General features: G+C 52.6%; 1 protein-coding gene across 5 annotated transcripts; it reads left to right on the top strand.

The window, feature by feature from the left end:
- The first annotated feature begins 53,607 nt into the window (after positions 1-53,607).
- Positions 53,608-103,345, top strand: CRHR2 (corticotropin releasing hormone receptor 2). 5 transcript variants are annotated; one of them, XM_055314665.1, is made up of 14 exons: positions 53,608-53,710; positions 62,714-62,807; positions 63,373-63,439; positions 69,876-70,001; positions 83,721-83,806; positions 85,673-85,782; positions 86,147-86,264; positions 88,047-88,200; positions 88,710-88,770; positions 92,293-92,365; positions 98,944-99,029; positions 99,214-99,349; positions 99,960-100,001; positions 101,302-103,345. In XM_055314665.1, the coding sequence occupies exons 2-14, from the start codon at positions 62,778-62,780 to the stop codon at positions 101,440-101,442; spliced, it is 1,230 nt and encodes a 409-aa protein (XP_055170640.1). In that variant the 5' UTR covers positions 53,608-53,710; positions 62,714-62,777; the 3' UTR covers positions 101,443-103,345. The 5 variants fall into 5 exon arrangements, with proteins under 5 accessions (XP_055170640.1, XP_055170637.1, XP_055170636.1 ...); XM_055314662.1 differs by lacking the exon at positions 63,373-63,439 and having other exon boundaries at positions 85,676-85,782; XM_055314661.1 differs by lacking the exon at positions 63,373-63,439.
- Positions 103,346-117,027: the final 13,682 nt, after the last annotated feature.

Raw genomic sequence — 117,027 nt, 5'->3', positions numbered from 1 at the left:
CTGACCTCTAAGGACAGGCTGTCACACTGCTCCCCGCAGATCCCACGTAGGAGCGTGTGAAAGAGGTCTGAGACATGAGGGTGGGTGCAGGGTAACTTCTCTCGTGTCCAGCTAAGTCCCAGCAGGACACACACAGTTGGCCATGCATGTGCTGTGTCTGAGGGTACCGCCTCCCACCAAAGGGTCTCATACTGAGGGCACCCAACCACCTTCTGCCTGTTGATCGCTCCGCCACAAGCATTTCTAAAACCTCCCCATACGTGATGCCTCTCCAGAGAAGTCTAGAGAGGGGTCTACTCAGATAGATACACATTGTGGGAGGGGCTGGAGCTGCTGTGGCTGACCAAACCAATGCTGGAGAGACCCAAATGGAGGGAGGGGCTTCTGCTCCTTTCCAAGCTTGTGGGGACACCTAGTGGAAGAGAGGGTAGGGACACCAGCATTGTCACTCCCATCTCTCACCAGCTTGCTGTGTGTCTCTGGGCAAGTCACATACCCTCTCTGGACCTCAGTTTCTTGAACTCTAGAACAAAGAGATTGGACGCCGTCATTTCAAGGGGCTGTTCCAGATCCTTAGGGGTAAATGATGTCAACAGTCATTTGAGCAAAATCTTTTACTTGTCATAGCACTTTCACATCAATGATTTCCTGCTCCTAGAATTTTCTTGTAGATTATTAGACGGGATCCCATTACCCCTACTTCACAGAAAGGAAATATGAGGCCTGAAGAAAGAAAAAGACTCACCCAAGGTCATCCAGCCAATTAGTAGCAGGGCTGAGACTAGAATCCAGGTCTCCTGACTCTTACCGGGGATGCTGGGTCCAGCTGTGCAGAGTATACCCCACACAAAGGTGCACGGCCAAGGAGAAAGGAGAATGAAAAGTACTTAGGGGACCAAATGAGCTGTAAGGATAGGGCACCTTTCTCTCATTGGTCTGCTCAAAAGGGGTACCTTGTTCTCATAGTCCTTCCAGAGGGAGAAGGGGATACATTCCCCAACTGATCAGCCCAGAGGGCACCTTTCTAAAATCTGCCATCTCTAGGAGCACCTTTTCCTAATTCACTAATTCATGCAAAGGCCCCTTCTATGCTCTCAACAGCCCTGACTCCCAGCCTGTGCTCTTCCCCTTGAGGGCCAAACAACCAGATCTGAAACAGAGTTGCCAGATGAAATACAGAACACCCGGTTAAATCAGAATCTCAGACAAACAATAAATCATTTTGTAGGGTAAGTATGTCCCACGCAAGTTGGGGACATACTTTGACAGTTTAGATGTACATAAATGGGTGATAACAATTATTTTCGAAAAGCAAGAGAATGATAAATATAAAATTCACATTAGCGATCTCAGGTGGGGGCGGCAGAGGGCAAGGAATAGGGGAAAAGCACATGTAAGTATCACATCGGAGTACTCAGGTTGGGTGGGGAGTTCATAGCCCTACATGTAATATCATCACAACAAATGTAGTTAATAAAGGGAAGAAGAAAAGATGGATGGACAGACAGGCTGGGCAGACAGGCAGACGGATGGATGGATGGATGGATGGATATGTAATTTAGTCACAACAGGAAAAGACAAATGAAGGGAAAAAGGAAAAATAGATGAGAGAGGAAGGAAGGAGGAAGGAAGGAAGGAAGGAAGGAAGGAAGGAAGGAAGGAAGGAAGGAAGAAAGGAAAGATCTTTCCATCTAGTCTTCAGTGATCGTGGTGCCTGGCTACATTACACCTTAGTGCAGTCCTATGATAAGAAACTTGCCCCCTTAAAGTGCTATCATCCTGCAATTGGGGGGCCCATCTGCTGTCCCACCCAAAGGGGCCTACTGTCTTGAAAATGTCAGGGACAGGGTACCTGAGTGGCTAAGTGGTTGAGCATCTGCCTGTGGCTCAGGTCATGATCCTGGAGTCCCGGGATCAAGTCCCACATGAGACTCCCTACATGGAGCCTGCTTCTCCCTCTGCCTATGTCTCTGCTCTGCCTCTCTCTGTGTGAAATAAATAAATAAATAAATAAATAAATAAATAAATAAATAAATATCAGGGACAACAGAGAGGGCAGAGAGGCCTCTGAAAAGGGAAATTGAAGCTCAGCCCCCCAGGGAACCTCCCTCCCCAAGCCCTGTGTCCTGCGTGCTCCCTTCCAGCTCTCGGGTCCATCTACCAGACAGTGAACCAGGAAGGAATGATGTTCCTGAAGGTATACTCAGGCACTTGACCGATGGATGGCCCGGACTGAGGTCGATGAGCACATCCCCTGTGAGAGGAGAGAGGTGACTGAGAAGGGTAAAGGGCAGGTGAAAGAAATCAGACCTAAGACAGACAGATACCCCGGTCCTGCGATGGGGGAAGCAGCACTAACCACAACCACTGCCATGGATTGACGCTTCCTGGATGCCAAGCACCATGCTAAATACTGTGTGTGTTTAGGACAACCCTGTGCGGTGACTACTACTTCTACTTCCATTCCAAAGACTAGAAAACTGAGTCTAAAAGGGGACAAACAATTAGCCTGATATCTTTCTGCCAAGAGTGTAACCACTACCTTTCTAGGCAGAGAACAGGAGCCCCAGGCCCTGCTCTGAAGCAGATTCTGGTTAGAGGGTCCAGAGAAGCCATTCTAGGGGCAGGGCCCTTAGGTTCAAGGCTGACTGGGAGCCTCCCCTGGATGTCCAGCTCCACCTGGATGGCCATCTGGTGGGGAGGGGTGGGTAAGAACAAGAAGCCAGAGCAGAGAAGGAGATGACCAGGAACCATGGCCCTGGGGTTAGTTGAGGCTCAACTGGAAGCTGAAATGAAGTGTGACTTCCAACATTGTGCCCAGAGCCTGAGCGTGGGCTGCCGTTGAAGCTGTAGAAGGAAGTGTCTCTGGTACCCATCATTCCCCCCACCTTCTTCCCCCAGGTGTGCCCCCTCCAGCCTGCCTGAGTCTTATGAGGAAATATGAGGACTGCCTGAGTCCTTATGAGGACTCAAGGTACTCCAGACTCCACCCCTAGAATTCCATACCTGTCCCCCGGATCCTCACATGCCAGCGTCTTCATGATCTGCCCCTTCTGGGGCAATGCAGAGGGGGATCTGGGGACCTTCACCCCACCCCAGGACCCTGACATACCTTAACAGAAGCTCATGTAAACTTAGAGCCATGAGAGCTGTGGCTGCAGGGCCCTGCTTCCTCTACAGATGGACCTAGGTCCATCAGGGATGACGAGTGGTGCTCAGTCCTGCCTCCTCCTCTCTGCCAGCCACATGCTGCCATGCGACTCTGGGCAGCTACTAGACTTCAATATCCCCATCTGCATGCCTGCTTCACTGGCTGTAAGAACCAAAGTTATTTCCCTGGGCCACAGATGGCATGAGCCTGATGACACAGTGAGGCCCCCATTGGTCCCCTCATGGACAGTGGGGCCCAGTGGCTCTCCCTGGGCAGCAGGATAGTCTCTGCAATCACCCCAACCCTTCTGGAGGTCATTGTACAGACCCTGGGGTACAGAACAGGATGGCTGACTCTGCCTTACTGGGCAGGCCACTGCGATATCAGAAAACAGCCACCATCCTTCATGAATGGAACAAGGGAGCCCTGTCAGAAAGCAGAAGCTGTCAGAGGAGTCCTGGCTTCTTGATGGCTGACTTGCCATGAGACCCCAGGTAAGCCAATCCTCAGGCCTCCGTGTTCTTCCCCCTTAAAGTGGGCATGGGTCGTGAAACCTTCCACAGACAGAGAGAAGCGTGGCCTCCTTTCCTGGTACCAGGGAGTGACTCTGACTTGGCTACAAACCAGATAGAAATGAATCTGCTGCACTGGAAATGTAGGCCTCCTGCCCTGGAAGTAGGCAGGACAAGAATATCTTGTTCTGGGACGTCTGGGTGGCTCAGTCGGTTAAGTGTCCGACTCTTGATTTTGGCTCAGGTCATGATCTCAGGGTCGTGAGATCGAGCCCTATGTTGGACTCCAAACTGCCTAAAATTCTCTCACTCCCTCTCCCTCTGCCCCTCCTCCCCACACCCCACCCGTCCGCCTCGCTCACACGCTCTCTCTCAAAAAAAAGAATGTCTTGTTCTCACTTTAAATAAACAAACAATTCTAACCCCATAGGGCGCAACAGACTGAGTCCCCTACAGAAGCAAGAAAACCCAACAGTCATTTGGGGCCTGGTTTCCAAGGATTGGGTACCCGGGCAGTTTCCAGGGAGGCCTGGAACCATGGTGCAAGCCCACAGAAGATATTCAGAGCAGGCAGGAGGCTGGAGGTCTCATGTTGTATAATTTGAGGAGCATTTAATAAACGAATGGAATTAGCAAAGGTGTGGGTAGGGTTGAGGGAAGCCACAAGGTACCTATGTTAGGGTATTCCAGAAAAAACAGAAGCAACACTATGTGTATATGTATTTATGCATATATATGTATATATTACATGTTACATATAGGGCAGCCCAGGTGGCTCAGTGGTTTAGCGCCGCCTTCGGCCCAGGGCGTGACCCTGGGGCCCAGGGATCAAGTCCCACATCGGGCTCCCTGCATGGAGCCTGCTTCTCCTTCTGCCTGTGTCTCTGCCTCTCTCGCTCTCTCTGTGTCTCTCAGGAATAAATAAATAAAATATTTAAAAAATAAAAATAAAAAAGTTACATATGAATATATATATTATATATTATATATAAATTATATATAATTATTATTATATTATAATTATAATTATATATATATACATATATATATGTATATATATATACAAGCAAGCCCACAATCTGCAAGGTAGACCAATAGACTGAGACCAGGAAGAGCAAATGCTGCAGTTCACATCTGAAGGCTATCGAGCTGGAAAACCAGAAAAAGCCAATTCAACAGCAGTTCAACTCCAAAGACCATCTGCTGGCAGAAATCCCTCTTGCTTAGGGGAGGGCAGTCATTTGTTTTATTCAATATTTCAACTGATTGGATGAGGCCCACCCACATTATGGACGGCAATGTTTTTACTGAAAGTCCACCAATTTAAATGCCAATCTTATCCAAAAACACACTCACAGAATCATCCAGGATAATGTCTCATCACATATCTGGGCACCATGGTCCAGTTAAATGGACACGACACACAGAATTATCCTTCAGCAGACTCCAGGATGAAGAGCTGATTGGTGGCATCATCTGCCCTAGACCTGAGACAGCCATATGGAGAGGGCCTCCTGCAGCAGCCAACAGCAAAGGAGCTGAAGAAAAAAATACTCCAATCTTGCTCTCCTCCTTGCCTCCTATATCCTACCAACCTCAGCTGAAATCCGGAGGGCAGGGGAGCTGCTAACAGAGTCCACACAGGTCAGCCTCCTAGGGCTCACAAGAGGATACAGAAGGATGGAGAGCAGTATTGAGGGGCACATGGAAGATGCCCGACATGGCATCGCATTAACGATTATGGAATTGAACCGTGGACATCAATGTACTATCCAGGCAATACCCAGAGCCCACATGGTGGGATGTGGACATCCGGGGGTAGAAGGAGATCACCCCTTCCCAGAATGAATTACCCTGCTACAGCTGGATGCACAGAGGAGGCCCACCCCAACTCAGGGTTTCCAGTCCATCCTGCTCCCCAGAGAAATGAATCCGAACGCCCCTGGCCTCCCAGAGCCTCGGCCCTCAGGCCCCAACAACATCCCTACCAGTTTTGCCCTCTCCATCCCAACACACATCCTGACCTGGCTGGGGGTCTCCAGGGCACTAGGGTAATCAGCTCAAAGTCAAGGTTTTTTTTTTTTTTTGTAAGATTTTATTTATTTATTCACGATACACATAGAGAGAGAGAGAGGCAGAGACACAGGCAGAGGGAGAAGCAGTCTCCATGCTGGGAGCCCGACGTGGGACTCGATCCCAGGACTCCAGGACCACGCCCCGGACCAAAGGCAGGCGCTGAACTGCTGAGCGACCCAGGGATCCCCATCAAGCCAAGTATTTTATAAATATATTTTGAGGAAGGGTTTTTCAATGTCAGCACCACTGACATTTCAGACCAAACATTCTTTGCCAGAGTGGGGGCTGAACTGTGCATTGGAGGATATGTAGTAGCATCCCTGGCCTCTACCCACAAGATGCCAGTAGCACCCAATCCCCAGTTGTGACAACCAAAAATGTCTCCAGACAAACCAGATGTCCCCTGGGAGGCAAAGTTACCTGAGTTGAGAACCACTGCCCTAGATGTTGCCTTTTTTTTTTTTTTTTTTGACAACACTTCATTCATGCCAGGGCAGTTTCAATCCCCTTTAAAAACATCTGCATCACCAGATAATAATACACTTATACTTGGTGACTTCAATCTAGCTCTTTCTACCCTTGATAGGTCTTCTAAGCACAACATCTCCAAAGAAACGAGAGCTTTAAATGATACACTGGACCAGATAGATTTCACAGATATCTACAGAACTTTACATCCAAACTCAACTGAATACACATTCTTCTCAAGTGCACATGGAACTTTTTCCAGAATAGACCACATACTGGGTCACAAATCGGGTCTGAACCGATACCAAAAGATTGGGATCGTCCCCTGCATATTCTCAGACCATAATGCCTTGAAATTAGAACTCAATCACAAGAAGAAGTTTGGAAGGACCTCAAACACGTGGAGGTTAAGGACCATCCTGCTAAAAGATAAAAGGGTCAACCAGGAAATTAAGGAAGAATTAAAAAGATTCATGGAAACTAATGAGAATGAAGATACAACTGTTCAAATTCTTTGGGATGCAGCAAAAGCAGTCCTGAGGGGGAAATACATCGCAATACAAGCATCCATTCAAAAACTGGAAAGAACTCAAATACAAAAGCTAATCTTACACATAAAGGAGCTAGAGAAGAAGCAGCAAATCGACCCGACGCCCAGCAGAAGAAGAGAGTTAATTAAAATTCGAGCAGAACTCAACGAAATTGAGACCAGAAGAACTGTGGAACAGATCAATAGAACCAGGAGTTGGTTCTTTGAAAGAATTAATAAGATAGATAAACCATTAGCCAACCTTATTAAAAAGAAGAGAGAGAAGACTCAAATTAATAAAATCATGAATGAGAAAGGAGAGATCACTACCAACACCAAGGAAATACAAACGATTTTAAAAACATATTATGAACAGCTCTACGCCAATAAATTAGGCAATCTAGAAGAAATGGACGCATTCCTGGAAAGCCACAAACTACCAAAACTGGAGCAGGAAGAAATAGAAAACCTGAACAGGCCAATAACCAGGGAGGAAATTGAAGAAGTCATCAAAAACCTCCCAAGACACAAGAGTCCAGGGCCAGATGGCTTCCCAGGGGAATTCTATCAAACGTTTAAAGAAGAAATCATACCTATTCTACTAAAGCTGTTTGGAAAGATAGAAAGAGATGGAGTACTTCCAAATTCATTCTATGAGGCCAGCATCACCTTAATTCCAAAACCAGACAAAGACCCCACCAAAAAGGAGAATTACAGACCGATACCCCTAATGAACATGGATGCAAAAATTCTCAACAAGATACTAGCCAATAGGATCCAACAACACATTAAGAAAATTATTCACCATGACCAAGTAGAATTTATCCCCGGGACACAAGGCTGGTTCAACACTCGTAAAACAATCAATGTGATTCATCATATCAGCAAGAGAAAAACCAAGAACCATATGATCCTCTCATTAGATGCAGAGAAAGCATTTGACAAAATACAGCATCCATTCCTGATCAAAACTCTTCAGAGTGTAGGGATAGAGGGAACATTCCTCAACATCTTAAAAGCCATCTACAAAAAGCCCACAGCAAATATCAATCTCAATGGGGAAGCACTGGGAGCCTTTCCCCTAAGATCAAGAACAAGACAGGGATGTCCACTCTCACCACTGCTATTCAACATAGTACTGGAAGTCCTAGCCTCAGCAATCAGACAACAAAAAGACATTAAAGGCATTCAAATCGGCAAAGAAGAAGTCAAACTCTCCCTCTTCGCCGATGATATGATACTCTACATAGAAAACCCAAAAGCCTCCTCCCCAAGATTGCTAGAACTCATACAGCAATTTGGTAGCGTGGCAGGATACAAAATCAATGCCCAGAAATCAATGGCATTCCTATACACTAACAATGAGACTGAAGAAAGAGCAATTAAGGAGTCAATCCCATTTACAATTGCACCCAAAAGCATAAGATACCTAGGAATAAACCTAACCAAAGAGGTAAAGGATCTATACCCTAAAAACTATAGAACACTTCTGAAAGAAATTGAGGAAGACACAAAGAGATGGAAAAATATTCCATGCTCATGGATTGGCAGAATTAATATTGTGAAAATGTCAATGTTACCCAGGGCAATTTACACGTTCAATGCAATCCCTATCAAAATACCATGGACTTTCTTCAGAGACTTAGAACAAATTATTTTAAGATTTGTGTGGAATCAGAAAAGACCCTGAATAGCCAGGGGAATTTTAAAAAAGAAAACCATATCTGGGGGCATCACAATGCCAGATTTCAGGTTGTACTACAAAGCTGTGGTCATCAAGACAGTGTGGTACTGGCACAAAAACAGACACATAGACCAATGGAACAGAATAGAGAACCCAGAAATGGACCCTGAACTTTATGGTCAACTAATATTCGACAAAGGAGGAAAGACGATCCACTGGAAGAGAGACAGTCTCTTCAATAAATGGTGCTGGGAAAATTGGACATCCACATGCAGAAGAATGAAACTAGACCACTCTCTTACACCATACACAAAGATAAACTCAAAATGGATGAAAGATCTAAATGTGAGCCAAGATTCCATCAAAATCCTAGAGGAGAACACAGGCAACACCCTTTTTGAACTTGGCCACAGTAACTTCTGGCAAGATACATCCACGAAAGCAAAAGAAACAAAAGCAAAAATGAACTATTGGGACTTCATCAAGATAAGAAGCTTTTGCACAGCAAAGGATACAGTCAACAAAACTCAAAGACAACCTACAGAATGGGAGAAGATATTTGCAAATAACATATCAGATAAAGGGCTAGTTTCCATAATCTATAAAGAACTTATTAAACTCAACAGCAAAGAAACAAACAATCCAATCATGAAATGGGCAAAAGACATGAAGAGAAATCTCACAGAGGAAGACATAGACATGCCCAACATGCACATGAGAAAATGCTCTGCATCACTTGCCATCAGGGAAATACAAATCAAAACCACAATGAGATCCCACCTCACACCAGTGAGAATGGGGAAAATTAACAAGGCAGGAAACAACAAATGTTGGAGAGGATGCGGAGAAAAGGGAAGCCTCTTACACTGTTGGTGGGAATGTGAACTGGTGCAGCCACTCTGGAAAACTGTGTGGAGGTTCCTCAAAGAATTAAAAATAGACCTGCCCTACGACCCAGCAATTGCACTGTTAGGGATTTATCCCAAAGATTCAGATGCAATGAAACGCCGGGACACCTGCACCCCGATGTTTCTAGCAGCCATGTCCACAATAGCCAAACTGTGGAAGGAGCCTCGGTGCCCATCGAAAGATGAATGGATAAAGAAGATGTGGTCTATGTATACAATGGAATATTCCTCAGCCATTAGAAACGACAAATACCCACCATTTGCTTCGACGTGGATGGAACTGGAGGGTATTATGCTGAGTGAAGTAAGTCAATCGGAGAAGGACAAACAGTGTATGTTCTCACTCATTTGGGGAATATGAATAATAGTGAAGGGGAATATAAGGGAAGGGAGAAGAAATGTGTGGGAGATATCAGAAAGGGAGACAGAACATAAAGACTTCTAACTCTGGGAAATGAACTAGGGGTGGTGGAAGGGGAGGAGGGCGGGGGGTGGGGGTGAATGGGTGACGGGCACTGAGGGGGGCACTTGACGGGATGAGCACTGGGTGTTATTCTGTATGTTGGTAAATTGAACACCAATAAAAATTAATTTATTAAAAAAAAAAAACATCTGCATCACCTTGAGCATCTTTCTGCATCATGACTTTTGGATAACTCAAGGGAAGTTCCATTCAAGGGGACGTCTGCCTTAATTTCAAGAAAATGAGAAACTTTCAAGCTGCCTATCAAGAAAATAACTTGAAAAAAGCCAAAAAAACTTGAAAGTTAATCAGATGAGGAAAGGATCAATCTCCTTCTTAAGATTAGGAAAACTGCCATCGGCGTTCCACGCTCTCTGACACCCCCATAATTATTTTTCCCCGCCTGACCTCTTGGAGGGAAGAAGAAGGTCCAGAGAGGAACTTACAAGTATAAACAAGACTTTACTCTGGTGAGTTTGTAAGCAGCCACATAGAGCCTCTCATGTCACACCAAACACCAAAAAATAAAGGCTAAATGTCTTTTTAAACAGCATAAATAAATAAATAAACAAACAAACAAACAAACCTCAATCACAGAAGCTATAGCAGCAATTGCACAGCTACCAAATCTCTGGATCAGGAAGGGTTTTCAGAGCTTAGGTACAAGGGATGCCTGGGTGACTTAGCAGTTGAGCACCGGTCGTGATCCCGGGGTCCTGGGACCAAGTCCCACATTGGGCTCCCCCATTGGGAGCTTGCTTCTCCCTCTGCCTATGTCTCAGCCTCTCTCAGTGTGTCTCTCATGAATAAATTTAAATACACAAACAAACAAAGCTTAGGTACAAGAAAATCAGAAAGAAAAAACAACTCGTTTCGTTAGACAAAAGTGAAACAAATATTTGTCCTAAGGGAATTAAGAGGAAAAAAAAGAAAAAGTTTTCCTTTTGGAAAGATAATCTGGCAATAATTTACCTAAATTATTTTTTGCCACATTACTAGACTAACATATCCATACTAAAAGTTTTAGAACCTTGACTTTGTAATCCCACATCTAAGAATCCAGCCTAAAGCCAGAATCTAAAATTCAAGAAAAGTCTAATGTGTAAGGAAATGGATTTCAATGTGATTTACCCTCACGGCAAGTCTCTTAGTTGTCAGCCACCAGGGGAGCAGTTAAGCTAACCTACGGGAGCCTCCTCGTAGTCTACTGATTAGGCAGCCCTAAAAGCCGACATTTCCAGAACCTTTACAGTGACACGGAGAGGTGATGCTGACCCAGCACTAGAGAACAAGCAGGCACAGAAGAGCACACTCAGCAAGACTATAGTTCTGCAAAGAGATTCCAGATGCAAGTGTCCCGGGGATAAGAAACCCTGAGACGAAGAGAACATGCTCGGTATCACCCATCATTTTAATCCACTTAGAATTTATGCTAATTGCATTTTAATATGAGATACATTTTTAACAAATTGCATAGAAGTTTAACGTTATTTTCTTCCAACCAGATGGGCAGGTGTCTTACCACCATTTGTCATTTAATCAACCTCTTCTCTCAGCGACTGGAAATACCACACAGTACAGGTTCTATTCATCTCAGGGGAGGGGGAAATTTGCATTTAACACAACACACCTGAAGTTGATATTCTGCTGAATTTCAAAATCCTGAAAAATAAAAGCTGACGTTCTTTGGTTCTGACCAGTAGGACTAAGGGGCTTTACTACTCAGAGTGTGGCAGCCTCTGAACCAGATTCTGCGTCTTCACAAGGTCCCTGGGCAGGGGGGGTGATTCCCAGGCACAGGAGTTTGAGCAACAGTGCTAAGAGACACAGACAGACTGCGTTGGGGGGCAGGATAGTGTGATGGGTACAGGGGTAGCTTTGGAGTCGGTCTTTATTTTGTCTTTGGACCCAGGCCTTGAATTTGAACCCAGACCCCATCACTTGCTGCTAAGGCCACTTCGGGAAAACACGCGTCACCTTCAACTCCCTCAACTGTGGCGGGGTGGGGGTGACAATATCCACTTCATAGACGGCAGAAGCCAAGGGACGCCTGGCACACAGTGGGTACCCCATGGGATCATCCTCCCACCAAGTGTTCTCCTTGGTCCTTCTCTTTCGACATCTGTGGGAGGGGCGGCTCATTCCAGGCCAAGGCCCCAGACTTGGCCATTTGCAAAACACATGAAGGTTTACTGCTTGAAATCTCTGCTCTTCAGTGGATTTTTGAAAGACATTTGGCAACACTTTTTTTTTTAATTTTTATTTATTTATGATAGTCACAGAGAGAGAAAGAGAGAGGCAGAGACACAGGCAGAGGGAGAAGCAGGCTCCATGCACCGGGAGCCCGATGTGGGATTCGATCCCGGGTCTCCAGGATCGCGCCCTGGGCCAAAGGCAGGCGCCAAACCGCTGCGCCACCCAGGGATCCCGGCAACACTTTTTTTATATAAAACTTTTTATTTTGAAATTAGATTCCCATACAGTTGTAGGAAACAGAGAGATCCATGTACCCTTTATCTAATTTGCCCCAATAGTAACATCTTTCAAAATAATAGTACAGAGCAGCCCAGGTGGCTCAGCGGTTTAGCGCCGCCTGCAGCCCAGGGCGTGATCCTGGAGACCCGGGTTCGAGTCCCACATCGGGCTCTCTCCATGGAGCCTGCTTCTCCCTCTGCCTGTGTCTCTGCCTCTCTCTGTGTGTCTCTGTGAATTAATAAATAAAATCTTTAAAAAATAATAATAATAGTACAATATCACAACTGGGATATTGTTGTTGATAGAACCCACTGATCTTATTCACATTTCCCTACTCTTACTGGTGTGTGGGTGTGGGTGTTAAGTTCTATGCAATTTTATCACATGTTCTGTTTACACATGGCAACACAGTTTTTAAAGATTTTATTTATTTACTTATTTGAGGGGAAGGAAGAGCAGAGGGACAAGCTGACTCCTCGTTGTGCACGAGCCCTACGCGGAGCTCCATCTCACGACCCTGAGATCATGACCTGAGCCAAAATTAAGAGTTGGACACTTAACCGAATGAGCCACCCAGGCGCCCCGACACGGCAACACTTTTTTAAATGGTTTATCTAAACATAGGCTTCCCAGGCTTTTCAGAAGCCCTAGCTATTTACTTCTGACCCAAGCAAAAGGAAAAAAAAGGTATTGACTAAGCAAGTAAAGTAAACAGGATTGAAGACAGGAAGGAATATGTAACCACATTCAGGGCAAACTTTTTTCTTGCTCTCTCTTTCTCTCTCTTTTTTAAGGGAATGAGAGTGGGGGAGAGGCGGGGGGGGGAGAAGAGAGAGAATTTTTTTTTAAGATTTAATTTATTTATTCATGAGAGACACAGAGAGAGAGAGAGAGAGGCAGAGACACAGGCAGAGGGAGAAGCAGGCTCCATGCAGGGAGCCTGATGTGTGACTCGATCCCAGGTCCCCAGGGTCACACCCTGGGCCCAAGGCAGGTGCTGAACCGCTGAGCCACCCGGGGATCCCCAAGACAGAGCATCTTAAGCAAGTCCCATAGCCAGTCCTCCGTCTGACTGAGCCCCATACAGTCCTCCGTCTCACAACACTGAGATCATGACCTGAGCTGAAATCAAGAGTCAGATGCTTAAATGACTAAGCCACCCAGGCGCCCCTAGGACAAACTGTTTTCAAGAGCAAGTTCACTGTCCTTGGCCAGTAAAACCTGACATCTCTGATCCCTGTTCCCTCCCTCTTAGGGATCTTTCCACTCTGGTTCTTGTTTTCCCTCCAAACCCAAAGAGGGAAGCATCCCTGACCTGTTGGAGACACCTCGTCTCCCTCTGTGTCTGTCTCTATCTCTTCCTTTGCCACCTGTCTCCATCTCTCTCTGTACCTGCCCCTCTGTTACATTCTCTCCCTCTCCCCCCTTCACACGTAGCGCCTCCACTCAAAACATCACGTGTCAGGAACCAAGACCAAGAACACCCCAGAACACTCGCCTGCTCGTGATAGTTACCCGCCAGATAGACTCCAGCCAGAGGAGCTAACGGTGTGGCCTGGCCCCCTGTGTGTTGACTCTGCTCCTCCTGAAGACGGACGGCTTGCTCTGTGAGATCAGGAACCTCCTTCTGGAAAGGGGCTGGGAGACCAAAGGTAGATGGAACAGAACGGCAGGAGCAGGGGGACAGGGAGGGAGCCCCCGCCAGAATGGAGGGCAAGCCGTGCGCAGGAACGAGGACTGAGAAAGAGCCCGGCCCCCAGGACTAGGGAAACACCTGCTATACCTTAGAGTCAGGGACCCTTGCCCAAAAGAAATCTTGAAATGCAATGCAGAGGGCTCCTCCAGGCCTCCTCTCTGGGCGAGCGGCTGGCCTCCACATGGGGAGGAGTACAGGGCTGCGCTTGCTGCGGGCTGCCCCATCCTCTGGGCCACTGCTCGTCCAGGGTCCAGGACGCTGCAAAGGCACCCCAGCAGGTGAATCTGCGAGGGCAGCGTGGTGGGGCTGGAGCCAGACCGTGGAGGCCAGAGATACAGGCTCCGAGTCTATGACAGGCAGCCTCAGTTTCTCCACCTGTAACGTGGGAAGACTTTCTCAAAGGTGGGGCTCACAGGTTCACATGGAAGAAGGAGACGAGAGGACACATACGAGCACACTACCTATCCCTGACCATCTCCTCCTGAGTCCCCTACAGTGGCTGTAATTCTGGGCTGCAGAGCCTCTCTAGGCTTGGAAATCCCTCTGAGGGACGCCTGGGTGGCTCAGCGCTTGAGCGTCTGCCTTCAGCTCAGATCGTGATCCCGAGGCCCTGGGATCAAGTCCCTCATGGGGCTCCCCGCGAGGAACCTGTTTCTCCCTCTGCCTGTGTCTCTGCCTCTCTCTCTGTGTGTCTCTCATGAATAGATAAATAGAATCTTTTTTAAAAAAATTTAAAAAAGAAATCCTCTGAAAATCTGATGAAAGCTTTTGCACACATACACACCTACTCATAAAGTTTTTACCCAAAATTGAGAGCTCATGGATATCCAAAGCCAAGCCACAGGCTCAGTTTATAAATCCCTACCCTGGGGCATCAGAACTGAGTAAGCTGGCCGAGATTTTTGTTCACGTTCCTCAATGCACACGAGGGGAAACTGAGGTGGAAGAGAGAGGGGTGGCCGGCCTATGGTCAGGCAGGCAGTCGGCAGCAAGACTCAATAAAGATCGGTTAATTCAGGGCTGTCCTGCACTGTTGGGCAGGGAGCGTAGTGCACCACTCTAGGGGTTACTCAATCGCTCAATAAACCTTACCTAATTATGTAATCAGGGCCACAAAGGTATATCTAGTAACGTCCACAAGAATACAGAGGAAAGAAATCTTAACGCTCAGATAGTAATCTGAGGAGACTTCCTGGAGCAAGGACGCTGGCACTAGGCCTTGAAAAATGGACAAGTGGGGTTTTTTTTAAGGATTTTATTTATTGATTCATGAGACACAGAGAGAGAGAGAGAGAGGCAGAGACACAGGCAGACGGAGAAGCAGGCTCCACGCAGGGAGCCTGACGTGGGACTCGATCCCGGGTCTCCACCTTGGGCTGAAGGCGGCGCTAAACCCCTGAGCCACCAGGGCTGTCCCAACAAGTGGGTTTTTATGGAAGAGGGAGAAAGTGGGGAGAAAGGGCAGTGCACGTAGTGTTACTCTGAGGCACAGATCCTTCCCCACTAACTCACCACCAAATCCTCTCAGCTTCCCCGGACTGGCTGAGCCAGATAGGAACCCATGGGCTCAGGTCTCAGCCCTTATCAGAGCCCTTATCCTCTGTAGCAGGGAGTCTGTCACTGTCCCTGCAGAGGAAGACCCTGTTGGAAATAAACCAGTTCCTACTGAGAAGTCGTTCTGAAACCCGCCTGGAAGTACAGAACTTGTCCTACCAGGTCCCTGGTGGCAACACGTGGGGTAGCAAGGTGGATGCTGTATCCCCACACAGCCTGCCTGGGGACCACCCGAAGGCAGGCTCGGGTCTCCTATTGTCACCCTCTCCAGATGACAAGTCCCGGGGAAGGGCAGAGCCTGTGGTTCTTTTCCAGCTGCCTTAGCTGGGCATGGAGTTGGGGTGTCCCCTCCGTCGCAGACCTGGTGGACGCTGTCTCCTGCAGGAGGAGTGAGAGGCGACATCCTGATCAACACTGGAACAGGCCCCACCATCTGCCAGGGACACTCTGGACCCGGAAGACTTCAGGAGATCATCACCACAGATTGTGCTAAGCAGAATGTCCCGGAGCTCAGCTGAGGACGGAGCTGGTCCTCAGTCGTACAGGTACCCACAGGCCACCATTCTCCTCAGGTGGGGTCCTACCCGTCTCTCCCCAGACGGAGTGTGAGCCTGCCCACCGGCATCATGAGCCATCTCCTCGAACTTTTGTCCTGACCCACGTGGGGTGCACATTCCCTTCCCTTTGAGTGAGTCTCACCTCTATACCCTGCTTTTGGGTGGCCCCCAGGCTGGGTGAAGCTACCAGACACGCACCTGAGGCTCAGGTGGTTGATGGCTGGAGAATGGGGCACAGCCTGGTATGTGTCAAGTCCCCCTTGTTTCCTCAAGGCTTGCTAACCGGAGACCTGGTAGGACAAGGTACTGTTGCCGCCACCCTACCCCACCCCACAGACCGATAGCACTGACTCTTCCAGGCACCCTCCCCACCCAGTGCACAGGCAAACGCATCCATGGGAGCCTCAGGCAGGAGTCTGGCCCAAATCCACAGCTAAGCAAACTGGAGAGTGACCTCGAGCCCCCCTCAGAGCCAGGACAAAGACCAGAGTCTCAGATTCCTGCCCTAACCCTGACCCAGCTACAGGTGGGGCAGCCTGCAGGGGAACAGGGCTGGAGGGTCTCTGAACACAGGGGCCGCCCCAGCAACCAGCCTGGGCGTCCTTCATTCCTGCCATCCTTCCTGCAGCATGTACTGAGCATCAGGCCTTCTCCTAGGTACTGGGGACATGCAAAATCTTGTCCCCACAGAGCTCATATTCTAGTAGGGAACACATCAACAACCAAACTAGATGGACATTCAGATAACAGTAAGTGGTGCAGAGAAAAAGCTTCACCCAGAAGGGGCCTAGAGAGAGACGGGGTGCCGTGCAGGTATGCTGTGTCTCGGTCGGCTTGGGCTGCCACAACAAAATGCCACAGGCTGGCTGGCTTAAGCGACATTTACTTCTCACAGTTCTGGAGGCTGGAACTCTGGGATCAGGGTGTCAGCAGGGTCAGGGTCTGGGGAGGACCCTCTTCCTGGCTTGCAGAGGGCCACCTTCTGTCTGGGTCCTCACGTGGAGGACAGAGGGAAAGAGAGCAAGCTTTTTGTCTCTTCTTTTATTACTATTATTTTTAAAGAATTTATTTATTTGTTTTAGAGAGAAAGAGAGGGAGAGTGAAAAGAGGGAGAAAGAGTCTTAGGCAGACACGGCCCTGAGCTTGGAGCCTGACTTGGGGCTCGATCCCACCACCCTGAGGTCACAACCTGAGCCAAAACCAAGAGTCGTTGGCTTAACCGACCACACTCCCCAGGGACCCTGGTGTCTCTTCTTTTAAAAGGCATGGATCACATCAAGAGGGTCCCAACCCCAAGACCTCATCTAACCCTGATCACCTCCCCTGACCCCTCTCCCAATACCATTCCCCTGAGGGTTAGGGCTTCAACATGGGAAACATATCCCATCCATTGCAGATAGTAAGAGAAGGGCTCTGTCCAAAGAGGAGCCCTCAGAGAAGCTTCCAGGGTGAAGCGAGGGAGAGACAACACGAAGCTCTAAGGAAGGACAGTGTTGGACAGAGGAGACATCAAGGACAAAGGCCTAGCAGGGGCAAGAGCTGGCTGAGGACGGGGAAGAAGGTCGGTGTGCATGGAGCACAGAGAACAGGACAGTGAGGTGTCAGGGGTGGCAACCAAGGCCCCTCTCCGTGCGGGACCATGGTACATGGTAAGAACTTTGTGATGAGTCCCAGGGCCACCAGAGGACAGGACCTGCAGCTTTAAAGAGCCAGGGCTGCCGGGGGCAGGGACATGGAGTTGGTGCTTGACAGCTACAGGTTGCTATGTGGGGTGATAAAAAATGTTGGACGTAGACAGTGGTGATGGTTGTACAACATTGTGAATGCTGTCAATGCCACTGAATTGTACACTTAAAAATGACTGAATGGCAAATTTTTTGTTATATACATTTAACAATATAAAAAATAATAATATACCGAAAATTTTATTATTTTGGATTGTTAAAAAGGAGGAGGAGGAAGAGGGAGAAGAGGAAAGAGGAATCAAACATCAAATCCACTGTCACCTATCAGCCCTGTAGCCTTGAACATGTCATGCAAGCTCTCCGGGCCTCAGTTTCTTCATCTATACCACGGGGAAATAATATCTCCCTCAAAGAGTCCCTGAACGGGTTAAAGCACAGGCCTCACTGAGTGTGGAGGGCCGTTGTCATGATGCTCATCCTCCCTCTGTGTCCCTCCCCAAAGGAGCAGATGGCAGGAGAAGGAAGTTGGGTTCCAAAAGACAGTTGCCACAGTGCGATGTGACCAAGCCCCAGCCACTGGCTCAGGTGCCACTGGTGGACCAGGTGGTGGCCCCGCTGGCCCTGGGGAGCACCTGCCCTGTGGATGCGGATGCCTACTGGGTGACATTGCAGGGCCTGGCCAGCCTGCTGAAGCCGGGTGGGCACCCGGTCACCGTGGTGGCTCTGTGCACCTAGCACTACATGGCAGGCTCCGAGAACTTTCTTGGGCTGTGCTTGGAGAAGGAGACAGTAGAGAAGACCGTGCAGGAGACCGACTGCCAGGTGCTAAGGTGGTGCTCAGAGGCCTACTGCACCAGTGAGGGCATCTGCTTTGTGGTTGTCCGTGAGAACCCCAGGGCCTGAGGCCTGCCTGGCAGAGGAGAGCCTGCCCCAGAGGCGAAGTCAGGACCAGCACTTCTAGAATCTCGCTCCATGGCCCCCTAAAACACATCTAGCCTAGAGCCCTACCCCTTTACTCCTATTACTTCACCCCAAGGTCCCAGGGGAAAAGCAAGCCTCTCTTTTCCCCGTCAATCCCACACCCAGCCCAGGGATTTATCTCTCACACTCCGTCTCTTGTTCATCCTGCAGCAAAGATCAGGAAAATAAAGTGCCTCAGCTGGGTACTCTCTTGATTTGGGATCCCCCAGAAACAGACTCGGAGACAAGGATTGGAGAGCAAATAGTTTATTTGAGAGGGGATCCCAGGAGACACCCCTAGGAGCATGGGAAGGAATATGAGGTAGGCAGGAGATAAAAGGGTGTGTTGTCAAGTCCAGTGGCGCTGGGGGCAACAGGAGCTCTCCACTGTGCTCGGGCCTCGGGAGACAGGCACACGCCTCACAGCTGCCCCACTCAGGGAGCTGGTGCACGTGTCCAGCTCCCACGGTCACAGCCAAGGGCCACCCCGGGCGCAGTAAGTGGCCAGCTTTCTGGCCTGCCTGTGAGGGGGCAGCGGGGAAAGAACATCAGGCAAAGGCTTGCAGGTGCTGGCCGCCAGAGGATGGGCCAGAGGGCCGAGGGGATCAAGAGAAGGTTCCAAGGGGGCCTGCAGCAGACACAAGTGCCCCGTTGGCTGGAGTGTGGGCTCTTCTGGGTTCTCAAAGCCCAAAGGCATCTGCAAGAACTCGATGATTTCTCGGCCAAACTCCTGTTCCCTGCTGATGGGGAAACTGAGGTCTGGAACAGTCGGTGACTGGCTACTGATGGCTCAGCGAGTCAGCTGCAGAGCCAGAACTGGAGCCTGGGTCCAGGCTATGATAGACCTGGGGGATCTGGAGCTGCCGGGGGCAGGGTGCAAGGTGAGGCCTGGAAGGTGCCAGGGGGAGCCAGGGGCCTGCGCCCAGTCTGTGGACTCCATGCCCCTCATTCTTCCTTGCTGAGGTCACCCCAAGGACCCAGCCAGACTGTGCTTAGAGGGGAACCAGAGGTTTCTACAGAGCTCCCCCCCCCCCCCCAGAGGACCTGTGAGTCCAGGTTACTGTGGACCTGGTGACAATATAGAGCCTTCAGGAGAGGTCAGCTGAACCAGGCCGGGCAGCACAGACAGGCAGGCTGCGCCATCCAGAGGACCAAGAACTTCTAGGAAGGCCTAGGGTCATGAGTCCAGAAGAACTTCACAAGGCCCTATGACTCTGAGGACGCCCCCTGCCCACACAGCCCTCACCTTCCAGTGGGCTGCCAACACTGGGCTGACAGTGTGGACGGGCGTCAGCCTTTCTCCACCCGAGGCTGGCTCACATGAAGCCCCTCACGTCCTCTGAATTGCAGCACAGCCCCTCACTGGGCTCTCAGCTCCCGGTGTCCCCACCCAGCCCATCCTTCACTGCGCTGCCTCCCAGAGCAGACGCAGCCACGCCTCCACCCTGTTGACACCTCGTCCCTAAGGACCCACGAGGCCCTCCACAACCTGGCCGCTGCCTTGCATCCTGCAGCCACCCCACGAGGCTCCCTGAACCTGTCCAGGGGCTTCCTCGCGACACAGGCCTCTCTGTCTCCTCCAGCCTGTGTCCTGGCCCCACGCAGCTCCAACAAGGCGTGAGGAGTGATGGGGAGGAGGGCTGGTTCCTGCCCTCCTGAGCCAGGACCCTTCACCCAGGGAAAGGAGCAGCGTCCATTTGCTCTCCTGTCGCTAACATCCAGCTTTTCTCCAAACTGCTCCCATTGTGTTCTTGGGGGGTGTCTGAGTCTTACGCCAGAGATCAGGGATAGCCAGTCCTCCTTCCACCTGCCGCTGGGTCTCGGGATCCTGAAGGCGGACCTGAGGCAGCGGGAGATGGCAATGGCACCCCAAGGGCACCAGAGGGCAGTACAGGGCAGAAAGCTGCCAGCAGAGGAGCAGGGCGGACAGATGTCACAGTATTCCTCAAGAACGAAGGCTCTCCTCGGCCACCTCTTGGCCCAGTGAGGTTCTGCTAGGCCTCACCCAGCAGAGAACTCACGAGCCAAGCCACCCAGAGGAGCCTGAAAACCCCCGGACGGCAAGGCCTTCGTGAAGCCAGAACCCTCCTGTCTCTGGGTGGGCCCTGGACACCGCATTTTGGCTCTAGGGGCCAGGAGACCAGGGCTTTCCAAGCTAACATGCCTGTGAGTCACCCTGGGGAGCGATTAAGTATGTATTTCAAACAGATGCCTGCCAGCCAGCTCTGTGGCCACGGAGCCCTCCCTCAGCACCTGCCCAGGTGCCACCCAGCAGAGTGGACAGGGCGATCGTCGTTGCAGACCTCATCCTGAGGCCCAAAGACGTAAAGTTGCTCGTACAAAGTCACTCACCTTCAACGTCCTGGCTCTAGTCCACCTGAGGAGGCTGATGGGGCTGGTGGGGGCTGGGGCCAGAGTTCTCACTGGATATGCAGCAGGATCGCCCAGGCAGACGGGCCTTGCTGCAGACCCGTGAGACTGAAAGCTCTGGGGTGGGGTTGGGGGGGACCCAGGCAACAGTGTCTCATAAAATCTCCAGGTAGCCAAGATTGGGGACTACTGGCCTGGGCCACTGCTTCTGAAATGTTATTTTGCTGAGGAACCACTTGCAGTGTATTAAAATGGAGATTCTGATTCATAGTTCTGAGGTGAGCTGAGAATTTGCATTTCTTTTTTTTTTTTTTATTTATTTATGATAGTCACACAGAGAGAAAGAGAAAGGCAGAGACATAGGCAGAGGGAGAAGCAGGCCCCATGCACCGGGAGCCTGACGTGGGATTTGATCCCGGGTCTCCAGGATCGTGCCCTGGGCCAAAGGCAGGCGCCAAACCACTGCGCCACCCAGGGATCCCAGAATTTGCATTTCTAATATGTTTCCAGGTGCTGCTGCTGCTGCTAATTTCTAGAACAAGTCTGGATAACAAGCATACGGAGAGAGGGGTGCCTCCTTCTCCACCTCCCCCCAGCTGGGACTGAAGTCCCCCCCCACAGGGGGACTGAAGAACACAATAAAGTAGTCCATGTGTAGACTAATCACCCCTGATGACCACATCCTTCAGGACCTGGGCCCTTCTGAACCATCGAAGCCAGATCTCTTTGCACCATCTCTACTGATATGTCTATCAGAACATCCAAGAATCACTCACTCCTTCTAGAAGTTAATCCGTAGAGCTCTGTCTGTATTATCCTGCCCTCCTGACCACAGTGTCTGGACACCTCCACTTGTCTGGCTCATGGCATCCCAAACTCAGCAGGTCCAAAGGCAGAGGCCTACTGCACCAGTGAGAGTGGTGCCCACCCCACCCCATTCCCCATTCCTGCTCCTCCTCCCATGGACCCATCCCAGTGAGGACACCTTCATCCTTGACTTCACCCATCCCAACCTCCTTCCTCTCTCACCCTCTGCCCCTACCCTGGCTCACCCAGGCCTCTTCATGTTGCCTCCTCAACAGTGTCAAATCCACCAACTGTTCTCACTGCCTAATTCGGCGATAATCTCTTCACCTCAGTTCTGCAATGGTTTCCTGACCTGGCCCCCAGCATCCATGTCCATCATTTCCTGTCTCTCTCCATCTTCTCCACCAGCCAATGACCTCCTTGGCGCACAGTGAGCCCCACCACATAGTAGGTATTTGATAAATGCCATCTGCAGGGACGAATGAGCCAAGGGCCATGGTATCCAGTGCTGGTTCCGGTCACTCACTCACTGATCCCAGCTGAGCCCCTCCTCTTCCCTGACCTCACTCTCCTCATCTGGCATGATATCCAGAGACTCCCACACATCAGCTCTGAGATCCCATGAGGTGTGTGGTACTCTTGCCTTGCCCCTTCCCTAGGGGGCAGGTGGGATGCAGGTGCCTCCCCTGGAGAGAACTGCCATGCACCTGTCCTGAGCACTGGGGTAGGGGGGTGGGGAGTAGGGGGGGTGACAGGTCAATTGAGATCTGACCCTTTCTCCCTTCTTTCCTCACCTCCAGCACATGCCCTCCTCTGAACCTGGACTTGCTGGGTCTGAGAAGGGTCAGCACTTACCCCACCTCCAGACTCTTGGCAGCCGCATGGCATCCCCAGGGAGCTTGTTAGAAATGCAGGGTCCCGGGTCCCAGCCCCGACTTCTGCTGCAGATCTGCATCTTAACCAGCTCCCCAGGGGATGCTTGTTCGTGCACATGGAAGTCTAAAAGCCCTGATCTAGAAGTAGACAGAGGAGGACCCGAAACAAAGGGGGGAGGGAGGGGGGGCTGGAGAAAGGGCACAGGGCTCCTTCTCAGCAGCCTCCTCTGGGAGTCCCTGTACTCCACAGCTCCGCTGTCCCCTGTCCCTGTCCTCGGACACACAGTCGATTCTCCCTCCTTACTCCTCCAGAACCACCGGAGCACCCCTTTATTTCCTTCACCTCTCACGCTACCCCGTGTTCTCTCTCCTGCTTCCCTCCGTCATTCTCTCCATTTCAGGGACACGTTCCCAGCGCAGAGCACAGAGCGGTAGTCGCTCAACAAGCATTCGTGGGGTGAAGCCTCCTAGGTACCACTCTGTGCCCTTTGACCTCCACAGTCTCTGGAGCCCTCTGATCCAATGGCCTCGTTGCATGCTTTACATCTCAAATGGGCCACGATCAGGCAAGTTGGTGCTTCACGCAGAGCACCAAGAATTGCAAAAGTCGTACCTAAGGGGAGTGGACTGCAAAAAACGATGAGAAATCCCAGAACATGGAAGACTCCTAACTCTGGGAAACGAACTAGGGGTGGTGGAAGGGGAGGAGGGCAGGGGGTGGGGGTGACTGGGTGGTGGGCACTGTGGGGGGGCACTTGACGGGATGAGCACTGGGTGTTATTCTGTATGTTGGCAAATTGAACACCAATAAAAAATAAATTTATTATTTAAAAAAAAAAAGAAATCCTTCCCTCTCCCGGAGGCACGTGTCTCTGCAAGTCGACTCCTGCTGCTCCTCCCACTGAGCCCTGGAGTCTGTGCGTCTCCACCTCCTCTCCCCTCCCGCAGGGCGTGGACACTGGGCTTCTTTGTTCCAATGCAATATTACCCCAAAGCGAGGTCAGCAAGAACTTGGAAAGTGCTGGCACACTGGGGCTTGTTCCCTCTCTTGCCCCTTGGCATTTACCCAGATGAGTTGAAAACTTATTTCTGGGGGCACCTGGGGGGCTCAGTGGTTGAGCATCTGCCTTTGGCTCAGGGCAGGATCCCGGGTCCTGGGATCCAGTCCGCATCCAGCTCCCTGCATGGAGCCTGCTTCTCCCTCTGTCTGTGTCTCTGCCTCTCTCTCTCTCTCTCTCTCTATCTCTCTGTCTCCCATGAATACATAAATAAAATATTTTTAAAAAAGAAAAAGAAAACTTATTTCTGCACAAAATCCTGCACACAGGCATCTATACCAGCTTTATTCACGATCGCCAAAATTTAGAAGCAATCTAGATGTCCTTCAGTAGAGTGGATAAACAAACTGTGGTACATCCCAACAATGAAATATTATTCAGCACTAAAAAATAATGATCTGTCAAGCCATGAAAGACACGGAGGAACCTTGAACGCATACTACCAAGTGAAAGAAGCCCATCTGAAAAGGATACGTACTATAGGATTCCAACCATATGAGATTCTAGAAAAGGGTAACTACGGACAGTGAAAGGATCAATGTTTGCAGGGCCAGGGGTGGGGGGGGGGTGAATAAGGTGAGCAGAGAGGATTTCTAAGGCAGTGAAATTACTGGGTGTGTTCACTGCCCTAGAAATCCTCTCTGCTCACCTTATTCACCCCTTCCCAGTGAAATTACTGGGTGTGATACTATAATGGTGGATCCGTGTCATTATAAACATTTGTCAAAATCCATAGAATGTACAACACCAAGAGTGAACCGTAGTGTAAACTGTGCACTTGGAGTGGTGATGATAGGTTAGTGCAGGTTCATTGATGGCAACAAAAGTCCTCCCCTGGGGGGGCGGGGGCGCTGCTGATAGTCAGGGGGATGTTGATAGTCAGGGAGCCAGGGGTAAATGGGAACTCTGTACTTTCCATTCAATTTTGCTATGAACCTAAAACTGCTCTTTAAAAAAAGTCTGTTTTTTTAAGTGTTTGAATCCTGGAGTTTGTTCCTTTCCTGCTGCTCCTGGGACCCCTGGGAGCCCTCGCATAGGGAAAAGCCCAGGGGGTCTGTTGGATGCTGCCTATTACCCCGGCTGACATCAAGCCAACTGCCAGACATGTGAGTGAGGGCATCCCAGACCATCAGCCAGCCAAGATGCCAGCTGAGTGCGCCGAGTAACCTAATGGGCCCTGACCAGCAGTGCTGCCCAGCCAACTCACAGGATCAGAAATAATTAATGCTTGTTGTTTTGAGCCTCTAATTATGGGATCAGTTGAAACACAGATAGACTCTTCAGTTAAAAATGGCAGATTGAACACATGTTGGAGCTCTGTCCTGAAACCCCACTCAAACGGCACCATACAGATTATTTAAAGCCATGAGCCACAAGGGCAAATGCGAGGAGAGAGCAGCCCAGTTTTTAAACTGGGAGCAGACTGACAAGTGGTTACTAACTCAGCAGATCCTACAGAGCTGCATCATAAACCCACAGTGGTGGAACTTGACTGGCAACTTGATGTGCTTTAGGAAAGCCCCAAGACGGGACTTGCTGCCTCTGGAAAGACTGGACTGGCTGCTTCTGGAAAGGGTGAAGGTGGCTGATGGTGGGTTCACCACAGGAGGACTGCTGCACGCTGTGTGGGACACGACCAGGTTCTCACGCCCTGCCCGCAGCCCCAGGACAGCTGGTCTCCTTACCCCAGCCAGCCGGACCCACAGGTGCATTCCTTAGAGAGGCCAAAACAGAGGGTGTTTGAAACACTGTCCCAACAATAAAAGGATTATAAAGATTTACATACTGGATATCAAGGCTCTTGGCCTTCCTTCTCACCCAGCTCCCGGAATGCCTGCCACTAGGGGTTTACCCTCCCGTGGGAAGCTAGGCAAGTTTTCGCTAGGCAATCTGACCAGGCCAAGAAAACGACATCAAGTGTCCCCCCAACAAATAGGTCAGCCAAAATGACCCCCGTAAGTACAGTAGTGCCTGACTCCATGAGGAGACAGCTAAGGATTGCTGTATATATGAGGAAAGCCCCGTTGGTGAAAAATGAAAGAAACAGGAAAAAAAGAAAAAAAGCAACATGAAAGAAACAGATAGTGCAAACCCCGGGCAGCCTTCTCTCTTTCTGATTTCCTGGGACACTTGCTCCCACCCCAACACCCCACACGTGAAGGTACACACACATCACACACTATGCCATGCGCACACACAATTAAATATGCCCACTAGGGGATCCCCGGGTGGCTCTGCGGTTTGGCACCTGCCTTTGGCCCAGGGCGTGATCCTGGAGTCATGGGATTGAGTTCCATGTCACGCTCTTGCGTGGAGCCTGCTTCTCCCTCTGCCTGTCTCTCTCTCTCTCTCTGTCCCATGAATAAATGAATAAAATCTTTAAAAAATATATGCCTACTGGGCAGCCCCGGTGGCGCAGCAGTTTAGCACCGCCTGCAGCCTAGGGCGTGATCCTGGAGACCCTGGATCGAGTCCCACGTCGGGCTCTCTGCATGGAGCCTGCTTCTCCCTCTGCCTGTGTCTCTGCCTCTCTCTCTCTCTCTGTGTCCCTATGAATAAATAAATAAATAATCATTAAAAATTTTTTTTAAAATATGCCTACTGTATGCACACACTTTGCAAACACACACAAACGTGTATCACACACACACTGTCCGTTGAACACATACATGCACACACGGCACACGCCCACATGCATACACATGATCTCACGCTGCCTACGCACACCCACACCCACTCACACTACACATGCTCCCACATAAACATATATCACAAACATCACACACACACACACACACACACACACACACACGTCTCCTCTCTCGTCTGTCCCCTCCGGATCCCTCCGGGTCCTTGTAGTAGTTCCTCTACATCTGTCCGCCTCACCTTCTCCTGCCCACCGTTAAATGAATTCACACACGTAGAGCACTGAATGCCTAGCACACGCTGAGTGCTCACTGCCTGTTAGCTAGGATCACTGGAGTTGTGTTGCTCCCTCGTTCTGTTGCCGTGTGTCTCTCTTATGTTTCTCTCTGTCTCTGTCTCTCCGTCCCATGGCTGTCTCCACCTCTCCATCGTCACCTTTCCCCTCCTGCCCTTGCTCTGTCTCTTCATCTCTGTAGGTCTCTTTCTTCCCCACTCCCTCTCCCTCTCACCCAGCGACTCATCCCCACTGTTCTCAGGCTCTGCTCCCCACCCCAGGCCCTGTCCCCTCCAATCCAGAGACTAATCTCACCCTGAGCTGGATCCAAAACTTCCACAACAGCCCTCCCTGCATATGCGTCTCCCAGACCAGGCTCAGCTGCCTGAGTGCTGCTCTGTCCCTCAGGCTCCTGGCTCGGGAGGCTTGACCCACCCTAAGCTGGTGCCCCATCTCCAACAGGTAGCTAGCCCACCCATCCCAAGACCACCTCTGAATGGGGCTTCCTTCTCTTTGGCCTTGACATCCACAAGCAACACATTCTGTCCTGCAGGAGCCAAACAGGAATTAAAACGCAGGAAAGGAAAATGCAAGCTTTAGCTAAGGAGGTTGGAATTCGGGAAAGAGAGGGATCTCTACTCCTGTGCCGCACCACAAATGGACAGATAACAAGAATTCCTCCAAACTTCCTCAGGGGTCGCCCCACGTGCATACCCCAAACATTCTAGCCACAATGACTTTACTACTCCCCGAACCTCAGCCCTCCCTGCCACAGGGTCTTTGCATGTGCTGGTTGCACTGCTGTTCATGCCCTTGACCTTAGCTGGAGCCACATTTGATAGATCCTCCCCTTCCTTCTAAGTATGGGTAGTTTATCAGTTCCACCTGGAGCCACCTTCCCTTCCCCCTTCACCACCCGCACGGTGCTACATGGCTTTGCGAGGCTCTATTGACATGTCCTGATTGCCCACAGTCTGTGAGCCTCATCGGGTCGGGACAGGTCTTAAGTCCTTCTGCATATGGCAGTGTCAACATAGGAATCTGTACAAATGAGCATGATCCTCAACTAGCCGTCGTCCCATCAGCAAATTGTTCCTGGTCACAGAGTCCCCTGCTCCAGGAAACGTCCCTGGAGGCCCCAGACCTCAACAGTCCATCCGTCCAATCCCTATACACAGGGGCAGTAGAGAGATTCGACTTTGACCCTGACACTCAGGTATGTGAACCTAGGTGAGTTACTTAAGCTCTCCTCTCTGCCTCGGTTTTGCCATACATAAAATGAGGATGACGGTGGAGATGAAATGGGTTCGTATATGGTTTTTGTTGTTGTTTTTTGTTTTGTTTTGTTTTTTTGGGGGGGTTCATATATGCTAAGTGCTCAGCACTGCACCTGGCCCAAGGTGAGAGCCATGAAGTCTTGGCCATTGTTAGAACGCTTTCCCGTTTAATTCAGCACGTGTCCAGGGAGCACAGAGGAGGAGGCCCCCGCCCTGCTGGGCATCCAGGGATCACACAGTGGCTCAGTCAGAGTGAGGCTGGAGTGTGGGTTCCAACTCTCAGAGCTGTGAGGCCCCTGAAGAGGTCAGTGGGAGGTGGGGGAGTCCCTCCGAAGGCCAGGGGAGAGCCCAGAGCTTGACCCTGGTGGAGGAAGATAAGGAGAGCATCAAGTTTCCAGAATGGCACAACCACAAAGAAGGAGGAAAGTATCGGGGTGGCATGCGGCGGGGGGGGGGGTGTCCTGGGAGACCGTGGGATAGAAAGCTGAGGCATGAGTGAGGATGAAACCTAGCTGGGTTTGGACAGACAGGATGGTCCCAGCAGGGTAGGGATGTCCCTGTGGTGCCCAGCACCATGCAGGCAGCTCCCAGCTCCACTTCAGTGGCATCCCTGGTCACAGACAGCTTCGCAGTGACCATCGCCATCTCTCAGGACACACATAGTATTTGGGAGGTGGAGCCCAGCACCCTGCTCCCACTCCACCTGTCCAAACACCAAAGAACAACAGCGTTCACTCTGGGAATCACTGAACTTGGGAATGTATTCGTGGAAGACGTACTTACAGGATACCTAAGAAGAGTCTTGGACTCCAACTTGCAGATCCACAGAAGCCAAGGCTTCTGGGAACTTCTAGAAGATAGTGGTGCTCAAGGCTGGCCCAGCTCCCTCCCAGGGGTGGCCTGCCTGGTAAGAACCTGGTCTGGTTTTCAGATTCTGCTGAGGAAACGCGAGAACCTGGGTGAGGATGGGCTCTGGAGCCCCCCCACAAACACACACACACACACACACACAACCAGATGATGGCAGGTGGGCTCTTCAAGACATGCTCCAATGTGGTGGGTCCTGAGCTCCCCTCAGAGGGTGCAGCACAGGGCCAGCACAGAGGACAGGGTGGTGAGAAGACCCACCCAGAACCCCCCCCCACCCCCCATGGCTGTGAAGGCAATGACCTCCTGCCCCCGCTTGCTCTCCCAGAGGTGTCGGAATGGCGGAGGAGGCAGGAGGGACTCAGGGGGCATGAGACTTCCCTGGGGGAGGGTGATGGTGAAGACTTAACACAGGAAGGATGGCCGGTGTCCACCGGTGGGACTGGTGGGTGAGTGGGCACTCCTGTGGAAGGGAGAGAGTGAGTTCCCCATCACCGTGGGGTGTGCAAGCAGTCGGTGAAGAGGGGCTCCTGCAGCCCAGCACACAGAGCGAAGTCGGTCTAGTGGAAGTAGCTTCTAGGCTTTAGCTGGAGACCCGGGCTGGGGGTGTGACCTGGCAGGACCGCTGCCTCCCAGAGGGGACAGGGCCAGGGCAAGACTCAGGAGAGGGGAGGGAGCATGGCCCCTGGGACAGTCAGGGACAGCTCCTACCGTGGCTGCTTGGCTTTCCCAGGCAGAGGTGCCAGGCAAGGGGGTGAGGGCCGGAGCAGAGGCTGAGGGAGCGGTGGTGAGCGCCTGCAGAGGGCGGCGTGAATCAAGGGCCCCATCGGGAAGGCTGTGCCGCTGGGGGACCGGGCTCTGACCCTTGCGGCCTCCTCCATCGGAAGGGGCGGGCCAGGAGGCAAGGGGGGTGACAGGCTTCTCCGTGGCTGCGGAGAAGGGAGGGGCATGTTCTTGGGAACTCGGAGGACTTCCTGGTGGAGGTGCCACCACTGGCCTGAGCCTGGGTGGGTGGGCGAGACCTGCGCTCCGCAGGAAGCAGGGCCGGGGCAGGGCGCATTCCCAGAGAAACCTACTGGTGCGCCCCTGCTGCCCCCCCCCCCCGCGGCCGAGCTCCTGCCAGACCCGGGGGCCGGGGACGGGGGGCGGGGGGGGGCATTCCCAGGGGAACCTGCAGGTGCGCCCCTGCTGCCCCCCCCCGCGGCCGAGCCCCTGCCAGGTCCGGGGGCGAGGGCGCATTCCCAGGGGAACCTGCAGGTGCGCCCCTGCTGCCCCCCGCCCCCGTCCCCCTCGCGGCCTCCCTCCCCTGCCAGGCCCGCGGGCTCCGCCGGGAGAGCGCACATCTGCAATTAAGGGAGAAAGCCGCTTCCCGCTGTTGTTCGACTAGACCCGCTGGAAAGCCAGCAACGCCTTTTTCTTTGCAATGATAACTTCTGAATCTGAGGAAGGTGTCAGCTGTCGCTTCTGCCGGCCTGCAAAATGCCGCTGTGCCACCGCCCCGCCCCCCGGAGTTTCAGTGCCCGTTTTAGACCTCCAAGGGCATAACTGCTTGTTTTTCCTTCAATACCCCAGAGGAGGGAAATCTTCCAACTGCGGTGGCGGCAAAGGCAGCCGGCTCTGCAAGTCCATTAAGAGAGCCCCAGCTGAAAGCAGCGGGCCAGTTAGAGCCCCTGGCTCCCTTGTGGCCCTGGGGGGGGGCATGCAAGGAACCCCAAAGTGGGTGGGAGATGGGGGCACCAAGCATGGAGCGCACTGCCCTCGCTCCCCCAGAGCCGGCAGGGAAGGGGAGCCCCCGCGCTGCAGGCGGGACCCCTGAAGACCGTGGAGTCCACCCCCAGATTGAGGGATGGGAAAACTGGCCTGGAGCCTGGTGGTAACGCTGTGCGCCGCGGGGTCAGCCAGCAGTCCTGAGCTCAGGAGCCCAGGTGCAGGCCGGCTGCACACTGGGCATGAGCCCACGGCCTCGGGCAGGGAGGCCTGGGGATGGGGGTGTGTGGGTGCAGGTGGTACAAGGCGGGCATTACTACAGCTCTCCTGCAAGGACCCCATCTCAGAGCTTCTCCCACACACAGGAGGGCTTCACCCTCTTCCGAGGCTCGAGGCTCGAGGCTCGAGGCTCGGAGCAGGAGAGGGGGGCAAGTGCAAAGGAGGACAGGAGGACCAGGTACCCAAGGCTCCAGCGATGTGCTCCTTAGGTCCCAGGCTCTTTCCTTGCCTCGGTTTCCACATTCACACCGAAGCAGCAAGGATGGACCCAAAACTGGAGAACAAAGGAGGCTGGAATTGGTCAGAGATGGGTTGTTGAGTTGGAAGCAGGCTGTGCATGTTGGCCAGGAGCAGCTGTTCCCCTGGAGTTCCTTGCCGCCCTCCTATTTGCTGTTTGGGGCCCTGGGTCTGCGGCTGGCTCTCTGTTCCTTCTTTCACTCACCTCTTAGTCCCACTGTTTCAAGGGGCAGATCGATGAGGGATCTGCCTAATTCACACTCAGGTCCGCATGTTAGAGGTGGGCTCCCTCCCCCTAAGCCACGGGATTCACCAACAAGGCCGCGTGAGGAGCTCTAGTAAGCTCAGTGATTATTTAGCTATCTGGAATTGTCTGCTCGGCATCAGCCTTTCCCACCAGACCACATGCTCCACAAGACTGTGTCTATCCCCAACAAGTGGCACATTCTAGGCGTTCATAACTGCCAAGTGATTCAAAGTATCTCCATTTCATAGATGTAGGAACTGAGGCTCAGAGAAGTTAAGGAACCTGCCTAGGGCCACACAATAAGGAAGTGGCTGGGCTCCTTTACCCTAGTGGCAGGCTGCGCTCCTCTACCCTAGCTGCGCCATCACACCTACAAAGCAGGATGAGGTGATGGTGAGTGCAGGTGACTCAGGTGCTCAGTGCCCAGAGGATGCTCTCTACACCAAGGTGGAGCGGCCAGGAAGGCAGCTTCCAGAGTCTGTATTACTCCATAGACAGACAGGCACACACACGTGGGTTTGAATCCCAGCCCTGCTATGCAAGCATCATGACTGAGCCATTGGGTTCTGCATCTGTAACATATGGGTGATCATAACATCACTTCCCCTTGGGTTGTGTGAGGACGAAATGCATAGAAATGTGTAGCCTGGGTGACGTGCCTCAGCATCAACTGCAGCGTGGCCAGAGAGGGTCTCAGTGGGGAGACAGCCGAGGCATGAGATGCAAAAGAGTGAGCCAAGCAGGTACTGCATAAGTGCCTCGTAGGAAGAGGGAACAGCCCTGAGACAGGAGAACACCTGGCAAGTTCCAGGAACAGTGTGTGCATGACCATGTAGGTGTTTGTGTGCTGTTTGTGCAAGGATCTGTGTGCATGCACACAGGGGATGAGTGTGCCTGCAGGTGCATGTGTGTGAGCGGCAGGTGTGTGGTTCATGTGGGCCTGTGTGTGTGGTGAGCCTTGTGTGCCATGGTCAGGCCCAGGCTCTTCGAGGCACTTGAGCTGAGGAGAAACACCATCAGACATAGGCCTCAAGGCCCATGAGAGGAGAGTGTGAAAGCAGCTCCCCGGGGAGCTCGAGCCTCTGCTTGGGCTTCTCTCCAGCCCCAGCCCCCCTGACCCCAGTGCCTAGGACCGAGCTCAGCGGTGCTCACCCAAGCTCTGTGAGCAGAGGCACCCAGTTTGGGCTTGCAGAGAGGTGGGGCAGGGGCAGCTGCAGAGAAAGAAGTGGCTGGGCTCCTCCTGCGTCTCCAGACAATTTCTTGGGTGTGTTACTGTGGACGAACATTCGAGTAGAGAATCACTGGAGACCAGACTCACCCTCAGGCAGGGCCTCAGCTCAGAGGGCTTTATAAATAATGCCCGGAATAATTAAAAAGAGACTGTGCACTCCCCCTCCTCCTGCCTCCGGGGAGAGATATTCATCTGCAAATAAATTAAAATCAAATCCAGCGATTTGCATGACTCCAGCTCCGGGGCTACTTGTAAGCAGGTCCCTTGAAGATACCGTGGACCAAGGGTGGTGGTTCTTATTCGCTGCTCCAGGTGTAGCCCTGGTGGGGTGTCTTCTCTTCTGGGGATAGAGGCTCTGTCTGTCTGCCCTGGGCTCTCACACTGGGGCCCCGGCGCTGTCCATGCAGTTGAGGATCGGGGTACAGAGGCCCACATTCACCACTGAGTCACATCTCATCAGAGTGGGCGCCACCTACAGGGGCTCCTCTGACTGGCTGAGGGACCTCAGGAAGCCTGTTTGTTTTAGGGGAATGGGGAGAAGGCGATCACTGACCCACGCTGCGCGAAGAGGTGCTGGCATGGAAGAGGTTGATGTGAGGGACTGTGCAAATTCAAGGTAGAATTATATTATGCAACCTAGAAATATCAGCAGACAAAGGGCCAAGCCACAGGACACTAACCCCATGATGGGGGTCCCACGCTCGTGACCTTCTTCTCTACACGTGATCACCAACCAAAGGCCCCCCTGCTGATACCATCACGTGGAGGCTGGGGTGTGCTCCGTTGCCAGCAGTGTGTGCACAATCGTCCTTCCCCTCCGGCTGTCTCATATAGGAGTTCCCACAGTGGTTAAATGTGAGCAGAGCTTTGAAGGGCAGGGCTGCTCCGTGAGCTGGGCTGTGAGGTCAGGTCCTTCTCCGGAAATCCATCATCCTGCCCACACCTGGGCTAGAGGAAGCCCCTCGCTGCTCCCAGGGCCCGTTTCTGCCTCAGTGGGCAGCCTTGTGCATCAGGGATGGGGGTGGGGGGTGGAAATGAGCCTGGTTTCTATGGCACTGGGATGGGTGTCCCCACGCAGGGCTCATACAAAGAGAAGGTGGCAGGGAACAGGCTCGTGGTTCCCCCCACGTAAAGGGCAAAACAAAAAGACAAAAAGCCCTTTGTTGAGCTCCACATAGCGCCACCCCCGACCTGGGCCTCCAAATACACAGCATGTGGGATCCCCATAGCTCACCTGCAGCGCTGGGACAGCTCACCTGCCACAGAAGAGCGTGTACCACAGCCAGGGAACGGCAGAGTGGGCTGGCAACTACAGGGCTAAGCCCTTCTGGAAACAGGCAGAGAAACCAGCCCAGAGAGGTCACAGGGCAGGTTAAGGTAGAGCTGGGTGAAATCTGAAGCTCCTCTCCAGGTCCCACTGCCTTTCTCCATGGAATAAGAGTATGTCAACAGGATGTAGTTGAGGACCACTGGTCCAGCATGGCCTGGACACATTGGAAGCCTCAGTAAATGCTGAATGGCTGGATGAGTGGATGGGTAGACAGGAGGGAGAAGGGAAGCAAGGAAGAGTGGATGGATGGATGGATGGATGGATGGATGGATGGATGGATGACTGGGCTCTCATCTAAAAGAGGACGATCAGTACATGACTAATCCTTTCATCTTGAAACTGAACAGAACCGCATGAAAGCTGGGAAGGATTCCAGGAATACCTGTTCATTCATTTAAGGCAATGTCAGTAGTCCCAAGAATGGCCTCAGAAGTCAGCCTGGATGGACATTTCTACGCTATGACTTGCTCGCTGTGTGATGTTGGGAAAGTTACTACATCTTCTCAAGTCTTAATTTCCTCATTTATAAAATGAGGATAATGAGAGTCCAACTCAGGGTGGTCACAAGGATTGAATGAGGTTATTTACATAGGGTACTTAGGGTACCCTAAGGGTACTTAGGGTACGTAAGGTACTTACGTGTGTGACATATAGGAAGAACTAAAAATAATATCGCTAGTTATCATATATTATTAATTTCATGATCACTTACACACTTTTCTTTTTTACTGACACCAAGTTAACTGTGAAACCCTTCTCGATGTAAAAGTCAGTGGCCTTAGAACAGCCCGCAGGACCTCACATGGCCTTGCTTGTTTCCTTCTCTGGCTCCATGTGTCTCCCCCCTTGATCAAAATGCACGTTGTGTGCTGTGCCCCAGAGATGCCTCATGTACTCCCGCCCCAGACCCTTGGCACCTGTTCTCTGCTAGGCTCTTCCCCCAAAGAGCCCCATGGCTCACTCCCTCACTCCTTTAAGCCTCTTCAAATGTCCCCTTCTCAGTGAGACCTTCCCTCAACCCTTTAAAAACTGTACCATCCTGCCCCACCTGGGGCACCTCCAATCTCCCTCCCCTGCTTCATTTCACCCCATAGCACCTACCTCCTTGTGACTTTACTATGCACTTGAATGAATCAACTTGTTTGTCACCTGCCTCTCGCAATAGAATCGCAAATCCACGAGGGCAGTGAAAGTCACCCGTTCTGCTCCCCAGTGCTACAACAGTGCCTGGCACATAGTAGGCACTCAATAAACAGTTGCTGAATAAACAAAGAATGTGTTATGAGGGTGTGCTAAGCCTTACAGCCTGTGTCCCAAAGTCCAGCGATGCAAGCTGAAAGGAGACAGATATCCAAATGGAGGTAGAAACCGTTCTCAGAAAAAAAATTAAAAAAAAATTAAAAAATTAAAAATAAAAAAAAAAGAAAAGAAACCGTTCTCGGGAACTGAAAGAGGGTATCATGAAGGAGATGAGGCCTCTGCACCAAACCCTGGAGGGTGGGGAGGATACGCTTAGGTACAGCAGGGGAGGAGGGCACTTCAGGTGGTGGGTTGACATTAGCCCTGCAGAGAAGAGGAACATGCTGGGGCGTGGCGTACAGAGGTCCCCTAGAGCAGGCCAACCCTTGGGAAGAAGGGCCAGGAAAGTGGTGCAGGTGACTGTGGGGGTCTGCATAGACTGTAGGAGAGGGTGTAGGTCAGAGGCAGCCCGGGCGAGTTCCATCCCCACCAGGCAGCCAGACCCCAGGGAGATATAATGAACTTTCTCATCAGGACTTCTGGAAGGGTGCATTGCCTTCACCGAGGAGGCTCAGAAGTGAACATTACTGCCAGCCCCCTTCTGCACCTCATTTCAGAAACTACACATTCTCAGCCCACGCTGGACTAGAGTGGGAAGCCAGGAAACCCACTGGGGTGATTGAAGCCTTTTGCTCTAGATGAATTATACCTCTAAGTGGCCCCCCACCCGCCCTGCATGGCACGATGCTGTCCCCCGCCCCTCCCGAGCAGGAACCAGAGGAGGCTGCTGATTAGGAGGCAGCTTGGCTGCTGGATGCAGCCCCACTTAGCTCCCACTGGTCTGAGCTTGACAAGGACTGATGGGATGGGCAAGGGGGGTGTAGTGGTGAGTGCTCAAGGGCAGCAAGAATGAGCCTGGGCTTTGGAGTCAGATGGAAGTTCCAGGGTCAGAACCCGGAGCTGACACTTCCCAGTGGTGGGCAGCACCTTCAAAGTCTCTGGGTCCCATTTTCCACATCTAGGGGAAACCTGCCCCAGGCTGGGCCACTCTGACACTCTGGGGTTTGCAACTGGGATTCCCAAAAACTGGGGGTGGTTGAAGTGGTACTATCCTGGAACAGCCTCATGGGGTCCAAGACCATGGAAAAACAGAGAAAGTGGGTATGCTGGGGAAACCATGGTGCCCCCAGGGAAGCCAGGAGGATCCTGCCTAAATTTTAGATGGTTTTCCCAATCCAGACCTTCCCTCTGCTGCATTTCCTGGCCTTGGGTTCTCTAAGACACCCCCATAAGACCTCTCCTTAGAATCAGTTCTCTTTGCCTCAATCTGGTTTGAGATGATTTCGTGGTGTGGTAGGCTGTGTTTCCAGAGACCACAACAATCTCTCCCAGCCCGCACAGGCTTTTGCAATGGGCCCTGGCCACTCCCCCATCTGAGGTGTGATGTCTGCCGCCCGTCCTGGCCCTGTGATTGGTTTAGTCAATGGCATGAGGTGTCAGTGACACTGGGGGGTTCCGGGTACTGGCATTAAGAAGATCTGACAACTGCCAGGTAAAAACTGTCACTTCCCAGAAGCCACCATGTTTCAAGGAAGCCTGATTTAACCCACTTGGAGAGGCCCCTGGTTGATGCCCAGCCCACCCCAGGCTCCAGACATGTGAATGAAGAAGCCTTCTTGAATGTTCTAGTCCCAACAGGCAACTCATGGAGCTAACCACTGACGACTGAACTGTCCCTGTGGAACCCTCCCCAAGTTATAAAAGCCTGAGCAAACAAATGATTGTTGTTGTTTTAACCATTACACCTTGGGGTATTTTATTATACAATAATAGATCCTTGAAACAGATTGTAACCAAAAACTATAATCCTCGCTACTCTCATCTATTGGGTTCCTGAGTTTGGATAGTGACAGCTCTGATAGTGAGAGACACCCCGTCAGGGTAAGATCCCATGAGCTGAGGAGGCCTTGGGTTCCTGTCCCAGCCTCGACTCTGATTGGCTGTGTGATTCCATTGTACTAAGTGTCAGAAAAGCCTTCCTCACCCTGCACCGCCCCCCCAATTCCCACGACCATTGCTCCTGGACCAGCCCAGTGATCTAGAATCTTACAGAACAATCTTCCCTGGACTACACACACAACTCTTCTTCTCCTTCAGCAGATCTTTCCTAAGCACCTAATTCACTCAATGAGCATTTCCTCTACAAATGGCCAATAACCATATGAAAATATGCTCAGCCTCATGAGTAATCAGGGAAATGCAAATTAAAGCAAGAATGAGATTCACCTTCCTGTTTATCAGGTTGGCAAAATGAAGATTGATCATAACTCCTCTGGCAGGGGTAGGGCATGTCAGGGGTCTCGGGTGCTGGGAAGCAAGCAATCTGCAAGGCACTTTAGCAGCATATATTGAAATACAAAATGTCTGTATCCTCCAATTTAGCAAGCCCGCTTCTGAGTTTGTACCCCAGAGAAATACCTGTGCAGGTTAGACAAAGAAGCGTGTGCAAAAGTGTTCTCTGCAGCATTTTCTGTAACTGCGGAACTCTAGAAATGCACGGTACCCCCTTTCACAAGAGCAGTGATCCTCGCTCTGGTGCACCAGGCAGACACTTCCACACATGGTATTTTATGCCACAGTCATGCCATAACATAGAAAATACACAGAGATGTCGTACATAAGTGACATACAGCACAGAAGTGCTGGCACGGAAAGTCTCCAAGGCAAGAGATTTGGAAAGAGCATCTTTCCAGTATGGTATATGTGTAGACAACCTCATGAAAAATAGAAATACAAAAATTCACTATAAATGCAAAATTTAAGGTATGGAAAGGACCTCAGGAAATACAAAAAGTATTATTTGGGGACTTTGATGGCATTAGGAATGTGTGTCTTATTTTTGTTTTTTTTAATAATGATAATGTAGTTGTGTGCATGTCTTATGTTTTTAAACAGAATTTTATTTTTAGTTTTTTAGGATTTTATTTATTTATTTGAGAGAGAGAGAGAGAGAGAGAGAGAGAACATGAATCAGGGAATAGGGAGAGGCAGAGGGAGAGGAAGAAGCAGACCCCCTACTGAGCAGGGAGCAAAGGTGGGGGGGGGGGGCTTGATCCCAGGACCCTGGGATCATGACCTGAGCCCAGGGCAGATGCTTAACCGACTGAGCCTCCCAGTACCCCTAAACATAATTTTAAAGGAAGCATTTATGAATACTCATGAGTGTTTCTAAACTGTTGGGAGCAGTTGCTGGGGTCCAGGCTGAGGAGAAAGCTGGAGTATAAATCTCAGATCTGGGCTTGGAGGAGCACAGGTGTGGGAAGATCCTGTGGGCTGGAATGGTCAAAGAAGGCAACCTGGAGGAGGGACCCCTCAAAGGTTGGCGAGACCTGAGTGGCTGAAGAGGAGGAGCTGTCCCAGCAGAAGCTGGGTGCCCCACCCCTGGGAAGCAACATAGGGAGCTTCTGGCCAAGACAGAAAATGGGGCTGGGTAACCTCAGAGGACTGGTACTGCCCCAAACCTCTCCTGTGCTCCGATTTCTTGAGCTGCTGAGAAGTCCTGTTTGCTCTTTCTGCGATGCTGGGGACCAGGGTGCAGGACAGCAGAGATGCAGGGCTCGGTGTGTCCCCACTGCTCAAGCCCCAGGAACACATACACACACACACACACACACACACACACACACACGCCACCTGTGCTGCCCCACAAGAAGACTTCACATTCATCCTCATGGCTCCTTGTTGGTTCATCTGTTGATTTGCATATTCTTTATTAGATCATGCCTCTGTTTCCCACCTACGTGCCTACAGGCCCAGCACTCTGCGTCAGCCACCTGCCCTCCTTTAGCGGCCAAAGTCACTAGAGTAGGAAGGGCCTCAGCGTTCATCTGGTTCAAACTTCACCCATTTTTATAGATACCAGCAGGAGCATGACTTGCCCAGAGATGCAGAGAGTGGCAGGCCAGAACCAGGATGAGGAAGGGGCCCTACCTCCCCAACCCCTGCCCTCCCCCTCCACCCCTACCCCCTGCCTCTTCCCTGCAACTCTCCCAGCCCCCACACCGCACCTATGTGCAGAGAGAGATCAAAACACTTGGCTCAACAAATGATGGAATAAATGAATAAATGAGTGATGACTAAGTTAAAAATAGGAAATGCTGGATTTCTCATCAGAGAAAAAGGAGAGGGAGGTGGAGGTCACTGTCTTCTCCACCGTCATGAAGAGATTTCCGCCCTCCTGGTGGGCCTGTATGAGTGCGGCTGAGGAGGGGAAAGGCTCTAGGCCGTGGAGGGTATGTTTGAGCTTCAAGTCGAGATGCTCACCAGACCAGTACGGGTACATCTGTGGGTATGTCTGGGCCCCACTGGGCCATGCCCTGAGCAATGCTGGGAGATAAACGGACCTTGACCTTCAGGAACTCAGTCAAAGGCGATAGCTGCTAAACTTGAGCATAACCTGGAAGATTGTTGCACCCCCATCTGGAGACTCTCTGAGTCAGTAGGTAGGGGGCAGTGCAAAGCAGAGGGTCTGCATTTCCAACAAGTGCCCGGGTACTGCTGATGCTGCCGATCCGGATCCAGATCCAGAACAGTGTTGGTTCTCAGCCCTGGCTGCTTGTCAGAACCACCTGGGAGGCTGTGAAACCACCCAGTGCCCAGACTGCTTCCTTTACCAATTACATAAAATCTCTGGAGAAGAGACTCAGGCAGCAGACCTTCTCATACTTCATCTAAGGTGAAGGACGGTTATTTTTTCCTCATTATTGTCAATCAGTTGTAGAGCAGCACTTTTGATAAAAGATGCACAAAAAAAATAGATTTCGAGAAAAAATGAAATAAACCATAAAGTTGCACAAATATACGGTCATATTTTTACTATTAGATGTTGCAAGCATAACACTACTCTGTCAATGGCCATAGGAGTTTCCCTGTTCTTTCTCCTGATTTCTTTTCTTATTTACAGACTGGTAGCCAAAAGTTTACCAAAGGAGAGCATCTATGGACATCTGCTTTGAGCCACCCTAGGCTAGATCTCGAACTCTCAGGGTCAGTCAAAGCCAGACAAAGATGACCAACTGCTGAACCTGCTCCTGAGATCATGTCTGCAATTCTCCAGTCTGGATGAGCATCAGATCCTCTTTCCCATATCAGTAGGGTCCATCCTTAAAAGGGCCAGAGTTGGGGGATTTTCTGAAATACTTCTCCAAAACTTCGCTACTGGGAAAACTACTAAGCAGAGGCTGGTAGAGAGAGGATCAAATTAACTCACCCGAGGTCATGCCACGAGAATGCCGCAGACACAATTCTAAAATTCTAAACTAGTTAGGATCCTGGTTGTACGGTCAGCAATTCCGGGCTCTGGTTTTAAATCTATCACTAACTAGCTAAGAGGCAAATAATAATATTTCTCCAGGGTATCATTTTCCCTTCCTGTGAACTGGGTGAGAAGTCATCTCTGGAACTTGTGATGTCATTTCTATGCTTCCAACGATCTGGAAAATGCGTAGTGCCCCATCAGTCATCGATGGCTAGGACAGAAATCATGGTAAAAGAATTCCCTGACTAAGTGGTCACACAGCTAGGAGGTCTGATTATTAAACTCTCCCTCCGTAGGTGAATCTTGGCATCACCTCAGTGCCAAACATGCTAACTTGAGTTTTGTTTGCCTTTTCCCAAAGGCGAGTCGTTGATTCTTTGACGTTCAAACCCATGATCCAGTCATGGTCATGGATAGAGAAAGGAATCTGGAAAGCAATGCACCATCCCATTTAGAGGGACATAAGTTCCGGCTCTGGGACTTCCCCTCTCTGGGCCTCAATTTCCACATCTACAATGAGGGGAATTAAACTAGATGCTCTCTAAAGTCACTTGGAAAGCTCTATATTAATTTGCCAATTATTGCTAGACTTTGATCACAACACCAACATCTGTTAAAGATCAATGTCACCTCTGGTCTAGACCAGGAATGGGGTGGCTGGTTGATCTTCATCTTGGCCACATTTTCCACTCACTTTCCCATATAAAAGCCTGTCACAGGGCAGCCCGGGTGGCTCAGCGGTTTAGCGCCGCCTTCAGCTCAGGGCATGATCCTGGAGACCTGGGATCGAGTCCCACGTCGGGCTCCCTGCATGGAGCCTGCTTAAAAAAAAAAGCCTGTCACAGTAGCAGCTAGACAGGCTGAGAGCATGTGACGGGCCCATCATTGAACTAATCATGCTACTGTGTTTAACCCCTGTTATCCTCAGAAGAGGTATAGACTATGACAGGTACCATTCTGAGCCCCACTTCACATGGAGATCGTGACCCAGAGAATTGAAGTAACTCACCCGAGGTCATGCCACCAGAATGCCGCAGACACAATTCTAACCAGGCAGTCTGGCTTCAATCAATTTCTGTTGAGCCCCTACTATGTGCAAATGATACAAAACCCAATATATATATATCATATACATATATATATATATAATACCCACATGTGTGGTGGTATTGATGCTACGATAAAAACTAATTGCTCCTTCTTCCCGAGCAGCCAGGGGGAAATGTAGGACAATTTGAGTTTCTTCTGTCAATATTCTATAGACATGCCAAAGAGAACATTAGCAGATCTTGTGAGGAGATGCAGTTCTCCATACAAATACATCCTATTATCGCCAAATCAATGGCTCCAGTGCTAATTTTGAGAGCACGATCTTTTTTTTTAAGATTTATTTATTTATTTATTCATGATAGACAGAGAGAGAGAGAGAGAACGAGGCAGAGACACAGGAGGAGGGAGAAGTAGGCTCCATGCAGGGAGCCCAACGCGGGACTCGATCCCGGGACTCCAGGATCATGCCCTGGGCCAAAGGCAGGCACCAAACCGCTGAGCCACCCAGGGACCCCGAGAGTGCGATCTTTCTTAAGGGAAGAAAAAGCTTTCGAGTGAATTTCAATTCTTCTTTCACAAACAGCCTCCTGGTAAGACTGGCCAGAGGGGCAGTTGGTTAATGCCCAGGTGGGCAGGTGGGCTCTCAACTTTGTCAGGAGAACTGGGTGGGAGATTTCATAGCAAACCCTGAGAAAACAAGAGTGGTACTTCTAAGCACCTGCAGACCTTAGGGGGCCCTTCCTGCAGACAGATACCCTAGTATGGTGGTTAAGAGCATGGCCTCCTAACCCAAGCTGCCTGGGTTCGACTCCTGGGCCTGCCACTTAGTGGATCTGCGTGACCTTGGGCCCATTTCCTAATCTCTCTGTTCTCCAGTTTCTTCATCCCCAAAACAGACAGTAGTAAGGTTTCTGAGGACATATAAGCCCATCAGCTGTCATTATTTCAATGCTGGGTAACTCACAAAGCCTGCTATTGGGAAATGCAGAAGTCAGGGCTCAGGGTGGGATTCCATTTACTCATTGAATATGCTTCCTTCTAAGAACAGTGTGGTGGCCTTCCCTGAACACAAAGCAACGGGAACACCCATCTTTCCCATTTTCCCTCCACCATCCAACCATACCCATCCTTGGGTTCCCACCGCCTCTCCTTGGCTGCCTTGTACACCCCAACCTGGGCTGTTCTTCAGCAGTGGGGGAGTCAAGCTAGGAAAGGGGGCCTGGATTTTCCCTCTGCTTCTCCACTGCCACTTCTCATCCTCCTGGATCAGCCTGAGTCACCTCTTCTCATCCTCCCTGAAAAGAGCTGACCCAGGGCGAGGCCCACAGAGAGAATCAGGGGAAGGGCTACCTCATGCCAGCTGACCACAGGCAGCAAGGTTGCTATGAAGACATCCTCAGGTGACTCTGGCTACAGCTCATCTGCAAAGCCATCTGCAGAGTATGGCCTCCACCAGCCTAAAAGGGCTGGCCTCCTCTCTGATGCCTGCCAAGATTCTGCAAAAGCCTGGCTGGAGTTTGATTTCTGTGCTTTGTCCCAATCTGACCCAGAAGCAGATCTCCCAACACACCCTGCTGGCTTGTATGTGGGGGATCCCCAGGTCCCCAGGCTCTAGGCCTTGAATTAATCCAGAGGCCTCACTCTCTCTGCAGTCTCCAGCCTCCAAGTCTCCAACTGAAACTGCAGACTGTGAGGCTGTGAAGTGAGGTGGGGGCAGCTCAGGCCTGGGGGTCAGGATGTCTGTGGTCTCCTCCATGGTACCCTTGCTCCAAGGCCCACACTAACCCACCCAGATAGAGGGCTGAAGGAAACCCCTTCCCATCCCCTGGAGTAAGCTATAACCTACCTCCCCTGCTAAAGGCCAATTCCTACATTTTCAATTTTTTTTCCTTACTATTAATAGTAACATATATCCTTGCAAAATTTTGGAAAATACTATAGTACAAAGAAAAAGGTAAGAAATCATTGATATTTCCATTATCCTGAGTTATCTATGTCTGTCAACATGGTTCTATCCTCTCATAATAGACATATTAGATGCATGAGTTTCAGTAATACCCAAGAAACAAAGCCAGACACCCCATCTCTTCACCCAACTGGTAGCACTGAGTGTTTGCAGGTGGTCCAGGGGACTCTTAGGAAAACTCAAAGCCAAGCCTACCAAATTCTGGGTTCAGACACCCAGGCCTGTGACATAAACAGGTACTGGGTTGCATCATGGTTAATGTTAGGTGTCAACCTGGCTAGGCTCTGGTGCCCAGTTGCTTGGTCAAATACCATCGAGATGTTGCTGTGAAGGTATGTTTCAGATGTGATTAACATTTATTTATTTGTTTATTTTAAGATTTTATGTATTTATTCATGTGAGACACACAAAGAGAGGCAGGGACATAGGCAGAAGGAGAAGCAGGTTCCCTGTAGGGAGCCCAATGCAGGACTCGATCCCAGGACCCAAGGATCATGACTTGAGCCAAAGGCAAATGCTCAACCACTGAGCCACCCAGGCACCCCAGTTGTGACTAACATTTAAATCAGTAGATCTTAGGGCAGCCCGGGTGGCTCAGTGGTTTAGCGCCACCTTCAGCCCAGGGCCTGATCCTGGAGACCTGGGATCGAGTCCCACGTCAGGCTCCCTGCGTGGAGCCTGCTTCTCCCTCTGCCCGTGTCTCTGCCTCTCTCTCTCTCTCTCTCTCTCTCTCTCTCTCTCTCTCTCTCTATGTCTATCATGAATAAATGAATGAAATCTTTAAAAAAACTAAAATAAATAAAAGATAATTAAAAAAAAAAAAAAGAAAAAGAAAGAAAAGAAACTGCCGGAGGTGCCTGGATGGCTCAGTTGGTTAACCACCCGAACTCATGACCTCAGCTCAGGTCTTGATATCAGGTTGGTGAGTTCTGTGTCAGGGCTCCATGCTCAGCATGTCGCCAACTTAAAAAAATAATAACTGCTATATGGAAACCCTGCCCGAGTTTCCAGCCTCCCCGGCCTGCCCTGCAGGTTACAGACTCCAGATTACAGCGTCAACTCTTACGTGAATGCCCAACCCGCCAGCTCACCTCTGCATTTCAGACTTGCCAGCCTCCACAATTGTGTGAGCCAATTCCTTAAAACAAATCTCCCTATATGCATACGTATTCTCCTGGTTTTGTTCTTCCGGAGAACCCTAACACACGCAAAAGGGAAATGGCAGAGCAGCTCTGAGACCCTTGAGGAAGTCATGGCAGGCCAGAGGCCAGAGAAGAGTGGCCTCAATGTGCCCCAGTGACTGTCACAGGGAGCACCTCCACCCCGCCTCTCCGGTGGCCTGTGGGCACATTTATCCATTACACCAGCTGTCCCAGGAGCACCCTGCTGGGGGATCCCAAACAGAAGAAAACCAGGGAAAGGAGACTGTTCTCCCTCCCTACTGGCCAGCCGATTGCAGAGACTTTCGTGGCTGGCACAGTCAGCAGTGTGCTGTCCCCAGCAGGGCCTCGGTCCCCAGGCAAGGGCGAGTGGGGCCAAGGCAGGGCAGCCCCCAAGTTAGAGGTGCAGATCCCAGTGCTGCCAGCACAGATCAGGGGCTCAGTGGAAGAGTCTCGAGGGAGTGTTTCTTTGCAGCAGGAATGGCTGCACCCTGCCCCGTGGTGGGGGGCTCAGGGCAAATTCTTGCATGAGTCTGTGCAAACCAGAGAGAAGACACAAGAGCCAGATCAAGGAGCCAGCAGAAACCGGGACTCTGACCAGAGGTGACCATGAGAACATGAGCTCCCCAGGATACACAACCGCCCGGGAGGTCACAGCACCTCCCCTGGGATGCAGGATAGCGTGCTTGCACCAACTTAAGTTAGATCTCAAAGGACAGCTGTCATCACACGGAAAGAGATCTGCATGAGGACAGCAGAGGAGAAAGCAGCCCTCACGCAGTGCGGACCCGGCTTCCCTCCTCTTCACGGGCCAAGGCATGTTGGCCGGAAGGCAGCAGGGCACAGAGGGGGCCCGGTGTCCCCAGTCACGCCTTTCTTGGAGTTTCAATGAATTAAATGGTCTCCCTGTTTCAGGCTCATTTCTGGTCTTCAACACTGTTGACGATTTCTGTCTATCTTGGGAAGGTGGGAGAGGGTGACTCAGGAGGCGCTAGTTTGGGCTGTCACAACCCCCGATCTGTACCTTGCAGGGCCTTGTCTTGTTTCAGGAACAGCTGAGGACCGTGGACAAGAGATCGGTGTGGAAGGAAGTGGATTCTCTCCCGTGTTACTGACGGGCTGGCTGGGCTGAGGGAGCCAAGCAGGGCTGCCACCCGCCGCCAGGCCGGGGAAGTTATCACAGCGTCTGCCCGAGAGGCCAGCATGGAGAGGGGCCAAGCAGAGACCAGGGACCCCGACAAGGAGGCCACACCCTTGGGAATCTGAACTCCTCTGGCTTCCTCCATGACCTGGGGGTAATGTAAGGCAGCCCAGCCACACAGAAGATCCTTATCCCCACTCGACAGATGAGAAGCCTGAGGTCCAGAAGAGGAAGCTTTTCTCCAAGGGTGACAGCTGACAAGTCAACCTTCACCCCCAGTCCAGGCGTGGGGCCAAATGCGCAAGGCAGAGGGCGAGTTTTCCAGACCACGTCTTGCTACCACACTCCCATAACCCGTCCCACTGGCTACCAGGAGAAGAGGCTCGTTCTCTGGTTTCCTCTGGTTTGCTCCTTGGCCCTCCTGTGGCCCCAGGGAACTCCATTAGCTAAGGCCACCTCCTTGCCTTGCCAGTCTGGCACCACCAGCCTTGGCCTTGTCCCGACATCCGGTCATATTCCCAGGTTCAGTCAGATGCTCCCGAGCTACCCAGCCACTGGCCCTGACCTTCGACCAGCAAAAAGCTGACTCCAGGCCCTGCCAGCCTCACCGACCGCTCACCTTTGCTGTCTTATGTCTTGGGTTCCTGCCCTCTGGGAAACCCACAGTTCGCCTCGAAACACAGGCAGCCTGATCCAGAAGAGAAAGGGACATGTGTCGTTGCCTCATGTCCCTCTGCAGGCAGAGTGGCACAGGGGAGTGGGCCAGCGTAGCAGCGGCTGAGGAGAAGCCTTCCAAGAGGTGGCCCTCCGGAAAGTGCAGGGCACCAGGCCTCACTGGGCCTTGGTCTCTCATCTGTAAAGTAGAAATATGAACCGTGTGAGGGACTGTGAAGGTCCCTGCCAGCTCCCACGCTGTCTGGGGAGCAGAATCAGAACCAGAACTCAAGCCACCAACACTTCATATCTGCAGAGCCTCCTGACTGGCCTTCTGCCCCTCTCCTGTCTCAGCCAAGCCATTCCCCACCCAGTTCTTTCCACGATGTCAATGTGACCATGTCACCGCCACGATGGACTCCTCCAGCGGCTGCCTTACCCGGCCTGCGTGCCTCCCGCGGGGGCTCTGTTCACGGCTCAGTGTCATGTGGGGGTAGTCCTCGCTGCCACCTGTGATGGACTCCACCCCCACAAACTTCTGCACGCCCCTGAGCTCATCTCATTCTCTGGGAGGCCCTCCCTCCACCTTGACCACCCCTACCACTGGCCTCCAAAGCTTCACCCTCCCCCCGAGCTGAGCTCTGCTCATCTCCATGCCCCTGGTGGCTGAACTGGCCCTGATGATCCTTGCCTGTTCACTGGTCTGTGGTTCCCCCATGCTGTGACACCCACTGTGTCTTCTCTCCATGCACCCCGCACCTGATAGGTGCTCACTAAATGTCTGTTGACCTAATACCGAGGACAATCTTCTGTCTTCCAGCCTAACAGCAGTCTCGTAGGAGCCCAGGAAATACAGACCTGGGTAGAAACATCCAGATTCTCCCCGCTGTGTCAGGGACTTCTCAAATCCCTCTGTCCCTGACACTCTAAGGCTCCCGCCCTGAGACCCCCACGGTCATCCCCATTCACCTGTTCACTTTACAAACATTTGTTCAGGATCGACTGCATTTTGGGCACCTGTCATAATGCCTTGCACAGAGCCTTGCCCACAGTGGGCCCACACTGTCTGCTGACTTTGAACCGGGAGAAACGATGACAATAATGAGCTCTCCCATTTCTAGGGAGTGGTAGTTCCCACCCAGTCCTCACAATGGTACAGCTCTCCATGGCAGGTGTTATGATTTCAGTTTGCAGTGGACGAATTGAGGGGCAATGGTGATGGGAGCAAGAGATGCATCACAGGACCCCCAGCAAACACTGGCGTGGAGGTGGGACCCAGGGGACAGCAGCAGCCTGTCCTGCACTGCCCTCAGGATCCCGTCCAAGCGTTTCTGCCCAGCCCAGCCCATGGTGCCCGCTCCTGGGAGGAGCCTGCCCAGGGTACGGGGGACTGTGAAACCACAGACATGAGAAGCAGGAGCCAGGCCCCCGGTGCCACTCGATACGGGAACCCGAACTATTCCGGAAAACGCTAGCCCTACAGCTGTTCTCCAGGCGCAGAGTTCAAGGCTTCTTCATGGGCAGGTAGAAACTGCCAGAGCCGACTTAATCCCTACTAATCAACATGATGACTTGTTTTTCTTTAGAGTCAAGTGACAACATAGCTGATTGTAGCTCATGCTCAGACCTGGCCTTCCCGAAGCAGGATTCAGGGGAAAAACAAGAGAGAGAGAGAGAGAGACCAAACTGATATCCCACAGAACCCACAGAAAAGAATAAAAATAAAAAATGAGCAAAATCGATGCCTGTTCTTTCACTGATGCTATAAAATTATATTCTGAAATTGCATTGCAAAAGCATACTCTGCAGTCTGAGGTTAAATTGGGGTGACCACAGCTCAAATAAAGAGCATCATAAGCCTGAGGGATAAGATGTCATCTGGCCCTAAGGTAGGGGTGAAGGGAGCACCCCGTCATCTGCTATGGTGCCTGGTCTGAGCAGACTCAGTCCCAGGCAAGAGAGGGTTCAGTGTAGGGACCCCAAAAGGCAGGACAGAAGTCCAGCTAATCCCTGCTCTGAGGCACAGGCCCTGCCTTCCCCACAGGCCCCACTCTGGCCTGAGGTCCCATCTTGCCTCTTGCCTGGACTCCTGAACCCCTTGCTCTGCTCTCTCCTTAGCTCCAGGCTTGCTGTCCCCAAACCAAGACCACCTAGCTTCTCAAGCAAGCCTTCTAGAACACAGACCCAACCCTGTCCCTCCCCTGCTCAACCCAAGTCCCTCTAAAAATGCCAGTTCTGGGTGACTCAGCACTTTGGTGCCTGCCTTTGACCCAGAGCATGATCCTGGAGTCCCAGGATCGAGTCCCGCTTCAGGCTCCCTGCATGGAGCCTGCTTCTGCCTATGTCTCTGCCATTCTCTGTGTCTCTCATGAATAAATAAATAAGATCTTTAAAAATAAAATAAAATAAAAATAAAATAAAATAAAATAAAATAAAATAAATAAAACGCCAATCCTCCAAAGTCACCCTTTCTTTTCATAGCTGCACACAATGACTTGACTGCCCCCAGCCCGTCAGGCTTACAGAAAGTCTGGACTCCCTTCAACAGCTGTGGTTCCCACATATTTCCCTGGTTACATTTTACTCTGAATTCTACTCCTGTCCAATGTCTGACCCTTTCTGTGTTGGTTGGAATTCCTAGGGTAGTAAGTGACAGAGAGACCCCTGGAGCTAGCTCAAGCATCAGGGGAGAGCTGCCACAGAGTTCCCTCACTGGGGGCAGCAGCGAAGCAGGCTTCAGCCTGCACTAGCACCAGAGCCTGGAAGGGCACCAGGACCTCTTCTCCCTCTCTCTTCCCTGTTCCCTGTGTCTGGAAGCTCATCCTCTCACTTGGCATCTCTTGGCGTCTCTCGCAGTTTCCAAGAGGAACAGCCTCTCTTTGATGCAAACTTTTAAAGTCCCAGGGAAGGACAGTGATTGAGTCTGTTCAGATGGTCTGTCCATTCCTGTACTAACCAACTGGGGTCAGTGCAGGGAGGCCGGGGAGGCCGCTCATTTACTAGCCTGGTCAACGGCACTGGGCCAATCCACAGGGGCCCACTGCTGGTCAAATCACGCTTTTGGAGTAGAGCATGCACTCTCAGGGCGGACAAGAGTGCCCCCCCAAATTGCAAAGGCAATTTTTGGAGGACGGAACAACCTGGATGTTATAATGCTTGGTGGCCCTCTAAAGAACCACAGTACATAACCAGACATCTAGCATGGCCAGAATATTAAAATTTCATAGTGGGGAAGGAAATTAAGGAAAAAGCCTAAAAAGGCTCCTTTCAGTGGGGGAGGGGGGCTAATGATGAAAAAAAATTGAGCAAGACTGTAGTAGAGGATGACACACATCTGAGAAGGATGAGACCGTTCTGGGCAAAACAAAGAAATGTCCAGTCCCCCATCCAACTTCCTGCGGCTGCTGACCTCTCTCCAACCCTTTACCCTCACACAGCGCAGCACCCCCTCCTCATGCCCAAGCCACATGACACATGCTGGTGTGCACAGTGCCCTTCTTCTGAAGATGGGGAATCGGGGGGGTCATCACAGCCCCGGTTACTAATGTTTGCTGACCATGCACACCTCGGGGAGGCCCTTCCTGCCCATCGCCCTTGGACAGACGTGGTCAGCCCCACAGTCCTTGTCCCCTCTTTTCTCTCTGAGTCCCTAGGAGAATCCCTAGCCCAAATCCTTCTCCATCTTGGATGCCAAGCTAAATCGAGGAATTTCAACTGTTTGACTTTACAGAGCAAACCACCCACCTTCCTTCCAGATTACCTGCATTCGTCTTTCATAATCAAAAGGAGCCTTGAAGGCATTTCAAAAATAAAAAGGCTCCTCTACCCTGGAGCCTGCCCCGAAGAATACAAAGCTCCCAAAAGACCGTTTTGTATTAGCTTGCCCAGATCTCCGTTTTGGGCAGGCTTTCTCCACCAGCACAGCCTCCGGAAGCTTCTGGACAGCGCAGAGGCTCAAGGGTTTTGTTTGGTTTTAACCCATTACATTTAGAGAGGTCAAGTTCAGACGTCCGTGACCTTCTAGGCTCCCTTCAGTACCCAGGGGTGAGATGACGATTCCTACGCAGGGAGGACTCATGGGAAGTACTCCCAGGAGAGACTGGGAAGAGATGGGACAAAGCAGGACAGAGAAGACAAGTCAGTCCCACGGCAGTGAGATGCCAGGTCGAGTCCCAGGCTCCCCAGCCCCCACAGAAGCTTCTAGGGTTATTTACACCTAGAGTTCATCCGCCTCCAGCCAAAGGAGCACCAGCCAGTCAATGACTAAGCATGCCTTTGAGGGTTGGTGGGTATAAACTCCTGGGTACCTGGGCATCCCCACTCCATACAAAACACGGTTCTCGTTTTCCCAAGAGCACTCCAAGTCGGAGCAGGGGATTGGTCTGGAAGCACAAGGAATGTCTTGCCAGGGAGGAATGCGGCTGAGCGGCTGAGGCTCTGCAGACCCTCCCGGAACCAGAGTGGATCTGGCTTCCTCACAGCCTGTCCCCCATGCCCTGGCCCTACACTGTGCCCACCCCACCAGGCCCCCAGCCCAGCCCACCTGCTCTGGGCCAGCTCCTTGCTTTTACTCACCTCAACTCCTGCATCTGGAGTAAAGGTCTGCCCTTCTCTTTTGGTTTAAATCACTCAAAGAGCTTCCACAGCACTTTCCCCTAAAGTCCCCTTTGTTACTCCCTGAGCTGCCCCATACCTTGTACCATCCTTCAGCTCCCATCACAGTTACTTCTGCCCAGACCTCACGGACTCTACATCCTTTCCCTCCCCTGGCACACTCCCCACACTCCCCAGGCTGCAAGGTTGGCCTTGAGGTCAGAGCCTCTACTCTGCCTTGATGGGACTGATGTGAGGCTGGCCATGGAGATGCCCAGTGACGTGTGCTGAAGAGCACTGGTGGGCCCCATACCAACCCATCAGCAATCTTTCTGAGTCTGCCCACCTTTCCAAGTCCCGCCAAGCGATCATCTCCCAAGAGCCCTCTCTGACCAAACCCATCCGACTATATCCAGCAAAGCTACGTCCTATCACAAGACTTGGAATGGGATTTCCACCCTGTCTCACCTTCAAGTGAATGGGGAGATCTGGTCAACTCTTCCTCAGTTTCTCCCAAAAAGATGCCCCACCCCCCCGGGGCTAGGCTCTGTTCAATAGAGGAGGGAGGAGGGAAGAAATAAACAGAGGAGGGGAGATGGGGGGGATCCTCAGGAAGGGATCCCTGCCTCCTCCCCAAGCTGGTGGAAGCCAGCCTCAACTACCCCAGGAGCACTTAGAGACCAGTCCACATTGAAGAAGAGCCCAGGGCTGACTCTGGCCTGTGAGATTTCGGGGGAAGGTCAGACTCCAGGGCTGGCAGAGTCAGGTCAGGTTGCCCCAGGAAGTGGGTAGAGGGGAGGAGGATCAGAGGTACTGAAAAGGGTCCCAGGCAAAGAGACCAGAGTGAACACAGAGTACCTAAGTTTCATGAACTCCGGCTGCGTTCTCCAGGGCCTGTAACTACCTTGTCTGCAACCTCCAGGAAAAGGTAAATGCCCCACTAATTACATTCCTCAAATGCTTTCCCCTCACATTCTAAGATGCTGGAATGGCTGCTTAAAGCTTTTAAATTCCCTACAGCAGGCCCACATTTAGAACAGTTCCAAGGGCTGCTGCGGAAGCTTCCAGGCCTCACCTCTTAAGCCCTGACCCAGCTCCAGGCAGGACCTGTTCCCACCCAAGGCCAATGCCCCTCAGCCCTGCCTGACATCAGGATCCTTGAACAATTTACTGAATCATACCAACGTCTGAGGTGTCCACTCCCACCCCTCAACCTATAATCAAAATCCCTGGGGGTGGGGGGACTGGCCACCATGCATTTGTTGTCATCGTTGTTTTTTTTTTTTTTAATTTAGCATTTTATTTCACATTTACAGAAAAGGCAGAAGAATGATCACATATAGGGGCCCCTGGGTGGTTCAGCGGTTTAGCACCGCCTTCAGCCTAGGGTGTGATCCTGGAGACCCAGGATCGAGTCCCACTCAGGTTCCCTGCATAGAGCCTGCTTCTCCCTCTGCCTGTGTCTCTGCCTCTGTGTGTGTGTGTGTGTGTGTCTCATGAATAAATAAATAAAATCTTAAAAAAAAGACCAATCAAAAGTATACCACAGACCCATTGCCTACATTTACCAATAATTTACACATTGCTTTATTGCTCTGTGTGTATTTCTGAACTATTTGAACATAAGTTAGAAACAATTTGTCATTTATCCCTAGATGCTTACTTGCAGAAAGCAAGGATATTCTTTTACCCACCGTGGGGTTACCAAAATCAGGAAGTTCAACACTGATACAGCGCTATGATTTAATCCGGACTCCAGACTCGAATTTCAATCATCCCACTAGTCCCTGGAGCCTGGCACAACTCCACAGATAATCAGAAGATGCCTTCAGGCCCCGGACAGACCCACCTAAGCCACCCTGCGCTGTGGGCCCCCGCACCAGCCCCGGGGCCCCCTCCTCCCTTTCTCCGTCCCTCACTTTCCAAGTTGGGGAGCTACAGACTGAGAAGAAGGAGAAGAAGGAGGAGGAGGAGAAGGAGAAGGGGAAGGAGAAGAAGAAGGAGTAGAAGGAGAAGAAGGAGGAGAAGAAGGAGGAGGAGAAGGAGAAGAAGGAGGAGGAGAAGGAGAAGGAGGAGAAGGAGAAGGAGGAGAAGGAGATGGAGAAGAAGGAGAAGGAGGAGAAGAAGGAGGAGGAGAAGGAGAAGAAGGAGGAGGAGAAGGAGAAGGAGGAGAAGGAGAAGGAGGAGAAGAAGGAGGAGGAGAAGGAGAAGGAGACGGAGAAGAAGAAGATAAAGAAGGAGAAGGAGGAGAAGAAGGAGGAGGAGAAGGAGAAGAAGGAGAAGAAGGAGGGGGAGAAGAAAAGAAAGAAGAAAGAAGGAAGAAGGAGGAGGGGGGGAGACTGATAAAAGGCCTTACCCCCGGGTCTGCAGGTGGACCCAGAGGCCGCCCCGCCGCGGCCCAGCACCTGCTATAAATAACCTGGAGGGGCGGGCTCGGGGCGGGGTCACGCCGCGGGCCCGGGCGCGGGGACAAGGGCGGGCGCGCCTCACCTGGGCGGCGGGGTGCGCACCGAGGGCCCCTGCGCGCCGTGGGGGGGGGGGGAGGGGGGCGCAGGGGGGGCGCCTTCCCGGCCGCGGGGCATGGGGGGTCCCGCGGGTCCCGCGCGCCTCCCCCACGCCGCGCACCGGGTCCTCTGCTTGCTCTGCCTCCTTCCGCCGCTGCTCAGGGTAAGTGCGGGCGGTGGGGGTCGGTGTGGGGCGCCCCCCCCCCAGCCGGGAGCTCGGGGAGGCGGGTCCCAGGGCTGGGTTAGGAGCTGGGTGAGCGACGTCTCGGGACTTGGTGGCCGCGTTGAGGTCGGGCCTCCGCGTGTCGGATGGAGCTCCCGTCGGATGAGGGAGGCAGGAGAGGGGACAGGAACCTGACACCAGCTAGGATGGGACCCGGAGCCCCTTAGGGCTGAGCGCAGCCTTGTGACCAAATCCCCAGCGAGCGTCTAAGACCCGCCCCTCCTCAGCTCCAGAAATTCCCTATCCCCTGTCCGCTTGGTCCCCTCCCCCGTGGACCCCTCTCCATCTCCCCATCACGCCCTCCCTCGTCCCACCCCCAAAAGGGAACACTAGAGACAGACGTGCCCCCCCCATCATCTACCACCCTGGCACTACCTTCCTCTCAGTGCCTTAAACCAGGCAATCCCAGTTCCAATCGAGCAATGGGACGGAGGAGGCCCAGGGAGGACCAGCCTAGCTCAGGGGTTCCAGAAACTGTGGGCAGGCCCCCCGCCCCGCACTATGGCTAGAGTCAAGATGTGCAGGTGGATGCCGGGTGGAGGATGGATGGAAACTATATAGAAAGAGCTGACAAAGTGGGGGTGAGGCTGGGAGGGAATGGTTCCCGGAAACAGGTGCAGGAGGAACCCACCTCTAACCCTCTCCCCGTCTTCCAGAAGCTCAGAGAAGGAGGGACATCTGTTCCAGGTCACACTTCTCATGAAGTGTGACAATGTTAAAAGGGTTCAGAGAGGCAAGAGGGGCCAGAGGCCGCACAATTCAGGGGAGAAGAACCAGGCTAGAAGCCAGGCAACTTGGTCTTGTCCCGACGCTGCCACACACCAGCCTCTGGGACCGTTTCCTGGGCCTCAATGTGCTCGTGTAAACGCAGACGGCTCATTTGTTTAACACTCATTCAACAGATAGACAGTGAGCATCCACTGAGTGTGGCAAAGTGGCTTTGCCGGCACACCTGACTCAAATCCCTGCTTTGCTACTTGTCATGTGACCTCGGACATATCTTACTCACATTTTCTGATCCTCAGTTTTCTTGTCAGTAAAATGAAGGTGACATCAGTGCTTGTTACCGGATAGAGCTGTCATGAGCAATGGCTGAGATGATATAAGGAAAGCTCTCAGCACTGTGCCTGGTGCAGTCAACAGTCGGTACCTTCAGCCATGCTTTCGTGCCAGGCACTATAGACAGAGCATGACGGCAGCGGGGGCGCTGCCCTCCCCAGGGTCCAGTCAGGTGGAAGAGGGGGCAGTCACTGCCCCCTATAGGCCCTGACACCTGCCACGAGCCTTTAATGACATTGAAGGCTGTACTTGGGATGAGCAGAGGTTGTGGAGTGGGTTCACTACCACCTGCGGCCCCAAAAGCCCTGAGCTTTGAGCTCTCTTTGCCTCCTGTCACTCATTCTCAAGACACATGCCTTCCAAGGGAGCCAGATGTTAGGCCCAGGCTTGCCCCCGACCGTCCCTTCCGGGGCCATGATGCCAACTGCATAAGCTGGTGAGCCAGCGAGGGCTTCTGGCGGCTGCCCCAGAGCCAGGCCGAGTTGGGGGGTGGGGTTGGCCTGTGAGAGGGTCCCTCAGCTTCCGGGGGTATCAGAACCGGGAACCTCAGAGGCAGCAGTCTGCATCCCCTTAGAGCCCACCAGACCCTACCCCAGGAGAGCCCAGCCTGAGACTGAAGACTGATTGTAAGTAACCACCCGGAGAGGATCTGAACTGTGATCTCTCTGGCCCTGAAGTGCAGGCTTCCTTGTGGTAATGGCATTTATTTCTGGGTCCTCATCCAACTACTCAAGATTTCTGCTCCCTGTGAAAAGAGAACATGGGACCGGAGCAGGCGGTGGGGAGGGCAAGCACCGCAGGAAGGGCCTGGCTGCCAGCCCTCTTGCTGATTGAACTGGCATTTAAGGAGGACCGTTAAGCAGTAGGGACCTAAGGGGGAAAACACTGGCCCATGGCTCCTGCCCTATAGAGTTGATGGCCTAGGAGGAGGCCCTGCAGGAAGAAAATAATGGTGAAGCATTGAACATGCATTTACAAACTCTGGTCTCTGGAACTGAGAAAAGTATGTGCAGGTTCTGAAAAATTCTGCTGGGAGGTGGATAGGACAGCGGAGGTAGGGACAGGGCGGCCCTGGAGGAGAGCCGCGGGGAGAGCAAGCAGTAGGGGAAGGCCCAGGACAAGCCCCAACCCTGAGAAGACATGGTGCCAAGCTTTGGGGGGTCTGGTGGACCCCAGGGGGATCAGATTTCTGTCCCGAAAGCACAGGGAGCTCTGGGAGCTTCCTGGGTAGGGGAGAGGCCTGCCCTGATTTGCCATTATGGGATTCCAGCTAGTGATTTATGGGAAGGACACCCTGACCCCGCCCGCACTGCAAGAGCCCGGGGGAGCTCAGCTTTGACCTTGGTGCTCCCTGTTGTCCTCCAAGGCCTTTGGGGAGTGGTTTTCAGGAGGCAGCATGGAATCATGAAGCCTGTCTCGTGCACTAGGCGCTGGGCTAAGGGTGGGAGATGAGCAGCTTTTCGCAAGAGGAAACATGTTGGGTGAGGCTAAGTAACATGGCCCCTGGATTCTAAACCTCCCCAGTCTAACCTTGTGAGCTACTTACCTTCCCCTCTGTGAGGACCCCACAACTCCACCAGCCCCTCTTGGTGGAGTCCAGCCTCTGGGACCTTTAGGCAACAAAATACTGTCACCCTGCCTCCAGGGTCTCAGCACAGCCCCTCTGTGGCCTCTTGCTCCAGGTCCCGGCCCTCCGGTGGGGCCCTCTGACAGAGAAGGCCCAGCAACAGAGAAGTCCCTGGTTCCAGAAGTTTCCCTGCAGCAGGTCCCTCCCTGCTGCACAGCCCTCCCCAGACCAAGGCCAAGGTCCTGCACCCCTTCCCCACACACCCAGGGTCTGCAGCTCGTGGGCAGGGGGCTCCAGGGCCATGTGCCAGAAGCTAATTCATCTAATGACTTTTCCTAAAAATTCAACTACTTTCTGAGTAGTTGGCTAAGCCAATCATCTAATTTAGTCTGTTTTTTTGCCACTTAGTTGATGTTTATGTACTTTTTAGAAAACCAATTTGTCTGAGAACATTGCTTACTTGCTTTTGTATTCATGATAAGTCTTAAATTTACAGCACTTTACGAATTATAAAACTATTCTCTACCCTCTTAGCTGTTACTTTCTACTTTTTTATTTTAGCCGTTATTAGGAGTCCTCAGCCAGTTTGTCAAAAATCACTTTATTCAAAATTCTAATTTTTTTAGGATGTCATTTCAGATCCACCAGAGGGAAGGATAATTATTCAATAAGCTTATTTTCTTTATTCTATTTAGCATCTACATGGGGTTTACCGCATGCTCAGCACTGTTCTACGCACTGATGCGCATGTGTATTTTAAGCTTCAGAATACCTCCAGAGGATAAGACCATCATTACACCCATTTTATGGATTGGGAAGCTGAGGCGAGTTCATTTGCCCAAGGTCACTCATCTGGTAGTGGCAGGGTCAGGATTTAAACCAAGCAGCCTGACTCCAGATTTTCTTCCCTTTATAAAAATTTGATGGGATACGCAGACAAATACCACGACAAATCAGAATGCAGTGACTTTTAGATCAACTGGACATTAGATGAATCGATAATTAAGGAGGTAATTTTATTTTATTTTATTTTTTAAGGATTTTATTTATTAATTCATGAGAGATGTAGAGAGAGAGAGAGGCAGAGATATAGGCAGAGGGAGAAGCAGGCTCCATGCAGGAAGCCTGATGTGGGACTCAATCCCAGGACCCCAGGATCATGCCCTGGGCCGAAGGCAGGTCCTAAACCACTGAGCCACCCAGGGATCGCCCAAGGAGGTAATTTTAGACCTAGTGACCTGTTCTAGGGCCTCTTGCTGGCAAGCCCCTCCCCCCTTTCCTGGGCCTCTCCCCTCCAGCGCTTCCCCTATCCTCAGACATCTGTGAAAGAGCCCAGGGCTTGGCACAGGCAAGGGGGAGGCACGGAGAAGAGAGAGCCACAGGCTGCCAGAGATGAGAAAGAGCACACGATAAGGAGGGGCCTAGAAGTTTCTCCAGGTGAGTTGTTGGCTGTTAGAAGTGGTTGGGAGAGTGGGCATTTTCCGAAGAGGCACCTGCTGGAGCCCTCAAGGATGGGAGGACCCAGGGGAAGCTGCTAGGGCCCTTGGGGTCCTCACTTGAAGTCCAGCACCTGAAAAGTTAGAATTGAGTATCTAGTCTAGAAACCAGTGGGGAGGAATTGGGAGGAATCCTCCCCCTCCCGGAGGAGTCCTCTCTGACCTTGGGTAGAGAGGGAGGAGGCAGGAAGGGAGCTCACCCCATCCCCCTCTGGTGACCAGCGGCCTGGCCACAGGACCTGTGGTCCCGTAAATCCCCTAGGCTTAGACCAGGGGCTAAATTTAGACGGAGCTTTGCAGCCAGACCAAGAGGGAGCACTAGGGCTGGGCCGACACCCTGGCTCCAGGGAGGTGGTACCTTTGAGGCCTGCCTGGTCCGTGGGGCACAGTTTCTGCCTGGACAGGGCCCAAGGTGGAAGGGCAGCTGGCATCCTGCCCCTGGCCTGCAGCCTCCTCCTCCCACCAGGGCCTCTCCCCTGCCCTTTCTAACTTGAAGACTTCCAATTCCCGGCACGCGGAGGCTGGAACCAGGAACCAGGCTGGCCTCACGGTGAAAATTGAGAGAGAAGGAATCTGACAAGCAGGAAGAGCCCAGAACCTGGGGATAGGGGTGCAGCTCCACCTGGCTGAGGGGACTGTGGCCTTATCCATCCATCCAGTCAGCCAACAAGCACTTATTGAGCACCTGCTGTGTGCCAGGCTCTGGACCAGGAACAGGGGACCCAGATGTGAACCAGACAGATGTGGATGGCCTAGAGTCTCCCTGGGTAGAGTTGAGGGGTGGCGGGTGGCTCTCTGCCCCTAGGACATCCAAGAGTTGGGTGCGGAAGCAAAAGGGGTCCCCTGCAGAAGAGATTAAAGGGGAGGGGAGCCTCAGAATCAGTTGTAGAGCCCTGCCCAGCTGGCTGGGTCTGCGTCCCCTCCTGTGGCCCAGCTCTCTGCCTGCGGGCCCCACTGTCCTGGGGGGAGCAGCCTCTTACTGCAGTGGTCCCCCGAGCCCCACAAACGCCCTGTTTGGGACTGACTGAGACTCGCAGCATCTGTGGACCGCAGCCTTCACTTCTTCCCCCAGGACCAAGTCGTCTGAGTCTCTGACCAAGCCACAACCTACCAGACTGTCTGTGCAGTCCTGCCTCTGCTCCTTAGCTGCTATGCAGGCTTGGCAGGTGACTTTACCTCTCTGGGCCTCGGTTACCTCTTCCATAAGATGAGGTTATTTGCAGCCCCACCCCCCCACCCAGAGGCTGTTGTGAGGCTTGAATAGAGCACTTAGAGCTGTGTCTAGCACATTGTAAGCGCTGATTGTGCAGTAAAGGAGCCTCTCCTGGCCCCCTGCCCTCTGCCCTGTTAATGCCATCCTCAGACCAGAGGCTGGCTGCCCCCTGAGCAGGCCCTGAGTTTTCCTGCCTCCCAGCTTTTGTTTGCTCAGCTCCTGCCCCAGGGACTTCTTTCTGCTCTTCTTATCCTTCCCCCTACCTTGAACACAGCTTCCGTCCTTTTAGACTGAGCTCCAGCACCCAGCCCTCCATGGAGCACTCAGTATCCTCACCCAGCATGCACCGGGCACTGCTGACCCGTGTGCCCCATGAGGGGGCTTCAGGCTGCATCCTAAGGTGCCCAGTGCTGGGAGGAGTGCCGAGGGCTAAGGGGCATCCATGCTGGCTAGAGAGTTGGGGAAGGGGGAACATGGGGTTCTAGGAAGCTTTTCTGGAGGAGAAGGATTTGAGTTGGGCCTTGGGGCTCCCCACAATGAGGCTTGAACCCCACCTCCATCTCTGAGTTCCCTATGGGACCCCTCCAAAAGTCCTTGACGGAGGTCACCATTTGACACATGCCTTCTACTTGCCAGGCTCCTGACCTACAGTAACTTGTTTCAGGTGCTCCAAGACCTTATGGGGTTTGTACTATCTGCATCTTAAACATGAAGGGAGCGAGGCTCAGAGAAGTTAAGTCACTTGGCCAAGGCCACAGAGCTAACAAGCAGCATGCTATGGCCCCAAACATGGGGACGTTTACGGTCTACTGGCTCTGAGAGCTCGTGGTCTAGGCCTTGGGGTGTGACTGTTCAGGGCCGTGTCTCTGCTTTCCTTTGGCCCACTGTGTGCTTTCAGAGAGCCCAGCCTCTTCTTCCTCCTCCCTGCCCACCCAGCACCAGCAGCAGCAGCGGCAGCTTTGCCCCAGATAGGCACCTCCAGGCTGTGTTGTGGGTTTGAACAGAGTCAAGTCCACCCAACCAGCCCCTTGAAGAGAACAAACATCTTTACTGTGCCAGCTTCTTGGGCCAGTGGAGAAGTTACAGAAGATGGAGCCCAGATCTGCGCAGTATGCCCAAACCTCCCTGACGGGCGCGCCCGAGCCGCCCAGGGCTGGCCAGGACACATCAAGGCTGAGCACAGCGATCTGCGCCCCAGTGCTCTGCTCAGCAAGGAGCCTTGGCCACAGCCTCAGCCCGGGGCGTCTGATGCAGGGACAGCCCGGGGATGCCTGAGTCCTGGCGGAGAATGACCCCCCTCCCTCTGTGGGTTCTCATCCTTGGACTGCCCGCCCAAGGAAGAACATGAGCCATGGGGCTGCCATGGGGCGGCTGGAGGCTTTGAGAGAGGGAGCTTGCATCTACCAGGTCGAGGGCCACCTGAACGGAAGGGGCCCGCCGGCCACACCATGTGCCTCTGGGTTGAGCATTGCCTCTGCCGTGCCCCCCAGATGATGCTGACTTGCTGGAACTTTTGTCCCCCTGGGGAGGGCAGTATTAGCTGCCTCTCAAACAAGAAGGGGCAAGAAGAGGGAAGGGAAGTGTGCGATGGGTCAGGCCTAGGGCCCACACTCCTCACACCCAGCTGAGGGTTGGCCTCGGAATTCTTCTTGGAAGTCCCTAAAGAGTGTCCTCTCCTCTTCCTAATGCCCAAGAAGCTGAAGCTGAGGAGCTCCCAGGAGCCCCCAGATAGGTGAACAGCAAGACCACGGCCCATAGTGTCTGTCATGCTGGCCAAAAGCCCAGAGCTCATGGGAGCCCTTTATTCACACACACACACACACACACACACACACACACACACACACACACACTATTCACACAGTCACACATGCCACACCTGCATAATACATATCCCCCTACACCTTATACACACACACAGGGCACACTGTACCTATACTACTCACACAACAACACGTGCTACACAAGCACACACCTCACATACAACCTACACACACACCAAGCACCCACACGACACACGCCTCTGCTCCCCAGCACCTCTCTCTGTACCCAGCCTCGTGGGAGAGAGAGCCAGCTGGTCCTAGGAACGGTGCCCCTGCTGCCCTAAGCCCTCCGAGGAGCCGCAGGCAGCGTCTGCCCGTCTGGCCAGGTGGGGTCAGTTATTAGGAGCTCCCGGCCAGCATGCGGAGGCTGAATGAGCAGCCTCCAGCCCCAGCACAGGAAATGGACCGAGCCAGATGCGGGGAAGGTGATGTTGGAGGCCTGTGGGGCTCTAGCCCTGGGGATCTTCTGGGGCAAACATTGACCCAGCTACCCTGGAGGGAACCTGTGATGGGCAAGGGAGAGGGGAGGGGCTGCCCACTAGTGGTGGTGCCTTCTAGAATCCTGGAATCAGGAATGTCAGGGTTGGGAGAGGCACAGGAGTCATTTGCATACACACTTATACATGCACAAGCACACAAGTGCACTCAGACATGCGTACTGGCCACAGAGCAGGAAACATGGTGGCCTTGGGAGGAATGGGGGACAAGAGTTAGAATTCTAGAGCGCCGTGCCCTCATTCCATCACACACCACGCATTCCCCAGCCTCTCTGCCTTTGCATACGCTATGCTCTCTACTTAGGATGTTCTTCCTGGCCCCAGCCTCATCAGCTAGGCAAACTCCTACTCAATCTTCAAAGCCCACATCAGCATGTCTTCCTTCAAGATGCTACTCCTTTCCGCAGCAGCAAATTGTTGATGCTGTAACAACGTGGTCACCCATCCATCTTTCCCACTAGAAGATGATCCCTCAGGGACAAAACCACATTTGTTTTATTCCTCTATATCCAGCACCTGTTTTCATGGTTTTTCCAGGTTATGGCATCCTGGATGGTCTTTAATTTTTTAGATGGAATTGCCATGGCTGCCACAACCATGTCTGTTCCCCCGTGAGTGCCCACATTGGCACAGTGATCCCTTCCTTTTTCCCTACTGATTCCTCTGCTTGGCCCCAAAGTGCCACCTCTTCCAGGAAGCCTACCCTGTCTTTCCAAGTCCAGGTGAGATATCTCTCCCATGTGGAGACTTCCTCTGTTGCAACTGCCCATTTACCTGTGTAACGGGGAAACAGAGTTACATTGTCTGCACTCCTCCCCTCCCTTCTGTGCCTTCTGAGTTTAGGAGATCCCTCCCTTGCTGGGACCACCCCAAGGACACCCAGTGGGTCTCCCAACCAGGGCCAGACACATAGTAGGCATTCTACAAATATCTGTTAGGGAAACAAACAGCTAGTGGACACCCACCTGACTTTGCCGACAGAAGGACAACCGAGCACATCTCATCCTGAGGAGGACAGCTTTGGGGACCAGGGGATGGGCAGCACAGATTCCTGTCTTGGAGGTCAAACTGCACTGGACCACTCCTAAGGCCTGGTCAGGGTTCCAGGCTTGGCCAGGCTGCCATCCTGCTGCGTGGCCAGGCATTTCCCTCCTCAGTTTCTCCTTTCTATACAATAGAGGTAAGGGAGGTAAGGGATGAGTGATGGAACAGGGTGGGGGGAGCAGACAGGTGCTGTCAGTGGCTGGCCAGGGCCTGACCTCTGACCCTCGTCCTTCCTATCTTCTAGGCTGCTGGGCCAAGCCAGGTGCAAATACATCAGCCCCAGTGGGCACTGCTGGAGCAGTACTGCCATGTGGTCACCACCATCACCAACCTCTCAGGTATGCAAGTCCACCGCCACCACCTGGTGGCTGACCCCAGGAGATGAGGGTGGGCCTGAGGGCCAGGAGGAAGGAGGCAGCTCTCCTGGACCAGCCCAAGCTCTGGGGTGGTGGATAGTGACTGGCCTCCCGTCCTGGCTCTCCTCTCTGTCGTTGGGCTGGCCCCTTCTCCATTTGGGGCACAGGCCCTTCACCAACGATGAAGGGACTTGCCTGGAAGTCCTCCTCCAGCCCTCAGCTCCCAGCTCCCTGCATCTAAAGGCAGCTGGCTGGGCTGGTGTTTTAGAGCCCAAGGAGGGGGTGCCCGGCCTGCTTAGAAACTTGAGCAAGCCAGAAGGTGTAGACGGCACTCTCCGGTTGCCGTGACTACAGGTGTCGTCTCCTGGTAAGGACCTGCAAGGCAGCAGCAGGGGGGGCCCCTGAATCCTGACCCGTGAGTCTTCCAGCAGCTGGCTCAGAGTCAGGGTCTGTGCCGCAGAGCTCAGAACAGCTGTAGGCGGTCCTGGGCTCCCACGAGGCCCCCAGGCCCCACTCAGGGTCCTGGCATTCTCGGTCGCACCCACAGGAGCAGCAAGGAAGGAGGAGGGACGGGGGGAGCCCAGGATCTGAGCTGCTGCCAAGGCCACAAGGAGGTAAGGGTGCTTCCAGCGGTGGGATCCAGCACCAAATGCAGCCTGACCCCGGCAAGTCTTGTTGCCTGCCTTCCTGACAGTGGAGTGGTCTAGAGTTCAGGTGCTGGGGTCAGACAGACTCAAGCCCGGGTCTTACCTCCTCCACCTCAAAGCAGTGTGGCCCTGAGGGGTCACCTAGGCCTCCTGAGTTAGCTGGGGGGCTGCTGCAATGCACCACAGACTGGGTGGCTTACACCACAGAAATGTATTTTCTCACAGTCCTGGAAGCTACAAATACAAGATCAAGGAGTCAGCAGAGTTGGTTTCTTCTGAGGCCTCTCTCCTTGGCTTGTGGATGGCCGCCTGCCTTCTCCCTGGGTCTTCCCTCTGTTTTCTCTTTTCTTTTTTTTTAAGATTTTTATTTATTTATTCATGAGATAGAGAGAGAGAGGCAGAGATACAGGCAGAAGGAGAAGCAGGCTCCGTGCAGGGAGCCCGACTTGGGACTCAGTCCTGGGTCTCGAGGATCAGGCCCTGGGCTGAAGGTGGCGCTAAACTGCTGAGCCACCCGGGCTGCCCCCTAGGCTCCTTTCTTACATGGACTGTGGTCACACTGGATGAGGGCTGGCACTCATGTCCTCATTTTAATTTCATTACCTATCTCAGGTAATTAGGTATAAGGTCATAGCCTGAGGTATTGAGGGTTAGGACAGATGGATTTAGGGGGACACAATTCAGGCCCATGAGGCCACCCAAGCCTCAGTTTCCTCTTCTGTCAGAAACTGGTCTCAAAGGCTTACTGTGGAGTTTGAATAAGAGATCATGGAAACACCCAGCATGGGCGATGTCACCCATGAGCCAGGAAATGGGAGCCCTCCCATTTCAAGAGGGTCCCAGCCTTTCCTTCACCAGAGTCCTCTGCTCTCAGAGGTGACACTGGTTTATCAGCAGACCCACCACCTTCGTCCTGCCTTGCCCTCCAGCGCATGGCACAGACCCTAGCCTTCCCCGTGACCCCTGGCAGGATGGCACCCCACCCTCCCCTCCTCAACTTCCCCAAATATAAGGCCTCCCCTGCTTAACTTATAATATCATTCATCTGTTTGCAAATGGGACACATTACATTGATATACTTTGGAAAAAAATCTTTAAAAATAGAAGAAGACAGTAAGTGTTCACTATTCCACAACCTGGGAATTTTTATAATGTTTATATCCCCCAGGAGTTTATCGATCTATAGAGCCTCATGTGTTTTTTTGTTGTTGTTGTTTTTTCACAAAACTGGGATGATCCTGTGTCCACAATTTTTTAACCTGCTTTTACCTCTTATAACTCAGGGTGAACACTTCTCTGTGTCATGAAATATGCATCCGTCATATCACAGATGACGCTGCCTAGCAGTGGTCATGGGGACACATCATCCCTCATTCACTATGCCCTTAAATTGGGGTGCATAGGCCATTAGGGTGCCCTTGGACCTGAGGAATAGTTTCTCAGATCCCCACACGAAACTGATCTCATTTTAGGTGTCCACTGATTAAGAAAATGCATAATGATTAATGTAAAAGTTCAGAAACAAGTAAAACCAAACAATCTGTTGTTTAGACATACATACATATGATAAAACTGAAAAACTCAGAGCACAGGAATGATAAATATTTAAGAGAATGTTCCCCCTGGGGAAGGAGTATTTAGATAAATATGTAAGTGATTGGCAAGGATCTGGGTTTCGATTTGGTGATAGATTCCTTATATCTACTACTACATTCGAACTTCCATAAATAAAAAACTAAAATAAAATGAAGTTAGGCCATGTTTGGGCTAATGATGACAGGTGGTCATAAATCAAAGGCTATGACCAGTTAAACTGTATGCCTCTGAGGTCCAGATAAAGGAGAACCACACATAATCACAGGGGACTTCAGGCAGGCTTTAAATGGATTATTTCTGTCTTGTTCATCTCAGAGGCACCTAATAGGGCATCGATGGTAATGCACATTATTTATGCAGTCCATAGGCAATATAAAGACCCAAATGGATTCAAGGATCCCTTGAAACAAAATAATTCCCCAATCCAACATGTGCATGCATGCATGCACACGTCTACACACACACACACACACACACACACACACACACACACACACACCAGGGCTGGTCAAATGGGAAGAGAGCCTTGGCCAGGAAGACAGAGCTGCTGCCAAGGCCTGGAGCCTTCTGATGGGTGCTGGGAACTAGCTAGTGAACATGACCAGCCCTGCCCTCAGGGAGCCATGGGCTGGTAGAGGAGACAGTAGAAAACCCAACAACCTTGGTGTGACATAGACCAGCCCCAAAAGATGGAGACCCTAGGAGGGCCACCCAACTCAGACCAGACAAAGGAGGAGAAGGCCACACTGAACGTTTGAAGGTCAAGAGGGAGTCAGCTAGGCTAACTGGAGTGAAGAGTGGCTAAGGGCTTTCCTAGCAGAGGGAACAGTATATGCAGAGCTGCAGAGCTATAGAATGGTTCCGGGGAATGATGAGTTGGTCCAAAGAGCATCTGAAGTTGGCAAGAGGGAGAGCATGAAGGACGGAGAATCTGGGAGAGTGTTCTTTGCAATGCATAAGAGCTGAGCTCCATCCTGAGGGCAATGGGGAGCCACTCGTAGAGGAAGAATACAATAATCTTAATTGTAGAAAAATCACTTCATCTGCCTATTGGAACAGACAGGGAGCCAAGTGTGACTGGTGCAGAGGGGAAGGTGGCCCAGGGGGGTGGGAGGCAGAAGTTCCCTTTGTCCATCTGTAAATGAGAATGTGGGCTTAGAAGGTTGCTGAGGCCCCTGCCTGGTTCCACGGTTGAACCTGAAGATATCATCTTCCCTTGACCATCCTCCACTGTGCTAAGGTAGAGGGGGATGTGTAGGGGAGGACTATCTGGCCCGGGGGCACTGTCTCCAGTGCCACCAGGCAAGCGTGGGGCACCCTCTGGCCTCTCCCAAGACTCCACACCCTCCGCAGCCCCATTATAATTCCCAGTAAACCCCACAACCTTGACCCATAACTGCCTGTTCCTCGTGTCTTCAATCTGACCGAGCACAGCCCTGTAGAGAGGCAGAGACAGACTCTGTCCCCTTACGCCCTATTTTCCAGCTGACATGTGATGGACGGTGGGATGACTGAGAGAATGTGTGTGATGCTGCAAAGACACGTGACAGCAGGACTCAGTGTGTGTTTCCAGCACGCTCGGCGTGCGCCGAAGGACCACCGTGTGTGTCCAAGCTCGCCTGAAACCATCCACTGCCACGGCAGCTGACGTGAGGGGTGGGCCAGGGTCACCTGCCTCACCCCATGCTGCTCCTGACCCATGGCTATCTTCCCCAGCACCTGTCACGCTTCCCCAGACTTACTTGCAGCCTGTCTCACTGGCCTGGGGGTACACAACTATCCCAATACCTCCCCCCCCCAGTGCCTGGCCTGCAAGCCTATCTCCGTCCCAGGGACCTGCCATTCCCCACTGCTTCCTCAGTTAGCGTTCTTGCTGGCCCAGACTTTGTTTATTTGTAGTTGGATTTAATCTAATTGAGGACATTTTTAGCTCTCTACAATCTCTTCCTCGGTTACCTATCTACGAACACTCAAGTGAGCTATAAAGTCAACTTGTTCCAAAGCTGCTCCTTCAGTCCCCTCTGTGTTACATCTAGAATAACAGACAGTTACGCTCATCATAATAGGATCCACGTAGAAATGGCCCTGCGTCCCAGAAACCCGGGCACCTTGGGTCTGTGGGTCTGTGGGTCTGTGTGCAGGCCCAGCCTTTGGTTCTGCCACTGGAATAGTCACTTCCCAGAGGAATCTTTTGGGCATGCGCTCTCCCCGTTAGGAGCAATCCAAGTCTCCCAGGCCATCCTACTCTGCAGAAAGCTGCATGTGAGGCGAGAAGTCATTGGCCTCCGGTCATTGGGCCCTCGCCACCCCTGTGCAGTGGCTCTGATGATAAGCACATTAATAACTTAGCTTGGTTTCTCTCTTTTCCCCTGTACTGTGATCGGTGTGTGGAGGGTCCTCCTTTGAGCATGAATGAGACTATTTCCCAGTGAAGACATAGGCTGACCCTGCCAGCCACACTCTAGCCTATATGGGACCCTGCAGGGTAGGGCTCAGCCTGGACCAGGGGACAGGACTATGCAGAGGTCGGAAGCTGAGGTTGGGGCTCAACTTGTCCTCCCCTGCTCCTGGCACAGGCTATTATGAACACCAAGGGATCTTTGCCTCTGCTGCTGCCCAGAGCTGAGCCAAGGGCTCTAACTGTCCATTCAAGAGGCAGAGGACAGACCTGGCTGGGTGATCTGCACCTGGTACCTGCCAGTCAGCTCACCCTGGAGAGAATCCAGGGCTCATCCCTAGGCTCAGTGCTCTCTGGCTCTCTGGCTCTGCCTTGGCAATGACAAAAGCATTCCTATGGAGGCTGGGGACACGGGAGCACACAAAGGCAGCCCAGCCCACCTCTTCCCCTCTGTCGGTTAGGGCATAGTGCTAGTACAGGGTGCTATCGGCCTTCTCCGGCAGCTTTGTTTCCGGTGGAGGCCAGCACGCGGGAGGACAAGACTAGTTCCCCTGGGACCTCCAGCCCAGCTGGGTCCGGGCCCCAGCTCCCCCTGCCCTCTGAAGATAGAGACACTCAGCACACACTCACACACATTCCTACATCTTCCTCAGTCTCTGCATCTCATAACTCAGAGCCAGAGAATCTCAAGGCTGGCAGGAGCCTCAGAGAACATTTCACCCTCGGCCCCCCAAAAGAGGGCAAGAATTGGGGTAACATGCAGGGAGAGTAGCCATAGCCATAGAGGCAAGAGCACAACCCAGCCTGAGTTTGAGGTGTACCACACATACCCAGGCCCTGTCTCCTGAGCCGGGACCTCTCCCCCACCCTCCCCCAACTCAGCTGGTGTGAGCAGCTGGCCCACCTTGGGCAATCCCACACTGGAGCCAGTACAAATTATGGAGCCAGCAGTCCTGAGTGGGCCTGGGCAGATTCCTTCTGATGATGTGTAGGTCGGGGATCCCTGGGTGGCTCAGCGGTTTAGCGCCTGCCTTTGGCACAGGGCATGATCCTGGGGTCTCGGGATCGAGTCCCACATCGGGCTCCCTGCATGGAGCCTGCTTCTCCCTCTGCCTGTGTCTCTGCATCTCTCTCTCTCTCTCTGTCTCTCTCTCATGAATAGATAAAATCTTAAAGAAAAAAAAAGATGTGTAGGTCCCACACACACACACACACACACACGTGCACACAGGCATGGAAAGCAGTTTCAGGCGCCCAGGCCAAATCAAAAGGAACAGAAACAGGTTTTCACTTTACTTCCCCCCGAGCTCAGGGCAGTAAGACCAGGGTATTTGAAGTCCTCCAGATAATTTCAGCCAATTTCTCCCCTAGATTTCCCCCTCTTATTAAATGACAGCCCTGTCCGCTCCCCAGTCACCCGAGAGGGGGACCTGGTGCTCTGCCTGCCTCGGGCTTCCACTCCGCCTCCCCAGCCCCTCGTCACCAGGGCAGGTTGTGCTCGGGGACCTCTCTCTACCCCAGCCCCACGGCCTGGTCCGCGCTCGCCCGTTCAGGCCACGGGATCTCGCTAGACCCCTCCACGGCCTCCCGCCGCCCTCGAAGCCCCCCCCCCCCGATCCATTTTCGTCCCACGGGGCCACAAGGGCCTTTCTGGAGCAGGATCGGCACGCGGACCCTCGGCTTCCCCAGCGCCGGGCTCAGCGTGGAAGCTCAGCCCCGAGCCGCGGGTTGGGGCTCCGGGTTGGGGCTCCGGGTTGGGGCTCCGGGTTGGGGCTCCGGGTTGGGGGGCGCTGCGGAGGCTCGTCGGCGCGCGGGGCGGGAGCGCAGTCGCGGCGCCTTGCAGCCCCGGGGACCTGCGATCCTGCGATCCTCGATCCTCCCGCGATCCTCGGACGGGGCGCCCCGCCCCCGCCCCCGGACCCCCGCGGCCCTCCCCGGGCGGGAGCAGCGGACTCCGGGAGGGGCCGGGGTGGGGCCGGGGGCCCCGGGGGCGCGGCGAGGTGGGGGCGCGGGAGGCCGGGCCCCGCCCCCTGGCGCCGCCATTGGCCGCGGCCGAGTGCGGACCCGCGCTCCGCAGCTGCTCTCGGCGGGGTCCGCTGGGGCGCCCGGCGGTCGAGGCTGCGGGGCGGGGCGGGCCGGGCCGGGCCGGGCGCGCACCCACGCCGGCTCCGGTCTGCGCGCGGCTCCGGGGCGCGATGGACGCGGCGCTGCTGCACAGCCTGCTGGAGGCCAACTGCAGCCTGGCGCTGGCCGAGGAGCTGCTCCTGGACGGCTGGGGGCCGCCCGCCGAGCCCGAGGGTAGGCGCGGCGGAGGGCGCCCGGCCCGGCCCCGGCCCGGCCCCGGCCCGCCCGGCCCCGCCCGGCCCCGCGCGGCCCCGCTGAGCGCCTCTCCCCTGCACCCCGCTCCAGGTCCCTACTCCTTCTGCAACACGACCCTGGACCAGATCGGGACGTGCTGGCCCCGGAGCGCGGCGGGCGCCCTGGTGGAGAGGCCGTGTCCCGAGTACTTCAACGGCGTCAAGTACAACACGACCCGTGAGTGCCCCCCTCCCCCCGCCCCACCCCGATCCTCCCGGATCCTCCCGGCCCGACGCCCCCGGAAGAGCCGCTCAGCGAGCGGGACCCCAGGGCGACCCGGGCGCCGGCGTCAAGGGCCGCTTCTCCGCGCGGGGGCGCCCCCTGCGTCCCCTGCCCCACGGCCGCCGCAGACCTCAGCCGGAGGGCGACCAGCCCCGAAGGGCAGGAGGGAGGGTTGCCTTCCCTTTGAGGGCCAAGCGCTCTACTCCGGGTGCCTGAAGTTCCACACCCCCCTTTGTTTAACCGGTGCTACTCACGCTACTCCGCTCCGGGGGCGCATATACTCCGTTCCCACCCCCCACCCCCACCCCACCGTGAGTGCCGCCATCCGACTCTTTCTACCAGAGACGAAGGAGGGCAGGAGCCAGGAAAGATGGGGTGAGCGCTTGTGTTGGGTGGGCGCATGCAGAGCGTGGAGGGTTCTGGGCCAGAGCGTGTGGGTGTCACCGCATCCCTACCTGGATGTCCCAGACTGGCCCTCGGGGCTGTGAGCCAGGGCTCCTGGGCAGCGTTACTCCCACTGTCCAGGTAATGCGCGGTGTCTGAATCAGGACCACCCCCCATCTCCCAGAGAGCTGCGCCCTCCTTCCTCCTGGCACATCACTGGCTGGCTTGACATTCTGGGGAAGGCGGTAGCAGGAGCTGCTGGAGTCACAGAGCATCCAGGTGGGGTAATTCAGTGGGGGTGGGGGTGGGGGAGAGTCTATGCCCCGTGGAAGGTCTGATGGGTGCTTATAAGTCTACAGGAGGCAGTATGCACTGGCCCACCCTGGCCGGCCACTCACATCTCTGGCCCCACCCCACCAGCAGAGAGAGGTCCTCCCGAGACCCTCAGGCCGGTGGGGGCTGCTTATCTGAGGCCCCTCTTCCTGGAATCATCATAGCAACCTCTCTCGGCAAGTCCGTGTCTGAAGAGCAGCACAGCTCTCCCATCACACGCACGTACACACACACACACACACACACACACACACCTGTCCAAACTCTCAGAGCTGAGGCTTTCATTAAAAGTGATGGTTAGAGAGCAAAATAGCTGTGCCTGCATCTGATGCTAAGCAGCACTCCCTTGTCTGCATCAATGGAGGACTCCGGTGAGCCCGGGGAATAGCCCTGCTCTGAGGAGTCCAGCAGCAGAGGTGCTCCTATTGAAGTGGGTGGTAGAGGTAGGAGAGCCGCTGAGGAAGATTTCTGCGTTATCTGAGGAAGTGCTTCCCATCTAGACTAAAACAGACCTCTCTGGGAGGAAGTGAGGTCCCTGATCCAGGACGTGGAAAAGCAGAAGGAACGGTTTCCATGCTCCTTTCCAGGCCTGAGATTATAAAACTTCACTTTTAGGGTCCCATGAGCTGGATCACAAGATTATAGGATCTCTGGTTCAGATTGGGCCTGGGGACAAAGGGCCAAGTGAGGTGATGAGGCAGCTCAACCCCATAGCCGTGGACCTAAGGGAACTCTGCTCTGGTTCCTACTTCAGCCTCCTGTTCTCCCCACCAACCTGGAGCTCCCCGAAGGCAGGGCCTGGGTCTCTTCTTCAGAGCAGTGCACAGTGTTTCTTTAATCAGTTTATTAATCAGCTACTATGTGCCAGCCACCCCACTGTCATTGAGGCCCTCTGGCTCATGATTGCAAGAGACAAGAGAAGTACAGAGTGATGAATACCCTGATGCAGGAGAGCAAGGGGGTTGTAGGATGGGGGAAGGGGTCAGGCGAGACAGGGAAGACTTCCCAAAGGCGGTGCTGGAGCACAGACCAAATCATGTCATATCAAGCGAGAGGCTGAGGTCAGGGCGCCACTGAGGTTGGCAAATATAGTGCCAATTAACTCCTGGTATCTAATGAGCAATTTTCTTCATTTAGACCAAAGTGCTGCCCACACTATAGCTGCTGGGGAACAGGAGCATGGGGTGCTGGGAGCACTGCCATTAGCCAGTGCGGCCAGCTCAGGTGGGAAGAGCAGAGAAGCTAATGGCAGCAGAAATGTGGTGATTGTTCCCCCTGCCCGGCCTCCTGGCCACTGCTTCCTCTCGACCTGTTTGTCTTTTCGGTGGGATCCTTCCTTGACAAAGCACGCAGAGAGGAAGACAGCTCCTCTGAGAAGCCTTGGGGAAGAGGAGGAAGGGTCTGGCTCCTCTTCCAGTTTTGCTCTGCTGCAGCCAAACCCCCACTGAAGCCTCATTCTTTAGAGGGCCGCATTCCCGGGGCTAGATAGCAGCCCAAGTCCTTAGGCCCCATGAACTTTCTTCCACTCAGCTGAGCACAGAGAATCTGCTGCAAAGCTACCAAGCGTGGATCATAGTCCGGGTGCCAGCTGCCACGGAGAGAGCTTTGCACACGTGGTCCCACTCATCCCCACCTCCTGAGATCTATACTGCTTTTATGCCCATATTGTGGACAGGAAAATTGAGGCTCGGGAATCCACAGCCCTCACTCTTAACCACAGGGCAATACTGCCTCCAGAAGAGACTCTGCTTAGGGATAGTGTTTTTTAAAAATATTTTACTTATATATTCATGAGAGACACACACACACCGAGGCAGAGACACAGGCAGAGAGAGAAGCAGGCTCCACGCAGGGAGCCCGACATGGGACTCCATCCCTGGTCCCTGGGCTGAAGGTGGCGCTAAACCGCTGAGCCACCGGGGCTGCCCTTGGGGATAGTTTAAAGGGACAGATGGACTCGTGCCTCCACCCTGCAGGATGGAGGGCGGGGCTGAGCCCCCAGAGCTGGACTTCTGGGGACAGGTGGGATTTTAGGTGGGGACAGGTGAAAGTGTTAACAGGCATACAGGAGAAGATGGAATCGCGCTTTGTGGCTCGGGACTGGTGAGTGTTGCAGGGCACGTAGGAGGAGAAAGAAACAGATGAGAGCACACAGGTGGATGTTGGTCAGATGGAGCAGGGCATTGCCAAGGACCTCGCCTCCGTGCGGGAGGGAGCCTGGGGCAGAGGGGTTCGGCTTTGGGGTGCAGGGCCTCTGCAGACAGGAGGAGGGGTTAGGAGGCTACTGCTCCTGGCCCAAGGCAAATGGAGACTGCGGGGGGGGGGGGAAGGGGGGGCCAAGGAGGGGACAGATGCGGGAGACCTTGGGTACCTGGAATGCACAGGACTGGACTGGGATGGGGACACGGGAGGAGTCCGGGATGACACCTGGAAAATGCTGAGCATAGGTGGGGATATGTCGTCCCTAAGGAAATGGAGGGACGTCTGAGGGCAGATGTCCATCCAGCACGCAGTTGGCTGCAAGGGGAAAGCCCGGGGAGCGCCTCCTGCTAGGGGCAAGGCATTCTTCGGTGCGTGGTCAGCTGGCTGGCGCAGGGGACAGGTTTGGAGGCCCCTTCAGAGCCTTGATAAGTTCCATCCACCAATAGAGACTATTTCCAGATGCAGGACAGGCAGGGAAGGGATGGGACTTGTCCATGACCACACACGCTCGTCCCTGCAAAACCAGGATCAATGTCAGTGTGTCCAAGTTCCCTCCAGGCTCTCCCCACCACCCACGCTTCTCTGGCCCGGGCTCCGTGTGTCTGTGCTGTCGTTTGACCTGCGTTAACGCATTGATCAGCGCGCTGACCGTTTAATGGAGACGTGGTATTTGTCCTCCTATTGCACTTGGGGAAATGGAGGCACAGAGAAAAATTGACTTTCTGAAAGTCACACAGTTGTGACAGAGTAAGGATTCCGACTCTCAGAAAGCAAGTGTGCTGGCTTCAACAGAGAAGGGGTTAGCTGCAAGGATATCAAGGAGTTGTGGAATCACTGAGAGGGCTGGAGAACCGGTCTGGGGCCCCCAGCCAAGGGCTCAGGGCAGAGCTGGCCCAGTGAGGGGACCTCAGTCCCCCTGAGTCAGACCTGGCCAATGGATGGGCCACAGTCCTGCTGCCCACACCGCCCAGGGTGCCGGAGCTTTCTTGCAGTTGCTGCCAGGAGGCTTTCTGTCTGTCTCCACTTTAGGGGCTGCCCCCCCTCCCAGCTCACTCAGGCCCCTAGTGGGGGCAAGTGCATCTGACAGGGTGGGAAAATGCGGGGGGGCTCTAGGTCACACACTCTGGGTGGGGACCTGGAAGCTGAGGACTTGGCAGTTCCGGGACAGGAGGGGACCTCTGCCTCCCCCCAGGTTTCTCCGAGCCCATAGAGGATGCAGGTGCAAATTCTGGGCCACTCCAAAACTATCGTAATGTCTGGAGCGAGTCTGATCCCCTTCCTGAGCCTCAGTCTCCCCGTCTGCAAGGACAAGGGAAATGGATGAATCCAGAGTAGGCAATATACTCCATTTCCTCCCGCCTCCCACTCCCCTGTGCAGGCTCTGAGCCCATGTCTGTGTGTGCCTGTCTGTGCGTCCCCGTCCCTGTGTCGGTCTCTGTCTGTCTGTATGGCTCCCTCCTTGTCTTTGGATGTATTTTCTGTTTCCTTCTACGTGTCTGTCTCTGTCCAGCTTCTCTCTTGTTTTCTATCTGCGGCTCTCTCCCTCCTGCCCTCCCTCATTCCTCCCTCTCCAGCTGTCTTCCTCCCTCCATTTATCCCTTCCCCCTCTCCCTCCCCTCCCCTCCCTCCTCCCTCAATCCTTCCGTCTCTCCCTCCTCCCATCCCTCATTTGATCCCGCCTGCCCCAGCACCTCCTCCTGCCAGGCACCTCCTCCCACCCACTCCTGCGGCCCTCCTGGCTGCAAGGGGAAGTCCTGCTCCCTCCTGGACGTGGTTCATTTTCCTCCTGCGGAATTACTAAGCCCAGCGCAGTTCAGCCTCAGTCTCTGGCTCTCAGGCTCCCCCCTCCCCATATCCTGTTGGCAACTACTGGGCTCATGTGTACTGAGGCGTGTGCTGGGACCAGGGGAAAAAAAGACACCCCACCTGACCTAACCCCTTGGAGAGGTCTGGGGGTGCCTACTTCTCAGAACCCCACTTTAGAAACATGCTGAAGCACTGCCTGTGTTGGAAACACAAACTGAGGGGTCCCCAGCCAGAGGTATCTTCCCATGGGGTCTGTCTGCTTATCTTCAGCACTGAGGGGACCTGGTTAATAGGAAGGGCTGAGCCCTCCCCTCAGAGAACCCCAGGCTACTTCAAGACCAGACTCACCCAAACCAACAGTCAGGGATTGGAAAGAGGGGCTTGGTGGGCACTGGGACGTTCCTGGAAAGCTTCCTGGGGGGAGGTGGGAGTGATTCTTGAAGGTCTTGAAGCGGTAGAGTCATATTTGTGTGGTATGAGGGCATGAGCCTCAGGGAGGGTTCCAAATAGAGCCTCCCCTCTGGGCTGAGGAAGTAGAAGCTGGGAATGTAGAAACTCAGGTCTATATTCTCAGTCCTCAGTGACACCTGTTGGTATTCTGAGACCTTGCCCAGGGGCAAGGAGTTAATAACCCTGTGTCAGGGTGGTTTTGGTGCTGGGAGAGAGAGAAAGTGGGCCGTGCCTGGCCCACTCAGGTCACTCAAGGTTTGGCTAAGAGGAGGAGGAGGGAAGAGAGAGTAGAGTGGATACTCCTCTGGCCATCTGCATGCTCCAGAGCTCCCCAGCTGCAGGGCTTTCTGTTTGAGTCCAGCCCTCCCCTCCCCTCTGCTCCCCTGCTGCTTAGGGGTGGAGGATGACTGGCCCAGAAAGGAAAAAAACACTTGCCCAGGGTCCCTCAGAAAGCCAGGGCACAGAATGGCCTCTGCTGGCTGAGAGCTCTTGGCCCTTGCTCTAGCATTTTTCCGCCTCTGCAGGCATAGGCCTAGGTGGCCGAGAGGCATGATGGTCCACCTGCCTGAGGAGGACCCTTCATCTCAGAGAGGACCAGAGGTGCAACCACTTCTGATCCCCCTCCCTCTCTTCTAGGAAACCTCCAGCTGCTTACTGGTCTGTTTCCTGCCCAGGCTTACCTCTTACTGGGTTGGTGAGAGGATTGCCCTCTTCTTACTGGAAACAAGCTCTTCAAACATGCGGAACACCTGAGCCTTCCCAGGGCTTCTGTTCTAGAGGAAGAGAGAGAAAGATACTTTTTTTCTTTTTTTTAAAGATTTTATTTACTTAGAGAGTGCACTAGTGGGCAGAAGGCAGAGGGAGAGAGAGAATCCCAAGCAAGCTCACGCCCAGAGTAGAGCCCGACGCGGGGCTCGATCTCACAACCCTGAGATCATGACCTGAGCTGAAATCAAGAGTCGAATGCTTAACCACCTGAGCCACCCAGGTGCCGGGAGAGAGAGAGAGAGACAGAGACAGAGACAGAGAGACTCTTGAAAAGAGCTCTCTGATAATTGCCCTTAAGTGAAATAGCACAGTCAAGATTATAAGACACATGGGAGTAGGTTGATTCCAAGAGGAGGGAAAGTAAGCTGGGAAGACTTCCCAGAGGAAATGTTGCTGGATAGGGCCTTATAAAATTGCACCAGTGATGTGCCCACTGGAGGGTAGAGGGAATGGAGGCACGAAGGCTTTGAATGCCGGTCCAGGGCATGGGCCTCAATTCTGCTGGTGTTAGCGCTCCCAGCCTCTTATCCATAGCCCCGTGCTGCAGGAACAGATATTCTGGTGCAAGGCTGCTTGATTTTCAGGACGGGCCTTTGAAATCTAAATCCAGGCTGGCTGAGAACTCTAACCTTCCCCTCCCCCTCTTCTCCCTCCTACCTCAGTAGAGTTAGAGCTGCAGCACTCTTTCCTGCCCTCCCCACCCCCAAGCAACCACCTGCAGAGTCTGGAACCCCACAGCAAAGCCCCACCCCCAGTGACTCTCAGGGACCATCCCCAAGGGCCCATTGAAACCAGGTGCTCCAGAGTCTGGTGGGGACCTCCTGTCACACACCTGCAGGGGTGCAGGTTGGGGTGAGGGAGAGCAAGAGGAACCCTGGTCCCTGGATCTAAGTCCTGGCTGTGCCCTGAGTCACTGAGTGATGGGGGAGGTCCCCCTCATCCAAGTCCCAGTGCTCTCATCAGTGTGAGGGGGGACAGAAAATATGGTGTCCCCATGAGGCGCTGTGAGGCCTCGTGAGGTTCCTGTGGACAGCTGGAGTGTTGTCAGCAGGGGGAGTAAAGAATAAGGCCCAGAATAAGGAGGAGGATGATGATGAGATGATGATGATGATGTCCTTGAGGGTCCTGGTCATGCCAAGGATGGTTGGCCTCTTTCTGGGCGGTGTGCCCTCTGTCATCTCTGAGCCACCGCAAGTCTGTGGCCCTTGGATGGTGGTGTGGGAGGGAGCAGTCTGTCTACACCCAGAGGGTCTGATCCCCAAAGGCCTCTGGAGCGAGGTAAAGAGAAGATCTGCCAGCCAAAGATGTCTTCACCCCACATTACTTCACAGCAACTATGGTTGAAAGCCTGTTCTAATTCTGGCCAGGCCACTGACTGCTTATGTCACCGTTGGGCAAGCCTTTCTCTTCTTTGGGGCGGGGGGTAGGGGGTGAGCTTGATGAGTCTCATGGTCTCCCAACCCTGACGTTCCTCCACTCCACAGAAGTCTATGGCTCAGGGGTCCCCCGTTTGTTCGCCTTCTCCTGTTTCCCTGTGCAGGCCACAGACCGGCGTCATGGCGACAAGCCCATTGAGCGTTGCTAGGGATGACTGGAAGGAGGAAGCCCGCACAATAGAGGCTGGAGGTGGGGGGTGGTAGGCACCTCCTCCCACTTGCGCCAACCCTGGGGAGGGCAGTGATCTCACACTGTGAGTGGATTCCAGTCACACCTCTTCCTTGTTTCCTGGGCCCAGTGTGGGCTCCATTAAACTGCTCTGTACCTCCTTGACTCAGTTTCCCCAGTGTCTACTGTAAGTATAGACATTTACCCCTGCCATGCCTCCTTGAGGATGATGGGAAGGCATCATGAGTGAAAAGTCCTTTGGAAATCAAGAACTGAGGGTTTTTGGAGGCCCCAGTGGACAGTTGGGACCCCAAGAGCAGTGTCCACACAGCACTGAAGAAATGGTTAGGAGTTCCCTGTCTCTCATCCCAGATGTCATAAGCAGCTGGCTCTGGGAGGCCCTTCCCAACCTGATGTTTGTGTTGATGTTGGCAGATTTCCCATCTCTCAGCCCAGCATTCCTTCCAGGTCAAGCTGGTTCGAAGCTTGGAGGAGCATCACCAGCTGCCACCCCCACCACCAATGGGCTGGGATGGGACGAAGACAGGAAATGTTCCAGCTGGGCCCTGGAGCAGGCCAGCCCTAGTTAGCTGCAGCAGCATCTGAGCAATGCAGGAGTTTTAGCTCAGGGACAAGCACCTTGTTTGGGAAGCTCAGGGGAACGATGCTATTGGCACCATGACTGTGCCACGCTTCCCCAAGTGGTATCTTCACTGCAGGCAAAAAGCAATTCGTCAGGCCCTACAGCATTCATGGCCTTGTCCAGGCAGGCGAGATTTTTTTTCCATAAAAGAAGAAAGATGACCCAAGACGAAGGGCAAAGGTTTCCCAGCAAGGCCTCAAGCCAGACAGGAAGGACATGGCTGTACTGGAGTAGCCCAGCTCCCAGGACAGGTTGGTGAGGGGACGGAGAGTGGGAGACCTGGCCCCTCAGGCATTTTCTGTCCTGGGGATCTGGGCGTGAAGTGGCCAAGACACTGCGGAAGTGGCACAAGGTGTTGGGTCTTCTGGAACAGACTGTGGCCGGGTGACCCCCGACATGTCACAGTCCCTCTTTGGGCCCCTGTGGACCAAATGAGGGAGAAGCTGCCTCCCCCTCTTAAATTCCCAAGAGGATGCCTGCTGATTCAGTTTTCAGTTTGCTTTCCTGGGAACAGTCAAGGCTTTCTTGCCTGGAATCTGTAGGATGCTTGCCCGCAGGTTTACTGTTTCATACCGACACCCCTACTTCATGTGGGGTTGTACTTACAGTGGCAGCCTCCCCGTGGCCTTTGTAGGAGACCCTGGGTGCCTCCTGCCTGTGTGACTGTTGTGCATTTGCTGTGCAGCTTGGCAGAACCTGGGTGCCCCGGGTGGCAGACTGTCTTCTTGGCCCACTCTGTACCTCTCTCCTCACTCAGAGTTCCCTAGTCCTGCAGCCAACAGCACCACCTCTGTCCGTCCTGAGCCCCTTGTCTGCTCCCCTCTGTGTAGCTCTCAGGGAAGGGCCAGAGGATAGGGTGACCTAAGCCTCCCACCCTCCCAAGGGTGGACTAGGAGCAGCGAGCAGTGGAACCCTCAGGGAACTGGAGCAGCCTTGGGAGCATCCAGAGGAGCTGGGCCTTGAAAGAGGGTCACAAGTTAGTGTGATCTTCTTGGGCTGGGTGCAGGGCCCTGGGCTGAATGCAGGGTGGGAAGGCTGTGTTTCAGGAGCTCTCCAAGGTGCCGGCAGGTGCACGCCCCGTGGGGAGCAGGGAGCCCTATCCTTCTGTCCGCAGTGCTGAAAGATCCTGTCCCCCCGCAGTGACCTCATTCCTTCAGTAAATATTGCTTCTGGTACCTTCCCACCTCCCTGCCAGCCAGCACCTCTTGCCCTAACTTCATGTCATTCCCCCCACCCCGCCCCAGATATCCAGTGACCATGCTGCTGCCCCTCCACCAGTCCCACTCACTCCCCATGCCCGACCTGGGTCTTACACTCTCCCCCGTAACGTCCATCCAAAAATGGTCCTTCCTGGTCCCTGTCTCCCAAGCCTTGTCAGTTCGACTATCAGAGAAAGAAGTGCCAACCCAGGGAGCACTTGGAAGTGATATAGGGATGTTTGGAGTTGTCACATGGGAGATTGAAAAGTCCTACACAGCAGCTACTTGACCTATGTGAGATGCCGATCATATCTTTGCAAATGGATGTACATTACTCTTACTGAGAGGAGAAACTGAGGCCAAGAGAGAAGGGACTTCGCTAAGGTCACTTAGCTTGCCAACCAGAGACAAAATTACAGCCAGAATATCAGCCCCCATCTTCTCCCAGCCAGGCCTCTGAACCACTTAGGTGATCTGAACCAGGAACTCCTATCAAGAAGGGGCATCCGAAAGAGGGAAAGACCATTGTAATGCGGACTTTGGACAGGACAGGGCCACTTTGGGGGAAGAGACCTGGCATGCTGCTGGGAAGAGGGACCAGGATTCCTAGGCCACAGAGCCCTGGAAGAAAGGATCCTGCTTGCATCATCCTGCCATCATCATCCAGACCCTAATGCCCCCAGCAGGCCACACCGCACACCGTTGGCATCGATCTTCGGCAGGGGCACTTGTGTTGCTGTGGTAACAGGCACTCCCTTCACTGCATCCAGCCCTGCGATTCTGGTCTAGCCACCTGCCCTCAGACTTTCCCAGGTGGGGGGGACTCCTCTGTCTTACTCTCTCCTGTCCAAAGCTGTGCTTGAGGGCACAGTGTCCTCATTAGCCAGCTCCCCCAAAGAGCTGGGCACATCTGTCTTCCAGTCCTCTGGTACCTACAGCTCTGTAGCCAGAAACTCATCTCCAGGCACGACTGGGCCCCCAGAGGGAAGCCCCTTCCACCACCCATCCCACATCTCAGACCCTGCTTTCCAAGGTTTTGGCACATCTGAGTCGGTTTGATGTAGCCCATGAGTACTTGATGGCTAATTCCTAGGGAGGATTCAGAGACTCCCATATGGTCTCTGCCTATCTGTCTGTCCCCAGGAAGCTTAAATTCAGTAGCAAAGGGGAAAAAAAAAAGATCAGGCCCAAAAGATGAAACCCATAGTGACTTAAGTCAAATGCTCTAAAATTGATTTTTGGTTTTCAGACTATGGGTCATAGCACAATAGTGGATTGCGAGGTCGGTTTAGTGAGTCATGACCAGCATTTGTATATAAAATAAATAGAATTCATTAGAATAGAATAGGAAGAAAAATAACATAGCTGTGGTCAAGATAAGATTTGCTTTGTGACACTGGCCTCATTAATGTAGGGCGTGTGCGGGGTGGAGGTGGGGGGTGTGTGTGGGTGTGTACTGGATTGTGACACCAAATGGATGTGTTGGTGTGGTTCAAGGACAGTAGAATGTGAAGGCCCATGTTTCAAGAGATGGCAAGACCTAGAGGAGGCATTTAGAGGAAAAAAAGAAGAGATTGCTTAAATGCCTAGGGTGCTGGGGAAGCCTTCCGGAGATGGCACTTGAGTTATGAGCTATGGTTTAGAAGATAGGTAAGAGTTTGTCAGGAGCCATGGGTGAGAGCGAGGAGGGTGCTTCAAGGGGTGGTTCAGCACGGAGCCAGCTATGAGCCAGGCCTGCTAGGGTCAATATCAAGTGCCGTGTGGAGTGATGGCAGGAGGCGGCTGGATTCCAGAAAAAGAAAGCCAGGAGACAGAATTCATATAATTTGGCACCCCCGAGGGCATTGACCTGAGGGACTAGAAAGGTCTCAGATTTGCAGCTTCTCTGTCCTGACTCCCTCCCATCCCCAAGCCCACTCCATGGTTAGTAGCATCACGAGAGATCATGCTTGGGAAAGTATTCGTGTCCTTGGGTAGCCCCACACTGATCAGTGAGACCAGACTCCTACACCTGAACAACTTAGGTCAGGTTATGAGCAAGGGATGAAGTGTGAGGCGTAGGCTAGCAGGCCTCCGGGTGGGCTGAGGAGTCAGAGAGAGAAATCTGTGAGATGGGAGCAATCAAAGAGGCCTTCCTGAAGGAAGGGGCTTAGCATTGAACTTCAGGAAAGCTGGATAACATCTATGAATACGTCCCTAGAAGATAAATGTCCTGCCCTTTGAACCAGAGTCGGGATCAGGGGTCCAACTGGACCCTAAACCCCTATCAGTGAGCCATGTCATTTTATAAAAGGTCCAGCCCTCCCAAAGTCCCTTTACATGGGTCCTTTCGACTCACCCTGCACTCTGTCGTTTATCTCAGTAAATCACTAACCCTAAGCATCAAATTCTCTTAGCACATAATCTTTCTGTAGTGACACTGAAATGCACTTAGGTGACCTTCTCCTTCTGAGGAAGGAGAACACCTGAGCGGATGTGGGTGCCGTGGTGAAGGGCAGGGAGCCGGTGTCCTCACGTCGGGGACCGAATCGCTAGGGCTCCCACCAACCAGGGCCAGGGCGGCAGCGACAGGCCGGTTAACAACCCGGGATTTGAAAAATCGAGGAGCTCGGAGCACCAAATTAAAAAACAATTAAGCTAATAGAATCTCCCCCCTTGTTTCTGCTCCTCAGCAAGTGCTCCCTTAATCCCATTGCTTTGAACTCACTGTCAGCGCAACAGAAGTGGGTTGTTGGGTTTTTTTTTTTTTTTAAGTAACTTAATTATTTCAGAACACAACTGTTTCCAAAAGCAATCTAAGGCTCCCCCTCCAGCTCTGTGACTTTGTGCTCCGGGAGCTCTTTATTTTTATTGGCTTTGTATTATTATACATCTAACATCAACCAGAAGGAAAACCCACCAACAACCGCCCATTAGCCCAAAAGCCCAGTACCAATCACCCCCAAATCACAGATCTTTCAGAATTTGTAGTGAAATGGGGCAGGTCACCTAATGCGCTAATGGCACAAATCAGAGGCTGGCAAAGGCTCTGGAATTCTCAGGTGGGAAGGGTTCCTCCTGGCGAGAGCCTTGAGGGTGGGCCACCTGGAGGTGGTGGCCTAGGACACCTGGGACAAGCTGGGATTTCAGGAAAGGTAAGCATGAGCCTTCTGTGACCCACCTGCCGGCCCTGCCCAGGGGACCTGCGCATGTCCCACATGGGTGCTCTGAAGCATCTCGGCATGTCCCACATGGGTGCTCTGAAGCGTCTCGGCACATACCCCGCTCCCGTCAGACACCGAGAGACCCCACACAGGCCCTCCTGGGCCGCCGCAGCTCGAGGTTGGCACACACCCCGTTCCCCCGAGTGTCCCTCCTTCCTGTGTGCCACTGCTCAGGGGCCAGGGCTTACAACGTGCAGCCAGAAGCCAGACCTTCGGGATTTGCATCCTGCCTCTACCTCTTCTCACCTGTGTATCTTTTGACCAGTAGGTTAATCTCTTTGTGCCTCAGTTTCCCCTTCTGGAAAATGGGTTTCTGTTAATCATGGGGTTGCTGGGGGCATGGAATGGACAAGCGTACCTAAAGGGTGTGAAAGTCTGGTCTGTGGTAAACACCCACTCTGAATGGTGTAGCTGTTGTTAAAACAGAAGTGTTAATGCTGGTGGGGAAAAGTATGGATCGCATCGGTATAAAATGAGAGAAGAATGGAAATTATTCCGTGTGCCGAAGGCAGCAGATCTTTAGCCACAACCCAGGGCTCCAAGGCAGGTTCAGTTTCGAACAAAATTAAAGAAAGTACACAAATTGCTCATCAAAGATTGTATCCAAAATGGGTTTTATCATGCCTTTGAGCTACCGTGTGCGGTAAGCCTTTTGCACTATTTTTTTTTCTTTAAAGATTTTATTTATTTATTCATGAGAGACAGAGAGAGAGAGAGAGAGAGAGAGAGAGGCAGAGACAGGCAGAGGGAGAAGCAGGCTCCATGCAGGGAACCTGATGTGGGACTTGATCCCTGGTCTCCAGGATCACACCTTGGGCTGAAGGTGGCGCTAAACCGCTGAGCCACCCCCAGGCTGCCCCATAATTTTCACGTAAATGTCTTTCACATGAACTTTGATTTTTTTATTTTTTTATTCTTTCTTTTTTATTTTTTTTTTCCACATGAACTTTTAAATGTGTGTTGTGTTTCCTGGCCCAGAGAGGCTGAGAAGTATGAACCTAGTCCTGTGGGCACCAGGGAGCCAGAGAGTGATCTGGAGGAGGGGAGTGACCTGCCTCATGGTGCTTGGCCTCTTTTGTAGGGAATGCCTACCGGGAGTGCTTGGAGAATGGGACGTGGGCTTCACGGATCAACTACTCACAGTGTGAGCCCATTTTGGATGATAAGGTGAGCGACCCCACCTGCCCCAGCTGTGGTCCTTGTACAGGTATCAGGCCTCAGGTCGAGCACAGAGGATCCCGAGAGTGACAGAACCAGGCCTCGTGCAACCCAACCACACCTTTTTGCACTGCTTCCCCTGCCTCCGCGTCCTGTCTTCTCCTCAGTGACACCACAGTAGAGAAGGGCGACTCACCTTTGGGAGAGCTCTGGCTAACAGAGGACACAGCCAAGATGGCATGTGACACAAGAAGGAGAAGATGGTGTGACCGGTGTCCCAACATCGAACGGGCTGTGTGACTTCCTTCCTCCCCTGGGCCTCAGCTGCTCCATCGAGCTTTCTGATTCTATGAGTCCACATGGAAACAAGCACAGCCTCCAGAAGGGTGGGCCCCGTGGGCATCTGGGTCCTGCTCGGACCTCAGCAGCACCCTTGCTCTGGAACTGGGCCCCATGCTGCCTGCAGTGCCAGCCTCCTCCCCCCTTTTAAAAATTTATTAAAGATTTTATTTATTCATGAGAGATGCAGAGACCCAGGCAGGGGGAGAAGCAGGCTCCTCACAGGTCACCCGATGTGGGACTCAATCCCGGGACTCCGGGATTACGCCCTGAGCTGAAAGCAGGCGCTCAACCGCTGAGCCACCCAGGCATCCCCAACCTCCTGCCCCTTGAAGCTACACTTCATTCCTGACCCAAACTGCCATAGCCCACCTCTACCCTCCTCCCCATTCACCCATTACAGCCCCCAGTGAGGCTGCGACTTTCCCCCAGAAAGTCCCAAGTTCAGAGGAAAAACGTGTAGCTGCCCTGAGAAGGTGATGCTACAAAATGTGAGCGAGAGGGTGTCTGCAGTGGGGCCACAGCAGTGGCCAGTGGGATAGGCCATAAAGAAGGAGGCTCCCGCCAGACCTCTGCCAGACCTCTGCCCTCCCGTCTCCACCGACAGCCTCTCTGAGCAGTGGCAATCCGCAGTGGGCCTGGGGTCGGGGGCATTGTCGCGGAGATCACAAAAAGGAGACCGGCTTTTGTGTGGCGTTAATCTTGTTCTTAACTTCTCTACAGACATTGTGCCCCCTCGTTGTTCCCTGGGCACCCAGGGACCTCCCAGAGCTTGCTGCGTCTGCAGCAGGAGGGCAGGTTGGCTCCATAATACAGATGTCAAAACTGAGGCCCAGAGATCTAAATCCACTTACCCTCAGTCACTCAGCCAGCGAGGGTCTGAGCGGAGATTAAACACAGGTGTGACAACTCCCCGTCCAGAATTAAAATGACAGTAGAATCTAGATAGCCACACCTCTGGCATATCCCAGAATGCGGTGTGTCCAAACCTGCCCCCAATTGGCATGTCAGGAGGTCTGAGTGCAGCCATTTAAATCTATCAGGAGGGATGGGGTGAGCACTGGGTATTATGCTATATGTTGGCAAATTGAACTCCAATTTAAAAAAAAATGTTAAAAAAAATAAAATATGTAACAATTAAAAAAAAAGGCAATATATCAAGAGGGATCCCTGGCTGGCTCAGGGGTTGAGCGTCTGATTTTGGCTCAGGGCATGATCCCAGGGTCCCGGGATCGAGTCCCACAACGGGCTCCCTGCATGGAGCCTGCTTCTCCCTCTGCCTGTGTCTCTGCGCCTCTCTTTCTCTCTCTCTCTCTCTCTCTCTCTCTCTCATGAATAAATAATTAAAATCTTAAAAAAAAAATCTATCAAGAGCTACCCATGGCCAACAGGAGTGAGCTCTAGGAGCCAGAACTGGTAATGACGCTTGAAGCCACTTCTGCCTCCAGGGTCAGGACGCTTAGGGTGGCCACAGCCCCACCCTCCATGTGCCTCATGCCTCCGTCTACTTGTCTGCCTGCCTGTCTGTCTGTCCAGCAGAGGAAGTACGACCTGCACTACCGCATCGCCCTTGTTGTCAACTACCTGGGTCACTGCGTTTCGGTGGCTGCCCTTGTGGCCGCCTTCCTGCTTTTCCTGACCCTGCGGTGAGTCCACCCCACCCCCTGCTGCTCTCCCTGGCCCTCTCCCCACAGCACCCCTTCACCCCTCCCACACGTTCTCGCCTCCACTTGGGGGGGCCCTGAAGCCAACAGACAGAGGGCTCTGAGGAGGTGCCAGGGCACTGACCACTGGCAAGCATGCTGGATGCAAAGGGGGAGCTGGCTCTGAGAGAGCACCCCAATGGCCACCCTAGGGGGAATGTGGCTCCTGCTGCAGCCCTGCCTTCACCGGAGGCTGAGTCTGTACCTGGCCTCAGGGGACTGGGTCCCAACTGTTTCCTGACCCCAGGCAGGGCCCGTCTCAACTAACTCCTGATCCTGGCTGACCCCTGACCTGGGCCTCCCACAGGAGTATCCGCTGTCTGCGGAACGTGATTCACTGGAATCTGATCACCACCTTTATCCTGCGAAATGTCATGTGGTTCCTGCTGCAACTCATCGACCATGAAGTGCATGAGAGCAATGAGGTCACTGGGCTGAGGCTTGGGGCTGGGGGCTCGGCTCTGGGGGCACCCACCTCTCTTGCCCAGTCCTCAGGTGTGGACCCGCGCCTGAGCTCACCTTTACCCCAATCATTGTCCGTCTGGGAAGGGCTGGGGGGCAGGGTACTGCCGGGCCTGGGTCTTGGGAGCTGCACAAACCTCAAACCAGATTGGTTTAGCCTGTCCCTCTCTCCTGGATCTTCTGAATCCAGGACTTCCCAAAGACCCCTTAGAGAAGAAGAGGCTGGAATTAAGCTCTGGTGAGCTTTATCTCGATTCCAAGGAGAGACTTATAGGGAGTATTTTCCCCATTATATAGACTGGAAACTGAGGCTCGGGGAGGTTACGTGACACTCTAATGATCCCTCCACATCTAAGCCAGCAAGATCTTGACCAGGCCATCCCGCGTGTTAGCTACCCACCCTGGATTTGTGTCAGCTGCGGTTGTACCATGTCCAGTCACTGTAAACCCCGAGACTAATGAGGCCAAGCACAGAGTCCTGTGGCACACCACTAGAGACTTCTCAATACCTTTTTCTTTGATGGACCCGAGCAGAGACCCAGCCTGGTTTGACCCTTAACCTGACCCCACACTGAGCCCTGCTACAACATTAACTGAGTTCAATCCCATTTGGGGTGGGTGCCCTGCAGCCCAGTATTAGCTTGAACTGATAAAATTGTCACTTAACTTGAAGAAAAGGCAGGGTTGGGAGGAGGGGATCTTTAGCTTTCCACCTCAGTAGGACTTTCTGAGAAGAGGAGACAGACAATCAGGTGGGGCCCAAGACCAGGGATGGGACCACAGGGGAAGCCCCAGAGGCAGAGACCAGCACAGCGCAGGAGCATCTGACAGCCAGAGCTGGATGGAGGGGAGCTGCGCTGCCCACGGGGCAGAGAACTCCCATCACAGGGCTCCCCTGACCATGTTCCCATATCCTAACTTCAGCTCTGAGGGTACCCTGGGGACGAAGCCCGGGGAGAGATGGGCAGGTCGGATCTGTTGCACAGAGTTCTGGCTTTAATGCAGCCCTGGCCAGGCTTTGCACTGCCCGCACCCCCATCTCCCCTCTGCAGGGTACTTGGGACGGCAGCCCTGCTCCAAGGGACAGGGACAAAGACAACTGGCAACAACCCTGATTTTCTTGGTGCCTGCCTCAGCCAGCCTTCATCTCCCATAACCGCCCCATAAGAAGGCATTACTAGTTTCTCCGTGTCCCATTGAAGCTCAGAAGGGTATAGTGACTTGGCCCAGGGTTGGTGAGGCTCCATCCAGAGCCAGCAGTGATCATCCTAAGCCCAGAATCTTCCAAAACTAGAGAATTTGGAGAATCACCTCTCTGGCTGCAGCTCACCTTTGTAAACCCTGTGCTATTATTTATATAACACTTTTTTTTTAATGACCTGCTACTCTTTTTCTTCATGAAATGTCATATTTCATCCCTAAATGGAAACCTGGCTATGGGTTGAAGGTGAGTCAAAAAGTGGACAACGAAAACACAACAGTGTTTTTCGGTTCTAGCCTCTGCCTGCAGAAAGCTCAGAGCCAGATTCCCTCTTTATTAAAAAAGGAGATTAGAAAGGGCTGGGACGAAGCCAAAGGAGGGACCAGTGCAGGCTGGCGCCTTACTTTCATCCCAGACAGTGAGAGAATTGGTGGTGGACGAGGCTGCCCAGAGGGAAGTGGGAGGGTATTTAACGCGTGTCCATGAAGCGACTCCTGGCCGTTGCCCGTGCCAGGCAGCCCCTGACCCCCACTGCCCCATGCAGGTCTGGTGCCGCTGCGTCACGGCCATCTTCAACTACTTCGTGGTGACCAACTTCTTCTGGATGTTCGTAGAGGGCTGCTACCTGCACACGGCCATTGTCATGACGTACTCCACTGAGCGCCTGCGCAAGTGGCTCTTCCTCTTCATCGGATGGTGTGAGAGTCCCTGGGGGCTGCGGGGCCTAGTGGGAAGGGGGCACTGCTGACAAGGTCACCTCCCTTCCATCTTGGGTCCAAGGATAGGTGCACAGCCCTGCTTACCATCCCCAGGACAGTCTGAGGATGCAGCCGCTCCTTTCCATTGCTGGTGAGGAAGAAGCAAGTAGTCCCTGCAAAAGAACTTTTACAAGTAGCCTTCCTGTCCTTGCCTGGAAAGACCAGTCCAAAGACCTTTGTCTCTGGCTTTGAAAGAGAAGCTGGCCAGCTCCGCTTCTCCATCAAACAATCTCAGGAAATCATGCTGTCCCCTCATCTGTCTGACCTACTCAGAGGGTATTTCCTAGGTCGTGGGGTGGAGGGGGGCGGGTAGGATCAGGTTGGGGCCATGGAGAGCCTGCAGTTGGGTGATTGGTCCCAGGCTCCTTGTGGTCCCCTCACCTATGTTCTATAAGAGGGCTCTCATCCGTCTGTCTGTCCACTAAAGCCTGTGTCTGTCCTCCTTTCAGGCATCCCCTGCCCCATCATCATTGCCTGGGCCATTGGCAAACTCTACTATGAAAATGAACAGTAAGTAGGACCGGCCGGCCATTATGGGGGTCAGAGGGGTGTTGGGAAAGGTCAGCCAAGGGCTCCAGCCAAGCCATGGACCAGGAATTAAAGCCCTACCTGGACAGATTTACTTTCCCGTTGTCCCTATACTGGAAAAATATCCCTGGAACTCAGAGATCCTTGTGTGGTAGGTGTCAACTTTGTTGACTTGAGTTAGGAATCATGGTTCTTTTAAGTCCCTTTAAGTGCCTTTGGCCTTCTGTAAGGCCTCCTCCTAGGTTGGAGTGGCAGGTCCGGCAGCCCAAAATATATAGAAGAGGTCAAGGATTAAAGGCATTCAAATTGGCAAAGAAGAAGTCAAACTCTCCCTCTTCGCCGATGACATGATACTCTACATAGAAAACCCAAAAGCCTCCACCCCAAGATTGCTAGAACTCATACAGCAATTTGGTAGCGTGGCAGGATACAAAATCAATGCCCAGAAATCAATGGCATTCCTATACACTAACAATGAGACTGAAGAAAGAGCAATTAAGGAGTCAATCCCATTTACAATTGCACCCAAAAGCATAAGATACCTAGGAATAAACCTAACCAAAGAGGTAAAGGATCTATACCCTAAAAACTATAGAACACTTCTGAAAGAAATTGAGGAAGACACAAAGAGATGGAAAAATATTCCATGCTCATGGATTGGCAGAATTAATATTGTGAAAATGTCAATGTTACCCAGGGCAATTTACACGTTCAATGCAATCCCTATCAAAATACCATGGACTTTCTTCAGAGACTTAGAACAAATTATTTTAAGATTTGTGTGGAATCAGAAAAGACCCCGAATAGCCAGGGGAATTTTAAAAAAGAAAACCATATCTGGGGGCATCACGATGCCAGATTTCAGGTTGTACTACAAAGCTGTGGTCATCAAGACAGTGTGGTACTGGCACAAAAACAGACACATAGACCAATGGAACAGAATAGAGAACCCAGAAATGGACCCTGAACTTTATGGTCAACTAATATTCGACAAAGGAGGAAAGATGATCCACTGGAAGAAAGACAGTCTCTTCAATAAATGGTGCTGGGAAAATTGGTCATCCACATGCAGAAGAATGAAACTAGACCACTCTCTTGCACCATACACAAAGATAAACTCAAAATGGATGAAAGATTTAAATGTGAGACAAGACTCCATCAAAATCCTAGAGGAGAACACAGGCAACACCCTTTTTGAACTTGGCCACAGTAACTTCTTGCAAGATACATCCACGAAAGCAAAAGAAACAAAAGCAAAAATGAACTATTGGGACTTCATCAAGATAAGAAGCTTTTGCACAGCAAAGGATACAGTCAACAAAACTCAAAGACAACCTACAGAATGGGAGAAGATATTTGCAAATGATGTATCAGATAAAGGGCTAGTTTCCAAAATCTATAAAGAACTTATTAAACTCAACAGCAAAGAAACAAACAATCCAATCATGAAATGGGCAAAAGACATGAAGAGAAATCTCACAGAGGAAGACATAGACATGGCCAACATGCACATGAGAAAATGCTCTGCATCACTTGCCATCAGGGAAATACAAATCAAAACCACAATGAGATCCCACCTCACACCAGTGAGAATGGGGAAAATTAACAAGGCAGGAAACAACAAATGTTGGAGAGGATGCGGAGAAAAGGGAACCCTCTTACACTGTTGGTGGGAATGTGAACTGGTGCAGCCACTCTGGAAAACTGTGTGGAGGTTCCTCAAAGAGTTAAAAATAGACCTGCCCTACGACCCAGCAATTGAATTGCTGGGGATTTACACCAAAGATACAGATGCAATGAAACGCTGGGACACCTGCACCCCGATGTTATAGCAGCAATGGCCACAATAGCCAAACTGTAGAAGGATCCTCGGTGCCCATCGAAAGATGAATAGATAAAGAAGATGTGGTTTATGTATACAATGGAATATTCCTCAGCCATTAGAAACGACAAATACCCACCATTTGCTTCGACGTGGATGGAACTGGAGGGTATTATGCTGAGTGAAGTAAGTCAATCGGAGAAGGACAAACAGTGTATGTTCTCATTCATTTGGGGAATATGAATAATAGTGAAGGGGAATATAAGGGAAGGGAGAAGAAATGTGTGGGAAGTATCAGAAAGGGACACAGAACATGAAGACTCCTGACTCTGGGAAATGAACTAGGGGTGGTGGAAGGGGAGGAGGACGGGGGGTGGGGGTGAATGGGTGAAGGGCACCGAGGGGGACACTTGACGGGATGAGCACTGGGTGTTATTCTGTATGTTGGTAAATTGAACACCAATAAAAATTAATTTATTAAAAAAAAAAAAGAAGAGGTCAAGGGCTGGAGGCTTTCAGCCTAGAGCACCTCCAGGGCTGTGTCAACGAGCCTTTCATAGACCCCTGGGCCAGGGCAGTGGGCCCGTGTTTTATTCTGGCATCCCAGTCTCTGTCCCATCCTGGGACCCTCCCTGCACCAGAGATGTTGACATATAAACCACACCCAGATGATAGCAATTCGGGCCATGGGGGCGAACCAAAGAGTAGCTGGGCAGTTGGGTGCCACTAGCTGAAAAAAGAGGGGACGAGAATATCAGTCTCTGGATACAAATCTCCAAGGGATCTCCAAGGCTGGAGAGAGAGTGGATGAGATTTGGGAGCAGGGACAGAACTGGGGTGGACTCCAAGAGTTCGGCATTGGGAAGACCTCCTAATGATAAAGACTACTCAAGAATAAGAAGGCTACTGTGAAAGAATAAGTGAGCTTCCTCTCAAAGGGGGTGTTCAAGCAAAGACCAGAAACCCTAGCGCTGGGAGGTGCCAGGAGAGATTCCTGTCTAAGGCAGTGTGCACTGGATGACCTGTAAAGTTCTGGAGGACACAGTCAGTATTTCCCAAAGTCTACGTGGCCCTTCCTGAGTTGTTGACAGAGCTAGACTGTGTCCTGGCCCCCACCCTTCCCCTGGTCTCTGAAGCTTCTATACCCACCAGCATCCCCAAGAGAATAACCAGACCTCTGGCAGCCTCAGGCTCCCTTCACTAGGTGAATGAGGCTCAGCTCAGAGAAAGGGTTCAGGGCTGGAGAAGGCTCCTGCTTCTACACCTGCTGCTTTGTGCAGCTAAGTGCCTGGCAATGCAGGAACAGGTGGTACAGGGTGGTTGGGCCCTGGGCCAGCAAGGGGGAGCCCGGCTCTCCCTTGATTCATGAGCCTCCTGCATGCCCAGTACCTGGGTGCAATAGTCTGGAATGGGGTAGGGGAGTGAGGAGGAAGGGGAAGGAGACCCAGGGCCTGCCGTGAGTCCATCTGGGGAGACCAGACCTCCATGTAGGGCAAAATGCAGCCCAGGGGGGAGTCAGGATGGTCAGAGGGGCCCGGGCTGTCCACCCAGGCATTTGGGGAAGGCACAGCCCTAGAGATTGGGTCTGAGGGAGGGTCAAGCCGGAGAACCCTGGGCCCAAGTCTCCTGGGGTGCCCAGACTGTGGCTCAGCAGGCCACTTACAGCCACCCCATCTTTGCAGGTGCTGGTTTGGCAAGGAGCCTGGTGACCTGGTGGACTACATTTACCAAGGCCCCATCATCCTCGTGCTCCTGGTAGGTCCTCAGTGGGGACTGGGATAGGACTGGGCAGCAGGAGGACAGCACAGGACCCACCCGGCAGAGATGCTGGGAAGAATGTGGCCCAGAGTGGTCCCCTTGCAACATTCTGGACACACCTTCCCCACTTCCTGGCACTACTACCACCCGTCGCACTGTCCCTACTCTGCACCCCATGCCCTGGAGCAGCCCCCTCACCTCTGGCCTTTGGATCTTTCTCTGAGCAGAGAATGGGTCCGACCAGCAAATTTCTAGTGCCTCCCACATCTGATGTCCCCTTGCCAGGTGCTGAGACAGCCAGGCGAGGGCGCAGCTGATGGCAAGAGAAGGGTGTGTGGACTCCTGTCCGGCCCAGACCTACATCCCGCTCTGCCCCCAGTGACCCCCTCTGGGGCCTGGCCCACCGCCCCCAGCCTGGAGCAGGTGGTACCAGAATGAAGCGTAATGAGCAATTGTTCCTTGTCCAGCTCCCCGCCCTTTGCCAAATGTATTTGCGTTTAAGGTATAATTGCCGTGGCGTCTTTAATCCACAACGAGCTTTAATTAAGGTAGAGTTTAAGTAGAGGCTGCATTCTGCAAAAATGAACCCATTATATATCATACATTTTAAAAAAGAGACATGCAAAAAAGCCCTGTAAGAAATTGGCATTTACGTAAGACTTATTTCAGGCTTGGTAATTTCAGGCTCCTGTATGCACCCGCTTCCTTAAAGGGCCACCCGCTCCTTGTGGTATACACAGGAGAGGGAGAGAGAGAGAGAGAGAGAGCGAGCGAGCACGCCATTCTCCTCTTGCACACAGCAGGTGCCTAATGGGGGTTCTGTGGTCTACCTTGGACACAATTACTGTTTATCTCTTTCATTTCCTGACTCCCCCTTTTAGTGCCTTTTTCTGGGATTCACTTGGTGTATATGGACTGGAGATGACCAGGGCGGGCTTTCTACCCACTGCCTGAAATTCCACATCAGAAACTCCCCCTCATTTCAGAGGCAGAAGCCTGTCCTTGTCAGCAGTCGGTGAAGGGCTAGGGGGTTCGGGGGTGGGGTGGGGAGGTAGTGTTCCTCCTTGGAGTCCCAGCTGCAGTGAGTCACTCATCCCCACCCCCAGTGTGAACGGAAACCCCTTGAGACCCATCCCCTCCCAGCCAGCTGCTGAGAGCCCATCCTGCAGGGATAGGGCTTTTCATGAATCTGGGACCTGGCCAAGAAGGCCGGCCTGGGCGGGGTGCCCACCACCCCACCGTAGAAGGGAGGGAGCCGCTGGCTGCAAGGAAGTCGGGCAAAGTGAGGAAGTGAACAAGGGAGGCAGGAGCACTGGGTGTTATGCTATATGTTGGCAAATTGAACTCCAATAAAAAATAAATAAAAATAAAAAAATTTAAAAAAAAAAGGGAGGCAGGCATGGAGGGCTCCGTGGGAGCCCCCACTCCCTGCCTGCTCCTCCCTGCCCCTTTCTCTGCTGCCACCCGCACCTCTTGGCCCCAGCGCCCTTTGCAGTCCCCTTTGGGCCCACACCCGGCTCTCCTACCTACCAGGCTTCCAGGTTCCCACCTGAGCCTGCCCAGAAGCTCCATCTTCAAAACTTCCAAATCTCATAGCATCAATGCCTCGAAATAGGAATTATGATCCCCATTTTACAGCTGAAGAAACTGAGAGAGATGAAACTGCCTGCCCACAGTCACCGCTAATAGCTCGCTAGCGGAGCTGAGACGCAGGGGCAGGTCACCCACTGCCGGCCTGTCCTCTCGGTCAGGCACCTACTCAGTACCCGCCACCCGGCCCCTCTCCGATGGTTCACAGCTGCATTTCTGCTGCTGAAAGACACGAATGAGCTTATTTCTGGGTTCTGGGAAGTGAATTGGCTGGCTCAGTTTGCAGGAGGCTGTTGTCACTGTGTTGTCATGGGAAAGGCATGTGGCACTTACTGGGTCCCGCTCTGGACCAGGCGCAGGGCTCCGTGCTCTCCACGAGTATTTAACCTGTGCTCACCTTCTGAGTCGGGCCCTTTGGTGTCCCTCGTGGACCAGTGAGGGAGCAGCTCAGGGAGGTTAATGAAGCGGCTTGCCCAAGGCCACAGGAGTGCCAGTGGCCCAGCCGGAATTAGAGCCGTGTGACAAGAACTTGGTGCCAGGCGTTCATTGGCGAGGTGGTCCCCAGAAGCAGGGTGAGGGGTGGGAGTGGAAGCCAGGGCCCCCGGGGAGGAAACCAAGGTGAGGTGATGAGCTGGCTTCCGTGGGGACAACCCGGGAGAAGAGTCTCAGGATCCCTGCTGGAGGCCTGGGAGCTGGGTGATTCATCCACATATTTGATGCCTCATCAGTGGAGGTGGCCCTGGGGACACGAAACCCGCAGAGTTCCAGGTCCCTCTGTTGTGAGGCTGAGCTAGCTCCCTGGCACCAGAGGAAGCCTGAGGCTGAAAAGTGTCCCTGGTGGCTGCAGGGGACCATCAGGGGCCCCTCGGCCCTGGCTGGGCTCCTATACGTCTGCTTGACTGAGGTCTGCTTGGCTCCGAGCTTTCTCCCAGCAATGTCCCAGCAGCCCCTGCTCCACATGCAGATTCCAGGGCCCCCCACCTGCCACTGGGAAGGTCTAGGGTGTGCCCAAAATCTGCATTTGGACCAAGGGCCCCAAGTGCCTGGGTTGTGCACACTCCATTGGAAGAACTGTGATGTCGGGGCCCTGCCAGACAGGGATGTGTGTTGTCTGGGCTTTCTCTGTGGCACCCCCACCCCCGCCCCAGGGCCCTGCGCACAATAGGACTTGGGACGTGGGCGTGTGAGGCTTCACCTGCCTAGAGCATGCCAACAGGAGGAGGAGGCCCAGGCACCCAGTGAGGACCAGCCCCCGGGGACCATGAACTGGTCTGGCTCCCAGGCTTCTGGAGTCACCCCCAAGTCCATCTGGTCAAGCCATTGGACTCCACAGAAGCCCGTGGGACAGACAGGCTGGCCATGTTTCCCTGAACCAGTGAATGTGCAGGACGGGAAGGTGCAGGAGGTGGGGAGCACTGAAAGGAGGGACCTGGGCTGGGTTGGCAGCATCCCAATAAACCTGTCCAGTACCCTGAACTGGAGGCAGCAGAGGGCATTTCTGAGGCTGGGAACCATGTCTGAAGCCCAGGAGGCAGAAATAGCAGTCCCCTTTCCTTCTCCCTGCCTGCCTGCCTCTGCACAAGCCACAGTGAAGTTTGACGAGGGTCTCCCATGAGCACCATGACTTAGCAAGTTCCCTCACCCTCGCAAGGGTGGGGAGGACCCAGGGTGCTCGGGCACTGGTGAGCTTGGTCTGTTTATTTTCTCTGCCTTCGTGGGAGGCGATGCGCCATGTGGCGTCCTAGAATAAGCACTGGTTGCAGCCACCTGGGATTTGTCCTGTGACCCTGGGGGACCTCCCTGCTTGGAGCCTTGGTTTCTCACCTATAACCCGAGGATGCCAGTTCCTGCCTCATGGGGTCACCAGGAGGACCAGTGGGCCCAGGACGTGTGCTGGTAGCCCTGGAGCTCTGCCACAGGTTTGGATCCTGTGCTGATGGCCTTGCACTGCTCTCCTGAGCTCTGGTCACCCATCCCTGGCAGTATGGCCAATGCCTTCCCTCTGCTTCTTCCATCTGGCCCGGATTTCATTAAGTCCTGCAGGAGCAGCACAATGCCGGCGTTAGGAGAAGGACGCTGAGGCCAGCTACCTCGGTTCAAATCCTGACACCAGTGCCTCCTACTTCTGTCGCATGGGCAAGTGACACAGCCCTGAACCCTAGTGTGGGCATCTGTAAAATGGGAATAATGGTCATTCCTACCGCATAAGGCTGCTGCTTGAGGAGTAGCCATGAGGTGGTTGGAACAAAACCTGGAGTGATGTGAGTCCAGGGTTGAGTTAGGCACCACTAAGCCTCACATGTCTGTCCTGGTAGCAACCATAATGTCCAGATCCCCAGTCTGGGCCTGACACACACTGCCACCTGCCAGGCCAGGGCTCTGACCAAGCTGGGGTGCTCCTCCTCCACAGCCTTATTAGGAACTAACGAGCTAGTGGGAACCCGAGCTGCCAGCATCAGAGCTCCAGGAAACATGGGGCAGGAGCATGGCTGGACTTCTCGGGAGAAGTTTGTCCAGGGGGTCTGGCCTTACCCTTTCACCCTGCACCCTCTCTCCTTGGCATTGCCAGAACTCATGCCACTCAGGCTGCCCTGGGAACATTGTGGGCTGGGAGGGCCTGGAACTGCTATTCTAGAAGGAGGTAGATAGATATCACTGCTTGGGCTCATCTCAGCTCAAGGGCCATTTCTCTAGGCCTTTCTGGCTCTTCCCCCCAGACTACAAAACATCTGGGAGCAGGGACCTGACACATGGCAGGTCAGTTCACTGAATGGATGAACGGATGGCTGGCTGGCTGAAAGAACTAGGCTGGACAAGGCTAGGGTGCAATAGCCAGTGCTTCCTGCAGAGCTGGGATTTGGGGTGGAGGATAGAGAGAGGTCCAAGAGCGGGGAGCTCAGTGTGGGCTGTGTGGCCCGAGGGTGCCCTCCTTCTGGAGGTAGGGTGAGGTGGAGAAGATGCTGTGAGGGGGCGGCTGAGGACCATGCTCACGAGGAAAGAGTGACTACCAGGGGGCACAGACCCAGGCAGAGTCGGAGGGCAGGCAGCAATAGTGACTGCCTGCCTCACACGAGTAGAGGGGATAAGGCCTGTCTCCCAGGTCCTCCGCACCAGCCCCTGTCCCTGCTCTTGCCTCAGCACATGGAACAGGACCCAGCAGCCAGGAGGTGCTCTGCAACTTATTGACAGAGTAGATGCCTGGGTGGATGGGTGGATGGGTGAGTAAATAAATTGATGAATGGATTGGGTTGTTTTTTTTAAAATATTTTTTAAAAAAGGTTTTACTATTTATTGATGAGAGACACACACAGAGAGAGAGAGAGAGAGGCAGAGGCACAGGCAGAGGGAGAAGCAGGCTCCATGCAGGGAGTCCGATGTGGGACTCAATCCTGGGACTCCAGGATCACGCCCTGGGCTGAATACAGATGCTCAACTGTTGAGCCACCCAGGCGTCCCTGGATTGTTGAATAGATGTTTAGATGGATGGATGGTTGGATGGATGATTGGATGGATGGATGGATGAATGATTGAATGAATTGGTTCGTGGGTTGATGGATGATGAATAAATAGATTTAGTGCAGGGCATGTGGCAGAAATGAGAATACATTTTGATTCCAACAGATTCTCCTCTCACAGAAGTCAGAAAGAATCAGAAAAGGTCAAGTATTTTGTACCACTGGCACAAGAAAATTAGAATTGACCTATGTGTTATGGTGACCTTGTGATCCAAGGGAATGTACCAGAAACCCAGGAACTAGAAATTGGATGAGCCTTAAGAAGAAGCAGGGTGCAGCAGGCCGCCACCCGAAGGCTTCCCGCCCACCCCTTACCCTGGGTTGCCCAAGCTGTGGTTGAGGAGAAGTCTGAGCCCTCCAGGCCCCCAGAGCATCCTCCCGCAGAGGCCACAGGGCTGTCTGTCCCATGATTAATGTCTGCCAGTGCCTGACCCCCCTTAGCGTGGGGTCCAGAACCTAGGAGGGCTTAAGAAGTGATGGATTCTTGGGACAGAGCCTCAGGAGGAATTTCTGTGTGTGTGTGTGTGTGTGTGTGTGTGCACGCACCTGTACTCGCATGTGTTCATATGCATGAGCCAGCAGACGCCCTCTGACCCACGGGCACTTCCTCGGCAGAGATTCCCAGGAAAGGAAATCTCACTTTCCCGTCCACTCACATTTGGCGATGGATGTAGAGAAACGCTGACGTGCCCGCCTCCCCAGATTCACGCTCACACACACTCACACAAGCACAGGGAACACCCTCCCCCCGCCCTAAGCATTTGGAGGGCAGCACACAGTCACACAGACAAGCCGACGCCGGCGAGCAGGACACTGGCAGGCCCTCCGTGACCGTACAGCACGGAGCGACTCGGGGGGCCCCACGGGCGGGTCCCGGGAAGACACTGGGTGCATCGGCTCTGATGCTGAGGAAAGGCTCAAAATGAAGATAAATGAGGCCCTTCCAGGAGCCTTGGAAGCAGCCCAGTGGCTCATCCATCTTCATTGGCTCAGACATGTCTACAAAGCATTTTCCTGGGTGCAAGGGAGCGATGGTGGGAGATTAGTCACTCCCTCTGGCCAGGCTCACTCCACCAGGGTGGAAGGGCCTCAGGCGACAGTGGGGATGGTGCAGCAGACAGGGCGGGGGGGGGGGGCGTGGAGCCCTGGCCAGCTCCTGATGCAAGCCTGAGGGGGGCAGGGGGCGAAGTGGCTTCAGTGTCCTCGTTCACTGCCTCCTCGGAGGCTGCTATTCCCCCCTTGGGTCTGGAGGTGGAGAAGCAGGCCCTGGAGCCCTCAGGTGACCGGGAATCCAGCAGTGTCTGCCCTCCTGGTGAGGCAGAAGCAGAGGCTTTGGGACCCCAGGCAGGGGTGGAGGTGACAGGTAGGACAGATGTTGCGCGGGACATGGGGTTACAGGGGGAAGTGGCCGATTTTCAGCCCATTGCCCACCTCATGGTCCTTCCTTTTCCGCTGCCTCCCTCCCTCCAGATCAATTTTGTATTTCTCTTCAACATCGTCAGGATCCTAATGACAAAATTGCGAGCATCCACCACCTCGGAGACAATCCAGTACAGGTGAGTGATGGGGGCCTTAACCCCCAGAGGGCAGAAATGAGAGAGAGTATGGGGCGGGGCCCTCTACATCCTCCCAGTCCTCACCCAGGGAGCTCGCTCGGGGTCCCAGAAGAAACGTCCCCCCCGAGCGAGGCCCTGCCTGCAGGTGGACTCAGACCAGTCTTGTCACCCTCTCACCCCCCAGGAAGGCGGTAAAGGCCACCCTGGTCCTCCTGCCGCTCCTGGGCATCACCTACATGCTCTTCTTCGTCAACCCTGGGGAGGATGACCTGTCGCAGATCGTGTTCATCTATTTCAACTCCTTCCTACAGTCCTTCCAGGTGGGGCGTGCGACCAGAGGGGGCTCCTTCCTGACCTGGAATGCTCAGGCGCCAGTGTCTCAGGCACAGAGACCTCACACGGGACCATGTACACATGGTTCACCCTGAGATACAAGCGCGTGCACACACTGAACCTGAGCCCTGGGCCCTGGTACCCGCACCCCAAGGTTCAGGTGGGCTCCCCCCTGACTGAGTCTCTGTCACCCTAGCCCACGCCTGCTGGTGGCCAGCACCTGTTCTGAGGATTCCTCTTTTTTTGAGGATTTTGAGAGAGAGGGAGAGAGAGAGTGAGCATAAGCAGGGATAGGAGAGGGAGAAGCAGACTCCCCACTGAGCAGGGAGCTTGACAAGGGGCTCTATCCCAGGACCCCGGGATCATGACCCGAGCCGAAGGCAGACGCTTCACTGACTGAGCCACCCAGGCGCCCCTATCCTGAGGATTTCTGACAGCCTGTCCCTCAAAGTGGGCCCTAGTACCCCCGCACCATGAGGGGTGGCCTCTCCCTCCCCAGCTCTGAGCCTCTGGGGTCCTGGTCCCACTTTCCCAGCAGTCCCTGCAGAGTGACTCCCCAAGCAGGTCACTGACTCCTCCTCCCTCCTTCCTTTCCAGGGTTTCTTTGTGTCTGTCTTCTACTGCTTCTTCAATGGAGAGGTATGAGACCAGGCCCCAGGGCGGCCCTCGGTTTCCACTCCGGGGGAGCCGCCCAGCCTTTTGGGAGTACCTGGGTCCCTGGCCCTGCTCAGCTCTGCCCTGGACAGGGGAGGGGCAGGGCTGAGAAACCACCCACCCTCGGGAAACAGGAATCCTGCCTGTGGGTCTCACTCCAGTTTAGGTCACCTGTGCAGGCCGGGAACAATGTGCCAGCACTTCACAAATGCACTTGGAGAGCTGAGTGAGCAGGGGAGCCCGGGCTGCAGGGGCTCATAGGAGAGAGAAGCCAGAGCACAGGTGGTCACAGGGGAGAGCATTCCAGGAGCAAGTCAGGGATGAGCCGTGCGTCCAGGTCCTCGTGGACCTAGGGAGCAGGAAGGACACCAGCACATTCCCCCACCACAGAGAAGACCGCACACCTTGGGGCAGGTCCAGGGGACGAGGCACTGCCTGGTTAGCTCACCGAGCCCAGAATCTTAGTGTAACCAGCTTGGGAGAGACTCTCACACAGGCCGATGGTGGGTGAGGACACACAGTGGGTTATGGGGCAGAGAGTAGACACAGCCCCAGGTCCTGAAAGCTTCCAAACCCTCGAGAGGACCGTCATCCTGAGGCGCTTCCTCCGCCTGTGCAGAGGGTGGCAGTGGGATGTCTGCACACCTAGGTCTCTGTCAATGAAAGCAGACCCCAGTGGGAAGGTCCAGCAGCGGAGACCGGCATGGGCTGGAGGGCAGGGAAAGGAAGAGCTGCTAAAGCAGACAGTGCCCTGGGGCATTTGTTCTGCTCAGCCACGTGCCAGGCTAGCATGTGGGGAGGGTGATCCGTTTGCAGATGTCTTCAGTTGCAATACAAATGAGAATAGTATGGCACCAGCAACCAGCAGCGGTCAGGTTCTGACGGGAATAGAACCGTGCGCTCTCCGTCTCAGCAGCGCGGACTGCGGCCAGGGAGGCAGGGCCTGGCAGCAGGGGAGGGGGCTGGAGGAAGGGCTTTCGGGAGGGAGAGAGATGCCAAGTGTGCAGGAGGAGCACACAGTTCAGCACATGCCCGGGAGAGCGAGAGGCAGATCTGCGAAGCTGGTGCTTCCGTCCCACCATAAAGAGGAGGTGGTGGAGGGATGAGGACGGAGGGCATGAGCTTCTGGGGAAGGACCTGCCTTGGGAACCAGCCAGTCCCTCTCTGGGCGGGAGGGTGGAGGGCGGGAGGGCACCCCAGCCTCCCTTTGAGGGAGCAGGGGAGAAGGCTCCCCGTTCCCAGGACCGGCCCGGCAGGCCCAACAGAGCCTCTGCCTCCCCTGCAGGTCCGCTCGGCCGTGAGGAAGAGGTGGCACCGCTGGCAGGACCATCACTCCCTCCGAGTGCCTGTGGCCCGGGCCATGTCCATCCCCACGTCGCCCACACGGATCAGCTTCCACAGCATCAAGCAGACGGCCGTCATGTGACCCCTCCGTCACCCTGCTCGCTCATCGCTCCACCATCAGGACAGCTTCCCGATCGATCGATCCTCTGGGGGTGGGGGCGCCTTTCCCTGGGTTCACCTTGCCACCTAGCGGCTCAGGCCCTGGTGGGGGCGGAAGGGAGGGGAGCGATCAGCTGCCCAGTCCTGCAGTTGGAAAGACGTGCATGGCCAGCAGCGCGAGGGACCCTCAGGAGCCAGGGCCGGCTGGGCTCAGAGTGTCAGTGCAGAGGGAGCAGAGGGATGTCACAGGGACCGCCCCCAACAGAAGAGCAGGTCACAGGTCTTCAGGCATTTGCCCCACTGTAGGCCCATCCACCGATGAGGAAACTGAGGCCCAGAGCCAGGAAACGCCTGCCCAAGTCACATAGCTGATTCGAGGCAGAGCTGGGGCTCCCCTGCCCGACAATTTGTGGGGACCTTCCCACCAACGGGGGTGACGATTGGCCCTGCTCCCTGCTCAGGGCTGCCTTCTGCAGTTGTTGGGGGGCGGGTCACAGCAGCTGGAAGTAAAGGAGGAGTTTGGCTTCATCCCAGGGGCTCTCATCTACACCCCACCCCGGACCAGGCCATCTCTCTGCCCCTCCCCAGCCATCCACCTGTCCCTGGGGTCCTGGGAAGGATGCTGCTTCCCATCCCGGGAGACCTCGGCCTCCTCCACAGACTCGGGGCCTCGGGGAGGGGCACGTGTGGAGGAAGACACGGCTAGGCCAACCGTACGCTCTCAAACCAAGCAACTACATAAGTGCAAGGTGAGGTGAGGAGGAGAAGCATGGTGGTTGGGGGCAAGGAGGAGGAAACCAGTTAGGTCTTTGGGGATTAGAACTAATCTCCCAACTCCCACCCCTCACTGGGCTTCATTTCGGCCTCCCCTTCAAAAACATCTCTGCTCTCTGTGAAATAAACCATGCCTCTGTGGAAACGGCCTCCCCTCAGGTCAAGGCGACCAGGCATTCGAGGGGCTGCGGTGGCCAAGGGTGGGCTGGATCCGTTCTCCTTTGCAGAGCCCATGGCCCTGGCCTAGGTCTGGTTCTCCTCTCTGACCCGTGTATCTGCAGGCCCGTCCCTGATTCCCCCAAGACAGTATCTGCCCCTCCACCCCAGCCTAGGGGGCTCTAACTCAGCATAGAGGAGAGGAGAAGTGCAGCTCACCCAGCACGCCACAGCCCATCCCAAAGGCCAATGCTCCAAAATCCAGAGGCCGGTGTAGACAAGGCCCCAAGGTGTCTAGGACTGACAACCACGAGGACATTTCCAGGAGAGGGTGGGAGTAGAGGAGAGGCAGGCTCCATCAAGTCAGGGTTCAAAGGGCTTTTGCTGCAAGGAATACCCTCAAAATACTCCTTTTTATAATCATGTATCCCATCTTGCATATTTTTCAGTTGACACCTAATTTTTTTTTTTTTTTACATTTTAAAATTGGCGAGAGAGGTGATTCCCGGCTCTTGGTAAATATTTACGTTTTAAAATAAAACTGCCACAACACTTTAAAATCCATCATTCGGAAACCAAACACAGCAGTGATTTAATAGCCACCTTCTTTGGTTTGAAAAAATGAGCTAACCAGCTCCTCCTCAACGGCTGGAAATCTTACATTGTTCCTTTTCTCTTTGAACCTGTATCTTCATTCCATTTCCCCCATCGAATTTTTATCCTAGTACAGTTTTTCTATGGTTGGAAGTCTGTCCCTGCTCACCTGATCATACATCTCTGCCACAAAATATGTTTAGAAGTTGAGATGGAAATATTTAATTTTCTGTGACCAAAATTTATAAGTTTTCTTTTAAATCTTCTGGATTGAATCATCACGATTATTTTTGATATAAAACATAGGGTACAATTAATTAATACAACACAGACATGAAAAGTTTTTGTGAGGCAAACGTTAAACCTAAAAAGGGAAATTTATTGAAAGCACATCTTAATGGGTTGGATAGGTGTTTGTTCACGAATCTGTGGGTGAATATTGCTGGAATGAATCAGGACTCGGCATCTGGTGGTTTTGTTTTTTTCTCTTTTGTTTCCATTTTGATAGCTCCACTTGGTGACAAACGTTTTCACGTAAGTAAGTAGATGTCACTCAGGTCTCTGACCTCCTCCTGAGATATATGCCAAAAACTGCGTGGCGATCTGTCATCAAAATTTGTGGGTTAGCCCACCACTTGACTAAGTCCTCTGTAAATTTGCCTGAAAAAAAAAATTGAAAATGTAAAAAGAAATTGAAAACGTCAGAGGCTTGGCTGCCCCAGGCAGGCGCTCGTGCCGTCTTTCACTGCGGGCAGCTGGGTGCCACTCGGCAGGGCTGAGCGGTGCACCTGAGGGTCACGCTGCCCGGCCCCCCACTTTTCTTCTGTGGACAGGAAGGCAGTGGGGCTCCCTGACTTTGTGCTTTCTTGAGACACAGAACTGACTCTTGTGTGTCTTGTAAAGCCTCCCTGTGCACTCAGAGGCGGCATTCTGGCTGCTTCCATTGGCATCATGGGGGATCTTGCAGAGCAAGGAGCTCAGGGCTCACCAGAGCAGGTCTGGGGCTTCGGCACCGGTCCCCCCCACCCGTCACTGCTCCTCGCATGCGGCTCCTCACCCTACGGCCCTGTTTCCCGGCCTGCAGAGCATCAGAGTCCCTAACCTTTGCTCAGCAGGCACTTTGGCCCGGTCCCTCTAGTGCAGAGAAGGCCCCCTTGGTCCTGTGCAGACTGACCATGCACCCCCCCAATCCTGGGGCCCTCGGTCATGCCTCCACCCCAGGCTCGGGCTCTGAAATGCCGCCAGAGCCATTAGGCCCTCTCGGGGGGCCGCACTGGTTAACCTCATTAGGCACCTGCTCCTCCCGGCCGCGCCGCGCCAGCCCTGGCGAGCATCTGCTTCAGCGTGGGCAGTCCCTCGCTGAGCTGGCTGTCCTGGAAGGTGGCCTCATTGGCAGACGCTCCTCCTTAGTAGGCAAGCTCTGGCACCCAGACCCCTCGGGGGGGTGGGGGAGAGCCCTGGACCCTCCTGTTTAACCCTTTCACGGCCCAGATTTACAAAGCTGAGGAAGGCCTGAGACCACAAGAGGATTCCTCGCCCCAGCCTTCTTTTTTCTTTTCTTTCTTTCTTTTTTTTTAAAGATCTTATTTATTTATTCATGAGAGACAGAGAGAAGCAGAGACACAGGCAGAGGAAGAAGCAGGCTCCATGCAGGGAGCCCGATGCGGGACCTTCGGCACTGGGCCGAAGGCAGGCGCTAAACCCCTGAGCCATCCGGGGATCCCCTCACCCCAGCCTTCTGGCCCCACTCCCAGCAGGGCCCCAACCCCCTGACCTGTCAGCCCAGTGCGCGGGGGATGAGCCGCGGCAGGTGCCGAGCATCTGTGGGGTGGGAAGTGGAAGGTGAGAAGGACGCGGCCCTGCTGGAGGGTCTGTGGTGCAGGCGCCACCCAAGGCCCGACGCCACGGGACCCCCGGTTTCCCGAGGAGGAGGCGGGCTAGCAGCGGAGAGGAACGTGGACGGAGAGAGGAATCCGGGGTTCCCGGCCCCCGAGCACCGCGTGAGGATGTAGGTAGCAGAGACCCACTCGGAGGCTCACAGACACGCAGGCAAGGGCTCCAGGGGCCGCAGCGGAGGCCCAGGGGACCGAGAGCCTGCTGGGCCCTGCAGAGGTGCACCCGGGCACCACGAGCGCACACGTGCCCCGTTCACCGGGCCCCACGATGGGCCATGCATGGAAATCACAGCACAGTAACCATGACGGCCCTGTCCCAAGAAACGCAGAATCTACTTGAGAAGAAATAGCTCCCAAACGGTACCAGGTAAAAGCAGGAGAAAGGCTGGGTCTTCCAGGGTTCGGTTCCACCTGCTGTGGTGAGGAGGAGAGGGCCAGAAAGGACTAGAAACCCCTCAGCGTCTACGCTGGGCCCCTTCCTCAGCTCCTGTGTCTTCCACATCGCCGAGACCACACCCGTGGGGGCCTCCAGCCACACAAGTTTCGGGGCACCCAAGCACCCCTTGCCTGTTTGCCATAGTCCAGGGCATCTACACCGCCCTGTGAGACAGGCAGACTGGAAAGGGGGCCCAGGGCCTGCTGCTCTTCCTTCCTGAGCATCTCCAGGGCCCTGTGGGTGGAGGGGGTGCACAGGCAGGGAGGCAACTGGATGGGAAGGGGGGCTGTCCCACACCAGGTTGGCCCCGTCACAGGCCTAGGGCTGACGCGGGGCGTCCCGGAGCAGGGGGGCTGTGAGGCACACGGTGGGGGGGCCTTTCCTAGAGGGACACTTCTGCCAGGGTCAGGGAGACGTCTGTGGAAAGGATGGTGTCTGCAGCCAGGGAGCCTGGCCAGGGGCTGAGAGAGGAATCCGGGGCTCCCGGCCCCTGAGCCCCGCCTGCAGGGCTGCTCTGCGAAAGCAGATTTGGGGACCTTCATCTCCAGACTGGGTGGGATCTAGGGATCTGCACGTTAACAAGCCCCTCAGTTGCTTCCGTTGCTGTCTGGTGTGGGAGCCACTGAACAAGGGGACATCTCGTCTCTTCTTTCTAACACACACGTACTACTCTAGGAAGGGAAGGGGAGTGACCTGACCTGCCTTTCTGGAAACCTGTAATGGAAGGCCTCAAGGCGGTGGCCTCGGGTTTGAGTTTCCCCCAGATTTTGTTAGTAGGGATTTCTTCTTTCTTCTTCTTCTTCTTCTTCTTCTTCTTCTTCTTCTTCTTCTTCTTCTATTCTTTCTTCTTCTTCTTCCTTCCTTCCTTCTTCCTTCCTTCCTTCCTTCCTTCCTTCCTTCCTTCTTCCTTCCTTCTTCCTTTCTTCTTCGATTTTATATATTTATTTGAGAGAGAGAGCAAGAGAGATGGAGTACGCAAACAGGGGAAGGGCAGAGGCCCAGCCTGAGGGCATCTCTCCACATGTAAGCAGAAAATTGGAAGATGAGGGCCTTTACGTCCTTCTAAGGCTCCCCTGCAGGTGTCCACCTGTTAATCTCACACCGCCATGGGGCCCATGCCTTGATGGGCCCTGACTTCCTACCGGGTGGAGCTAAGGAACCAGACCCGTGGCCTGGCTGTCCAGGGTTGTGCCCACGGTCCTATCCCCAGGGGAGTGGAAGCACTCTCCCAACCGCATGTCCTGGCTTAGACAATTGACTTTAGGATCACTCTACTTAAACCTCACATTTGCCTAAGGACGAAGCAGGAGCCAAAAATGGTGCTTGGATAAATGACTGATGAAAGCCAGGGCCACAAAAACTCCAGAATGTTAACTACTGCACTTTGCAAAGAGAGCCCAAGCAGGGGGACCTTCCGAGGCAAAGTCTCTCATCCAGTCTTGATAACTGCTGCTTGGACAAATGAGTGAGCAGGAAGGGGCATCTGTCCCTCTGCTTCTGCTGTGAAAACAAGAAAGTAATTAATTGTGCTTCCTAATTAGTTCTGCGGGGCACCAAGTGAAGCCTTCTCTGGCTCCCGAGGCCCAGCTGCACGCACTAAACAATCCAGCATCACAGATCCCCATGGAGGCACCTCTGCCCAAGAAGATAGAGAAATTCAAAGACTCTTGTCCTTTCTTCTTTCCTCCCCCAGTTCTGGTCTCCAGGTCCTCTGGAAAAGGCTGGTGGTGGACCCATGAGCAACCCCGCAGCTGCCCCCTCTCTTTATTCTTCCAGCTTGGCCCAAATACCTTGTCCTTCTGGGGCTTTCTAAAGTGTGCATGATGGAGTCGGTGCCTCTAGTCCCTGTGCTGATGAACCCCCTCAGCCCTGTGTCTCCAAATCCATCTCAGTTCTCGGTTTGAACCAGATTCCAGGCTAACCCACACCCCACACCCTCAATGCTCCACACCTAAATGTTAAGGTCTTTATGACATGGGATCATTGCGCGTGAAGGTCAAGAAAGAATTCTTGAGACATTTCCAAAAGGTGCTTTTATTAAAGCGTGGGGACAGGGTGGTGGGCAGGAAGAGCTGCATTTGTGAGTGTGAAGAGTGATGGATTCTGTTCTCTGTAGTTAGTGGGGGTTAGGGATAAGTCTCTAAGGAATTTGTGTACATTGAAAGTGAGGTTTAGGGCATCTTGGAGATCCTGCTCTTGTCAAGAGAAGGTTACCCTGTCTCTTCTAGTAAAACACCTGTCACAAGAGCCTTTAAGAATGTCATGTTCTACATGTCTCAGTTGTGCATCCGTGGGCCGCATGTTGTACATGATTTATTCTTAGTTGTACTTTTCCTGCCTTTGTTTCCCTCAACGTTTACCATTGAAGGAATGAGGGAAAAAAAGGGTCCTTCCTTGAAAATGTGATGCATTCTTTCCCCTACCTAGAAAAATACAAATATATAAAACATACTATACATTAAATAGTGCAGAAGATTTCTATGGTAATACTCAAAAGAACCACAGACCCAAATTTAAAAGCCCATGACCTCAAGATAAAATAAAAGTGCTCTGAGGTAGCTGATGAGTTTCCTCCATTGGTGGTGCTCAGGCCTGCCTGTGTGTTAGAGGCGCTGGGGCATTGTGTGTCACATGGGTTTGTGAGCCCTCTCCAGGCCTCCTGAAACACAATCCCGGGGGGTGTGAGTTCGCACTTTTAACAAGCACTCTAGGAGTGCTTCTCACATAGGAGGGCCCCGGGAGCCACCAGCACCCTCCTTCCTTCCCTGGCACACAAGACCCTTGGCTCCCCGTGTCTCCTGCAGTGTGCATCCCTCCCCCGCAGGGCACAGCTCTCTACCATTCCCCACACCACCTATTGTCCATAGGCTGGGTCTCCAGCCAGAGCCTCGTCAGCCCCAGCCCTGAATTGCCAGTACCCAGGAAATGTCAGGGTGCCCAGAGAGGTTTCATGTGAACAAAGGGTTCCAAAAAACACGAATCTGAAAACCACTGAATTTACACAATCTTAGTCTCTTGGGCTCTCTCCTCTTGGCAGTACCCAGGATAGGAAGGAGCTTTCTAAGTGAGATTGCTAGAGGCAGCTTCTACCCAAGCACGATGGAATGAAACAAAGACAGTACACAAATGAGTGCAAACAGTAGGGCCAGATGTGCCAGGGCACTGAATTTGGAATTAGGGGGTAGACATTCCAGAATAAGCCAGGTTTTACACCAAAATACTAAAGGAGAAAGGAAAGAAGTGAACACTATCATGTGCCTCTGCATGGCAGACAGGACTAAATGTTTTTTTTATGTACTTTCTCATTTAATCCTCTTAAAAATCTTGCAATGTAGGGACGCCTGGGTGGTTCAGTGGTTGAGCATCTGCCTTCAGCCCAGGGCATGATCCTGGAGTCCTGGAATCAAGTCCTGCATGGGGCTCCCTGCGAGGACCCTGCTTCTCCCTCTGCCTGTGTCTCTGCCTCTCTCTCTGTGTCTCTCATGAATAAATAAATAAAATCTTAAAAACAAAAATCTTGCAATATAGAAAAACTCAGCTTATAAAGAAAAAAAAATGCTAGCTACTCTGAGCTACCAGTTCTTTTCAGGACGTCTAACCCAGACCCGGGAACTCTTGTCTCTAAAGGCCCTTGAAGTCTCAGAGTTTCTCTGCCTCGAACCTCTTCTCAGAGTCTACACATTTTATAAGAAATTTAAAATTTACTGCTTTCATTTTAGTTATAAAATGCTAGTGATACTCTTAAAAATTTAGTAATTGTCTTAAAAATATTTCACCTTAAAACACCCTTTTCATAGCGTCAATTGAAAGATAGTTTGATAATACAAAGCATTAGCTGAAGTTCCTCTAACATATCCCACGGGGTTTTGAGATTGGGGTTTTGAGATTTTGTGTCCACTACCGGTTAATACAATATACTACATTTGTTAACCTGCCTTCGTACTATCTACTCGATGACTGCCGGGCTTTTAGACTTGGGGACCTGCATGTTGAGCCAAGAGTTGAGTTATGGATGTGCTTTAGGGGGTAGACATTCCAAAACAAGCCAGCTTTTACACTAAAATACTAAATGTGGGAACTACCCTAGAGAACATTTTTTTTTTAACTTCAATTAGCCAACATATAGTGCATCATTAGTTTCAGATGTACAGGTCAATAATCCATCAGTTGTGTGAGAATATTCATTCTTAAGTCAAATATTTATTGAACACCTACTGAGTACTAGGCACTCCTCCGGGCATAATAGGCATATAGCCGTGAATAAAACAGACCCAAATCCCAGACCTCATGGAACCTACATTCTGACAGGGAGGGTGAAAATTAGACAAGATAAAGAAGGAAAACATACTATAAACTGTTAATCATGGGTGCCTGGGTGGTTTAGTTGGTTAAGTGTCTGCCTTCATCTCAGGCCCAGGGTCCTAGGATCGAGCCCCGTTTGGGGATCCCTGCTCAGTGGGAAATCTGTTTCTCCTTCTCCCCTGCCCCTCCCTCCCTGCTTGTGCTCTCTCTTGCTATGTCTGTCAAATAAATAAATAAAATCTTAAAAAAAAAGTGTTAACCTTTAAAGAGGACAAAATAAACGAGGAATGGGATATAAAGTGCGTATGTGTCTGAATGCGAGGGGAGGAGGGTTTGGCTGGAGGTTGAAACTGGGTTTGGCTGGGGAGGCCCCATTAGGGTGACTGTTGGATCACCCCAGTGAGGGCAGAGGGAGTACCTGTAAGCATCTGGGGCCTGGCAGGAAGTGTTACAGATGGAAAAGCCAGTGCCAAGGTACTGCTTCTGTGTGTGCATGCATGTGTGTGTATGTGTGTGTAGGAGGTTGGGGGGGTGGGGGAAACCACTGAATCTGGATTTGAAGGACGAATGCGATCACTTCAGCCCCTATGTCAAAAATAGACTGTGAGACCGAGTTCAGATAAGAATCTTGCAATAAACCAGCAGGGAGATGATGTCCAGACCAGGGTGATGGCCCGATTCTGAATACCCAGTGAGGATGGATTTGATGGCCTGGATGTGCCATATAAGAGAAAGAGCAGTCATGATGGGCATCGAGGAGCTGTTACTAACTGACCGGTCAGGTTTGCAAGCTTGTTTCAGAATTCCTTTCAGAAAAATGAAAGGTCTGGTCTCAATTTTTAAAAGAATGTTAATAATTTTTTTTTTAAAGCTTGTGGGTTTCTTTTTCCTTTCCCACAATTTCACTGTGCTTAATCTCACTATCAATTAACTTGCACTCAGATGCAGAACAGTGGATTTTGATGAACTAAAAAAGGTTTTAATTAGCCTAAGTTGTTTTAGTTAGCATAATCGCTTTTGCGTTGATTGTTGGTGATGGAGTTTTAAGACTTAAAAAATGCAGACATTGTCTGGAAAAATTCTACACAGGCTCACTTCTGTACCAAGTCCAGAACATTACATGAGGGGGCAGAGAGCTTTGGCTCCCAAAGAGAGAAGGGCTCTCTCTTTTCAGCCTCATGTTCATGAAACTTCCATTAGGTTCAGGCTCAGGCTCTGGCTTGGGACAGAGGCATGGAGGGTTACAGCAGGGCCATCACAGCTAGATTCTGGAAGGGTTGGGACTGGAATGCACATTATATCTAGTACGGCCCTACCCACCCATATCCTGAAAGCTCGTGGCTCCATGAGATCACCCATGGACACTGAAATCCCACTGAATACTTACTTGCCCCTCTTCCCCGCCCCACTTATCTAATTGTCTCACTGGTATGGGTTCTTTTTTTTTTTTTTTAAGAATTTATTTATTCATGAGAGACACAGAGAGAAAGAGAGGCAGAGACATAGGCAGAGGGAGAAGCAGGCTCCATGCAGGGAGCTCGACATGGGACTTGATCCTGGGTCTCCAGGATCATACCTCAGGCTGCAGGCAGCGCTAAGCTTCTGCGCCACCGGGGTGGCCCCGGTATGGGTTCTTAATAAATTCGTATTTTCAAGGGAAAGTGCTTTTGGGGGAGTAATGGATCCAGCATTTCACACAGTAAGAAAGTTCACAACAGTAGGATAGTAGTGAAAACACCAAAAGGAACCACAATCTCTGCTGAGGGATTCCCCCCCCCCCCCCAGCTCATCTTGACTACATTGCCCTGCCCCAACACATACATTACAGAGTCTGGGCTCCCACAGAGTAGATGGACATTTGCTAATTCAAACAGATTCCTTTCTCTTTGAAATCCAATTGCACATGATGAGGACTGATGCCTCTCAAGTCAGTGTCCAGGGCTATAGGTCTGCAATCTCCTCTCTGCCTAGTTTGGATTGGCCTTAGATTTAAAAATCAAGGCAGAAATGGCTCACTCATTGGCTTTTTCTCACTTAACACAAGTGCCAGCCACCCCCACTGGGCTCTATCTGCCTAGAGCTCTGCTGACAGAGAGCTTCTTTCTTTTTGAATGAGGATGTTGAGTTTCTCTAATGGTCAAGGCTTATTGGCTTTAGGTTATACAAATTGCTCAAGGTGACACTACCTGTATGTAGTATCAGAGCTCAGTTCACATGTGGACACAAGAATTCAGGCCAAGGACAGAAACTTTCCTCTCAATCAGCTCGCATGGCAAACTTCAAGGAGTGAGGGAAATAGACATATACTCAGCTATTTCATGGGCACATTTGCTAAAAATGGAATCCATTCTGTTCAACCAGCTTTCAGAAAAGGAAATAAGCCTCAAGGACGGTAGCAAAAGGACCAACTGACAACTCAGCTCTCCCCTCTCCAAGCAAAGGCCCTCCCTCATCGTTCCCCTTATCATACTTCCCTTAGCACCCATCATAGCACTGTACACCATAGAGCTGTGTACAGAGGTTTGTGCTCTAACTGCCTGGGGTGCTGACTTGGTTCTTGGACACAAACCCTAACCTGGGCAAAGGAATCTGAAATGGTTTCACAAATGATACCTAAATAGTTTTGGTAAATCTAGGTATCAAGGCAAACATGCTCTGAAAGAACCTCCCCATGCTGAGTAGAAACTGTGTGTCCTTCATGGTACATACCCCCAAATGGGCTAATGTCAAACAGCAGACGAGATAAAAGCAGGAAGACGAGCAAGTGCCGAAGTGCCAGAGCAGAGAGAACAAAGCGGGGAGTGGTAACGGAAGTGGAGAGGAAAGGGGGAGGACAGAAGAGGAAGATTAGCTAGCTAGGGAACTAAGCAAAGTCAGTGGTTGAGGACAGAAACTAAGGTGCAGGGAGACAGAACGTAGTTCCGTAGCACACAGGGAGCGTACCAATAGTCTTCTTACCCCTTCTCTCCTCTGTCAGCAATATCTTCCTTAAGGAGAGATCTACAGTTTTTCTTGAGTTAAGTCATGACTGATAAAACTAGACTTCTTAACCGGGCTGAGAATCAGCTCTTACAAACGCCAAAAGATTGGACAAGGAGGAAAGGTCTTGAGTTGTAGGGCAAAGTTATATACAAATAAGCGTTTCCAATAGCAAGAAACTATTTACACCTTGTAATATGGGGCTGAGTCCAACTCTGGTTTAGTTAGGATAGTGACCAGCATGGGTAGTAAGTTAGTAGGCTTCTCCAGGAGATCTATCCCTTACAGACCTACGAACCGATCCAGTTAGCCACAAAGCCAATTTCTCGATTCCAAGACAGTGATCAAGCTGGCTCTAGGTCGAGCTCAGCCATGTTGACTCCAAGAGCTCAAGCTTTTCCGACCCTCGAGAAGGGAAGTTCCCACTGCTGTCAGAGAGCGTGCAGATATCCCCATCCAGTATCCAGTGAGGCTGAATATCCTGAGACACTTTTCTAAAGGTAAGATTTTCTCAGACACTTCAAGACACTCTTTCTCAAGTTCTCTTCATCTCTAGTCACAAAAGGTAGAAACTAGCAAAACACAGATGGCAGCATAATGTGTTTGACTTTGAACGTGGTTCAAAACTGGTTCTGCCCTCTACTACCTGAGTGAACCTGAAAACGTTTAGCTTTCTTTTACTTTTATGGAAAAGGACAATAATAATACTTAAGTTACTGGAAGGGTTAAAAGACATAACCCATAGGAACCCTCTTTGGACATGGCTTGTCACATGGTAGGCACCCTACAAACGTGCCCTTCCCTCTGTAAACACTGTTACAATTTCACTGAAGTCTCTGGACAGAACCAGAGCTGGCCAGGCAAATGGGTCAGTTGAGAGGAATTCATCCCCCAACACAAGGTAGGAGAAACAGAAATAAGCTGTAAAGATGCTCAGGGTTTGTGAGAGCACATTTAGAGACCTCTCAGTGGAGTACCACAAAATCAATGCCTGCTAAATTCACCTTTTTCTGGAAACTTTGATGTTGGCTTTACCCCTATTGTCAGAAGAAACCCTTTATTCAGGAGGCCCTTCCCCAATTTGGGCGGAAGTGGGGAGCAGTCCTCAGTCTCTTTATAGCTTGGGCTAAAGCATCCGTTACAGTAGAGGTTCTCCTAGCGTGCTTGCAAAATAATACCGATGCCCAGGGCCCATCTTGGAGAAACTCATTTAACTGGTTTGAAGGGGACATAGACATGGGTATTTTTTTTTTTAAACTCAAGTGATTCTAATGTGCAGCCAGGGTTAGTATCATTTACTGTGGCAACAGGTTTCCAAAGATGTGTCCTTGGGGCACCTAGGTGGCTCAGTGGTTGAGCATCTGCCTTTGGCTCAGGTTGTGATCCCGGGGTCGAGTCCCACATTGGACACCCCGCGGGGAGCCTGCTTCTCCCTCTGCCTATGTCTCTGCCTTTCTCTCTGTGTCTCTCATGAATAAATAAATAAATAAAATCTTAAAAAAAAAGATATGTCCTTTAACATGCTAAGAAGATACACCATCTCGCTGGGAGAATAGCATGTCACAAACACAGGAGAGCTCCTGGACAAGAGGACAGGGTCATGGGCTGCTTCCTTCCAGCAACTCCTGTCAAAGCTCCCAAATTCTATCCCAATTTCCAAAAGAGACTTTAATTCCATCTGCAAGATTTTAACACAATTACTGCTTAGAGGCAGCCTGATAACCAAGAATTACTGAAGAGGCAACAAGAGTTGAGTTCTGAAGCACAGCAAAATTGTTCATCCATTCACTTATTGAATCAACTAAATTTCTTTGTGGTGTTGGCCAAATGCCAAAATAAAACCTGCCATAAACAGACTATCAGCAAAGTTGCTGGTGCAAATTTCTTGAACATGAGCAATGCTATCAAAAACCTCTCCATCCTAGCCTCAGCCCAAATATACAGATTAATAGTTCTCTTTGGTGACAAAGGGTTAAGTGCAACTATATCCAGAGATAATTTGTATTTATTTCCAGGGCACCTAGTTCTCTTATGAAAGATTCCATTAGCTGAAACAGTTGCTACCGTTACCCTATGTTTATATTGATTAAGGAAAAAGCAAAGGAAGGTCTAAAATGAGTGCATTTCAAGTGATTTATTGAACAAAATAATTTTGCAAGCTGTTGTCACAGAGATCACCTGACATCTCTAGTACCATCTCATGCAATTAGTAAGGTCATTTCTATAATTATATGACTTGGCAATGAATTCCATTTCTGGAACATTCACCTATGTGAACAGGATTTTACTGTTATGAGCTGTTAGGCAGTATTAAGATTCTGGACTCCTGCAGAAGTCAGGCACAGACCACTTCTCTGGACATACCTCCTCACTGTATTTGAATGCCCTGAATTCCAACCTAGGTTTTAAAGAAACTACTGTGTTCCTATGCACATTCCACAGAAACCAGTTTGAATCTGACCCTTCACCATCACTATTTTTGGAGAGTGATAAACAGGGGTAACTTCTCGTAGACAGTGCTATTTATCTAGCTCTTATAGAACTAGCCCACGGTCTGATACATACAAATACATAAATACTATAAAGGCCTCATAGAGCATCAAGCCAGAAAGACCTTGGCTTCAAATACATATTGAGCTTGAACAGAAGAAAGGTGTATGTGTGAGCATGCACACACATGCACAAAACTCTCATGTGTCAAGAGACACACGAGACTCTTCATTCATAAGATAGTTCTTCACCTGCTTATGCTCAGCATCAAGCACATGTGGCACAAACAGAACCAGTGAGCTCTGCTTCTGGCCCCCATTCCCCACTCAGGTAATCAATCACTCTAGGGACAGCAGGTGTTCTCTCAGGAGAAATCATGCACTGGCCCTTGGGGAAGAATAGAGAAGAGGAAGGGAGGGCTCCCAGAATTAATATCCAGCACTGAACTCATGACAGATGTATTTGCCAATGAAAAGTGAAGATTGCTTTAGTTATAATCCCTTTATGATCCAAAGTAGGCAGTCCCACTATGTATTAAATGTGTATCTTTACCGGTGCCTGGGTGGCTCAGATGATTAAGCCTTTGGCTCAGGTCATGATCCCAGGATCCTAGGATCAAGTCCTACATCAGACTTCCTGTTCAGCAGGAAGCCTGCTTCTCCCTCTCCTGCTTGTCATTCCCCCTGCTTGTACTCTCTCTCTCATGCTATCTCAAATAAATTAAGTTTTAAAAAATGTGTCTTTACTATTAATGAGCTCATAACAATGTGAGGTGGTGGTGACTGATTGGCTATGGAGGTACTGGCTGTAAATCGAAGTAAATGAGAATAAGCAAAGCCCAGCCCCAATGTGAGAATGCTAGACTATGCAAGTCAGGAGCTTTAAGAAATCTGAGGTGAGGGCACCTGGGTGGCTCAGTCAGTTAAGTATCTGCCTTCAACTCAGGTCGTGATCTGGGCATCCTAGGATCAGCAGGGAGTCTGCTTGTCTCTCTTCCCTGCTGCTCTTGCTCTCTCTCGTGCTCTCTCTCTCTCAAATAAATAAAATCTTAAAAAAAAAAAAAAAAAAGAACGAGGTGAAAGGAATCCCTAGAAAATGAACACTCAGTGTACTCAAAATCTAGTTCCTTATCAGTTAATAATGAATGCTTTAAAAAGGACCAGACAGAAGAGAAATACGCTTCAGTGAAAAGCTTTCTTCCCCCAGAGATTCATTAAAAAATTCAAGACTCATCCAAAGTCTATGTATTGAATACCTACTACGTGAAGTACTGTGGCAGACACTATCAGAGAGGAGATAAAAATGAAGGGAATTCCTGGGAGAGCCACTATTTCGATTGTTCTTCATTCCCAAGACAAAAGAAACATTCTGGAGACTACCCTGCCCCTACCCTAAGCTGTCTGAGAGAAGGCTGAGACACTAGACAAAGTCTTAACTCTAGAGAGTTGTTCAAATTCGCACATCCTTGAATGTTTTCCTAACAAGTAAATATATGTGTTTGAGTGTTCTATACAAAAACATAATAGAAGTAAAGTCCATCAAATCTGAGCCCAAAACTTCTAGGCTAGAATCATGACACTGTGATGGTTCAGGATTACTAAGTCAGACAAGATGGGTGGCAAGTTCAACAACTGCCAGAGCTACTTGCAAAGCCAAGACAAGCATGCCCTAGGATAGCAGGCTTCTGCCAACGCGCACCCCCTCTTGGAGACTCAGAAGAGCAAAGTCCTCTGTTCGCATAACATCACGGCTGCCAGCCCTAACCCCCCACTGCAGCATGCTTCCTCCTCTTCCTCCTCCACTGCTCCTGCGCCACCCATCCCTACCTCAGCTTTTCCTAGAAGTGGTTCCAGCTGCTGAGAGAATGCTCTCTTTAACACAATGCATCACTTTCTCAGAAAAAGAGAAAGAATAGAAAAGGCAAATCTAGAGAGACAGAAAG

The sequence above is a fragment of the Nyctereutes procyonoides genome, unplaced genomic scaffold (assembly GCF_905146905.1).
Source record: "Nyctereutes procyonoides isolate TBG_1078 unplaced genomic scaffold, NYPRO_anot_genome, whole genome shotgun sequence".
Taxonomy (NCBI): Eukaryota; Metazoa; Chordata; class Mammalia; order Carnivora; family Canidae; genus Nyctereutes; species Nyctereutes procyonoides.
Note: the sequence above shows the minus strand (reverse complement) of the source record. Positions and strands in the feature narration are given on the sequence as shown.

Excerpts from the sequence above, each read along its gene's own strand:
- CRHR2 (XM_055314661.1), top strand. The coding sequence starts at position 53,624 with ATGGGGGGTCCCGCGGGTCCCGCGCGCCTCCCCCACGCCGCGCACCGG. Across the intron at positions 70,002-83,720 it reads CGTCAAGTACAACACGACCC|GGAATGCCTACCGGGAGTGC; the intron begins GTGAGTGCCCCC and ends CCTCTTTTGTAG. Across the intron at positions 99,350-99,959 it reads CCTTCCTACAGTCCTTCCAG|GGTTTCTTTGTGTCTGTCTT; the intron begins GTGGGGCGTGCG and ends CTTCCTTTCCAG.